The sequence below is a fragment of the Electrophorus electricus genome, chromosome 11 (assembly GCF_041902795.1).
Source record: "Electrophorus electricus isolate QZ-2024a chromosome 11, ASM4190279v1, whole genome shotgun sequence".
Lineage (NCBI taxonomy): Eukaryota > Metazoa > Chordata > Actinopteri > Gymnotiformes > Gymnotidae > Electrophorus > Electrophorus electricus.
In genome coordinates, this window is record NC_137507.1 from 22,224,441 (window position 1) to 22,332,500 (window position 108,060).

The window sequence follows — 108,060 nt, forward strand, 5'->3', positions numbered from 1 at the left end:
AAATATCTGGAAGACCACGCTATTTATTTATTTATTTAGCGGGTTTATTTATAAACATAAAGGCGTTTTTCAGACGATGGGGATTCTGCAAAATATACATATTTTTCTTTTAAAAAGGTGCTGCAACTCTGATTGCCTACAATAATTTTAGATATTTCCTGAAGGCAATAGAATAGCCTGAAAAGATAGACAGTATAAGCACGAATAAACTGGCTAAAGAACAGAGTTGACATTTCATGGCCAAGATGAAATAATTTCCAGATACAGTCTCTCAAACAGTTTCTGTCGTTTGGACAGTTGCACTGTAGAAATCTGAAAAGAATTAATGCCGAGAAGATCACTGAAACCTCCAGTGGAAGTCCAGGTGGTAGCAATATAATTCAACAGCCAATTCCGTTTTATTTTGTTTTTAATATCATAATGACAGTAACTGTTGCACGAATTTAAAACATATTCGGCACAGACTCGAGACAATGAGATAAACACTGATAAATATGTTTCAAATTTGTGCATTTCGCGAGGATTCAGCGGGTACTTAAGAAAATAAAAGTCAATGATAACGCATAATTATACTGCAGCAATGTTTCATTTCAGTTTCATTCAGTTTCAGAACAAGAAGTGTTATCCATGAAAAAGTATGACCTTAAAATGGCAACGTTTTAAAACTTTCTTTAAAATCTGTGATTAAACTAAACATTCCGCAATGAAAAACAATATTATTTCTAACGAATTTTTGTTTTGTTCCGAATTGTTATATATATTTGAAAGATACATTTGAATTAGAGATTAATAACATTGGGTGTCGCTGGACTGGTTTGTACTGTGAAATGGGAAAAAAAATAGCACAATTTTCAAACCTTTAGCCTTTTCCCCATTTTTCCAGTCAGACTCCAGTCATGTCACAAAGTTATCCAATATACAAAATGGTTAAGGAATACAATGTTGTCTAACCCCCGAAAATATATACCAAGTTCTAAATGCAGGGGTCACATTCATATATATATATATATATATATATATATATATATATATATATATATATATATATATATATATATATATATATATATATATATATATATATATATATAGTTCTATAATTTAAATAGTTGAAATATCTGTAACCATTACGGTCTCTTCTGATTCTTGATGGATTCACAGAGTTGCCCTTGAGAAATGAAGTCTATAAAAGATGCTATCTTCAAGACTCAGTGGGTACTTCCCCTTAATTAAATGGAGGAAAATTCATGCAGATCCCCGATTATGGCCTTACAATGCACAAACTAATCTTGACAATTCAGCTGTCATTACCTCACCACAAGGTTCTAACCAGAGGTACCAATGGAGACCTGGAAAAGTCTTCAGTGGACTGCTTCTTAAAGTCAGAATGCCAGTCAAAGCACTTTACAACCAGGGTTCACCAGTCATGCAAACAAGTTCTGCACAGTTGCCTAAACAAAGAATGATTAGTTGCATATTTCTGAAAAAAAAGACCTAATATTGAATTAGCATGATAATTTATTACAGGTAAATAATCATTAATCAGTCATGCTTAATCCAGGGATGACCTAATCATTTTAAAAGGAAAAGTTAGATTTTGAGAAGAATAGAGCCTCTCTTTTTTTGGCTGTAAGGAGGACCTTTGTTATACTTTTCACATCAGAATTAAGAAATGAGCAGCAGACACCATATGCGATTGTGTTTACTCTGATTCAAGAGTCTAATATTCTTGCAGGAACCTTTTTCTGATTTTTTCATAGAAGGCTAATTGTACTTAATGAGGTAATATCAGTAAATTTAGATGGTACTCTTCACCAGCATTGAAACCCAATTACACATTTAGTATCAGTATGGAAGAGAATGGAACAAACATAACATCTTCCATGGATTTCCCTCCAGTTCTTCCTGATTATTCAGCTACCCCAGGACGCCCCCCCCCCCCCCCACACACACACACACATAAACACATATTTTCACCCTTCTCATTTTAACCATAATACCAAAAAAAATTGTCCATTCAGACAGACCATTGGAACGGCAGAAAATGTCACTTGCTCTGTTTCCTGGGAGTAAAGCCCAAAGTGATTAGTCTAATTTAATAATCCCCCCTGTGTTGGCACACAGGAAAAAGTTGAATGTAAGCATAAGAATATGCCGGTCCTTTGATAGGAGCAAGGCTCTCCTTAGCGTGAACGCATGGCCATCCAGTCCGGCTGCTCTTTTCTTGCGGTCTATTTTTTTCCCATGTGCTAGCATGCAATTTTCTGCATTTGTAAGTCCTTCCTATATGAAACCATGTGATTAAATGACCAAGGTGCATACTGCCAAGCTATGCTAAAAAAAGGCATTGTGTAATTAGTCTATAAGAAGCAAAGCAAAAATTAGATCAAGCTGAATTCTTTAAGAAATAGCTAGTCGCTGGGAGTTCAAACAGCCTTTTAACTGGTTAAACTCTTCTGCATCTGTTATTACTGCGGATTGACAATGTAGATACATTTAATATCCTCAAATACTTAAAGTTACTTGCATTTATTCAAAAGGTTTTCAACAAAGTTAAAAGCTGACCATTAAATGATTTCATCCTCATTTATTCGTCAGCTGTGTATTCTATGCCCTTATGTGTCACAGCTGACTTTTCTCTTTGCTTTAATACTCTTGGAGTTTGGTCAGACTCTGCCCTCAGCATTTCATAGACTAACACTTGGTTTGTGTCCTTGTGGCTGTGGTTTGGTCTTCTGCCTCTAGGTTGAGCAGAGTCTATGGCTTTTGGACAGGACCACATTCCGTTCTTTGTCACATGCAGAGGAATCTGCTGAGGCCCTGAAAACAGAGGGAGACTGAAGGGTTAATGTATTAGTGTTTCTTTCCATTTTACACAGGCTTTACTCCAAAGCCATAGCACTGGAAGAGGCAAAATGTAAGGCCGTAAAGAGGAGTTTCAAAGGAATCCTGCAACCACAAGACTCTGGAATGTCAGTGAGTCTGAGCATGCAAGTTTTTGGGTAGCCTAATATGACCTGGCTTGGTATGAAAGTGTGCGCTTCAGTTAACTTCATCTCACAGCAGGCTCTCTAAATAATACATGGATTACAAAAGTAGAATAAAAGCTTCCTCAGTGCCTATCACGATACTGATGATGGTCACCATCAGCTGAACACACACACACACACACACACACACACACACACACACACACACACAAATACACACACACGTATACATAAACAAAGCAGTGGGAGAATTCAAATTAATTCATAAGTAGCAGAATAAACTGATTGCTATTTTTCCTTTCTCTTTGCTGATGTTTATACAGTAGATTAAATCCTGAGCATGAAAGGCAACACAGAAGCCTCACAGTTCTTCCAGATCTACTGAATATCAGATCAGTTTTCACAAGTGAGTATCAAATGGGTTTAACTGTGGATTTAATGAATATTGCTAATTAGCACAGTTTCACTGAAGGTTTTATTGCACACATCAACTATTATTCGTTCTTTAAACCCTGTGATTCAGCACTTTTCCTTTGCCAGCTAATGGCACTGAGACCTCTACCAAAATTGGCTACATGTCACAGCGTTATCTCAGCACATATACAACCTTATTCTTGATGAGGTCATGGAATAAATGATCTATTAAAGTCAATTGAATTATTAAATTACTTGCAATAAATCAGTGTATATCCTAATTTGTTTCGGATTCTTAGCATGTGTTCACAGTCCTGCCTTTGCATTGATTACGGTGCAGTGCATTCCTATTTCTATTCATATCTGACAAGATGGGACAATGCATCACAATTGCCTCGCCAACAGACGAGTCCAACCATTCACCATCACCACATCATTTCCAGTAACTGCTGCAGGCACTGGCCTGCTGGCCCAGGGCCATCATATAAAGTTTCAAACACATGAAAATGCCGGAAAAACACACGGAAAGGCAACTAAGTCCGAGGCTCTAGGAGTGTTTTATGCAGATTATCAATCACACCGTGGCTCCAAGTGCATCCTTCCTAGGATCCTGGAGCTCACTGGCTCAACACGTGGCACCTTGTAGGGCTTCAGTATTCTCAAGTGATGATGTTGCAGAAGCGAAAGGGGAACACGAATGTACAGCTCTGCCATGCAAAATGGATTAGGGGGCGGGTGGACATGAACAGCCATTAAAACCATTGGGTTTGTGCTCTGGAAAGTACTTTAAAGTGCTACTCAATCCATTTCCAGACTGAGCCCATGGGACTTACACAGACTAAACAGGAAATCCAAAAAAGACCTTATTGATTATTTCATTCTCCCTCGTGATTGTGTGTTGAATTTGGAAATGTTGAATTTGGATATGGATTTATGTTCATTATTCTATGCACAGCCACCATGTAGTCATGCTTTTAATCTTTAAATATGACTGGGGCATTTTGTATGGCCCTAAACTACCAACACTTCAAGGAGGTTCAAACTGCAATTCCTTGTTGCCACATTGTTTTGACATCTGCTTAACATTTGAAAAAGCAAGCACAGTCTGGGCACTAATAAAAACCAGGGGTGCTAATCTCCCCCAACTGAAGCAAAGTAAAAGACATGGGGGAATGTCACTCCACCCCCAGAAATGAGTGACATGCTGATTTGATCCTCCAGTAATTCTTGTAGAACCCCAGCTGAACACAGAAGAGACAGGGATGGCTGGTGGTTTGAAAAACCACGTGAAGTAGGTTACAGGCATGGTAATCATAACATTCTTAATGGGAACAAATAAAATAGAATTATTTATTTATTACCTTTGTGTTTTAAACACAGTACATATATTGTATTTTATATTATTTTTACAAATACATTGTTTTTAAATAAATAATAATTATTTTTTAAAAAGACTCAACTTATTTTGCCAAATATTAATTGCAAAACAACTGATCTAACCTCAGAAGAAATAATGTAAAATGCAAATTACATAAAACTGTAAATTGCATTTCCAAGAATACAAGCTCACCTCTCATACCCTAACCTTAATAAATACAGGATGGAGATTTATTTTTCAGATGGAACATTTCTCAGCACTGATATCACAGGATGGCTCTTCTCTGCAGCATGACCAAAGCCTTGCATTGGCTTCACCTCCAACTTCATCACTGACATCTGGTTGGAAGTTTGAGGACCCAGTAGCTATTCCCAATACTACTTAATGTGGAACCAACACACTGGCATCGCATTGTTGTCCAGACCGAAATTATTTACTCTTTTTACCCTTATGCATTCATTTCTCCTCCTTCCAGTGCTATATGGAGCTACCTAGATTTTACTAGACATTAAATACATACAACGTTCTCTGTTTAGGTATTAGTAGGCAAAAGTGACAGTCTCATCCATGTGCTTAGCTTCTGGACCTTTTAGTTCCAGCCCTCAGTATCGTTCAACATTTGGAATTTATATACAGTGAACGTGAGAAAAGTTGTTTTAAATGACCCGACGTGATATTCCACTGTACAGACTTCAAAAAGTGAAAGTTTTCTGCCTTATCTTACCTTAGCGACAAAGCCAGCTAGCCACTCTGCTCAGCGTGAATAATTGGCCTGCCGCCAAAGCAGCTAGTTCCTGACAAGAGGCTGATAAGATGGTGCGGTATGAGTACAAGTGTAGGGGGCATGTTATAGATTAGGCAGACTGGGTGAGGGAGCACGCATAGCAGGTCTGGAAGCACTTAGAGATGGGGGGGGGGGGAGACAGTTTCCCCATGCGGAGTGATTTTTCTCTGTAAGGAATGTCATTGTTTCCACAGTCGTTGATCCTTCATCCTGGAATACAGATAAAACGGCAGAAATTTTCATTTGAGATCTAAATCTCTAATTTAAAACGATCTATTTCCGTAGAGTGAAGGAGATAGTAGCTCCAGTCTAAAAAAATGTCTACTGATTGTTTGATTCTACAGAGTTCATAATGAATCATTAATACAATAATCTCAGAGAAAGAATATGAGACTTGGAATGTAATTCTGTTCTTTTAGAAAATCTTTCAAAAATAAATAAATGTTTATCTTTTTCCACTGCATGTATTGTATGTGCACTGTGCAATTGAGTCCCTTGGTTCAGTAGCATGACGTCACAGAAAGTAGAAAAGCTTTACTTAGTGGCATTAAGATGTATATTCCACTCCTCTGTGGCTTTGTCAGATGAACTCCAAATATGTTTGATTATGGCCTTGGTTTTTCATACTGTATGGTTTCAAAATCCTGGCAAAAGGTGATCATGTAACAGAACGTGCAAGAGTTACTGAATTCTCCATAGCTACCATTTGTGGCTGGTTTCAAATTAGAAGTACAGTTTTGAGCCCTGTGGTCACAAGCAGTTCTGAGGCACACCATGGCTTACTGTCTGTGGGTTACGGACACAGCACAGTTTGCCCCTTCGGAGTTGGGATGAACACCCAAGTTTTAGGTGCCAAGCAAAAGATTGCTGGACATGCAAACACATGCACACATGCACAAACGAGTCCAAAAACCTAGTGTGATCTTAAGCTTGTTAGCTCAACAAACGTACTGGCCATATACAAATGGCACAAGTTGAAAAATGGATCTTAACCAGCAGAAAAAAACTGTTGCTTCTCTCCTGGGGGTGACAATCTATTTTTTTTATTCTTTGATACAGAACAGAAAAATAAAATAAGGAAAATAAAATCAGCATGAGGTATTTTCTTCAACTCAGTTTTGTGGACACAGAGGGGACTAGTGGACCGAGAGGGGACTACAGGACAACATAAGATTCCACGATAGCTTAAGACTATTTGTCAACTGTGTCATCCACACATCAACAACAAGGACATGGAACAGATTTTTTGCAGAATCACAACTTGGGATTCTTTTATAACCAAGATTGTTTCCCTGATGCTCATTTTTTATGAATGTCAGGGGGAGGACAAGAGTTGGATTCTGTTATAATGGCTTCTGTTTCGACAGCAGTGTGGAGCCTGATGTCCAACTACACTTCCCCATTTCTGTTGCAGCTTCCCATTTACTATGGCAGAGGTGTGTTCTGAAAATGGTCTATCACTAAGGCTAAGTGTTTGCTGTGTCTGATGAGTGTAGTGTATCATGTGTACTTCTTGCAACAATGAATAATAATAATAATAATAATAATAATAATAATAATAATAATAATAATAATAAGAAGAAGAAGAAGAAGAAGAAGAAGAAGAAGAAGAAGAAGAAGAATAGTAGTAGTAGTAGTCATGTAAAGTACCTTATTGTTGTACTATAATATGTATGCATTTATTGAACATCTGCTTCAGAGCCCTTGCGATATGCTAGCAAGTTATAAAAATTTAGTGGACAGAGTAGTATAGTTACAATTATTGCTATGCACACTGGGTCCAGCAATTGTCGTACACACTCTATAAGAAATCACTAGTGCATTCAGTAAATGGCTTTCTGTAGATGTTCATCTGCAACATCTGTACTGGGGTCTCATATGATGGGATGAAGAGCATGTCAAACACTTAAAGCATACAGACTGTGGCCTACTGCTAATCTTTCTCTTTGCTTCTGTTTCTTTCTCCCTCTCTGTCTATCTCTTTCACTCTCTCTCATGCATGAACACTTTTAAAAAAAGGAAAAGATGAAATTACAGGAAAGATTTATTTATAAAATAACTTTATTGAATGCTTGTCACTCACTGTAGGAATATCCTATAGTGATAAGGATGTAGGATGGCAAAAATAACCTATCTACAATACTACAGACTGCAGAAATGAAAGAGTGTACTTGGCTGGGCAGCCCACACGAAGCCCATAGCAGTTCTGTCCTGATACTTGGTGGTTAATACAGAAGGTTCTTTGGGCTACTGTTATGGCAATGACCTCAGAGGAAGACATGTCAGCCGGAGACAGCATCTTGGAGCAGCGAGGCAAATCTGCAAATGCAATCTTCAATTAAAAACAAATAAGAGCCCCAGACACCCAATCACATGGCACAAGTATGTTTATATGACTCCTTAGTAGAACCCCAGACAAGTCTACACTAGTCTCACTCACAAAGGTTAGGAAAATGTAAAGATGTGACTAGAAAGCATATACAAAATGTACGTCTAGTTTAACATGTGTGCATATACAAAAAGTCTAGTCTAGCTGTGAGCAGGTTGCACACTGACATGCACTACTGTGCTTTACATGTGGAGAGCAGGGGGCTGTTCCTAGGAGCTCTCAGTATTGCAGTAAGGGATAATCACAGCACATACTCCCATGCCACAACACAACACACTAATGCCAATCAGATCCAAAGACAAAAACTGAATAATTCCAAGTGTATGATGATCAGCAGTAAGTCTCACTGAAACCTGCACATGTAGACTGGAGTCAGTATGTACCGAGGACATGCTTTTATGGTCACCGATTATCGTAACCCGTATGAGTACTGCCAGTTTGCTTGCCTGTGTGGAGATGAATGATGAATGATCAGTTTAAAACGAATGGTAAATTTTATGTTCCTTTTATTTAGCAAAGAAAAACTATTTCCTTACTGAACACACTTAACATGCAAAAGTCACATATTTAATATAAAGAAATATGGATCCCTCCACAGGAAGTCTCAAGAAATGACTGTTATGAATCAAGGTGAATCAAGGTGCCAACAAACAGTTATTATAGCAATTCAGAAGAGTCTCTAGACAGGGTGAAAAAGAGCAAGAGGAAACATGATTAAAGACATGAGCATGAGAGAGAGAGAGAGAGAGAGAGAGAGAGAGAGAGGAAGAATGTTCTCTCTCTCTCTAGGTTAAACATTTATCAGCTTCTGACTATAAAAGTTTTGATGACCCACTGACTGCCAAGAAAGAGGATCAATCATAAAATGGATCCCATCTGTATCTTACGACTTGTAGCTTTTATCCCCTCATTTACACAATATAAGACATTTAATATGGCATCAGCTCTGATGGAGAAAATTCCCACCCTCACTACATGTTTCAGTTTTTGCTACTTCACTGACTAACAATAAAGCTAATCTTTACAATTACACTGAAGTAAATTTACAATTATTGCTCCCAAAACTGAATTTGAATTCAGTACTTTGTAATTGAAATGACTACATTTGTAGTTAATTAAACAAATAAGAACTGAAATGCTTAGTCAGGGGAATATTTTTTTTATTTCTAGCCAGTAAAATCCAGATTATTTTAGTAGAAGAAAAATATTGCTTCTTCTACAGTAAGTGCAGTGAATAATGCCTTAGATAACATGTTGAGAGATACATATCCTCAGAGTTGGGCCGTTAAGGGCCATATTGTCCCTGAACACTTTCCCCTGGCATTGCTTTGTTTTATATGAACACAATATTTATTCAAGCACAAAATATATCATTATGCCTGTTGAACAGACAATTCGCATCTGGTTCCAAATGACTTTTTTCCATGTTTCCAAAGTGCGCCTCTGTGTGCATGTGTTTAAAAGGCCCAGACCATTGCAGTCCCTGTGGGTTTTCTCCAGGTCTGTTTTCCTTTGCAATCCAATGGAAAGCTTCTTTCAACATCTGTAGAACATATCTGTTAGGCCAGGAGTGAATTCCATGGAGGAAAAATGATTCATGAAGCCAACTATTCAACTTTGTCCTGTATCTTCTTGCCATTAAATTTTCCAAGTAATTGGAGGCAAGTTAATGCATAGCAAGAATTTAGTGAAAATTCTATATGCATGTTCTATATATCTCATAGTAAATATGTTTCAGAGTTTTATGCTATACGGGGCATTACTCTATCTTTTTTTCTTTCTTTTTTCTCAAAAGTGGGGGACAGGGTCACATACAGCAGGACCCTGAATTACTTATGATTAAGTGGGCTGGGGGCCCATTTTAGGAAAAATGGTTGCTAAAGCACTGAACATTCATTAAGCTAACCAACATTAAACACTGACCTCTGCTGGTGAGGAGAATTTCATGGCATGCTTCGACCGCATGCCAAGTTCTCCTATCTGTAATGCCTGAACAAAGTATCACAGACGTGTGCTATCAGACCTTGACCTCAACTTGTGGATGGAATCATCGCACAGATGTACAAATCATTAGTGATTGTTGTGTCACTTCTTTGTGCACTAAGACACGCCCAAATGCCAGCCCCACACTGATTACTCACTTAAGAGGCTTTCTTGTCAGCTGTCACAGTAACACGTACAGTCCAAACACTGGTAGCATCAAAGTGGATTTCCTCTCATCGGTTTAATTAGATTGCATTTATTTTGGAATTAAAGGTTCAAAGTTGGCCCAGCTGAGACAACACAAGTGTTGAGATAATTACCCAGGCTAAGATCACAATGAATTGCCCATACGTACACAATACAAGCTGTGCCGCGTTGCCTGTAGAATCAGCTGTCCCCTCATGATGGCACTAGTGTTCTTTAGTGGCCCACAAGACCCCCCCCCCCCCCCCAACCCTGCAGGCTGACTGCTTTGATTACAGCTCAGAAGAAATAGCACCCACGTAGGGTCAACAACCAAAATCACCTTGAGAGCAACACACAAATGTGCTTTATTTATGCCAAATTGTAAAAAAAGGCAGTGCAAATCTACTTGAGCCATTCTTCATGCGATTTCCTGCTGGAACTGTGAAGGCACTTCAGTTTGAAAAGATTTTAGCTTTTCCACTGTACAGCCCGACCTACCCTTTTTCTAAACATGGTCAACGAAGTCCTTACACGAAGTCGGAGACTCGGTTACTGTTCAACGTTTATGAGCCTCTCAGCGCCACCCTGACACCATTAGGACTCGCATCGCGTAGCGGACTTCGGCTGTCTTTCGGGCGGGGTGGAATATTCACGACATGAGACGGTACTATCCTTTCGGAAGCTTAGTGAGAACTTTCCCCAGTGCAGGTGTTCCACACTTATGCTGTCCTAAGGGATTTCCCAGCTTCTCACTGCAGAGCAAAACAGATTGTATTTAGCAGCACAATCAGCCTTGTTTAAATGAACCCTTCTCAAGATATCTCCCCCTGATGAAACAAACGCAAACACACACTTTGTTTTAGCCTACTCATCAAAATCATTACCTTGTTTGTTTGTTTTTTGTTTGTTGTGTTTTGTTTTGTTTTTTGTTTGTTTAAATCATTATGTATAATTCCTTATTATTTTCAAGGAGAGCCTATATAGAACAATACATGTAAGTATCGTATCTGTTAGCGTTGCTGTCAATTTGGTCAATTTAAGATAATTTCATGGGTTGAATTAAACGAATCTTTGAACGACGAATAAAAATATAATCAGTAAAGATCAGTGGTTTATTACATTTCGGATTATTACATGAATTAATTTTAATGAAACTGAACAGAATTTACCCCAACCCTTTTCACACACAGAGAACGTACATACTGTTGATTATAACAAATTAAAAACGTGTACAGAGATGAGAGATGCAATTAAAGACCTGTTTTGTTTTGTTTTTGTCAAATAATACAGGATCATTGTTTGATCTTTTAGAACAAACCATTTGGACAAAGATGATAACTGGATATTTCTGACAAACTGTACAGTACATCTTTCAGCTTGCACTGAGTGGCATACCGTTATACTGCATCATATTATCTTTCATATTTTCTTCACCAGAGAAAGAAAATGCCATTGTAAATGTGTGGCACCGAAAAGGTATCCCATAAATGAAAATGTAACACAATAACAAGCTGGTGTTTTGCAGTGGGCTGGTGGACTGTAACAAGCTAGTGGACTGTAACAGGGTGTAACAGGCTGGTGGAGTTCTGGCAGTAGAAATGTGGATAATGAGTCTTTGTGTGTGTGTGTGTGTGTGTGTGTGTGTGTGTGTGTGTGTGTGTGTGTGTGTGTGTGTGTCTGTGACTACTTTCTCCAACTTACACCTGCTGCTCAGTACATCAGCCCCTGCTCTTGTATCCCCAGCAGGAATGCAATCACATCAGTTTTCTTCCTCCTCTGGAAAGTGAATGGCTTCCAACTGACCACAAGATGGAAAAATAACCACTGTTCTAAAAGGAGTGCATGTGCATAGTTAAATGTTCAATTTATGATACGCAAAACTAACTGCAGTGAGAAAGAAGCCAAATCAAGGGCTGTGTATGCTCACAGTGGCAGCTATGCCTACTGATAGTCTGTGTTTGTGGCCTGCCTTGCTGTAGCTGAGGGGCCCAGCCTCCAGGGGTGAGAAAGATGAAGGCGTTGGCCATGTTAGAAATCGAAATGGTCAGTATGAGAAAGAGCCTGAAGTGCTTTTTACTTGGTGACAGTGCCAGAATGTTGAAGTGTCCATTAGCGATTTTGTGATTTCATTGGTGGCTCACATCATTCTGCATCATTCTTACAAATTCATAGATGGGCCAGTTAAAATGAAGAATGCAAATCTAACTGCAGTGAATGTTGTTATTCAATTTTATACTGTATAGCTGTTCAAAGAACAACAGCTGAGTGACAATAATCAGTTGGTGAAACATATTGGGATATAGTGCGGTTGTTTGCGGGAAAAGGGGGTGGGCAGCCCAGGGACAGGGGTGTGGAGTGTCCATATCCCTGTCATATCTGTTTCTCTGTGTTGATTGGTTCTCCTAACAGTAGCAGTGCTCGGTAGGCTACCTCCCATCTCACCCCCTTATTGGCCTTTTATTTGATAATTGGACAGAAAGTTTCATTTTATGTCGTGTTTTAGAACTATTATTATCATTCATAATAATTAACATAATAATAATAAACATAATAACATAAACAATAATATTTCACTCAGAACTCCTACAGTTGAAACTGTTATTGATATGTAACTGTTACTGAAACAGAGCTGCTGTATAGTGACATTTTTCACTGGAGCCATGTGCATGCTTTACACTGGTCTTGAGAATTTCAATAGTCATAGTAATAGTGATTGATTTCAAGTGCAGTCCATACCTTTAATTAACCGCTTATAATTTGAGCTAAATGCAAAGCTAAACTCTGGGTGTGTGTGTTACACAGGTTTTCTCCCATGCTTAATTTATTGCATTGCTCTAATGTTCTAATTTGCTCTAACTTAAATTGCTGTAATTTATTGCATTGCTCTAATGCCCCCATTTGAACTTCACAAAGGACTTGTTAATACTTAGGTGATAAGGTGAGTAAGGTTTGTTTGTGTGCACTGCAGGGTTCCTCTGGGGTCTGGTGGGTTTTGAACAGCCTGTACTCTAGCTGATATGTGGTCAGTGGTATATTTGTAAATGTACAGTGAAATATTCCAGGAATGCTCTGTTTTATAAATGAATACACACTTAATACATTGAAAACACAGTTCTCTTCACATGAAGAGGTTTCGTTGCAGGACTAGTGTAGAACAAATGTCATTTTTTGGTTTGGTTTACATTAAATGAAACAGCAGCATCATTAATTTATTGACATATTAAATATCCAGACAAAAGCTTTCATCCACAAGATTGTATTTAATATTTATTTTGAACACCATTGCTGTTGAGTTCTATCACCTTACAGAAAAATGAAGAGCCTGCACTGCATGTTTTCATTCCAGAAGAAAACAGTAAGAGCAACTAGTCTATGTGTGCCTGCTTTGCCATATCTGATCATCAGAAAACAATGTCATCACTTTTCACAAGAGAAGCATGCCATGACCTCTCTGATTATGCCAGGTATCAAAAAACAAGTGGTACCCTTATCAGAGGGCATCACTCAGCAACCCATTCCCCTCTCCCATTCATGGAAAAGAGCTACTTGCTCAATATGAGAGTGGATTTATGTTATTTCCATTTTCAGTTTTGAAACAACAGTTGCTCACCACTGACTTACATGAGAGAGTTTTGCTTTGCTCCACCCACTGTACTTATTTAGGCTAGGGCCATACCTCACTACTCTGACAAGGTGCTGCACTCCCAGTTGAGATAAACTGCTCAATAAACTCCAGTAAGACAGCAGCTCCCAGTATCAATGCCTTATGCAACTGCATTGACTTGCCTGAGATCACATCAAACAGGAACAACCTCCTGGAAACTGCCCAAGATTGCATCAGCAGGGAAAGCAATTGAGGTCAACAATCAATAATATTCCCTCAGTAACAGTGGCTCATATAACACAAGATACTTTTTGTAGTATCTGTTTGTGTATTCGAATGCATTCTCTAACATCAGAATGATTTTGTCATTGCATCCATAATGAAGGACTTATTTCATTTAGGATACTCCGGTATTGAAAATGAAAATGACGTATTAGTGCATTTAAACATTACTTTGCAGCATTTCCAGAGACTCAAACAAAACAAGTCCAAAAAGTAGAAATTTTTGCAATGGGCCTTTTAAACTTAGAGTATTATGAAATACCTATTGAAATATTTTTTTTCCCTCAGATATTGCTTCCACTTATGACTTTTCATTCATATTTTCATCACATCTAAAAAAAAAAGTCCTAAAATAAAAAGAATTGCACATTAAGAGAATTTGTTGAGAGCCCAAATATGAAAAAAAAAAAAAAAAAAAAAATGTCACAGCCAAACGGCTCAGATATGAGGTTATGTAGAAGACTGGAGCAAAATTACATTAGTATTATTGCAGTGAATGGACTCTCAAGGCAAAATGAGCTGACATGATAACCAGAGTAACCAGAGTTGGGGTGTACAGTATGTGCAATCTTTTTAATGTGAAGCAGGTAGTGAGGACATATTTCAATGCCCCCACAAATGATATCCCTTCAGTTTCTCTCTGTCAGAGACTTCAGTGATGGCAAATACAACACAAGCAGTGGAGACAAGAAATATCATGTGAAGAGCAATCAAGTACATCAAGAACTTTGAGAGATGTGATGGTTGACCTGTGCCTTACTGTATCTGGTCTTGCATACATATCTGGTGGTGATATTTAATTATTTATTTAATGCATTTGTCAGAATCACATTAACAGAAAGAGAAAGTCTCCAGATACTGTCCATACTGTCCTGAAGTGTTGACACAGAATATTCTCAAGGCTGTTGATAATGGTTAGGAGCCCATCACATCATCTCAAGATTTTGAACCGAGTTAAAATGATGGTACTGATACTCAGAAGGTAGAAATGCCATGTTCCACGGCCTTAAAAATGCATCATTAAACTGTAATGCAGAAATGATTACATACATCTTATATTAAACTATGTTTGAATACAAATGAGCGAATATTACAGCTCCTAAGCACCCCCAAGCCTGCACGTTCTCTCTGAAGTCTGATGACATAAGAGAACATTTCTTATAAATCTTTTTTGTACATTTCCCTCACAGGTTTGCTATGCTTGCTTCCATTTCATAGCGACATATTGAAACTGTAAAGAAACTGTAAAATGTTCAGCATAAACAATAATCATTAACATTACTGACATTGCACCATTAAAACGTCTGACGATTTTATATGCAGTTAATTTACTTTATTAAAATTTACAGTTTAGAGTCAGCATGGATGGCAATGAATGGATCTTCTTCCAAGTTGCTGATTTTAAAGTAGGCATGTCCATCAACTCCAACCTTCACCTGCTTTCCGCTGCACAAGCTTCCCTCCCTCTGACCAGAGATGACATCACAGTAGGTTCCGCTAGGCAAACCAGTGTATAAGGTCACGTCCAGGTCCCTGCAACAAATCAGAAACCAGTCGGAACTTGCACAGCTAAGATATCCGTCACTTAATCTAGGTTTTTAGTATTGCAAATGTGTTAATTTACCAGTCATCATTATTGATGACGATGAATCCACGATTACCACGGCTAAAAGCGATCTGGTTGTTGCTATTGTCCCACCAGGTTGATAATGGCTGTCCATTCACAACATTACGGAAAATGACCATGTTTCTATAGAGAAAGTAAAGTCATGTTTTGGCATTTTATCCTAGCTGGTAATAGAAAAGATCTTCTCAGATAAGAACAGAAGCAACCGACCTGATTTGACGCCATCTGTGCTCACAGACCCAGCCATCTCCACAGGTAGTGTCGGGGTTTATAGGCACAGGCTTGGTGGTACCATCACTGTAGCTTGGTGGTCCAATCCAGTCATTCTTATCCTGAAGAATTGGAAAAAAAGGGCCAAATGGAAAAAAAAGGTTTGGGGGTGGATGCATTTTGGCCAGTGGTGGTCAGAATACATACCTTTCCATTGACAAAATTACGGTCCCAGCGATAACTGGACATTACTCTGGTAAATCCATAGGGGTGGGCCAACATCAGACCAATGGCCATCTTGTACAGTCTGGGGAGACAAAGATTACATAGTGCAAGATAATGTAAACTTTTATAAAGTTATATTCAATAAATTACACAGTTGTGCATGTCACTTTTGAAAAGCATCCGATACCTGGCATCCCAGAAGGTGAGAATAGATGCTCCTGCAGCCCCGTGGCCCCTTTGATTATCATGGTTATCAACAAACACCAGGGCCTTATCAGAGGGCATCATACCCCAACCCTCACCCCAGTTACTGGAATAAACACAGCCAGCAGGTTAAATAAACTTACTAAATGCAAGAACATAAGCTACAAGTAAAAGATATGACCAAAACCACCTTGTTTTTCCCCATTCTGTATTTACTTACACCAGGTATTTTAGCTTTTCTCCATTCCATTTGCGCATGACGGTACCCAACTTGGCACCGTACTTGAACTCAGTCACCCTTCCCATGCCATAGTACTGAGAAGCTGTGATGGGCTCCCCACCAAGATCAATAACCTTAAAAAAATTAGCAATGAGAACAACTCCCTACCTCTAATGAGCTAGGCTATCATTTTTAAAAGCTGATAAATATGCAAGTCATTTTATACAACACATGGTTAAACAGATATGGTAATCTTGAGATTAAGAAGCTTTTGGGAAAGTTAATCCACTTCATTCAAAGAAAAAAAAAACACAGCAAAAGAAACCTCTTGGTAGATGAATGGTCTGGAGCCACTGGAGAACCACTTGGTGTTGAGATTATGGAGTCTTCCATAAACTGCACTCAGATCACCAGGCCACATGTGCTTACAAGCATCAACTCTGAAGCCAGCTACACCCATGTCAATTAGCTTGTCCATGTACTCAGCCACTTTACTGCGCACATAGTCCTTCTCCAAGGCCAGGTCAAGAAGACTAGCCAGACGACAGTTTCTCACCTGTCATCAATAAAGAGTTCACCTAAAAACAGCTGAAGCTCAAAGTATATCCATGATTCTTAAGGTAAAATGAGAAACGATACAAGACATGCTAATAGTAACATACTTGATTAACATCATGATAGTTCTCAATTTCTCCACTGTTGGTGTAACATTTTCCATCGTTGAAGTCCCAGGCAGAATAAGGAACTGAAGGGAAGTCCTTGGTGTTAGCATTAAAATATGTACCACAGCTTGAGTGCTTGCCCTCACCACCACTTGCTCCACACATGTGGTTGATCACCGCATCCACATAGATGTTTACCTACACAACCAGTTTCAGACAATACTACTTGCAGCCACTTTGATTCCAAAAACTGGCATGTCACCGCCAGTAAACAAAACATGATCTCAAAACAGGCTTGTTATGAATATCGCATTTCTACCCCAACATTGTTGCATCTGGTAATCATGTCCCTCAGCTCATTCTCATTTCCAGATCTGGAGCACAGATTATAGCTGACTGGCTGATATCTCTGCCACCATGGATGCCAAGGGTTGGTGAGAACAATGCTCTCACTTGGAGGTGAGATCTGCAAGATCAAATAATTTCTTATTAAGGAGAAAATCACTCCCATCCAAAAACTACTACTGCTCATGTTAAGTTTGCTAACCACCACCTAGATGTTCCGCATGTGGATAGATAAAACAAAAGCTTATTTTGTTGGCAAATGTACATATCATTATATTTAGATCCTCTGTCTATAAAACACAGCATAACCATCAAACATCAAATGTCAACTCAACTATGAAGCATGACAGAGGTAGTATAATGGTGAGTTTGCTTTGCTGCCTCAGGGCTTGGATGGCTTGCAATCTCAGAGACCAACAAATTCCAAAATTGTTAATAAACATTCTACAGCTGGAGTCAGGGTGACTGCGCTACCCAAGGGATTTGATTGCAGCATAATACAAAATATAAAATTAAAATAACAGCAGTGTCTAAAACTGGGGGAAAAAAAAAAATATGATTTAAGAATGGCCATATGAAAGACTGTGGGATGATAGAAAATACTGAAACAATGTGCCAAATTATATGGGTCAGGATTATGCCAAAACACCACCTATATGCAGTTGTAGAAGCAGTTTGGATGAATTTATGACTAATTAAACAGGCAACTTAAATATAATACTTTACTTCTAAATAATACTTAAACACAAAATGTTTGCAAATGACCTTGATTGTTAAAACTAAAGATGTGATATTGTACACAAAGATGTTATACTATACACATTAGGGTCTGTAACGGTGAGCTGTATGGAGGCGGACACGTGCGGAGAAGAGCGAGATTTATTAGGGGCAAATCCAGAGTCGTAGTCGTTGGAGTAGTCCAGTCACGGAGCCAACACGGAGGGTACGAAGATACATGATTAAACAAACAAAAACACACGAAGACAAACAGGGGAAGCAGGCTATAACAGGTGCTAGAACTCAGAGGCTAAGAAACACAAAGGCTAGGAAAAACAGTCAGACTAGGATACACGGCGTACTTGCGGGCATACAGATATGGTTTTCAAAAACACTGAGACATACAAACATCCATCCAAACAATGAACAGCCCCCACACAGTCCATCAGACAAGGATTAAGTACACAAACTGAACAAGGATAGAAACGAGGAACAGTTGAAAGTAATGACGGGCGTGGAAAACCGAACGAGGTTTGGAGAAAAAGAAACCACGGAATGGAACCAAAACACATAAGATAGAGAAACCAAGGAACCTGAAAGCTGAGGGACTAATCATGACAAGTCATAGCATTTTTATGTTGGTTTTCTCTAGTTAACAGTTTGCATAGATTGCAAAATCTAATCTCATGCTTGAACCTGAATACTGTATTATGCTTTTCACATAATTGATAAACGTACCTGAACTCCACCAAAGCCATTGGGTGCCAGGTATCGTTCACACTCCTCTGCAATGTCAGCCCAACGCCATTCGAACAGGTGCACGATGGACGTTCTCCCGTGTTTGGTGTGAGGATCGTGCTGAGCAGAGGTCACGCCCAGCAGCGCTGCCAAAACAAAAAGCTTCATCGTCCTCTGGTCAAGAACCCGGAGTGAGCGTGAATTCAGCTGTAGTATATATACACCTTATGGTTTCGTCTCAGCGCTGTGACCTTTGACAGAGAATCTTTTATCAGTGTTATGACCAAGGAACACAGCTGCTAATCACTTAGACGTTCTCACCCCCCCCCCCCCCCCGCCTTTACAGTATGTGTACTTTAAAGAAATTGTAATTTTATGAGCACAATGCAGTTTACTTTTAAGTTCATGACATTATCTGGATTTTGCAGTGGCTCTTTTCAGTATGTCCTGAGCAAATTTGAAAAGGTATGGTTTTAAGGAGGAAATTTGAAAATATTTGAAAAATATTTTATGCAATATTAGGACTCTTGGAATTTCAAATTCATAAAAGATGTACTTGGAATTTTTTACATCATATTTTCTCCAAGCTGACACCACATAAAGTAATTAAAAATCATTTGTTCCTAAACCTAGTCTTGAGAGATTATAGAATGAGTCTACCCTTTTCACAAAATACTGTTCTTATATACAAACAATTATCCTGCATTGCTGTAAATCTCACTGAATCCGAAATTAACACAAGTCTCCATTTTTGAACAATAAACGACAGGCAATGAAAAATCATACAGTACTGTACTATTAAACCCAAATTTCTCCATCCATAAATTTATTTACATAAATAAGATGCAAAACTATGATAAAACATTAATAATATAATAATAAAACCAGTAGCAATGTAAGTTTAATAGTCAGTCTGGACACGTTTTGGATGCTGTTCTAGCAGGCTTTCTTCTATGAAGCATTTTCCACCATCTGATGACACCTGATGACACCTTAGTACAGGCTTATGAATAATCTTGCAGTTTGTCTGTGAACAAACCCCAGAGGTTTGCTCTTTTCGTGCCCATTGCGTTCATCTCTTCCTTACCATGACCTATCCACATTTTCCGGATCTTCTCTGCACCGCAGAAATCAGACATAAAATTTAGGACCTTTTAGGGCTCATCTTTCTAAACTTAAGATGCATAAGCAAAAGAGTCACATGAACCAGAACCCTGGCATAGTTTCACCAAACCCTGATAAAACCTCTGTGTCATTGGTCACAGGTCACGCCCACTGAAAGCAGCCATCCCCTCCCCTCCATTCCCCTTTGCTGGAAGACCCACCTCCCCTGTTAGCAGCACGAGTCTTTTAGCGTTATGAGCTGCAAGAGCTGGCCCCCTGCATCTCTTTCAAAGCCTTTTGAGAAGGCAGGGAAGTAGAAGCCGAGACAACAGTCCGTCAGCCGGTGTGATGGCCCATAATGACCTGTCAGAGACGCTGGCCTCAGCCCTGCAGGTCTGCAGGGGCCTCACCCTTAATGAATTCTGGGATGGACCTGTGGGCCCAAAGGGCCTGAGATAATTCTTAATCTATTTCCTGCCTAACATCAAAAGTGACATAAATGTATTCCCTCCAACAATGGCCTTGAACTGAGCAGGGATGGTTTTCTTCCTCTCCCTTTCCCTTTTTTTCCATCAAAGTGTTCTGAAATCAGAATATTAAGAAAGTCTGGGATGGTCTAATTCCCAAGATAAAATTAAAATAACCACTCCGTAGGGGACTGGGATATTTATTCATTTTGGATAAAATGGTGAGTTGTTAAACTTTTATGACAACAGCATCAGAATGCTGAAGAATCTGATCTAAATTCCCCAGAAGTATTGACCTTTTTACACTGAGGTTCATTATCTAGGACAGTTGTTCTATTCACATACAGCAAAGCTTTGGTCCAGAGTGCTGTAACGAGCTATCCTAAAGTTCCTCTGGATTTACCAACTACATACAACCACATTGTTGTACTTGGAGCATCTTAAGAAGCAATTTGTTTTTGCTTACTTGCACAGGCTGATACGCATTGAATTTCACAAACTCTCCAGTTGTTTATGCTTCCCGACTACTACCAGACAGCCTGGGGCTCCCAGTCGGCATGGGAACAGTGTCTTTGATCTTGGAGGGGGCGCTTTCTTGCGGTGTTGTTTTGGGCCTTTCAGGCTGCCACCGCATCGGTTTCACCTGAATGCAGCTATGGCAGTGCTGTCAGGGCAACGAGAGGCCCATGGGGCCACCCTCTGCGCCCCGTCACACACCTACCTGAGAAGGGCTCACACATTCACACACACACACACACACACACACACACACACACACACACACACACACACACACACACACACACACACACACACACACACGGACCACAGAGAGCCAGACACACCAAGACAGCAAAGGTGACATTCACCACAGATCGCAAATATGGTCCAGATCCTAACAACAAACCTGATAAGGTGAGGAGTTCATTTAAAAACCTAAAAACACAAAAATGAAAAATATTTAAAACTCAAAATATCTCCAGACCATTTTGAAAAGGGCAATGTTTCAATACAACAGATTCTTTTGTTTATGGATCAACCACCATCTCCTCATATAAAACTATATGACTTTATATTGTATAATGTGACTAAAGAAAAATGTCTTCACTGACTGAGATTCTGATATTATTATTTTTCTGTTTTTTCCTTTGCAGGTTGTACCGCAGCACCATATTGCAGCATATAAATTATTGACCCGGTTGGCGTGTGCAGGACCAGGATGGTGGACAGAGCTGTACCTTCCGATTAGAGGCTCAGGTGTCATGGTATCGGGTCAGGGTCCCGGGCCTGTCATTCTCACTGATACTTTCTGACACAACCGTCAGCCATCGTCAGCCCCCCTCCCCCCCTCATCTATAATTCATGATGTGCATCGTGAAGCCAACTGTCAGTTCACATATGGTGCTCTGCACTGCGTGCTCTTGCAGTGAGTTTGAAAAGTGAGTTTTTTAAAACAAAAGGTCAATAGAAGAGAAGAATTTGGGACGATGCACTGTGTATTAATTCAAGATCTCTTATAGTCATAGCGAGCTGTTTTGGACTGGAAAGATGAGTTTATTCAAAGCTGGTACCGAAAATGATTACCAGAAGGAAAATCCAAGCATTTCCAGTGCTGATTCATCCATCCATCCATCCATACATCCATTCATCTGCTCATCCATCCATCCATCCATTCATCCATATGTCCATCTATCCACAATAATGACTTAGTTCTTATTAACAGCAAGGCTGTACAGTGAAATTATCAAAAATGCAAATAATAATTGTTCATCTATGCTTGTATATCATTGTTTATTGACTAGAATGATAGCTTTATTTCCTTTTCACCTGAGGATAGCATACCAAAACCCAGATCAACGGCCAGTATCCTCGAGTGCCTCAGTGTCTCTCAGTATGAAAAATGACTAATAGTTGACATCATCAGTGAGAGCAAAGTGTTGAAACACCACACTGAGGCTGCTTGCAACTGCTGCGTTTGTATGTGTGTGTGTGTGTGTGTGTGTGTGTGTGTGTGTGTGTGTGTGTGTGATTGTTTGTCCAGGCATATAAAAGGGGCTTCAGTTACCTCCTGACCCTCCTACTGGTGCTTGTTTAATCATTTCATCTGCTTGATTTCCCCATTTCTCACAGTCACCGCAGGGGTTAGAGGTCGAGGGATTCAAAAGCTTCAGTGAGCAAGGCCACAGGCCATGACGAAACAAGCAGAAAAATGATGAAGTCAATGAGCCACCCGGCACCCCGTCAGCCCTGCACCGCTGCCTGGAATACAAAAGGGAAGAAGAACAAACAGTGTCATCACTCAAAGCTATTATATTTATATTGATGAAAACCTTAGCACCTGCTTTGTGGAGTAATAAAACCTTTCCTTTAGACCACAGTGAAATACATTTTTTAGCTGAAACAGTGAGTATTTAGTAGAAACCATGCCACCTATGTGTGATGATTTGCTTTTTTGCATGTTCCAATTTGTTGGATTAGGATTTTTTTTTTTCAGGTTTCGTTTTTTTTTTTTTTCTTCAGGTTTTTGCTTTTTTCAAGGGCAGACCAGTTCTGTTGATGTGCATAAATTACACTGGGCAGCATCATTCAGTCTGCATGTGATACTCCACAATAAAAATAAATAAATCTAATTACACCTCAAGGGCAACACTCTTTAAGTATTCACAGCCCAAGTGTACAAAAAAGCCCCAAACACCCCCATACCTCCACATGGCATTTAAACTATTACACAACATGGCTAAAAATATTCCCAAGGACACACGTCATACTTCATCGCCACCCTGCCTGCATCTCTCTCCCTCATTTGAACAGACACTCCCGTTGGCTGTTTGTTTGACGGTCGGCAGCAGCTGATGTGACAATGGTGTGGCTTCCAAACAGAAGCTCTAATGAGAATGTGTTTGTGTGGTAGTTGCCAGCGCTGCTGGAGGTGGGCCGTGGGCCGCTTTCCAAGAGCCCCCTGGTGTGCTGAGTTGCAGCGAGGGAGAGCAGACGGAGGCGTGGGCACAGAGCTGTGGGTGGCCGGCCCAGGCTCTGGCCCCTGGCCCCTGGCCCCTGGCCTTCGGCTCCTGCCGCTGTCACCTCTCACATGGCTCACCACAACCACACACCCTGCCCAGTCCCAATCTGTCATAGACTCTCCTCCTCTCTCATTCCTAATCATCTTAATGCAGAAAATGTACTCATCTGTACTTTGTATGTAATAACCCAGAGGTCAACAGACCATAACTTTGCAAGTAGAAGTATGTCCAAGTCTTTTTCACCATCTTAATGTCATCTGTCTGTGCATTTATAACAACTGCATGCACAAATATAACAATTGAAACACAATTCCATTTTTCCTGGGCATTGTGGCACTGGTTCAAAACATCACAGGTAAAGGGATGCAAGAAATCCTGACATACGGCCTTGCATTATTATTATTTCTGATAATTTTCTGTTGGATCCCTTTTACTCATTAATGGCCATGATAGCCTTTCTATATTCTGTATGGTTGTCATGGACAACCATACATTTAAAATAACAAATGCAATTAATATAGCAGAATCAAATTCTATTACTCATTCTCTGTACACTTGAATACCTTTCCTTCAATTTGAAAATTCACCATCAAGATTAATGTTTCCATAGTATATATTATCTCTAACAACAGTGACACTCTTTTCTCACTGAGAATTGGTTAAGAATAGAAATCACAACTCAAATCTTCAGGTGACTTTGCCACCCAAATATTTTATTTTGCTTTGTCAAATAAATGCATTAGCAGTGCAAGAAAACTATACATTGCTTCATCTAAAGAGGTTCACACCAATGACAAATGTGACACAGAATATATTTTATTGAACACAAATAATTTGTATTCTGCACTGATCTTTGGTCAGTCCAGTTTTTTCCCATTTAAAAATCTGGTTATGTTATTTATATACAAAATTTACTTACAGAGGGAGCTGCCAGTAGTGAGTCACCAATTGTTTAGTTTCCTTGTATTTCAGTCTTAATTCTAGTTAAATACCTTTAACAGCAATATTGAGCAAAGCTTGGCCCTGCTCCAGCACTATCACCTGGTTTCACTAAGGACACCATGGGTAAACTAGCTTGCCTAAATGTCAAATCAATTATTTTGGCAGAGGAAAGAGAATGCTGGTTAAATATTTATTAATGTATATATTCACAGAAACAGTGTATTGGCAGGTGGCTTGATTAAAATATGGGCTCTTGCTTCACAATTAGCTGGGAGCAAAACTCAGATTTATAGCATGTCACTACGAGCTGATTATAAACTTCAGCAGGATGTCAGCTGTTCTGGTGACTTGACAAATCATGGATTTTTAGTCTAATTATACCCCAACAACATGATAAGTGTAAAGATATTTTCACTACCAGGAATGTATAACTCATGGGCAGTAATATAATCTTAGAGGTTATAGGGTGATTTTGCATAAAAACTTGATGTAAAAACTTGCAGACATTTACACTGAGTGAGCACTTCATTAAATGCACATTCTCTAAAGCTGCACCTGATAGGTTACTATACATTTTACAGTGAATTTAATTGTTATCCACTATTCCTCCAACTCTCATACTCTAAAGTCGTCTGATTGACTGTACCAGAGTCCTGCACCCTGGGCACATTTTAACAACCTTTATTAGACTCTTTCATGAATAATCTGGTTTTCACTTAAGGGCAGGTGTAAGATAGATGTTAATAATGTTTATAATGTAAGCATGTTCATTTGTAAATCCAGTTTATGGAAACATAAAAGATACACACGTGTGTGTGTGTGTGTGTGTGTGTGTGTGTGTGTGTGTGTGTGTGTGTGTGTGTGTGTGTGTGTGTGTGTGTGTTTGAATAAATTATAGATTGATAAATTGTATTTACAAATGAAAATGCTAAAACTAAGTTAGCCTGTATAAAACAAATCTTAAATTAAGTTAGCCTCTATAAATAAGAAACATACATGGAAACGTGTTTGTGTTTGTGTTTTGTATTTGCACAAACTGGATATGAAAATGAACATACTAAAACTAAGTTAGCGTCTAGAAAAGGAACCCTAGTTATGTTTAATCTGTTCTCTATGAAAAAGGAATCCAAGCTATTTTTAATCTGTCCTTCAGAGAAATCTATCTAGCTACAATGCATAAGATGATTGGTAAATGTATCTTAACACACTTTGTAAACAATTTGGTTTCATCAGAAGTCACTAAGTCACTTGAGTTGTCTTTCCTATTTTGAACCAACTGACAAGAAGCAGCTACAAAACAAGATTAATTAAAAAACATACATCATGTATTATGTGCATTAAGAGAATTAAATAAAGTGTTTATCATCATGCTGCTCCTAATTCAATCAATAAATTCTATAAGGTTGAATTAAAAAGTAGCAATGCCACATTGATACAGGACAATGTAATTAATCTAATGGCTTCGATACTTGACAATCCTACTAACCCCCTACAGTTATGTTGGCTAAATATCGAAAAGACATTGCCTGTTGCTTAGTCAGCTCGGATATCAAAAGGCTTTCTGGGTTCATCTTTTTACATCAGTCATACCATATCATCCTGGACTGTTACCAGATGATCAGAGAGATATACTCCACTTGCTGACCATCTTATAAATAGCATCTACACCATCTCTGATGAAATGGCTCCAGATAAAATGGCTTGGCAGATAATTATTGTGACATTTGTGTAATAATGGAACAACAAATATGTTTTGCAAGAGGCCAACTGCCATCAGCCTCTGGTCAGATGTTAATATTGTGATATCAGACTCTTACATAATCTAACATAATTACATTCATTTTATTGTCCTCAGAGCAGTGAAAATGACCAAGTCAGTACAGGCACGGTACATCACTGAGAAGCACATCCAACTCATTGCTGTTAAGATTCCAACAACTAGCAAACAACTAGCTAAACCATGAGTATATAGGACAATATGGATTCAGCTTTAAGAGATTTGCTCTCAGACCACATCTAGCCACTCTGTTTAAAAATCCATAAGCTCTTTTCATTTGTGGTGTATGTGGTGTAAACTCATTCACAAACACTGTGTACTGGTAAGACGCTATATCCCTATTGCCATACCAATTCTTCATCAGTAGTCAGCTTTTGACCACTGGATAGCATATTGCTAGATGGCTTTGGCTGGCAAACCACTCCTAACCAGCATGGATACTGACACAATTAAAACAGCAGCAACACTGCTGTGTACTGAAGTTAAAGATTTACAGGTAGTAAAAATTGTAGTGTAACACACAAGGTTTCCAGAAAACAGGACATACACACACACACACACACACTCACATGCACACACACAGAGCTGATACTCTGCTCTGTCCTCTATCCAAGGTGCTCGGTCCAAAATGCCCTGTTTCTCTGAAAATCTTGGGTGTATAATGCATGTCTGTGTGTGTGTGTGTGTGTGTGTGTGTGTGTGTGTGTGTGTGTGTGTGTGTGTGTGTGTGTGTGTGTATGTGTGTGTGAATACTATATTATTTTGTCCTTTGTCAATATTTTTACTTTGCACCTTAAACAACTTACACAACTATTCAGATGATGGCATTCTTTGCTGTGGTCTTCAGTTGACAGTGGTGGCTCACCCTTCCTCCTCAGCACTTCCCTTTAGTAGTGCAGTTATCCGCTTGATTGATTAGTTCGAAACAGCCTGCCATCTCAATGACAGCTGCCAAGGGAAGGAGTGGTGTCAGGTCAGGGTCCCTGGCAGGTTGCTGACGACCTAATTTCCCGCTGAGCTGATTCTACCTTTTTGAGACACATGTCCACTAAAGATGTCTTCCTGCTGGATTTCCAATAGCACCCAGTGGAAGCCTTACTAACTTTGAGGCTCTTTACCACAGATGTCTGATGACTTTAAGCACCAATGACTGCTTTTAGCCTTCACCTAAAACATAGCATAAAGGTGTGCCAGTTCATATGTAACCACATGTGATCCAATTTGATATTGATTTCAATTTCATGGAACTTTTTTGCCTAACAGAACGATGTGTGCATGAGATCCGGTGGGGTTCACGTCCCAGGGAAGCCCTCGCTGCAGTGATTGAGTGCTGATTATGACTCTGCCGTGGCAAACAGGGGAATGCGGCTGCTTCTCTCCTCTGGAAGGTAATTCACTTCTCCCGGTATAATGAGTCTCAGTATGTGGCCCATATGGCTACAGCAGGAGGACTAGGAACAGGAGAGAGGAGGCCGGCGGTGGGGGGAGGGGTTGACATACGTTTTTAATGAAAGATCGCAACAGTTCCTGCATACCTGCACAAATTCACCATGAATCTATGCTGAGACAGAAATGTTGCCCTTTAATAGTAAAATTAGGGCAGGCAGAACTACCAACCTTAACATGCTTTGTATATATTTTTTGTGTCTGCTTTCCTTTGCTCTGATTTAAGTGAATGCAGATCTGTGAGATCTGCATTCAGATAGTGCCACTGTATAGTATAGTGCTGCTGTATAAACATATGGATATGGCTGAATTACTAATGTGACTGATGTTGGTTGTCACTAATATTATTAGTATTATTATTATTATTATTATTTTATCTAATCATAAATTTACATGAGCTTTCTGCTTGACAATGATGAAAAATGATTCACAATCTCCCCACGACTTAGCTGGGTCAGGCCTGATCATTCATTTTGTAATGAGATTACTCTGCTCCACTCATCGAATCTTATGAGAAGGGAAAGATTTCCAATACCTTTCAGTAAAAGCAAATTCTGTTGGCATGGTCATGGTTGGGGTGTTTCCACAGAAACAGCAGCCTACCATGCAGTCTAACTTCCTAACAAACAAGCCTGTGCTGGAGATTAATCACCATCTTATTTCTTATTACAACTATTGTAAAGTTTAATAAACTGACCTCTCCATTCTATCTGATGCATCAAAACTAGAAATACAAAAAAACGACATAATAAGAACAGAGAGAACAGGAAATGTATGGGAATATTAAACAAACATCAGTGTTTTAAAAGGGAAAGTTTCAGTTGGAGTGAATTCATGAATTCTCAGTTTGTCTAAGTGTGTATATTGCTGTCTGACAGACCTTTTTCCAGCATGTGTGAAAGAAACAGCTGTGTCTGGCTCTAATCAACCTACCATCCACTGAAATGGTTTTCGATGTGAGCATGTGAGCATGTATTCTTCCAGTTTGGATTCAGAGCCTTAGTCGAGGACAAAATACCCATTAGATCCTGCAAAACTTGTATCCTCTAATCATAGACCGTTAATATGTGATGTATGGTGAACCAAGCACAATATACTGTAAGAAAAAATCTTGTCCTTTATGTAGTGTAGGCTTATTGTTAAAACACCAAGAACATCCTGCTTTCTGCACTCTGAACATCAGACAATTACACCAATGCTGGCATTCTGTATGTGATAGGTCTCTCTGCAATTTGGAAGCAATTAAAACAGAATGAATGAGTCCAATGTTAATGAGTGCCCAGAGGGTTTTAAGGTCATGGTAGAGTGATAGATATGCCCTTGTGTGAGGCAAACACACATGCAGCATCTACTGGCAAACATCTACTAGTATATGAACTTTAACAGCATTCCCAAGTCCAAAAGATCACAGAGTGATGATCTTCCTGCTTGCCCGTAGTCACTGTGACCCTCCACATATCCATTGTGGAGCCATTCCTAGCTAAAGTGTTTGCCAGTGAGACTAAATGATACTGATTTACCAGGTAAAGCTTGCAAGCCCAAGGTCAAGGTGTTCAAAAAGAAGCATGTTATCAGGAACAGCGGGTAAACACTGCAAATCTTATCAGGAAAGTGAAGATGCCAGGGGCCTATCAGGGACCACAGCTTGGAGTGGTATTCCATACATTTAGTCTGTGAATTCCTATTAGCTGTCTCTTAAATAATGTATGGCTGTTCTAGCAGAGTGCTGTCTTTCCAGCATCACGTGTGGTTGGTGCAATAAAGGTCTGCAGCAGAGGGTGAAACCCTCAATGATTTGTAAGGCAGTGTTGAGAGGAACCCAATGGGGCCTTGAACACATTTCTGACTGAAACTGGTTAATTGTTGAAAATCCAACAATTCCCAATAAGCCTTTGCAACTGAGTGGGCCATATCTATCCACTGAAAGGGAAACTTGACCTCTGCATGTATTGTGGTCAGAGTGGCTTTGTCAATGACCTCTGTTCTGCTTCTAATAAGTGAAGGCATGGTGAGTAGCTCCTCTTCATCCATAATGTCTCAGCAACAAATATTTATTCCAGTGGGACTGTTACTGTCCTACTGAGATTATATTTGTTTGTCTGTTTTCATAGACTCTGGAGCAGCATGAAACTGCCTGACCCAAGCCCTTAGTGAATGTCTCTGTATCTACACCATTACATGTGCACCCTTATTAGGACTTCAGCTGACCCATGGTCAACCCATGGGTAACAGCGCCAGCATAATACAAATTTACCCAATGACAATCTATACAGACACAGATAACATAATAATAAGTTCAATTTTGCCACCCTTTGCCCTTTGTATCTATTGCATACAATTTGAAAGAAGTTAAAGTTTTCACAAAATTGGAACTATGATAGATATGAAAACAGTGTTCTTTACAGCTAGCAGCTACTAAGAATAACTGGCCATGCTATATGGGCTTACAAACTCCACTTTTCTGTTCCAGTCCTTTGTAAAATTATATATTTTGTGACACATTAAAATAAATTTATCATCACCTATATTGACAAGCAGTATTTTGAGTTATTTACACAATGCCACTTAACAAGTATGGCATATCACCAGAGTGCCTATTAAATTTTGTGAAGGAGGAGAAATGTGAACTCTATGCAGCTTTTATGTAATTTTAGGGATGTAATATTTATCTGCAGGGTATTAGTATGGATCAGATCATGGATTGGCAGATTCCAGAGATTATTAAGGAGTTGCAGATGTTTTAAGACATTTTTCACATTTTTCACGTTTCAGACTACATGCTATGCTGTTCTGACTGTGCCCAACAGAAATCCATTCAACAACTGCCTGTACATATCCTGCTGCCTTAGTCAGTACCCAATAGATTTTGGTCACACATAGTTGTTGATTCTGTGACCGACCTGCCATTTTCCCAAGGAAATACAACAATTTTGGTTGTAAGTGATCAGTTTTCTAAATCTAGACGTTTGATTTCTCTACGTAACTTGCTTTCAGCTTCTGATTTGCCTAATCTAAAGATTCACAATGTTTTCCATTTTTATGTTTCAGAAGGCATAATTTTAGACAGAGCAACACAATTTACATGAGGCTTTTTGCCACAAACTTAATATTAATGTAAGAATGATGTCTGGTTATCCCCCTGAGTCTAATGGACAGACTGAAGGATTAAAGCAAGAATTATGGAAGTTTTTATTCATGTATTGCTCTAAATTTCTTCAGACTGTACAGACTGTATTACTATGTCAGGAGCGGCTCCGGGGGTGGTGGAGTTATGTAATGCTTGCAGGGGAAAGTCTCCCCTGGCCCAGTAGGGGGTACTTCATCTGTCTGTTTTTTTTCATGGTCTTATGTTTCTGTTCATCGTTTCTATGTTGTTAGTGGTTAGATAGCTATTAGCAAACTAGGTTCTTGGTTTGGTATTTAAGTAGCAGTGTATTTAAAGCCAATGAAGCAAAGTGCAGGAGTTATGAGGTCCTGGAAAAAATGATAAAATATGAAAGTGTTTCCAAATGAAGAAAGCTCTTTTGTGCACCTTGCACAAAACACACACACACACACGCACGCACGCACGTACACACACACACACACACACACACACACACACACACACACACACACACTAAAAGCCCTAAGGAGGCCAACTATGCCAACCAATATCATCTTTTAGTATTCAGTTAGTCACAATATTTCATGTAGCCATATTTTCCATAAGAAATGTTTGGCAAATACGATTCAGAAATGATGACATTTTTCATTGCATTACATTAATCTATTGAGTGCTGATACTGCTCATTTTATTTGCAAGAATTAATGGTTTATTACTCTGGTTCAATCTCACCATTGCTAACCCACATCAGGTAAACCACCAAAGACAATTTAAGATTATTTTCCTCATCTCTTACTTCGAGTGCCAAATCAGTGGCTTCCTGATCGGCAGTGAAGTGGAGGTTCTATCTGCAGGGGATCTGATTGATGTTAGTGCAACATGGGTGAGGAGATAAACCAGTAGTAAACCCACCGATTTCAGCCCACACAGACAGCACAACTCCGCTCCCTGAGGAGATCAAGATACATTTCAGTCTCCTGAGTTTCCACCTCCTCAGTGGGAGTATCAATCACAGCTAAAGCGGACGGCAAAACTTGCAAATAAAGTGGATGTTTCCATTTCTTTCAAGTCATATTTTTATTTAAGAAAATGGTGGATCAAAGCAGAAGAAATTTGCAAATAATCATCAACTTATCAAACTTTAATTCACACAAACTTAGATCTCTACAGTTAGAATAATTTAATCAATATATTCATTCTGTAATGCCCACAACATTAACGAGTGAAATTTAATGTTAATGTGAATATGACATCATCAGTCCCTTAAAATATAATGTAGTCTTTATTTTATCTAAAACATGGCTAATCTAGCAACCATACTAAATAATACAGTTTAATGCTGTTAACAGAGTTAGGCGGGACAAGTAATAGGTCCCACCTAATTTCACTGTGCATTCTGAACAGTTGTAATAACATTCTCCCAATCTTCAAACACAGCCTTTATCACAACACATGATTGAAGTCTAAACTATAATACCCATTATATGTTCAGACTATTCTCTGTTAGAAGTGGCACAGAGCATGCTGAGACATTGCTGTGGAGAGTTCCATTAATCACCTAGCCATTTCTTGTATATGGAGCTGTGTTTCTCCTCAAAGTGCAACAAATGTTTCGCATTCTTAACTGCCCAATCGATACATTACCTGGGAATAACACCTCCAGTGCTGCTTCAATTAATTCATGGCTGTCTAGTTCCACATTGCTTTCTAGTGAAACTAGTACTATTCTGAATAAGATATAGAGAAGCCAAGCAAATGACCTTGTCACCAAGTCTGCTGCCAAAATAAAGAGTTCTAAAAAGATGAAGGGCAAAGGCAAACTGAAAGACCTTTGTTAGCTGTCTTTATCTAATTGAACACTGGTATAAATATCAAATAATGTGTCTATAATCATACCTTTATGAGAGCCTACTTTAAAATCTGAAGAAAACAACCCAAACTCAGCACATGTACTTTTGTATGCCGAGTAGTTGAGCTGTTATGTGTTGAATTTACAACCTTCCTCTACAGTGGTTTATTTAGAGGGGTTAGCTTGTCTATTTCCAACCACACGTTTGAACAGCTGTGTGTCAGCCTTGTTGATTTTTCCATGAAAGCCCAGGCTGAGAGCACAACATTTATTTGGCCACCATTTTATTTTAATAGTGCAGTTATGCCCTGGGTACCTGTGTACCTGTGTACCCATGCCCTGTGTACCCTTTCACCTGTGTGCCAATTCACCTCAACAAACCTATGAATGCATGTAAACAAACATAGTGTTCATCTGAACCTAATGCCTGTACACAAACCTAAATGATCACCATAGCAACAAATGTTTAATATCTAACTAATGGCTGTTGTTTCTAACAACAGAAAAATGTTTTGGACCAAGAAATAAATACCTTCTTGATTTTGTTCCTAAAATTACTCTTGTAATTGATACTCACCCACAGGTCTGATACAACATGCATGTGTACAGGATTAATACCGGCTACCATTGTGGAGTACCCTGGAGAGGATAACTCCCTTATCGTTCCTCCTCCCCTTCCCCAAACACACCCTATAAGAAGCTGGAAATCATTATTAATCTGGATCAAGCCCGAGCATCCACCACCAGCAGGCATTTCTTGATTGAGTATTGACAGTTTGTAGCTACTCTCAACTCTTTTGATTGACTTGTTGTTAGGTGACAGGCCTATGTGCAGGTGAATGTCTTCCAGCAAACTCTTTCTCCTTTCTCAGGGGTCAAACAAATCTGCTGGCACATGGTCTGGTCGGTGACACCAGTCTAAGACCCATCCTATGTCATCTGTGAGCAGTGGTCTGCGGGAGCCCAGATCTCAGATGTGCACTACCAAACACATCGCTCCCAGAAAGTGCCGGCAACTTTTCGTTTCATTTAGCAACTTCATGAATACAGGAATGCTGGCTTTCTAGAAAGCTCTTTTTAGATTTGTGTTTAGATGAACTCGCTGTTACGGGAGTTTCAAGGCATGTCCTAGGTTAGTGGTCACTCAGAGACGTTGAGCTATGTTCATGCCTCTGTCAAGAGCATCTCTGCCATTCACTTCAAATTTGACAGATCTGAACTCTTCCTTCGCTGACTTATACTCAGGCCATACTCTTTACAAACATATATCTGTACAGTTTAAGCAAAATCTATCAATGCTCCCGTAAGTCAGAATGAAGGCTGCATTGATCATGACACTCCACATTTGTGTTAAGAGATTTAAGAAGTTTACAGTCTTAGGCAACACAGTTCCCTGTCATGGTTATATTTTTACAGATCATGCCGCCTGATGCATATAACCTTGTTGCCAGGCACCACTGATAGGCCAATGGTGGATTTCTGCAGAATCTTCAAATCTCTCAAAAATCCATTTCATTACCTAATAGCCAGAATGGTGTCATGATTATCCAGAAATGGTGCTGTACATTGTATGGGATCCCAATGATTCCATACATGTGAGGGCAATCACATTTAGTCTCTGGATGCCCCCCCCCCCCCAATCATTCCCTCACCACCCACCTCCATTATTCTGATCATTTCAGTGCGGCAGTAGTGCCACCAAGTGAATTACAAATGAAGAACTCATGATTACTTTGTTGGACAGAGATATGGTCATGGTGCAGCAGTAATCAATATACCTCTCTTGGCCCCTCTCCTGCTCCTGCATGTAAAACATCTCCAGCACAATGTCAGCCCACTGCTTGCACATTATTCTGCACTGCCCCCCCCCCCAACCTTCCCCCACCCCCTGCCTCCAAAAATCATTAATGTCACAGTCCCCATGCAGGCATATGGACAGCTGAAACCCTTACTTTTGTCTAAATCACACAAAGGACATTTTTTAAAGCTCAGAGCTAAGCTACATCAAGGTGCGGTTATGGGGCAAAATCTCAACTGTGTTCCACAATGCCTCTTTTCAGCTTTTCACATATGGGATTAGAGATAGTGCTTTGGCCAAATTAAAATAATCACTAATACTTATTGCACAATATTAGACAGACATTTAAAACTCAGATTTAGAACTATGTTTTGCAGTTATCATGTTTATATTTAGGGCAGTGAGCTTACAGGTCAGAACATTTAAATGATCTGCAATAGTATACACACACACACACACAACTATGTTCTAAAGAAAAAGAGCAATATTTTTACACTGAATGTGGGCTATGATGTTCCCAGTGTTCTAATTTAATTTTTCTCTGTGATGTTACATAAGCAAAGTTGCACTTAATATTTATAGTGAGAGTCATCAAAATATGGACTCAAAAACAAGGTAGACTCATAGGTCACTTGAGTGCCATCTTAGTCTTCACCTACATATGGGATTCACAACAGTATTTGGTGTTTTGTTTTTTTTTGTTGTTTTAGCAAGTACACAACTGTTTTGTTTCTAAGAACTACCTTCAAGTTGCTCACCGCAGAACAGACTCACAATTCAAACACGGAGCAGTTTAGCAGCAAAAAAAGGAATAGAAGGCAAAAGAAAAAAGGGACTGTTAAGTCTTTCTTACCAAAAAAAAAAAAAGGAGCAGACATCTGGCCCATCCTGTGCTTATTTCCAGACAAGAGGGTGAAAAATCAAGAAACCCTATCCAAAGGCTTAAGGAACGGCAAAGCGCCATTAACTTTACACATGATATTCCTATGCCACCTCCTCCAGGCTTTAATTTTTCATCAAACTCCAACAGTACATATAATGCTACACTTTAAGCCCCACCAAAGGAGGCCACATCAGATGCTTTCCTCTTCATCAAATTATGTCGTCATATGTATGGGGCTAGGGTGGGAATGGGCGACTGTGTCTAAAGTGTACCATGGTGAGATGGTAAAGCCAGATTTTGAATTTTTTTCTGTTGATTCAGCAATTCATCATGCAAACATGAGAGAAATGCCTCCAGGAACGAGTGTCGATAGCAGGCCTCCAGATTAATCAGGAAATCAATGCACCTGTCCAATGACTGCTTTGTGTTGGAAAATAAACTGCAATTGGAGATCTTAGTGGCAGTGAAGCAGAAAATCACCTTTATTATTATGGAGCGATCTGATATGGTGCCAAACCTTATAGTTTTCTCTTCGTGTAGGAGGGATACCATCATAACTCCTATTTTTTTGCCCAGCCCTGTGATTCATTTTCTTTAGATTGGCCCCAAGAACCATGTAATTATGTTAGTAAGCGTGCTTTATTCAGCCTGGTAAAAGACTGCATCATAGAACGCCAGTTTTGCAATTTGGCTTTACTGTACTTTGGGTCTTGGGATAATCACATCAAAGTGTTATAAGCATCTGCTGAATTACCTGGACATGCCACTTCTGGAAAAATTAAACAATATACCTACCTGTAATAAAGGGGTGTTAATGAATGTATCTGTTGTGATTTGTCTTTTCTCTGCTATTTGTGAAACAGTTATAGAGAACATAAAAAAACACAAGTAATATGTAGCTCTTTAGTTAAAGGGATAAAAAGCATTGCTGATCAAAGGAAGGTGAGAATCACCACCTTCATCCACATTTGCCATTGCTGTCAGATTTGTATTGGCAAGAAATACAGCCCTTATCGTGTCAAGCTTGCTGTCATGACCTGTGCCCTTTGTTTTATTGTGGCACTGCAGTGCAACATTAGAGCAGTTTAGTGCCTGATCTGAGACAGCTGCAGTACATAGCTTCAACAGAAGAGTGTCTTGTCTCTTCTCCTTCAGCTAATTGACCAGTTCTTTAAAAACAAAACACAACAAAAATAATTGTTGCTGTGGTTCTTGACTTGACCTTAAATTAATTGTTTTTAAAAAATGCCTAAAAATGTTAGGTTTATATGATGCATTGCTATTTTCAGATGGTTGCTGCTCACATTTTTCATTTAATGTTTATGTTCTCTACTAATTTAAAGAATAACCACAAAAAAAATGCAACAATTATGAGAGTAAAAATAATTGTGCTAACACATGAGCTTTGAAAAACCAGATGAAAAGTTGCCTGATTACATGAAGCCCAACAAAAAACTTATCAGAGATCTCCCACTGTGAACAGCTGCTTAATTGTCATAAAGAATCTTGTTATGAATGCAAATGTGAACCTTTCTGAACTAAACACCATGTTTTCTCTGTCAATCAAGGGTGGGGGGAAATGGATACTGAGCTAGGTTATAGGGTTATAGGTTCCCTTACCACACCTCATCAGGTGGGTCTCTCACTGTGCCTAGACATGCTGTTCTTGACTGCTGTAGTCATGCTGACCATCTTTATCTTATTAAGTTTAACCAGCTAAAGGAACTAAGCAGTGGCACCATGAGACTACAAGGTCTAATCTTAACAAATAAAGTAAAATAGTATAAGTAGCATAACACTATCACACTAGCGAGTATAGTTTAAATATGATAATAGTAGTAGTAGTAGTAGTAGTAGTAGTAGTAATAATAATAAAAATTCTATAATTCTCATATTGCCCAAGAGCAGTTTTCCCAACACTATCCAGTCAAAAAGTTACCACATACAAGTAGCATCCCCAACCATAGCACAACCATCAGGTATCACAGCCACAGGAACTCACAGTTGATAGGACATTGATTTATAGTCCCAAATAACAATTGACCATTTGTAGTGGGGTAGGAATAAAGTGCCCATTGTGATTTGATCACACTTAACTCTGTGAGAGACAACAGATGTACATAGCAGGGGGGGATGAGATCAAGACTTGTGTAGGCTATAGTTTGTCCTACACATGTTTGAGTACATTGTGCAGAGAACATTTTGCACTTTATGTAACATATAATTGTTACCATATATCTGTATAAAACAAAGAAAGAAAGAAAAAAAAAGCAAGATAAAAAGAAATCTCATGATACACCTCAGAGGATGGTATGATTAAACTGCATTGTATAAAATGTCCAAAACAAAACACATTTAAAGAGATACATGGTCATAGACAACCAGTACAATTCTTTTGAACACTGACTTCCACCAAAGCACCACAGTTATGCGTCACATAAATAACTGGGCCACTGGTGTACATATGATGTTAAGACTGTTTTAGTTCCCTGCCTCTAGGGTTTGCTTGACTCAAAGGCAATTTTTTTTATCCCATTTTACTATGTAAATACCACAATGACAGCAACCAGTGCAAGCAGCCAGATATGGAAGATATTTGTAGCAAAGCACACAGAATAAAAAATTACCTATCAGAGCTGAGAACCAAACCCTTTCTACTTTCTGAGATGTGGCTGAACTTGGTTGATTGCCTAAAACTACTGAGAATATAAGGTCAAGATTGAACATTACTGATAGGTTTCATTAACTCAATACAGTGTAAGTAAATATTTCTTGTAAAAAGCAATTACTACAACAAACTGGAGTAACCAGAGAGCTCTATTTCGATAATAATTACAGCAGACATGAACTTGTGAAGATAAATTTACGATAAAGAGTCAGAGAGGAACTCTCACAGAGAAGAATAACAATTTGCCAATCTGGCACTAGTATCAACTGAAATGCAGTGTCATTCTATTTAGGATATGCCATGTGAAGTTCTGAAAAGTAGCCCCAGAAGCATTACCTGAACAAATTCAAATACAATATAATCAGATTCATGAGCTATGAGAATACATCCTGTACAGAATAAATGAATAAATAAATAAATAACACAAAAATTTTAATTACCAATGCAAACAGTACTCTTAGTTTGTATGATGACAATTTTATACCTCTAGCCCATTAAATATTTATAAGAACCCTTTGTGTGTAAATTCTCACATCAATTATTAACACTACCTTTGAAAATGAAAATTTTGCACCAGAGCATAGCTTACTCCCTGGTTCACCAATCTGAAATTGGACTGTTTGAATCTGGTGTTTGACACTTGGGTCAAACTGGTAGTGTAGTGGTTAAGGTACTTGATTAATAATTGGAAGGTTACTGGTTCAAGCCCCACCACAGCCAGTCTGTCACTGTTGATGCCTGAGCAAGGCTCTTAACTCTCAAGTTGTGTACAGTCATAATTGTAAGTAGCTTTAGATAAAAGTTCCAGCTAAATACTGTAAATGAGTGTTGTGTTTTCTGTCTTACCTTCTCTGAACATGCGTCAGAGGTTGTGCAATTAATTTGTATGTCTCCCATACCTCGCAGGTGCTCTTTGGACCTCAGTACATTTTAAGGAATTAAACAGCCACCACTACAGGTTCTCATGGTGTAGGAACAGAAACAAGCTCAGTGCAAGCATCCTAACCTGGGGGTAATTTTACTACTTGCCAATGCAATATAAATAAGCAATGATCCAATTTCTTGTAGAGGACCTTGGCACAACCTTGCACAGTACTGCCAGCCGCTTTAAGATACTTTTTTGACAAATGTATCATTTTCATGACTTGTCTCAAATAAAAAAGTGCAGATTACATGACTGGTTGTTAAAAATATGAAAGGCATATGAGTGATGAATGAGTGTTTGAATACCCTGGCAGATATTTTGTTGAAGACCTTGCTTACAAGGCTATGATTTTGCAACACATATTATTTTACTTCTGTATCACATAATTTCATCTGGTAGGTAATCTCAATCTATTGTATCATATCACTTTGCTATGTAATCTCACATTACTGTATCACATCACTTCATTGGCTATGCAATCTTACAGTATTGTATCACAACTGTCATGGTTGGTCCCGCCTAGCTTCCATGTTCCATGTTTTTCATGTCTTGTTTTTTTTTTTTCTTCTATTCCATCTTTTCGTTTTCTCCACCCCTTATTCAGTTTTCCACACCCATTCCTGATTTTTAGTCCTGTTAAGGTAATTTATTTAAACCCTGTCTTGTTCTCTGTCTCTTTGCTGTCAGTATGTATGTATGTATGTCAGTAGGTTCATTGTTTATCGAAATCTAACCCCTCTATGTAATCCATATAATCTATGTAAGTTGTGTTTATTTATCCTAGCCTGTATGTTATTTCTAGCCTCTGTTTGTTTCATTCTAGCCGCTGTTTGTGTTTATTAGTTGCTCGTGTACCCTAGCCCTTGTTCTTATCATGTATCCTCTTACTCTCCGTATTGGTAAATCAACCCTGGACTACACTGATGACTATGACTCAGGATTTGACGTTAATAAATCTCTTCTCCGTACATACGTCCACCTCCTTACCGCTCACCATTACAACATCACTTCAGAAGACATTTAATTTCACATCATTTCCTAAAGTTATAATGAAAATGTGTCATACAGAGGCCTCTTTCCCAAATTTTAGTTAAGCTGCAAGAAAATGTTTGTGAACTCTCCTGAATTATGTGGATTTCTGAATGACTAATAAATGAAAGATGGCTTCTAATCATAATGATAATTCTTGAGTTGTGTAAAAGAATGGAATGTCCTTTGTGGAGACATTTGAGGATCTTGGGCTTTTCTTCACGATGGGAAAGGGGAGCGTGACTGAGAAACAGAGCATGAGATAGACAGTACCAACAGTCTTGCAGTCTCTGAATCAGTCTGTGGTGGTGTAGCAGGAACTTAGTCCTGGGACAAAGCTCTCTGTGGAGAGCACAGGGATCTATGTGCCCATTCTCACCTATGGTCACAAGATATGTGTAGCAAGTGAAAGAATAAGAAAGAGAATACAAATGAGAAAAATTATTTTTCCCTGCAGGGTTACTGGACTCTAGGATGTTGAATTATGCAGTCTGGGAAGCTGTCAGAGCTGCTGCTTGTCAAGATTGAGAGGTGCCAATTGAGGTTGTTTTGGCATCTTATAAAGATGCCCCTGGTCGGCTGCCGCTACAGCTGTTCCAGGCACATCCCACTGGAAGGAGTCATAAAGGCAGACCCAGTACCCACTGGGGGGATTATATGTCACAGCTGGCCTGAGAGCATGTTTGGTGTCCCATGTGAGGAACTGGAATCTGTCAAAAGGAATAGAAAATCTGGGTTGTGACCCTCACCTTGAAAAGTAAACGAATATGAGACGAGATGAGTTTTGTTTAATAAAAAACACACAACTTTTACAATTTATATTTTTCTTCTTTTGAAAAAAGAAGGTCATTAAAGAAAAGTATTTCTTTAAAAGAGGAAACTGGAGTCAGGTTTCCAATCTATTCATGTGCGAGTTCTTCTGCTCTGCCCATCAATATTATAAGTCCTCAACAATTCGACACAATTGGTATGATTGTCAAGGTTATGGCTAGTGTTCACATTCATTTTTGTTCTTACAGTTTTATTTGTATGAAATTGAATGACATTGATTTGACATTTTTGTTTGAAGTCACACTGGCCCTACTAGATAAGAAACAATTTTCATTACCTGCTCTTAACAGAATATGTGCAGTATGGTGCAGCATGGCCTAATCAAGAACTTAGAATAAGTTGTTGAAGAGAAGAAGGGTTCACAAAAGAATTTCTAAGGACTTACATTTCTATCACTTCCCAGTCATACAGATAGTTTAAAAATGGTAAGTATTGAGCACCATTGCTTCTCTGTCTGGGACTGGGTGTTCTATAAAGGCCAGTGCACATGCATGCTGTACAGTTTCTAGAACCCCAAGTGACAGCTAAGGATCTGTAGGCATTCACTTGGTACTATCTGTGTCATATTGACACCATAAGTCTACCTTGAATCTACTCAACTAAAACACTGAAGAAGAGTGGCACTCAATAGGAAGCAGCCTCAGGGTCCACTGGTCTCCAAAACACCATTGATGCCCATTTCAAGTTTAATAAAGACCACCTAGAAGTTCTATAACATTATAGGGGCAATGGTCTATGGCCAGAATAGACAAAAGCTACACTTTTTGGTATTGGGGAGATCTGCAAGGTCAAATAATCCTATTAAGGAACAAGTCCCTGTATGGTCACTAAGAACCACGTAGATGACAGATGCTCCATACCACTACTGGAGCTATATAGCACAAATAAAAGGAATTGACTTTAGTTCATGTGGGGTTTTTTTCAGTTAGTGTAATTAGTTATGTAATGCGTACAACTCAAAATAAGTCTTACATAGAGCATTACCTTAACATCCTTTGTGCCCTCTTGTTTTTGTTCAGAAACCCACAGTGAACAAAAGATTGGACTAACCCACAAAAGCTTCCAGAAATCACAGGAGTCTGCTATCAAAGAGGTGGAAAATTGTAAGTGCTTAGTCTTCAAGACAGATAGGCCAAAAACGAGAGATAACACATCACTTTAATCATCTGCTATGAAAGATGCTTACTGTACCTTTTTAACTTGTTGGTCACTGCCTTACTAATGTATTTAATGACCTTAAGCGCATGCATTGCCAGAGTTATACTACTTGTGGACTGTCACAGTAATATTCAGGCATTTTATTTTAATTTTTAAGAGACAGTTATTATCCATTTGCAAAAAAATCTATTAAACTTGTTGTGACAGAAACCTTTTGGAGCTATTGATGTTTTGCGCTCTTAATCCAATATGCAAAATATGCTTGTTGATTTAAATCCAGTAGGTTAACACATGGGTGAGAAGGGCAGGTGGTGGGGATGAGTGGGATTAGTGGGCAGTGAGAGGCAGTGGTGGGGTGGGCTATTGGGTTGTCACGGCAACACAGCAGAAGGAACTTGTCTTCAAAACACCAGGCTTAGTCCCAGAGAGCTCAACCTCACTCAGCTGCTCTCCCTTCAACCTTACACTGTCTGAGTGCCTGTGTGTGTGTGTGTGTGTGTGTGTGTGTGTGTGTGTGTGTGTATGTGTGTGAATGTGATATACACACATACCTATGCACACATACAGTACCTGAGAAACACAGCCCCTTCCATCTCTTAATCACACATGAGTCTTTTCATAGTGTGTCTCACACTCCCGTAAAGTGTCTACAATGTGTCTCCATACTAACAAAGTATCACAGACTAAAATCCATCATGCCAAAAATGACTGGAATAGTCCACTAAATAAAATGATAAATCATTCTGCAGTAAATGCACAGATCTTAATCAAAGTCAATGTTTAAATCCTGGCAAACCATTCCTTTTTGATTGTGAATTTGCTCTTCTTGCATCATATTGCAGACTCCCTCCATTCAAGACATTGGAGCAGGATAACATGTGCCTATGGCTTCAGCTCTAGTCTCTTTTTCCCAGGTGAGGTGGACACTATTCCACGCTGACTTTGCCTCTGCGCCCAAGGTCAGGAGCCGTGGGAACTGTTGTGGGAGCAGGATTGGCTGGGTATGCGGCAGTAGAGTGCCCACACCTTGTTCTGACGAATAAGAGATGACAAAAGTATTCTTTATTCACTGCTGGCTATACCAAGATTTGACTCTGACAGACTCCTGCCATGTCACTTCTGATAACACCAGCATGTGAGCTGCTAATCTCCTTCACGGTGAAGGAGATTAGCAATGTTTTGATTTCCTATAAAAGATTCTGAAAATCTCACTTTAATCACAGCTAAAGGAATGATACTTTGCAAATGTTATTAATCATAATAACAAGGTTTCTGTCCTTAAATGGAAGTGTAGTTTCTGATGATCTCTTGCCCTTTATTGTTTCTATCTCTACTCAACTCCACACGATTACTTGGTTATTAAAAACAGTAATGAAGCTAAAGTCTAACAATTCCACCTGAATAAACAGTGACAATGAAAAAAATGAAAATCTATTTTAGGTGGTGTATATTGATGGCCCAAAGACTGGAAATCAGAGGAAAATTAATTGAATAATATTACAGTAAATAGACTATGGAATAACTGAATAGCAAAATAAACAGTCAATTCTCTCATCAGTTAGCAATAGCACTAAAGGGAGGTTCTGGAATACCCTTAACCTTGTCAGAATTATTGCATCTCAGCATGCTTATGAACTGAATTCTCATTACACAAGTGCTTGAAAGTACTAATGATGCACTTGTTGAATTAATTTTGGAAAGAAAAGCACATTAAACAATTTGGAACACATCAACATTTTTAACTTTACTTACATATCACATTCCATTTTCTGTTGAGCTAACCCATTTATCCATTCATCCATGAAAAACACTTAATTTGCTTCCATGGCCTCCTAAAGTACACCTATTGCTGTAATTACACTCATGTTTCCTACATATTAGAGGCCCACTAGCTAAAAGCAGTTGTCAGTGTAATCGCTGTAATGAACAAGCCATTATTAACACATCTCTAGTAAGGCATATATCTTATTGCTCACAGATTGTGCATCAAAACAAACTGAATAAAACTAAGATTTATTAGTCAAAATTGTTTCTAAGAAATAAAAGAGTATATTCAGGAGGAACAAATTCACTGTTCATTCCTACAGGTGAAGATGAAACAGTTTGACAGTTCAACACATTTCAGTGAGTATCTTCGTGGTCAGTCCCTGCTCTATTGCACTGCTGATCATAGGCAAATTTCACATATGAGGACATTTCCATTTCATTTAGAAAATAAATGAATAATTTATCAAATATTTGGAGGCAAATAACAGAGGAAGTAGATTGTTGTCTGGTGCTGATCTAATACGATGCCATCAGGAAATGTGTATGGACATTTTCTAGGACAAAAAAAAAAAAGGGTTATTTTGTCCTAAGAAGGATTTGTGATTAGTAAATGGTCAACAACCCTATTTTACCCATTTACAAAACATTCAAGTTGCCAGCCAACCACAACCATACTGACTCCAATGTGGCTGCTATCCTTTACAATTCTTTTTTCGTGTGTGTGTGTGTGTGTGTGTGTGTGTGTGTGTGTGTGTGTGTGTGTGTGTGTGTGTGTGTGTGTGTGTGAGTGTGTGTGTGTGTGTGTGTTTCATCTGTTACTTAGCCAAAAGATCTAGGACTTGAAAGAGAATATGACAGTATTACGGTTTCACACTGGAGCTCCGAGCTCAACTTCTTGTTATTTGAGCTTATCTTGTTCTCTTGGCAGACAACGTACATAAACAGAGCGGCGTCTTCTGAGAGATGAAAATTCAAGTAGGCCAAACAAGGCATCAGCAGGCTACACAGCAACTGTAATATTTACTTTTTATATACACAAATATAAATATAAACTTGCCATATATCCAAGAGAGAAGGATAAACAAAAGGTATTTTTATTAAAAAGACGACCATCGTGAGAATGCTCAGAGACGGTCAAATTTTCTTTTTGGGTGGGGGTTATCTGCAGAAGTTGAGGCTAGTTTCGTTCGCTGTGTGATCATCCATGCTATTTTGTCGCTTTGAAGATAAAACAGAATATTAGCAGTTTCCCTGTTGAAGAAGTGGTGTATCTCAGATCCAAATGTTGGACAAGTGGAATAAATCCATCACGACCACTTCAAATCACTCCGGACCTGAACTTAAGAGCAAGGTCTGCTGTTGTGAGCGAGAAAACAGATCTGCGTTTCAAACAACGGCGTGCCAAAATTTGTTATGACGATGGCTGAGGCATAGGTAAAGGCTTTACGTTTAGAGAGGATCGAGATTCTATTACAATAAATTAATCACTTAGTGGTTCTGGAAAATGGAGGAGAACCTGACACGCCCAATTTGCATTTAGATGAAGACTTTCCCTCCCAGCTACTGTGCTGATTTATGGCTAAATATGTGCGTAAGAGAGTAACCGAAGTCTACATCTGACATCCCGTGCTGCTGAGTCACAAACATATAGAAGCGCATCTGAAACTAAGCAAAATGTCCACATCTTTTTCACCACTGGCACGGTAATGTAGCATAATGGAATGCGATTGTTTTTCTGTGCAAGCAAGGTTGCAGATATCTCTCGCGGCTCCTCTTCATCTTCGACATAACGAGACGCGACGACAAATGAGAAGAGAGACAAACGACAAATCACGACGTGATTGCGATTATTTGCGGCCTGACGAATGTTCTGTAAAAGCACAAAACAAGCTATTACAAACGGTCTCGCTCCGGCCTCCACGTGAATGATTCATGTCGCGTGGCTCGTCGTCCGTCTCAATTCATCAGCGGCCCGCATAACAACCAGAGCCAAATCGCTGGTACTGTATGAAAAATGAGACAACTGCGAATGTGATCCTCAGTCACCCCACAATGATAGCATGTTTACAGCTCTTTTGTTATTATTATTATTATTATTATTATTATTATTATTATTATTATTATTATAGAGCATCACGCGTTTCGGCGCTGCACGTCATTAACAATGTGACGCTGTCATTCGACAATGGTACAAAGAAGAAAATACATATTTATCTGCTGCTTCTATGAGTAGTTTACTTGAGCTATTTGAGCATGTGTTGTTAACCTGCAAAGTGAAGTGGACTGATCTTTAGTGAAGGAAAAACTAATTCTTATTTTAAAATGAGGGGAAAAGTTAACAGGCTAAAACAAGAGAGGCAAAATTGCCTGAAGAAAAAAATTTGACCAAATCTCTGAGCGTAGTCACTTCACTCATTATTCATGTCTCTCACCATGTTTTCTAATTGCATCAGGTCCTTTGTGGAGACTTAAACTTGAGTTGAAGAGGTTCTGGAGGATTGCATAAGAGCAGACACCAACTCCCTTATGTTCTTGCTGTTTGCACTGCAGTGAAAAATATACACTTCCACCCACAAGGAATTTCAAATTGTTTAGACTCTCTTCTTCCCTCCCTCCATCCCTCCCTCCATCTTTCCTTCTTTCTCACTCTGTTTGTGTGTGTCTTTCTCTCCAGACAAAGACAGAAAGCAGAACGACTGCTGAGATGTCTGCTCTGCACTCGTTTACCAGGCCTCCTCTCTCTGTTCGCTGTCAAGGTGAGAGTGTCAGCAGAAATGTGTTCTCCCAGAGGAGCTAGTTACAGAACAAACAATATAAACTCCACATACCTTCAAGCAACATAAATAGTTGCAGCCTTGCAAATTTACTGTAGGAAATCCTGTTCTATTGGTAGATACATTTGGTAAGATTTGGTATGCAAAAACTAATGAGGTTTCATCAAAAACGAACAGAAATCAAGTGCTATGTATACAGTCATACATGGGATGTGTTGTGTTGAGGGGGGTCATCGGTACCACTGTAAATCACAACAAGCTAACACCACTTTTTTCTTCTTCTCAATTTTCACATGAATCTGAAATGTGTATGTGATTAAAACAATTCTAGCCAACTTAACAGTGCAAACATGTTGGAGGAACAATAATAGATTTTTCGTAACAGATTAGAAATTGAGAACCTTGGTTCATCGAAATCACATTATATGTACAAATATGCAATGAGAGCACTTGAATTTTGTCAGCTAATGAGAAAAAGGGCAAGCAGACAATGGAGTCGCCTCACAAAAAGCTCTTGACAGCATTATCTAATATTTATAAGAGCCTCACAATCATTTTATCAGAAACAATGGAAGATGCCTGCCATAATTAATATGCCAAAAGAAAGACACATGCATAGCAAAGTAATCCCCCACCCACAGACTTATCAGCACTCAATACTGTAGTTATTAAACCAAATTTACATGAAAGCACACACAAACACACATGGCAATACAGTGTCCCCATTCAAGCAAGCACAGTGTACTGTCTGTTGAGTTCAGCTTGGCTGGATAGTTCAGATCAACCCTTTGCTAGAGTGAAATCTTGATGTGAGAGGGCTCTCCCTGGTGACTGCCTGGCATTGCTAATGGCTTTCTTTCAGGCACTGACAAGGATGCTGGTGTCGATACAATTCGCTTCCGCTATTCCCGCCTGCCAGGTCCCATCTGGAGTCCATTCATGACGACGGGCGGGTTGAGCTTTCCAGCCGCCCCCTGCCCGTCCCTCGCCCACAGCCTCAGCCCTGCATCCCTCTCCAAGCCCTTCACCCTGCTCTTTCCCCCCTCTCCTCCCCTCTTCAGCCCAACACTTCCCCATTCAGTGTGTCTAGCCTGGTAATGCATCTCCGAGAGTCAAACTGAACCTTTAATAGCACAGAACAAAGACAGCCAGAGTTACTGTAGGGCACAAAATATGCTTCTTTATGACCCTTGCCATTCACTGGGCAGTGATTGTACTGTAAAAGCTCCTGCAGGAGAGAAGACGTAAATGTGGACTTACTGTAGACATGAGCACAAGGTGCAGAAGGAGCACTGGCAAAGTTATTCTGCCTGGACACCACAAATGAGGTTCATATGCCTCCATGCTGCTTCCTTCCCAAAAATTATTGTTTCAGATTGTTTCACTGGATAAAGGTGCTGTTGCACTTGGTCATTTTCCAAAGCCAGAAAGTCAGAAAGTATAGTAGCCCTGTTATTGTGTAGACATGTATGATTTGTGCTGTTATAGAGATATGACCTCCCCCACCCTCTCAGAGCACTGGCTTCATGAAGAGCGGTCATTTGCAGAGCCGTTTTTCCTATAATTTAGGATAAATGAGAATCCCAGTAGTTGCACAGAGAGCAAGTGCAATGATCTGTAAAATTGCACCACTTTCTTGTCTCTCTTCATTGTGAAAACCACTGCAGTATAGATAATAAGTAATTCGTTAACAGTAGAGAGCATCAGTGGAAATATAGCACGTATCCAAGTAGTTCTGTGCTGATAAAGCATTTCCATAACTACATATTTGTGTTAGTCAAATTGCTTTCAAATTGCCCATTAATTGCATCTCATCATCATAATATCAATATTAATCCAGGGTGCATTAGGACTATATACCAGCATTAGGACTATATACCAGCAGTCAGTGTTACTGGTATGAATCATGGGATCATAGCAGGAATATTCCAGCCTATCACTGACAATTGTACTACTGTTCCTGAGCAAAGGCCAGCAGATCCTTGTGTGCTTCAACATGCTACAACTACCTCCTTTACCTCCACAAGGTGGCCATGAAAAATAGCGAGCCCACTTAGCAACCCTACTATTAACATTCATGCTCTTCATCACGAGTAAAGCTGACATGAATATTCAGCTTAACAGCTCAGCATCAGCTGAAACCAAGGTAACTTTTCATTTTCCAACAAACGTCTTTAACAAAAGTTTTTGATACCGCTCATGGACGCATCACAGGATTCAGGGTCACGCTCTGCTGTACTCATCACCATTCCAAACAGTCTTCAAGATTTGATTATGGCAAACAACACAAATGTAGAGAGGCCTTACAGCGACGTCACAAAGTAGAGGCAATAGAACCTATACCTTACAAATCATGAAAGGAGACAGATGACATGCAGGAGAGACAAACTCAGTAAATTTGGTATTATTTATATACTATATGAGACTGATTTGATTTATTGTACATATTTATGTATAAATATAAAAGAACTCAAATGTTGGTTCTATAAGGGGTCTAGGGAGTCTTTATATGTGTTATGAGAGACTGGGAGTCTACATTGCATGTATGTTAGGACTAGACTGGGAGTCTGCATGGATGAATGAATGAAGTTACACTTATATTGTGCCTTTCAGTGAACCCAAGGATGCTTTACAATCAGCACACAAACACATATATTTACAATGTAATCAGCTCTTCACTAATGGTGATTCATCAGTATGAAAACACAAAGGTCAAAAGAACAATCCTGAAAGAATTTAACACAGGGACACTTTTTTACATGAGCAAGTAATATGGTGGCCAGGAAAACTCAACGCACTCAACACACTCAACACTTATTGCCCCAGTAATACTTTAGCACAGCACTGTAGATTAAACCTAAGTCTCAACAATCTGGCTGCACAGCTCCTCACTGCAAAAACATGAAAATTCTATATGGTGCAATCCAAATGCCTTGTCTCATCTTTCTCCTGCCTAATGTTAGTCTGAGTAAGCTGCAAGTGAAGATGAAGACAAGAATGCTAAATCTTGGTTAGTTCATGAAAAAATGGTCTCATGATTAAAAATAAGGAAAAATGCATAAATGGTTTCATGATGAAAGGAAATAACAAGAAGCAGCAAAGGTCAAAAGGTAAAACAAGACATTACAATGAGATCACTTTTTTGTTTTGAGGAAATAAACATAATTGTTTTAGGTGGCCTAAGGCATTTACATGCTACTTGATCCCTACTTTACTGTGAACATAAAAATTGTATCTTTCCTCCAATGCTCTTCAGGTATTTATAGTGGTAAAAAAATGTGCTCTGTGTAAAACTAAAAACATGTCTGTTCATATCAGCACTAGATATCACTTAATTTTAAACCATCTGTACCTTAGTACTGAACTACTACTACTGAACTAGAACTACTGAAGATGGCAGGTCTTAAGAGATGATCAGCCAATGCTGACATTTAACCGATACTCTGGGGCGTCTCTAATTGCTGATCAATACTAAACAGATCCTAATTCCCAAGTTGCAGACCTGAGGTCTTTACAGTGCTTCCCTCTGGGTCAGGTCCTGGGTCCTGAGGCTGATGCTGTCATCTGTGGGTCACCTCCCACTGGCAAAAAGAGCAGGGCCATTGACCTCTTTCACCCATGCCAATCAACGGCTGTGTGGACAGCTTACAGACACCTAGCCTTAGAAGAAATGAAATATAAAGCCAGGCCAGGCTGCATAATCCTCCCTGGAAAGGCTGTCAATCCGTTTGAGGGCGCTGGATGAGTGTGAGAGTCATTTTCCCCTCAGACTTGTAGGATGTTATTACACAGGCTGGTTTAATACCCTGGTCCATTCTGGTCTGGCGAACGGATGACAGTTGCAATAACTTGGCTTGCCTCAGCTCACATTTAAATAGGATAGATTAAAATCAAGATTTTCCACACACTCACCATGGTGTGCCCAGTAAAAGCATTTCTCAGCAGTGTAGAGATGGGCCATGCTACTAGGTTCTAAACCTGTGACATGTGCTGTCTGTGCTAGATTTAATAACTACAACTCATTGTTGTTCATGATTGGAAGAGGCAAAATTTAAATTTCACTGGTTTGATGTGAGAGAGGAACTGATTTGTGTGGTCATTTGAGGGTATAAAGGTGTACCCTTACATGATAGATTAGAGCTGTAAGATCTGTAAATGCATTACAAATGGAAATATGTCCATCATTGATAAAAGAATGATTCTACATACATTTGTTGTAAATGGCTACTTTAAAAATTCAGATTTTATGATTTTCAGATTTTCCTTTTTTTTTAAGGTGCATTTTGCAGAGTTTCCAGAAACACTTTATTCTATTAGAAGTACTTATCATGAAATATAACTACTTCAGGGTAAAATTATAGCACCATCATATACTGGGACAGGAGTGGGTTGAAAGCTTTGGATGTTGAATCTTTCTGGTTCTTCATTTGCTTTCTCACTAGGTTTGAACAAAACATGTAGCATCAAGCCCTAAATGCTTTTTATATCAAAAGTATGTCATGGATCTATTTGGTATTAAAATATTTGTTATTGCAGTTTAACTGAAGCACCATGGAAACCATGTCATTTCACTCATGTCATTTTGATTGGTCATGGGAAAATCCCATGATCCTACAGCCAGGTTCTGACCATGACCCTGGGTCCGCTTGTTATTAGTAAGTGGCACACAACTCTCGGCCTGATACACTCATACCAGCGACGTTGTCAGTGTTGCTGTGTTGTGAAAGACCCACAAAGCCTTTCCACAGTAATACTGCTGCTATGGTCAGAAATTGACCAGTGGTGAACAGGGCACATGCTCGCTAAGAGACATGTGCATGATGACAGATGGGATACAGGCTGTAATTGCACACCTATAAAATCCACCTAGAAGATAGGTCTACCTAATATAATGGTCACTGAGGGTAGGTATAAGGTAGCTGTTTTTAAAGTGGATAGTTGATGTATTACATCAGGTCATGCAGGTAAGCCCAACCGAAATGTGCTGAAATAACCAGTGCAATATAATCACAGTGCAATATGATTTCAGCAGAGGTCTTTTTCCATATTAATACACTTCTGCTGTTTTTGCAGTATTTTAATCAGATGGTAGTCTGTTGGGTCTAACCCAAATGTGACTTTTTTCCTATCCTTATGTATACTTAGCTCCTTCCCAAGTCTTCCACACTGGAAATTATCCAATGCTGCTCCACCACAAATATTATAAGCAGAAGAGAGCTCATTTCTTCCCCTAATAAAGATATTTTGCAGTTGGCTCATCAGTTCAGAATTCATGGCCATCGTGCACTTACATGCTTTCCCATCTTAGGTACCTATATAACCCCTCCTTCCAAATTAAGTGGCAGAAATTTGCATCTACCTGAAACCTGCACACAGTCTGGATAATTTGTTTCACATTGTTTGTGGAGCTGCAGCATGTAATTCCTAAAGTGAGTTATAAACTCACAGCTGTCCATTACTGGAACAATTTACTAATAGCTAATAGCTCCAAATAACATCACTCAACCGTGATACTATATATATATATGAGGGATTGTTGTAGGCAGGCTTGTAATTTGAGGTAAGTGACTTTATCAAAGAATAGAGTTTAATCCCTGATTTATCTGAAACTGGAACATGCAGAGTTGTCAGAGCAGTCCTTTTAACGATCAAGCAGAGGGCATCATTTCTTTCCTGGATTAAGACCACTTAGATTTTGTCCCCATCTAAGACAATCAAAGACTTGGGACCATAGTCCTTTAGTGGTCTGTTAGCTCTCCAAAGATACTCAATTATAATCAACTTTGAAAAGCCTAATTGATTTTCTTTACAAAAATCAAAAATGCATTTGTGCTAGAGTGTTTTTGTTTGTTTTCATGCCTTTATATCTCACTGAAGATAATACTTCTACTGAATTTGGCACAAATGATCTTTGACTCCCACAGAATCAAAATTTAGCACACAAATGAGGCCCCAAACATGGCTAAATCTGGTACAGGGAAGGACAGATGAATCTGGTACAGGGAATGAATTAACAAATTTGTTAATTCAATGGTAAATTATTTTTATAGAATGTACTTGAGGAGCAAGTGTTTTTTTTTTTAATTATTCATTTTGTCAAAACAGATTATCTTCTTGTGGACCTATTAGTGTTTAACCCATGTATGTTGTGCTTCAGCTGCCTTAGGGTATTGCTGTTATCATGCGTAAACCTGTTTATTGCTTTCATTGTTTTGTGTTGTTCACGTTTAGTTTTATTCCTTGTTTTTTAGTTTTGTTTTGTTTGTAGTGTTTAATAAAGGTTTGTTTCGTCACGGGTCGCCTCTGCATCCTGGCTCGCCTCCCACATTACAGGCCCATTAACAGTCACTCAGATATCTTTCCCAAGTGAAGAATAAAAACATTTTTGTGACAGTGTTAGAGGTTCCAGTGCGTTATTAGATCCTCTCTCATACAACAGCTTGCTCTCTGTGAAGTATTGTAATCCAATTCCAAAGTAATGTTCTTAGTTCAGAAAAGCAGGACAAACCAGTTCTTCTGGGAAATGCAGTTACCGAGAAAAGAATCTGCTCTTGAGCAGTAAACAATGCTACAGCGGTCAGTATTCCATAAGCTTGGACTTTGCTTTTTTATCACAATATCCACCTTTCATTTGGTGTTTCCTTGAGTGTTTGTTTGTTATGTATTATGGGTTTATGTGCCCAGTGAATGATGCAAATTGCTTAAAAATTGAATTATTACTAAATATTATTGGATTCACTCAAGTTCTGAAACCTTTAAACAAGCATGCCTCAGGATGGCAGTACATATGGCACAAAACAAGGTCTGGAAGTACTTGAAAATTATTGAAAAATGCTTAAATAAACTGTAATTCTGCATGGTTTTAGTCCTTTGACTTTGCAACAGCTTAGTTTTAATCAATGTGTTCATAAAGTGCTGTTGTAGGCTTTACCTAAAACTTTGTATATGTTTAGATCGATCGCACTGTAGAAGTGAACCAAGGATACTACTATACATAACAATATGAGATACAGAGGTGGGTAGTAACAACATTTACTCTGTTACATTTACTTAAGTACATTTTTAAACAAATTGTACTTTTAAGAGTTGTTTCAACAGAGGGTACTTTATAGTTTTACTGAAGTACATTTGCAAAGTCAAAAATGTACTTTTACTACATTATATTCATCATCGTTCATTCTGGTACATTTTAAAATATTTAGCCGAAATAAAAAACCCATGTATCTTAAACATAACATATGAACTAAGTAGGACAGAAAAACAAAATACTTTTAAGTATTTTGCACACTAAATGCAAATATGTTTTCAGAATTTCTGTATCAACCATAGTTTTTGTTGTTCCATTATATGTCCATCTTCATGTATGGGATTTAGCAGACATGATCTACCAAAGTGTCTTTTTAGCTGTCTACTCAGGACAAATAGTTTACAAGTGATTATACTCACATATTGTTATGTATAGTAGGCCTATGAAAAATCAGTACCAAGGAAAGTGGAGCCCCTCTATGTTGGCAAACTATTTCTGGACACGGAACAGTGATGTTCAAGTTTGTACATATCTTAAAGTGAAATAACAGCCATATTTATAAATAAGTAATATATACTTATTGTACAATTCACTTAAAAACCATGCCTGAAAGAAACTTCTTTAAAACAGATTTGAATTCTGCATATAAATAACTATGAGAACTACATATATTAGTTTGTGGGATCTCTATTTAAGTAATTATTATTTTAAAGTAACAGTACATTTACTTCAGTACAGATTTTGGCTATTCTACCAACCACTGGTGAGATATTTGTTTCTAGCCAACTTTGGACAAATCAGTTGACATTTACTGTAAATGCTAAAATGTGCTATATGCTACACCACATATCTGTAGCATTCTTAGACACATGAGGAGCAGTCCAACTAAGAAAACAGAACTTACTCAGAGTAAAACAGTTCAGAGATATGCTCTGGCTCTCTTAGATATGCTCTGGTCAAAATGAACGATATCTTGGAGTGGAGCATAAGGTGTGAACATGGGGGATGGAGTCTCTGAGACACGGGCTCACAGCTGTCTCTCTGTCCGCTGCACTCGGCCTGCTCAGAGCTATTCCAACCTGGTACTGCTCTAGAAATGAAAGCGGTAACTCCACATCACAAGCCTGTCAAATACATGTGCAGAGACGCACACACAGTGTGCTATAAGCTATAACACCAGATAAGGATATATTAATCTATTATGTGTGCATATTATCTGCATTGTTTGCAAGACCAATTAACCAACTTGACAAACACATTTGAACCTATAATCAGTTGACCTCAGACAGCAATCCAATCAATCAGCCAATCACTTAGAAAGCTTTGGTTTTATAAGTGTAGAGACATGGTTTTGCATGGTTGAGGTCCTTGGACTTAGCAATGTCAGAATCCCAATGGAACCTAGTTTGCACTCAGAGCCTGCACTGCCTGATGAAAGGCACGGCAGGTGCACCCCTCTTTGAAGCTATCAAAAACCCAACAGGGTAGAACAGCACGTCCTGCCTTTTTCAAACAGGTGGCTGACCAAAGAGAGGGAGTTATGACCAGTCATGCACACATCCACAAATCATCAGAACAAATGCATGCTTTAAGAACATGCACATTTAATTGTTACTGAAAGTTTTTTATTTTGTGAAAAGGTGGCTTTTACAGTCAACATCGGGGAACACTTTTACAGTCAAGATCAGGGAAAAAAATTACAGTCATCAAGCCCAAAGCTGGTAACAAGCAAAATCTTGTACTTATTTATGCCCAGTGTTGAACCTCAGTTAATAGTCATTCAGGGCTTAGCCTGAAAAAAAAAAAAAAACCTTCATCAGAATGTAAATTGCACTGCAACTTTTTAATGGCTCTGTAGCTTTTACTTGCATCTTAATTACATGGGTAATCAATATGTGTACCTGTGGAATCACATGCAAGGTTCCTGTCAGATACTAAAAATGCAATTTAGATGTTTTAATCTTTCTTTAAAAATATCTATCTATCTATCTATCTATCTATCTATCTATCTATCTATCTATCTATCTATCTATCTATCTATCTATCTATCTATCTATCTATCTATCTATCTATCTATCTATCTATCTATCTATCTATCTATAATAGTGTTATGTGTAATGTAATTAAAGACATTCTTTTGTTATTTGAGCTTTCGTTGATATGATATTGCAATATGATATTGCAATGATACTGCTTGGCCAAATATCAATGGGCCTGAACTAAAATCGCTAGAATTGGAAGAACTTTTGCCGACTTTAAATAAAGTCGAATGTGCCGTCATTGGAGAGAGTAATTCGGAATTTGTTTAATTGTGTTGAGGAGTTTGCACTATGCTAAAATTTCAGATACTTTCTAGGGCTACCGAAAACCGCAACTCTTGGTTATCACGCGAGTCTGCTTCCAATTCCATGTGCACAGTTCTGCTTGCACACCGAAGTGCTTTCACAAATGTTTCGCTTGCTCGGTTAATGAAATGAATGACATCACCAACACGTCGTGAGGATCTGAAGAAATCGGTGGGCTAAATATGTTCTAAATTACAAGAGCTTGCAATATTCTACATCATGTTGGTGACACGAAGGAATAAGGTTAGTAGCATATTAATATTTTTGTAAATGCGCGATTATTGACGATATCCACGTTTGTAAGAACTGTAAGCTATGTATTCATATAGCGCGTTTTTTCTTAGTTCGAATCGTAGCCTACACACGTCTGAGAACGTGGACAAGGAAATGTTGCATCCTACACTTTTACTGCATTGTCGATAGTTAAGTTTTGTTGTAGCCTACATATAGGCTTATATATAAAAGGAAGAATTAAAAAAGAAAGTCGAAACCTAAATTTATGATTAAATGTTTTACACAATTGCATTATGAATGTGCTATTTTGTAATTACACTGGGATGTAATTACTGACGTAAAAGAGCCATCAATATGCATTTAAATGCGGTTCGCTTTGAACAGGACATCCAAAGTGTCTGAGATGTGGATAGTGATTGGAAAATCATTATGCTGATCATATAATGTTCACATTTATTTGGTTTTAATTAATAAAAAGCTTTAACAGGCTACCTAGATTCTGAACACTGAAGGGTACCTTTAGGACCCAGCGGAGAGCTTGTGTGTGTTAGCTAGAGTACGTTTACCATTCCTACACCCTTATACGTGGAGATGATAGCTTTCGTTCTTACTGAAACAAGGCAGGTGAAAAGTAGCTGCAAATGATGCTCGTGATAAGTTGGATAAACTGCTAGGATCTAGCGGAAAAACACTAAACTCACTGTTAAACGCGCTTAGGAAAGTTTGGAGTTTACGCCTGCAAACTGACAGCCTTCTGAAATATCAGACTAATTACGTGGATGCGCAGATAAGGAGAAACGTTTGAGCAAAACCCAGCATTAAATACGACCGGGAAAAACATCCACAATTAAGCGCAGATATCCGGAATAAAGTTTTGTTTTTGTAGACTGCTTGAAGTTCGAAGATCATCTGACCAGCATAAAAGGTGAAAAAGTATAAATGGATTAATTCGGTGAACTCTGGGACCGGTCAAGGTGAGTGGTTTATTATTTTGCGCTCATAGAGTGTGGCGAAGTCTTGTATGTTTTTGATCAAATTTGTCCTCATTGTCCTCAATGTGGCCCACATTGCTGAATATAACGAAGCTGAACAGTTTGACGCTAGTTCAACGTAGCACTGGTCAGTCACAGATCCGATACGGGGCTGTGAAAACTTTTAGACCAGTAATCCTGTACCGCCTTCTGACGTCGTGAGTTATTTTTGGTTGACAATCTGGCCACTTGTTTTATGTGTAGTTTGTTAAATTGAAACGTTTGGTTTTGTAAGAAATAAATGCAGAAAACAGTCACATCTATATTCAGTCTACGTATGGCTTCGGGCATTCAAAGCTCGCATTCTTCTTTAATCTTCCTTCTTCCTCCCGTCTTCCTTGTGGACACCGGCTATTCTTTCCCTCTGTTTATTCGCAATAAGCAATGGTACATTGTCGCTGAACAAGCTACTGAAAAAAAAAATATTTGTGTGGTTACCCTGTTGAATGTCATGCACCAGTCTGCAGTATATTTCCTGGAAATGTTCAACTAAATGGCATTTTGCTAATCTCTGCATTTTGTTATCACGACGGAGAGTCTAATAATTCATTAATTTAATATTAGCAAGAAGCTAGGTGAAAGAATTTCAGTTTCTTGACTTACACCCTGTTGTCCCGTGGACACATAACGTTCGCGCGTAATTACGCACTCCTTTTTGTTAGTTGTTTGAAATCCAAAAGACGCTTAATTTAATTGTATGAGAGAATGTGATAACCGCATGGGGAGCTCAGAGGTTCGCGCGCGCTTTAATGTTGGGAAAGGTCGAGTATTCTACATCGCGTGTCGCATCGCCTGAGTTTTAGTACGTGCAAGCCTTTCAGGAAAGAGGGCGTTAATTATGTATGGCGTTCTGGTATGTGGTCAATGTCTGATGGGTCGCAAACAAAGTGAGTTGGACGGGATTACGTTGTGCGACAGTACGCAATGAGTCTACGGGAATATGCATTATTATGTTTTACAAAGCAAGGCAAGCCGCTTTCCAGATATCCACAGGCTAAAGGTTCAGACGGACTGGCTGTAATCTGACTGCGAGTATTAAGAGCATTTTCGTCTGAAAGTTTTTCTTCACATTAAGACAGATCTTTTTAGGATTAACTACACTAAATAATTTTGTGATTTCAGTAGAAGTTTTAGTTCTGTATATACACTAAACACAAGGCTGCTCATCTGGATGTACTATTAATATATAATTTTTATTTTGCTAATGACAGCCCTGTACAAACATATCTTCTTTGCAGTTAACTATTAGGCAAACAAATTGCCTTAATAATAATCCATATCTGTAAGTACCCTTGTGTGTAACACTAATTATAAAATCATCAGACATTAACTAATGCACTCTCATGTCCCATTTGTAACTGCATATGCCAGAAAATGCATGCAGTGGTGCTTGTGACGTGAGGCTGTGTTTCAGCACCTGGACAGCTCCACTCCAATTCCTCCATGAGCCACTAGTCAATGTGCTGCGAAGCGGAGAGGCAAGAGGGAGCAGGGGAAAGAAAGGTCTGGAAAAGAAAAGGCGATAACAGATTGAGATGTGTGGACAGCAGAACCAGAGTGGCTGGTGAAGAGAACGGTGAATAAATAGGTTGTGCATGGGTTTAGAGGGTACTTAAGAGTTTGCAACCAATATAGACCATGGGGCAGGACAGTCTGCTGACTTACAAAACACTCGGATATGCCTGAGCGGCTTGGGGATTCAAATCCAATTGGACACAAGGGGGTGTTTCAGAAACTCTAAAAACAATGTGGAAGGCTAAGAAAGGGCCTAGTCTAGCAATATAGATGGGACCTTGTAAAACATTCATGGATTTTAATGTAGCAAAGACTCATTTTCCTGTACTTGGATTACCTAGAAATTCCACCCTTCTCCCCCAATTACGGATCAGCATGTCCTGCTGCATAAGAAACCTTTTTGACAGTAGGGAGAGGAAATAAAACTGTAGGATTCCAAGAGTTGGGGAGTTCTGAAAAGACCAAAGGCTAATCTGTCTATAACCCAAAAGTGGCTAGATTGAGAAGACGTCCATAAAACACTGTTCAGCAGTTAATAGAAGTCTTTCCATTCCCATGAACTAGCAATTCTGCTGTATCTTGAAAAAATCCTGCATTCTCTCTCCAGTCACCCCAGATGTGATCCCTTCCTCCCTAATGCAAGTGCGATAAGTGAAACTTCTCAGATTGCCAGTGTTAAGTGCATGGGGGGGGGGGGGGGCAGTACTCTTAACACTTGAGCAGAGAATCAGCAGACTGACACCTTATCTGAATAGTGAGTATGATAAAGTGTGATAGCAAACTGCACCTTCTCTGGTCCTCTGTGCATATCTGCTGAGTTTAACTCATCTCACCTTGTCATTCCTCAAAGGGCCTACTATTTCGAGCCTGTTCACTGACATTTTTAATAAAACCCATTATACATATATCTACACAGTAATGTCTTATTAATCACATCCTGCACCAGGCCACAGACTGGACTTGTAATTGGCACCTTGTTAGACAGCTTGATGATTGACACACATTTATGGGCTCCCATCTCTCTCTCTCTTCCTCTGTCTCCTCCCTCTGTTATCTGTCAAAGTTCTTGCACCTACCAAAAAGGGCATAGATCTGATCAGTCTTATCATTCATAGCCCACCATCAGACATTCCTCATTTGGATGGGTGTCATGACAATTATAAGACAGAGAGAGTGCATTTTAAGGCCAATACACGCTTGGCCTATTTGCCTTGTGGTGTCCATGCTGAAAGCTGTGTTCAATAATGCCTAAAAAATAAACCAGAGGAGAAATAGGAGCCTTTATTCCTGAAAATGTCTGATTTCAGTGGGGAACTCCATTAGGGTTTATAAAATATGCAGAGTCACTGGACCATATTGGTGTCCAGAAATAGGCACAGTGGCTAAGTGGGATTTCAGGTGAAGCCTGCTGTCATTTGTTCATAGCTCATATCATAGCTAAATTATATGAGCTAGAAATTGACTAAAAAATAATGTCTTGCCTCTTTAAAGGTAAGTGTGGCTATTTGTAATGAGGAGACATGTTTAGGACATCTGAAAATTACAGAAACACACTTAATGCTCAACCTTTCCATTTGTCTTTTCTCATAGCTTGAGACCTGTCTTACATTTTTTAAACAAACCCTCACGTTCCTCTTTTTTCTTTGTATTCCTCACAGACCATGGAGTGTCACAGGAAACAATGACTGGCAAGACACTGACCTGGAATGGCCTCAGCTTACAGGCATCAGGAATCGGCATCTGTCCCCCTTGCTAATGCCTAGCTCTCACACCAGCTTCACCTCAGCGGGTTGTTCTGGCCACACGGGGGCAGCAACACGATCGACGCGAGCCACAAGTAAATAAGTGCCACTTTCCGAGCCCAAATCAGCTCTGCCTGTGCTGACATGCTGCCGCAGCACCCTGCCTCTCTGTCCCACTGAAGCCCTGCCATATTGGAGAGGCCCGCCCCCTCCCATCGCCCTTTGCTCCGCATTAGCCGCTGCATTCCCTTTTAGGAGCCATGCGACTATTGCTGCTGTTGGCCCTGAAAGCTTTGTGGGCGAGCTGGTGCCAGGCAACACAGCATTACCCTGCCTCTTGGGGGCATTACGATGTGTGCAAGTCCCAGGTGTACACGGAGGATGGCCTAGGGTGGCATTACATGGCTTGCCAGCCCGAAGCCACTGACATGACTAAGTATCTAAGAGTGACCCTGGACCCAGCCAACATCACCTGTGGAGACCCACCCGAGATGTACTGTGCCCTCGTAAGTTATAGCTCTTTTTACAGAAGGGTTGCATTTGTATATTAACTCCCTGTTTTGAAAAAAATATTGAAAAATGTGCAAAAAAACCCCTGTAATATAAACATTTATCTGAACAATAATTTGTATCATCCTGCATGAAGATAATTAAGGTTAGCCCTTAGGTGCGTGTGCTGGGTGATGTTATCTTCTCTTCCAACATAATTCCTAGGAAATTGTATGAATTCACCCCCATTCACTCAGATTTCAGTGATTTCTACGAGGGCCTCTTCTTTATGTACACCTTCAAGCTAAGGCCATTAATGGCATTGGCATTCACTGCATGGTTTTTGTTGCATGCTTTGTTCTCTCCTCCTTTTCGAACATGTTCTCCAAGTCACCGTCATTGTTTTTGCCTGCTCTTTGCCAGGTCCTGGTCGCATAATGGCTTTGACTGCACCGTTTGAATTACGAACATAAACTCAGATTACATGATCCGAGGGCACGGGGGCTCCTCTCGGAGGGAGTTGCGCACGCGAGCCTCCCTCTCATGTGTCTCCTCACACGCGCATCTCCACTCCACATTCTCCGCAGCTAGCTCGGCCTCTTAGATTTCCATAGCAGTGTAGATAAAGGAAACGAAAGAGCTCACGCCCAGTCTGTTATCTGCCAAATGAAAATGCAGCTCAGGGAGAGCGTCTGCTGGAAATGGAGAGTGCAGATTGCCTGCAATCTTGGAAAACTCAATGATTTAATAGTTTTACAGGTCATGTGTTTCCTTCATCAGGTACATTATTCAGACTTACGCTCTAGAAGTGCTATGGGCCTCTTATAAACTATCACATTTGGAAGCAGATGTGCATGGGGTTTTGCTTTCTTTTAAGCATATTGTTTTGCTGAGCCTGGGAGGAAACTGAATAAAATAGCCATGAAAATGTGCCCAAACTTGGACTTAGTATAAGCTTTCCCAAAGACTTATTCAGGGGATTTCTGTATTGATATGAACATTTCTGTATTGATATGTATATTTACATGCGCTGAAGACAATTTCATACTTCTTGTAATACAGCATACAGAGTATATTACATACTACACAAATATAATTTATTTATAAATATACGAACAAAAGTATTGGGACACACCTCTTAATCATTGTATTCAGGTGTTTCATTCAGTCCCATTGCCACAGGTGTATGAAACAAAGTACCTAGCCATGCAATCTGTCTTTAGAAAGAACGGGTCATTCTAAAAAGCTCATTTTGTGGTACTGTTCTAGAATGCCAATGTGGCAAAAAGTCAGTTCGTCAAATTTTTTCCCTCCTAGATATTCAGCTGTGAGAGGTATTATTAGAAAGTTGAAGCCTTTAGGAACCACAGCAACTCAGCTATGAAGTGGCAGACCACATAAAGTTACAGAGCAGGGTCACTGAGTGCTGAGGCACATAGTGTGTAAAAGTCACCAACGCTCTGCTGACTCAATAACTGCAGAGTACCAAACCTCCTCTGGTATTAACATCAGCACAAAAACAGTGTGGCAGGAGCTTTGTGGCATGGGTTTCCATGGCCGAGCAGCTGCGTGCAAACCTTACATCACCAAGCCCAATGTCAGAGCACGAACATAAGAGTGGTATAATGCACACCACCACAGGACTCTGGAGTAGTGGAAACATGTTTTGTGGAGTGAAGAATCACATTTCTCTATCTGGCAGTCTGATGGATGAGTCTGGATTTGGTGAATGCCAGGAGAATGTTACCTGCCTGTCTGCATTGTGCCAACTGTAAAGTGGAAGAGGGATAATGCTATGGGGTTGTTTTTTAGGGGTTGGCCTAGGCCCCTTAATTCCACTGAAGTGAAATCTTTATGCTTCAGTATACCAAGCCATTTTGGACAATTGAATGCTTCCAACTTTGTGGGAGTCATTTCAGGAAGGCCCTTTTCTGTTCCAACATGATTGTGCCAAAATCAAGGTCCATAAAGCCATGGTTGGGTAAGTTTGGTGTGGAAGAACTTGACTGGCCTGTACAGAATCCAGACCTCAACCCTATCAAACATCTTTGGGATGAATTAGAGTGGTGATACAGTGATTGTGAGCTCGGCCCTCTTATCCAACATCAGTGTCTGAGTTCACAAATGCTCTTCTGGATGAATGGGAAAAAGACACACTCCAGAATCTTGTAGAAAGCCTTCCCAGAAGAATGGAACCTGTTATAGCTACAAAGGGAGGACCAACTCTATATTAATGCCTATGGATTTAGTAGGAAGCGTACATTGACAGTGATGTGATGAAGGCCAAAGACATGGCAGACGCTTCACGCATGCACACACGCACACCATACTATGTGCTGGAAAGGCACTGCCTGATCGGCACAGTGTAGCAGAGTAAACAAAATGAAGGGAAGTGTGGCTGGATCTGTGTACCCTGGTAGTGGAAGGGCCGCATGATAGCACTCCAGCATATGCGAAAGAATAATGTAATAAAAGAGTCGTTAGCACTAACAAATGATTCCAGAAACACCTAAATTAGCCTATTGTGTCTTTCATATATCTGCATATAACTTTTTTATTATTACTTATTGGGTTGCTAGATGGTGATTACATGCAACCACTTGAGTAAGTGAAATATAAAAGTATAAAGCATAAATACAGACTGTGGCTAATTTGCATGTGAAATTAGACAATTTGCTAAGAGGTTGACAACAGGGGGCTTTAAATATGCCATCACATCTCTTGTAATTTAGCGTATCTCAGCTCTGCATTAGGCTTATCTGTGGGGGACTCAGGAGACAGAGCTTCTGTTATTGAGGTTAGTGTTTTCCTGAGGAAAGGCACAGATCTCAGTAGTGTTCCTACAGCTAGATTCATGGCAGGATTTTTAAAGAAGTTAAATGTGCTGGAGATGTTCTGAGAAGGATTTATTTTAGAAACATCCCAGACAAAAAGTCTCACTCACATACACACACATGAAGTAGAGATTTTTTATTAGGGGAATGACATCACATTCATTGTAGGAGTCTGAGCATGAATATTGCATGCACCCTGGTTCCACCATAGGTATGAATGTGTTTTCTTTCAAAATATATCACCTGTCTCACTCATTTATCACTTGCACAAAGGTGGGAGCCAGCAACACACGCACATGCATGTACACACATACACAGAAGATGGAGTGTGCAGGACAGCTTTTGTGCAGCAGGGAGTTAACCCTGATTTTATTTTTAGCTGTAACATCTAGGGAGGTTGTCCAAAAACATGTAGATGATTCACTTCTCCTAGTTCTCTCTAACCTTTTGGCTTCTGCTTGGTTGCAAGATCAACAAATTGCAGCAAAGCATAACATGCACAAAGCAAAGCTGCCTCATTCAGAATCCATCTTATTACACCACAGCATGGATAGCCTAGATGAGCCATTATGATTAATTACATAATTGGCTTTCATACATTACTCTGCCTTACAGAACATGTCCTGAAATCATCAAAATTGGTTCATAATTTTGCAAGAATGTTTTTAATTAAGACAAAACAATAAGTTTCAGCCATTCTAGTTTTGCAGTGAGATCCATTAGTAGAGGGATGTTCCAGTAGTGCTTTAATCAATAATTCTGATCGCTAATGTGGGACAATGAAAGCTTGTGGAAGGCAGCAGTATATTTAAAGCCATTTAGATAACTGTGTGTTGAGAATATGCAAAAGCCTTAGCTGTTCCTCCCCATGATAAAGCCTTGGTTAAAATGCAGTTGAAAATGCAGCTGGGTGAATATGAAAATAAAAGAATGAGGTTTTTTTTTTTGTTGCATGGTCTTCTACATACATGCACTCAGGGTCCTGTGGAAAGTTATCCATAACGAAATGGAAAGTGATCAAAATAATAACTCTTGTACCTTCTATGAAAAACCAAAGCTCATTTATTTGTAACACTATTTATTGTGCATATCAGTGATTTATAATAAAAAGTAATAATCACAGCAACTAATAGGTACCAACATTCACTGTAAATAAATTATTCATAGGAAATGAATGAACAGTGTCTGAAACCACAACATAAGAGCAAAGCCTGGAAACAGATTTACTGGAAACATAAATGTGCAGATTTTTAAAAATAGGAACATCATGTATTTCTAATAAAGCTGAAGTAGTAGCTTGTTTTTTTCTGATTGGAATATATAACTTAGGAACTTGGGAGTTCCTAATGTAGTAAATTGTATTGTACATGGGTTTTTTGGCCATAATTAAAAAAACAGGCTGATGTGACTACCACCTACAAAAGCAATTGTAAAACTTCTATCTCCTCCTCCTCTTCTACCTCAGTGAAACTCTGCGTGAAACGGCAGTGTGCCAGGCACAGCTATGGCCTAACACCATATAAAAGACATTCATTGTAGACTGCCATCCTATGATAGCTAATGCTTCGGAATTTGTGCATGCTCATTCATCTAAAACATTAACAAAGGTCAAAGGTCAGGACTAGAGACTGTTTTGGTAGCTGTGGCTTTTTTTTACATAATTCTAGAATTCTATATGGTGGACTATTTACTTTCTGCTGATTTGAGAACTTTCATTTTATGGTTTAGCTTGTGTATTTTTGTAAATCAGTACCATTTGCTGTTATTGGCAAATCTTTTTTTGTTGATGTTTGCTTTCGTAGGTCTTGAATGCTATGTCTTCTAGCTTGGACTTTGGTGTGTTGTACATATCTTTTCTTTGTACAACTGATCATTATAAATCAGGCATCTTTATCAGGAAGACATTTGCAAGCTTGCGAATGCATGCATCCATCTCACCCACCCTCACCACCACCCTCCCAACCTAAAGATCGGCTCTTTGAGATGTAAACTTTAGGAAATATTCCAACATCTTTCTAGGCGGTCATTCGGGGACTTGCAAAGGAACAGAGCTTTCAGATAATCCTTGCTAGAAAAACAATGGCTCACTAGAGGGCTTTTTCCTTCAAAAATAATGCGCTGTGAAAACAATACAAGCCTCCCTGGTGGCATCGCTAAAGATTGTTTCGGTTCCAGGAGCCCTGAGCAGAAGACGGGTGGAGCCTTCCTCAGCTCGAAAGAAACTGCTGAGAAGTGGCAGAGGACGCATGACATGCAGGGCCGTGAGTGCCAGCAGAGTCTGGGATGCAAGATTACTGTAATTCTCCTGAACTTTGTCCGCTGACTGCACGGTCAGGACGAAGGCAGTCGGAGCCGCTAGAATGCCGTGTGCCTGCCTAAAAGCTTTGGGGTGATGACGAGGATGACGAGGATGAGCAAGTGCTCTAAGCCGCTCAGAGATCAGGAGAATATTGACAGGCATTGCCAGAGAATTAGCTTTGCTGGCTGCAACGAAGGAGTTCTAACAATAGCACAGCTCGTTATCCAGTTTTAGTCTGCCTCCACCAAGAATGCACTTCAGAAAAATAGCAGGACAGGCAGACTCCTCTGGAGACTTTTTTCTAGCTTTAAAATGCTTTGCTGCCTGTTGTAGGAAACATTGGCTGATATCTGCTATGCTGCAAGTCTAGTTCATCAGGACTTCATGCCCCAAACAAATCCATTGCCTATGAAAATAGATGCATTGATTATGCCTGGAACACCCTTTCTGGATTCACTAATTGTATCCAAGTCACTAGTAAAACCTAGTTCACTTCCTGGATTCACTTTCTGTATCAAAGTTACCAGTAAAACCCAAATTTCTCAGCATTAACAGAAATGAACAGAATATAGATTTGAAGAGGCTTGTATGTTGTCGTTTTATGTGCCTGGTGCATAAAAACAAAGAAAAACAGAAGCCGTGTGCATGTGTTTCCTCTGAGAATATTATGTTAATTGATATATTGTTCTAACATATCTCGCTGGCACTAGCAGTGGAGGATGGTTTGTCTATGTCCCCTTTTCATGCTTTTTGTTCTCATATTGATTTCCTCACTCAGTCTTTTGGCTGGGTGCATGCACAAAATATCCTCAAGGCATCCTTCTGTGCTTCTAGGTTTCTCCCTCGCACAGGGCCAGAGGAATGAGGCTGGACCAAGGTTAATTTCTCAGCAGATGAAAATATGCTTGAAGGAAAGTGGGAATGAATAATGCAGGCGGGCGTTGCAGGGCAGGAGGCTAGACACCCGTGGAATGTGTGCTCAGAATTAGGTCTTCGTCTCTACGCAGATCTCCCATGGTGCACGGTACCATTCGTAATTGCAATTGAAATTTAAGTTGTAAAATAAATACAGTTTTATTTGACAACCAAGCCAATGGTAAAATGACAGTAATCTGCATATGTTGCATTAACACAACTGAGTTCAGTGGTAGAATTTTTATGCTTTTTTATTCAAAGATGTCATGTTCTTCCCTAACATAAACTTTAAAATTATATTCCAGCTGCATTCAGTTTCAACCAGGATGAAGGACACAGTTGGTGTGAAGTTCTCTTAAGGAAGTTATCGCAATCTAACATGCTACATTTAAAATATACACTTTAGAAAGCTGACCCTGACATCATGCATATCCACAGCTATAGGCGGATCTGTACTTTCTTTGATCAGTTCTATGTCATCAGAATTTAAATGACTTAATTTATTTTGTGCACCATGTTTCCAGTGGCCGCTATTGTGAATCACCTGTTGCCCAGTATTTATAAGTATGCATGCAGTAACAATATTTATAAGTGCATTTTCAGTATAAATGTTTATTAAAACCATCCAGCTGATAATTTCATCTATGCCAAAACCAGGTCACTCAGCAAAGCAGCCAGTACAGGGTGCAGTCAGTCAGCTGATTTCAGACTACAATAATGGTACCAGAGGTGGTTCATTACAACTGACTGTGGACTGTAAAATGCATGTGCGTCTATGAATTGCAGCTGTAGAGTGGAGCTGGGTGTTACTCATTATGTACTATTACTGTTTATTGCCAGTCCTGCCGAGACCAGTGTCATCTTAGCCACTGACTCTTAAACACATGGGTGTTTCGCCAACCACTGATACACGCCTTGGACCGTTAGCAGTACCTCAATAGAAGTACTGAAGTATGATAGTTATCTAACACAATCTACAAACCATGATAGTGTATAACCATCAAGGCATTTTAACTGACTTTATCTAAGAATAAAATAATTTAGTTTTGTTACATTTTATTTTGCTACTTATATAACACAAACCAGAGGCAGATGATGGATAATGAGGTCACATGTCTCTAGTGGCCTGAGGTATGATTTAAGGGTTAAATGCATCTTCCCTTGACTGTGCCATATTTACACATGCGAAACATGTCGAGGGAGCTTTAACCAGCTTAAACCAGCTTAAACCAGCCAGCAAATAAATTAATGGAACAGGGCGCCAGCACATGAATTAATATAACTAAGAGGTTCTGGCAGTGTGTCCTGCCTGTGCCAGCCGGTGAGCCAGGCCCACTGGCTCACACTGGGAGTTAGTTCTCCTTTTCCTCATGCTCACAGCTTCTGTCAGTGGGTTGTGTGTGTGAGGGAGGGGGTGGGGTTGGGGCATTATAGCTGCTACTCTGAGGGGCAGGTGAGTCGCGGGAGCTTAGAACCTCTTCACCACAGTGAATGAGGGAGAGAGCAGTGATAAAGCACAACTGTCCTCATCTCTTCAGGTTGTTTTTTTTTTTCTAGAAATGAGCAATTGTGGGATCCTTTTGTATTTTGGAATGTGAGCTAAATGTTAGGGTGTCCTTGCCTTAACTTTAGACCTAAACTGAAGTTATTGTCTATGTTGTTGTCCCGTTACAAACCACCGGAAAAGTATATCTGTAATGTTTTATTCATTATGAAAATCAAGTGTTGTCTCCTACTGGTGCTAGAGTACTGGGACCTCAGGGAGGCTTCATTGGTGGGTGGGTGGGTGGGTGGGTATGTGTGTGTGTGTGTGTGTGTGTGTGTGTGTGTGTGTGTGTGTGTGTGTGTGTGTGAGTGTGTGTGTGAGTGTGAGTGTGAGTGTGAGTGTGTGTGTGAGAGAGAGAGAGAGAGAGAGAGAGAGAGAGAGAGAGAGAGAGAGAGAGAGAGAGAGGGAGGAAGAGAGAGACAGAAAGTGGCTTTTGAAGTGAATCTGGCAGTGCGTGTAGCAGGTTTGGCAGGAGTAGTAAAGTGGACAGCTTCATAGTCACACTCGCCAAGTTGTCAGGGCTGATCGATCTCCAAAACTGTGTGTCGAAGTGAATGATGCGAAGGATCCCAGCTGAAGAGCCCAACAAATAATATGAAAACACAAAAGTGTTTGAATGATCAAGAGAGAAAAAGACGGATGTGTAAACAAGACTGGTGCATTTTAATTAAAGCTGTGAAGCTCATGTTTTCGATTGTCATCAACTTCTATCAGAACGAGAGCTCTCTCACGATGCTTCTTTTCCCTTTCCCTGTCACCCATAACAGACAAATTGGCAAACGTTTTGCTTCTGAAACACCTACTAATTGATTTGTCACATTAGGCTGAACAGCATAATCAGGAAGCATTAAAAACATTTTCACAAGAACTTGCTCGAAAATGGTTGAGCCAACATGAAAAAACATGAAATCTATTTTAGAAGAGGTTGGCAGTCCAGGGGGATTTGCTGGCAGAATCTCTTTTATGCTAATTTGCCTTCAATAAAACCTTATTTGATTTGATGTCAAGAGCCTCTAAATGAAAAGCCTAGATCATTCACCATGGTCTCCATAACGAAGCCACTCAAACTTACACCCAAATTAATCTTTCACACTTTGGCATGCAGAATAGAAAGCTCATAGGAGATTAATCATGTTAAGAAATGCCTCTGACTAGCTCTCCATTAGAGTGGCAATCAGGAATACATGAATAGGCAGATGCATACTAAGAAGACTTTGTTGTCAGTTTTCTTCAATGCTCATCAGTTCTGTGTGATCAGAACAGGTTGCTGGTTTAACTTCTTTAACTACTTAGAATTTGATGCTTTTGTCATTTAAGCATTAATTAACATAATATTTATCCTTCTAATATCATATTTGTCTTTATCTTCATTTGTAGCGTAAACAGAGCGGACTGCAGGAGAAGGAAGGGATATAGGGATAAGGTTTTATGGTCAGATGAGACAAAAGTGGATGTTTGTAGTCAAAGTTCAATATGCTCTGTGTGGCACAAGCACTGTCCATTCTTCAACAAACACCACCCCAACAGTGAAGAATGGGGGTGGCAGCTTCACCTTGTGGAGATTATTTTCTTCCTGGAGACAGGACTGCTTTTTAAAACTGAAAAATAGATGGTGCAAAATTCAGGGAGATACTACAAGACAACCTACTTCATCTGGTAAAAAACTAAATCTTGGGAGAAATGTCATCTTTCAGTAGGACTCAGAAGAACAAGGTGAAAGCAACACAGGAGTAGTTGGACAACAAAAAGGTGAACTATCTGCAGCAGCCAAATCAAAGTCCAGATCTCATTCCAATGAGAATCTCTGACACTATTTGAAAATTGTGGCGAACAAGTGTCAGCAAACGATCCTGAACAACTTGTAGCAAATCTGTCAGGCAAAACATAAAAAAACACAGCCAAACAATGTGCAAAGCTTGTAGACACTTACCCCAACAGACGTAAAGCTGGTATTGCAGCAAAAGGTGGTTCATTCAAGAACTTGTGTAAAAGGATTGCATTCTTGTAAGATTTGCAATGAAATTACTGGCTGGACAATCAATGTGTCATTTGTAATCCAGAGGAATATATATATAAGTTATATATGAATATGATTAATTTTAAGGGGGGGGGGGGTATTTTTAAGGCACTGTATATTCATAGTGGAGGTTTGTTCTGCTCAATCTGCAAGTTTGTTATTATCACAGGCGAGGTACAGACAGGATGCTGAGGCGAGTCATTCTTTCCAAAAACACAGATGTTTACTGAACACGAAACAAAAACGAAACAGAGACACGAAGAACACTGAGCGGCAACGAAACAAATATATAAGCGATAAATTGCTTTAAGCACAATGGGGCAGCTGAAACATAGCATACACTGGGTCAAACACAGAAACAAACACCTGGCCTTAAATGCACGAGGTAACGAGAAGTGAAACTAAGAACGGCTGCAGCAAATGATTGACAAATGAGAGGGGTGTGGCAAAAAGGGAAATACACACACACACATACACACACACATACACTCAGAGCCAGGATGAGACACACACGGAAGCTGAGAGTAAACAGTAAATTATTATCCATGACTAACACACCTATTGATCTGGATTTTGATTTTGAATCAAAGGGAAAGAAACAAGCACATTCATCATAAGAAAAGATATGCACACACAACACACACAACACAAAACACTTGAGGCTTGGCGGAGTAGTCGAGGAGGGGACCTGTGGGTCTTAACTGTGTTATCACGCTGAAAGATGTCAAAGTTCAAAGAGAGGTATGTTAATCAATCACATTGCTTTTGAAAAATCCCTCAAATAACTAATCACAACTAATTATTTATTTGTGTTAAATATTATTATATATTGGATAGCTTTAGACTTGTGCATTTTGGGTAAAATGGCCTGTAGTGATAGCGTGTGATGATGGAATACTGACTCATCTGTGATTCTGCTGTATGTCCCTGAGTACTCATGTTTATTAGAAGTAAGTTTTGTGTGTGTGTGTGTGTGTGTGTGTGTGTGTGTGTGTGTGTGTGTGTGTGTGTGTGCATGCGTCTGTGCATATTTTTTCTTATGATGGTTGTGCTTGTTTATTCCCCTTTGATGCAAAATTTGTTAGTCATGGATAATAATTTACTGTCAATACCTCTGAAGCAAAATATACAGTAATATTAATATGTTTTACTAATGCATGGAATAAACCCTATACTCCATACATGTAATACATGCTCTGGATAAAAGTGTAAATTCTGAAAAAAAAACTTTTTTAATGGAATATAATGTAGTTAATGTAATGTAGTTTATCATGGACTATAATTATAGAATTCTATCTAATATCGTCTGCAAATGGAATAAATTAACCTCATTTCTAACAACCAGTTTGAGGTTGGTTACATATGAAGACTTCCTCTTTAATAATTCCAACTGTCATTAATTTTCTAGCAATCCTAGAAATCATCATATAATCAGTCATTATTTATATGGTCACTCACTCTTTATTTCTTTCTTTCACTATCATGTTCACAAAGATATATTAGAATTAATTTTAAATGATAGGGGCCAATAAACATGCATAAAATTGATTAATCTGCCTAAGTGCACCCATGACAACCCACTGAACTTCCCAGTTGATGGAATAAGTTATAACTAGAATGCCAAAATTTCACTTTCCAGCTCATGAATAGAGGTCAACCTCATTCTACCACACTGGACTATGTCTTAATGGTCTTAACATCTTAACAGCCTTAACATTTTAACATGCATCTGCTGCCAATTATTGATATTTTACTGTATTATCCAGTCATTTGTTCAAATCATCACACCATTTTCATGACCAAAGAGCCCTATTATGCTCCTCAAGTGACAGAACTGATACTGGCTTCTATTAAGGCTTGATGGCACAAGTACGTAATGCTCCCCTCAGCTGTCTCTGGGCACTTATGTATCCTGTAGTGCTGCTCTTTCTTTGATACAGCCTGTTTGTTCTCCATGCTTTCTCATAGTGAGCGGGTGACTATGCTGTGCCTCGTTTCCCACTGCCGCCTCATTTCTCTCAGGGTGACAGATGCGGGGGGTTTAAACCCCATCCTGCCCTGGGGGGGGGGCATGTCTGTGGCCCATTAAAGAGCTATTGAGCTTCTGTCAAATTGCCAATGCTTGCAACGTCTCTACATCTCTCCACCCCTGCCACCCGCCAGCCACATTATCGGTCCTTGTTATCAGAGACACGAAGCCACATAAATGGCTCCGTGTCTCCACAGACGTGGGCAAGAGTCCTAGGCATCGAGGACAAGCCACCTCATATGAGCCCATGATTCCTCTGTGCACGGCAAGCTGGAATTCAGCGAGAGACCTTCTTGGGGAGCATTGTGTGGTAGTGATGACAGGCAAAGCTCATAAACCACACCAGTATGAGTTTCAATAGCTCTGCCCAAGTGGTTTCAAATGAAGAATGAAGCACACCAGCAATAGCTGGTGGAACCTCTGGTTCAACTAAAAACATCCTCTATGAAAGAACTCAGAAGCCTCCACACAGCTCAAAAATGGTGAATCATGGCTCAGAGAAGTATATCTGTTAGAGCTTCATTGCAAAAATCAGTGTAGTATGCATATTACACTAGTTATCAAAGATTTTTTTCCCATTATGTATTTTTGCAGACTGAATCCAAATATGTTTTCATCTGTCATCTATAGTTTGTTTTTGTTTTTTTGTTCCGGTATACTTGCATATTGTAAAAAATGGAAAAGCACTACCAAGGAAAGTGGAGTCCCTCTAAGTTGGCAGAATACTGCTGGACACTGAAGAGGGATGTTCTTGAGGCCAAATATAGACAAAAAATCATACCTTATGCATTTTAGAAGTAAATCTGTACATATGTTAAGTATAATAACATCCACCTATTTTAGTCTCAGAACAAAAAAAACTTTGTTCATTGGTGTTATTTGCATGTGTGTATGTATGTGTGCGGTGTGGGAAGAGCAGACAGGGGACGGGGGGTAATGGGGCTATGTGTTAGAAACATCTGTCTCCAGCACTGATTTGCTGGGCAGCTTCCTTCCATTCGTCAGCCTTGGCTGTCACCAGCAAGTGAATTGATGTCCCTCAGTCAGCTCCTCTGTCACATGGCATATTATCTGCAAGCTCAAGTTTGACCATTTCACATATCTCTGGGAGAAGGGAAATTCTACCTTGTCAGGTCTTCCCCGGCAAAATTATAACAGATACAAACTCCTTATGTGTCTCACTTTGATGCTTGTGTTAGAGGCATGTGGAGACACTGTAATGGTGGAGATTCACTCGGGTGTTACACAATTTTGTGTCATGGAGCTGATTGCTGTAAGTCAATTAGTTATAAAAGTTATTTCAGTGAGTGCACTGAAATACATGTGTATTTAAATGTTTTGCAGCAACCATACTAAGGGAAATTTCTAACTATGTGTTATGTGTCAGCACTGGCTCTAAAATAAAATCCCAAGAAACAACACCCAGGATGAAAATCTTTAAATTCCCTTTAAGTCCCTTTTCAGGTAGTTGCCCACTGAAATGGCAAAGATCGCTTTTAATGCGCTTGACACTCACTCAATTAGCACGGGTGACTGCTTTTATGATGAACGCGCCAACATCCCCAACTCAGCGTCCAGTGGCGTCACTTTCCCTGGCAACAGTATTGGATTGACCCCACGGGTCTAACATGACCTTTATGTGGGCGTGCTTGCACTCAGATGGTTAAGAGGCATGTTTGTGTTCGGGCAGCTTTGGGAATGACAAATCAGTGCTGCTGGGACTGATGGAGATGTCAGCTATTCTAATGAGCTCCCGTCTCATTCCCAAGCCCTCCATGGGGTAGCAGAAGATCGATTTCTTATCTTTTTTTTTTTATTTGTTTGTTTTAATCTAATGGCCAACTTAATTTGTTATAAAGATTTTTTGTTTTTTCAGGGATTCTTCCCAGATTTTTCTACCCATTTTATTCATAGGCAATTCCCACCCATCAGGTGATTCCTTTTGTCACACAACTGCCAACCAGGGAGGGCAACAGCTGTCACATGCTTCCTCCAAGAAAGCACGCAGTCAATCATCACATTTTTCAAGCTGCAGCTCATGCAGCATCAGGTGGAGTAACATACCAACTGATGATGCTTGAGTACACAGATGCCCATGATTGGCCAGTATCACTGTAATTGACAGGGGAGAGTGAGTAAGCCACCCCTCCCAGCCACCCACCCAGCCACAGATGGCTATGGCATCATCAAGGATCAAGCTCACAATCTCCTGATAAAAACGTGTGATAGCTGATCTGTCACTTGTAAGATGTTGACCATCCAAAATACAGTTAGATTAAGTACAGAGTTTTTCCTCTAGTGTCTTTTGACCATGTGGCTCTGGGCAACAGGAAGCTGAAAGCAACAGGATTATGCCAATTTTGGTTTGGAGCTTAATGTTTCAAGCTATGCTGGGATATTTGTGACCACTGCTGGTCACCACACTTTCGCCTAAACCCAGGGAGAACATTATTGATCCTCACAGGTGTTGGGTAACAGGTGTTGAATAACCCAAGAAACGTTCCTACCCTCTCAATTTCCATCAATGCATGGACATTTGTCTATAGTAGAATCTCTAAGTGCTGCAGTATCACAGAAGCAGGAATCAATGGTGTGTCAATGTATGTGTGTGTGTGTGTGTGTGTGTGTGTGTGTGTGTGTGTATGTTTCATGTGCAAGTGCCAATGATCTTATCTCATTGACTTGCACAGTTGGGAGGGATGATTCCATTTTGAGAGCCTTAACATGCTCTACCTAAGTAAGCTCTGCAGCACTAGTGGAGTTACACTCTACAAGCTTACTCTCTAATAGCATATTCAGTATGCTTCATTATAGAATATCAGGCACATACAGTGGAAAAGATACCAGACAACAGCACAAAGAAAATATGGATTTAATCATTATGGCCTTAATTATCATAATCCTGAAACTCTAAACTTTAAATGAGAAAAAGTGCTGTGGACTGCACTGTTTTGGTTCAGGGTTATGAAAACAGCACCTCAAAGAATAATGATCTTTCTTTTGTGATGAGGTTATTGTCAGTGAGGTTATTGTCAATGATGTCTAAGCCTGCTTTGATATTATATATATATATATATATATATATATATATATATATATATATATATATATATATATATATATATATATATATATATATATATAGCTTTATATAATAATGGTAAATTTGCAGGATGATTCGTATGTAATCTCACCAAACCTTTTACAACTCACCCAGAATTACAACAAGGTATAGATATTCAATTCAAGTTCAATTCAGTGTTGCTGGAGTTTATTTTTAATGAGCACTGACCTTATTAATTGAAACACTATCCTTAACCATTCATAATGTTTCTTGCCATTTGAATCATACAAACGTTTACAAATCATAAGATTATATTGTCAGTGTTTCCCTCATCCATATAAGAAAAGAAGCATTCTTCTCTGAGAAAGAGGTTTTATATAGCCATCAATTAATACATATTAGCATTTTGTTTATGATCTATGTGTATACACACACACACACACACACACACACACACACACACACACACACACACACACACACACACACACACACACATCCTGTCATATCCTGTTTGCAGAAACAGTGGAGAACAGTTGTACAGTGGGGACGGATTAAGGATTGAACTAAAATATCCATAGAGGATTCTATTACCTTCTTGTCAACTATAATGTTAACACCAATTTATCTTTAGCAAATACTTTAGCACAATACTATAGCTCAGCTCATTTTAAATGGGTGAAGGTAGCTCAGTGGTCAGAGAACTAGGGCTCAAGTGACAATGGGTTTGATCCCAGCTGACGCAGGTGAACCAAATTATCCTTGAGTGAAAAAGGACATTGTCCCTACAGCTTGGATAGGTTACCTTGGACCAGCTAAAGAACAAAAGACAATGTTAAATGTAAATTAATGTGCCTAGTGTGATAGTAAAGAAGCAAGAGATGACGACAGGCAAAGGTCAAAGGGCAGTGAGCATAACAGGGTAAGCAAGGACCTACCAAGCTTTTTAGTCAAAACCCAAAAGCAAAGGATATATCTGCTGAGACAGAGCTTCGGTTTGTGGCAAACCTCAGGTTACAATTAAGAATTCAGGTTTGCAAAATTAATCTGGTTTGTTTACATTTTATCTATGTATTTGTGAGGCAAATGGATGATTCAGGAGTGAATATGTTTTACACAATAGCAATGAAAATGGGACCCTGGCAGTGTCATTCATATCATTCCACTGGGGTACATGTGTTTTGCATCATTAAGCAATGCTTATAATTATACTTGTGTCATACAATAGAAATTTAGTAAAAACCACATCTTGTGATGTGTGGGTCTTTCAAGAACCTTAGCCAAGCGAGACGAGGGACTGTGTTCTGCTGATGACTGATTTTAATGACATAGTGCGTAACAAATCCATTCACGAACAAAAAAGTGAGCTTCGCTTCCATGCAGCAGAGCATTTCGCAGTTTGTAATTTCATTCTGCTGTTGATTTTATTCTGAAAGCAACACCCCATTATGACCACTGCAAGCAATCAACATGCATACAGGGCTGAGATTAATGGGCGTCTATAGCGAGTTCACGGCTGATTGTCATTTGTGCTGCCGCTCGGAGGCGAGTGGAATGTCAATGGACGGAGCCAATGTGCCGCTCAGCTGGGCTGCGGCTCCGCAGCGGAGGGGACGGCCGCCAGCCCATGAAAAATGTATGCAACCTGGCATGCTCCTCCACAGCCTCTCATCGGAATTCCGCTCCCGCCCCAACCGGCCGAGCAGCAAGAATATCAATTACGTTTACAATCTGGGTGGCGGGAGTGGGCTGCGCGTGGAGACTCCACTTCATATAAGCACCATATACAGACAGAGAGGCCTTGCACAAACTAGGAAACCACTGCATAAATAGAATTGAATAAGAACATAGCATTCTTGTGATGTGTTAATGGAAAACAAAAATAGCAGGCACCGGTTTTAAGTGGGGTGTGTTTTTCTGGTGCTGGTGTAAACACCCACACTTGCCAGAGACTTTCTGGAAGCATGGAATACTAATTGGAATTAATGGTAGAAGTAAAGTGTTTGGAGATAGCTCCTTCAACAGGGGTGTAAGACACTCTCTTGTCTGTGTGCTTTTGCAGGAGAACCCCTACATGTGCAATAACGAATGCGATGCTGCCACAGAGGAGCTCGCCCACCCACCAGAGCTGATGTTCGACTTTGAGGGGCGAAACCCCACCACTTTCTGGCAGTCGACCTCATGGAAGAAACACCCAAAGCCCCTACAGGTCAACATCACACTGTCCTGGAACAAAACCATCGAGCTGACCGACGACATTGTCATCACATTCGAGTCAGGCCGGCCCGAACAGATGGTTCTGGAAAAGTCATTGGACTATGGGCGCACGTGGCAGCCCTACCAGTTCTACGCCACAGACTGCCTGGACGCCTTCACCATGGAGCCCAAGGCAGTGCACGAGCTGACACAGCACACCCTGTTGGACATCATCTGCACAGAGGACTACTCCCGAGGGTATGTGTGGAAATACGACAAGACGGTGCGCTTCGAGATCAAAGACCGCTTCGCGCTCTTTGCCGGCCCGAGACTGCACAACATGGCCTCTCTGTATGGGCAACTCGACACCACTAAGAACCTGAGGGACTTCTTCACCCTGACCGACCTCCGGATTCGGCTGCTACGGCCCGCCACGGGGGCCACTATGGTGGACGAGAACAACCTCTCTAGATACTTCTATGCCATCTCTGACATTAAAGTGCAGGGCAGGTAAGCAGATGTGGGGGCCTCATTGCCTTCAATTATTCAGACTCTGGCAGTTCCTAGTGAGCTCTCGTCCATGATCCCAGATAAAATGGCAAAGGTGTAACATCGGATGCTATGCGTTCACGCTCCAATTAGTTTGTCTCCTGTGGTGTTTCAAAGGCATACTGTGGCTTAAAATATCACCACAAGCCGTATAATGGCACAATAGAAAAGAAATGAAAACACACCAGCTGTTCTCCAAATTGGGCCAGAGTGGCTCATAAGCAGTTGGTTTATGCGAGAATAACGTAGTTCATGATGACATGGTAAATTGCTCCTCAGTGAGTCTATATGCAGCGCTCCAAATTAGGATGCTGAGGGCCGCAGACATAGATTAGAGCAATTAGACTGGCTGCTAATTGGAATGAGGCTAATCTACTAATTAAGAACATTTACCGTTGATTAAATAATAACCACCAGGGAGTCATTGCTGTGCCATGGAGAAAAACCTGGGTATGTTTAATGCATGTTTAATGAACATTTCATATGTGTGTGTATGTATATGTATATATATATATATATATATATATATATATATATATATAGACAGACACACACACACACACACACACACACACACACACACACACACACACACACACACACACACGAAAGACGTTTCGCTAAACTCCATTTTAAGCACTAGGGCTCTATTCCTTTCTTAACAATACTATTCATGAAGTCCTGGGACGTCCACAGATTATGATGAATATAAAAAGGCATTTCGCCTTGAGACTTACTGTACATGAGAAAACTGTGGTTATGACTCCACATAGACCCAAAAGTGTTTTGACTGGTTCAGAGTTTTTTCGCCTACTGCACTGAATGAGTCTGGGAATTTCCAAATGGGCTTAGAAAACCACTCAGCAGTTCAGGCTTTGTCTAAAACACTACCTCTGTTGATGGAAAAGAACAAATATGTCAGAACTGAATGTTTGGTCTATGATACACACAATCTGACATTGGAAGTCATTGGGTTTTCATGAAATGCTTATAGATTGATGTATAATGATAGGGTGTAGTCTTTGGCCTTTAAGCAAAGGTGAGATAACGAGTGTAGATCTAATTTTTATGAAGCCAAATGAATGTAACAAAACATTTCAAGCCAAATTAATGTAACATGGGACTGAATTCATACAAAGTTACCAGCTGCTGAAATGGCAGGGCAGATCGATTGACTCTACTTAGGAATTTGAATTTGAATAGATATGTTTGTGCAATAACTAAATAATATGCACCCCCCCCCCCCCCCCAACCCAACCCAACCCCTACTTCCAGTTCTGAAATGCTAATTCGAGTAAAGACAAGCTCAGTTGCTGCTTTAATGTGGGGTGGCGTGCTACCTTGAGAAAGGGTGGGGGGGCCAGGTGCAGCGAGGTGGGGTGAGGGTAGAGCGCGGTGGGACAGGGGTGGAGTTGCGCAAGCTGAGGGCCTCACTGCACACCATCTGCTCCTACAGCAGCTCTGATTATCCCACCACCCACAATTTACACTCACAAGTAGTCATGGGTTCACAGCATCACATATTCCTTTCAACTTGTTTTTTGTGTGTGTGTGTGAGAAAAAAACAAAACCATTAATTTTTGTAAAAAAAAAAAAGGAAAAAAGAAAAGCTTTTCTTCCCTACTTCAAACATGGCAGGGCACCCCGCTATTAATGAAATTGGATGTCTTTTTAAAAAAATAACGTGTTGCTGTCTTTGTATATGATAATAAGCTTTTTATACAAAGCAGGTTCAATTCCAAATAGCTCTTTATGTCCTTCTGTCAGTGTCTCGTTTAGCTATTTGTCAGATGATGAAGTGAGAGAATTCAACTTGCTGCAGAAATGCCACAAGGGAAACAAACAAACAAACACAAATATCAAATTAACTATCAAAATTATATTCTAGTTCATCTGAATGGGTTTAGCTGTGCTAAACACTGTCTCTTTTCTAATAAATTACATTTACTCAGTTACATGTACTGAAGCTGTAACGTTGCTGGCCCGAGTGCCGCAGTGCGTGGGGCAGGACGCACAGACTTCCTCGACGGTGCAAGAGGTGGCTTTCACACATAACACTTATGGTAAACATGACTCTACACATTAAATGAAGAACACATACACATTAATATAGGACTACACAAACCAATGCTATGGCTACAACGATGTTTCACAGAGACTGATCACACATAAGTAGTGACAATGTCCAATGAGGATACACACACTGACAGGGGTTTAAATAGACAGACAGACTTTTAACAGTAAACTCCTGTGCTGGTGTGTGCAACCCCAGGGGGCATGGTTACAAACAGTACATATGTGAGTCCCCCTGCACGCGGCAGGCCATACCAGATGACTTGTGGCCCCGATGGACACGCGGGGGTGCGCATCCTCCCCGGTTCCAAACGTGCCACCTCCCCTAACGGTTGTAGCTGACTGTATCCCATGTTGTACAGTGCCTCTAGTATCATTGAAATGTCATTCTTTATTCATCATCATGGCATAGATCAAGATCATATCACATTTTAGGTGCCATTTATGCAGACATACATTCTAAAAGGCCATATTTTTTTATAATAGAAAATACATACATTTAAAAGCTGAATGCTAAGTTACAGTTTAAATAAATGATACCCTACAGTTACAATTTTAGTAATGCAGAGAAAGATATGAGAGAAGCTGTGAATGAGGACACAGAGCTTTGGGCTGTATCTGTTGTGCTTCTATGTAAATTGAAGCAGAATTCAGTCTGTTAGTCTGTTAGTTTATATATATATATATGGCTTGTTCCAGTAGCCCACTTATGAGTTTATGAGAAGTTGGAAAAATCCCAGACACTGAAAAAAAAAAAAACTTTAACATCAAGGTTGTCCCAGTGATATGACCCCTAAGCTGGAGGAGTGGCTCCAACATCCAACAGATCGCAGGAATTACATCAGTCTCAGTCCAGAAGATTGATGTACATATACATAGTGTGACTAGAGTTTTGGGGAAGCATGAAAAGCACTGAATTCCCACACAGTAGGCCATGTGCTACTCTCCTTTAGCTAGCTAACGAGCTTCAACTAGTGTGTTCATGCACTGCTAGGTGGCTCTGTTTTGGCACAAGTCAGAGTGCCAGCAAGTCATTAAAGTCTCATCCTGATGGCACAATGAGATGCAAAAAGCATACCTTCTGTTATCATATTTTTACTCCCATCTGCCACTAAACCTTATAAAAACCACCGAAACTATTTTTTTGACCAGAACTGCTATTTTCAGATTACTTCCCCCCTCCCTCCCATACAGTTATTACTTAGGATTTTTTCATTGTTGAAGCAGTTTCTTAATACCATAATTAAATGCTTTTTTAATTTTATATGGTGGATATGTATATATTGCCAAAATAATTCAGTTCACTGAATGTAGTAAAATGATTGCATTACTTTAACCACTCATCATGCTAATTCTGCAACATTAAAAGTACACATCACAGAGCACTACTCCAGTTCACTTCAACCACATCTACCACAATGATTTTCATCATTTTCTTCGTGTTGACCTTGAAAACCTTGATGGTTCAGCCAGCACAACAGATTCCGCTGCTGATTGCTAGTGTTTGAATGACAGTGAAAAAAACAAAAAAGAAAATACTACAGTATGAAAACAGTCTGTTATAAGATTTGAAACCAACACGAGTGTTTTACTGCAATAAGTCAGTAATTATCTGTCAATGGATTACAAAAAAAATTTTTGCTAGCTTCAATCTGACACATCTGCAATGTGGATTTAAAAAATGGTTCTAAAATTCTAATGTACTCCTATGAATTGGCCTGTGCATTAAGTTCAGTCTGTGCAAGTCACAGTCTGTCACGTGGCAAGGTTCGGTGCCAATCATTTTCACAAGTCAGATGTTTAATAAGACATAATTAGAGGGTTTGCTGGGATTGTAAATAACCTGGGGGAAAATGGCAACAGGCCTTTCCCTCAAGGCACAGCAGTAAACAGGATTAAACACACACATACACAAAAAGGCTGCATTTTTCAGTTTTTCATTTAGTCAGTTACATCAGTTATTATCTTTTTAAAATCAGTTTGCTTGCATATATTAAAAACTGCATATATTAATAATAACTTCAAAGTATACTACTCCACCTATTTGTAATGGCCAATTTGTAATTTTTTAAAATACATCTAATTTACAAGTTACAAGTATTTTCTGTAGTAGACACATTAGTAATTAAACTAAAAATGTAATTTAAAAAAATTAAAAAGAATAATGATAATAATAAAGCTTTGCCTATAATTTACTCAACATTTTTACTACCCCATATTTTACACATTCCCACTTCAAATGCATAAAATGGACAACCTCCTCTATGTTTAACTTTGTGAGTGTAAGATGGCATTTGATTGAGCTGCCCATGCCTGCAGATCAACATAAGAGCTTCATAATTGGATGCTTCATTGCAAAGGGAGCGGACACAGCCTCCCAGCGAAGCCAGTCACGGCACTGCAATTCAAATCAGATTTGGCCACAGCGGAATAATCGGAGCGGGGGAATTGTGTTCTGATGAGTTCCTAATATTTCCCCGGAAATTTGCAGAGCACCGCTGAGGTTGGCTACGTTTCCAGAGGAGACACAAACAATTTGCCTGAGATGTATTACATTCCACCCAGATGAGCGAGAAAATTGGGCAGCAGGCCGAGGTAGGTGGGCCTAATAGGAATCCTCATTTCAATACCATCACAGCACAGGAGAGTATGGCCATGACTGGAAAGAGAGGGCAAGCGAAGATCACCACTGCAGTCAGGATTCTCAAGGCAAAGTGCACGTCAAAAAATTATTGTGATGGTCGCCAAAACAGGCATTTATACACCCATAAAAATGGAGATGGAGTGCAGAATTTCTATCTGAGTAGCCCATGGCATATACTGAATAACCGAATATACTGCCCATGAAAGGTGGGGCACACGAGTCACATCACCTCACTCAAGCTGCAAATTTGTGGGCTTGTGACTTATATAAGCAAGGAGAGTCAGCTTGAACTTGACTTGCAGGCACCTGACTCAGGACTCAGGGTAATTTGATAAACATTTGAATTTATTTACATTTTTTTATGTACTGTATATTAGATTTTTTCCAGTGGTGCTTCTGTTGCAATATGAGAAGATAACATTTTAAGTCTTTCTTAAAAAATACTCCACCGATTTCTGGTTATAAATGAAGTAGGTTTGTTGGTTAAAGTAATTTACAATTTTTACAAGTTGGCTAACCAATTGTAAAACAATCCCTTGCTACTCTGGCCAGTGTGGTAGCTATTTACTGCTATTTTACCACTAATACTTGATTTGCTCGGATGCTGACTTGGCATTATTGAGACTTAAAACAAGACCAGAGGAAATTAATTGCATATATATGACTCCTATTTCTGCTGTACATAGGGATTGAATCAAAATATTAAAAGCAATATGTGTTTATATTATTTTGTAAAGACTAAATCTAACAGTATCTTACCTCAGACACAGGCTATACCATAAGTATCTATATCACAAGATCATGTGTCAGCCCTATCATAGACGAAATAATAATAATAAACTGGGTATATCTCTTTCTTAAACATGAACAGATGCGTGATAAGGCTAATTACATCCTGAGATCTGTCACCTCAGGAAGGTATTTGTCAAAATTTTAAATAAAGAAAAAAGTGAGAAGACACTAGGTATGAAGGAAAGGCCAACATAAAGCTGTCTTTTGCACCTCTTTAAAGGCAAGCTTTGAGGGTAGTTTGCGAGTCTCCACCTACTCTACCTACCGCTCTTTTTGATGGGGTTTTCTGGCGAGTTTCTCTGTGCCTCTCTGCTACAGTTTACATTCAGCACTACATCTAGGTTCTCCCTCCACCTCTAAAGGCATTCAAAGGAAATCTCCATGCCCTGACTGCCCCTAGGGGAAGCCGTGTTTCCATGAGAGTAGACTCCTGCTTTCACCTCAAACCTAATAAAGGTTATCCAAATTCTCAGCATCGTTCATTCCAAAAAGAGAAGTCATGCAGTCCCTATTGTTGTGCTCTAAATACAGAGAGGTTTTTAAATTCGATTTGATTTCAGTTTGCTCTGCTGTTCTATCGGCCTGTGATTCCCTGCAGTCTTTCCTCATATATTCAGAATTATCTTAACTAAATTAGCCTGTTACACATTATAGTTTTTGTACCCTAAGGTAGATCCAAAACAATAGAAAACACATCAAGAAATAAGGCAGTAATCAGCAAGACTACACAGTGAGCTATTTACATCTATTTACTAAGCAAGCTATCAGTAATTCCCCATCAAGAAAGCTTAGTTTTATCAGCTACTTTTAGAGCACAAGTTATATGAGGGAATTGCTTTTTATTTACTTTGCTATTTGTTCCACACAAACTACAATGAACAAGCTATCACACAGTTTGATGAAGTTTCCCAATGTAACAGCAGACCACCATTCAAAAACCTGTTGTGCCATTTTGGAAAGTAATGCAAACACCAGTAATGGTAATACATCCATTTCACTCCCTTGTTGGGCTTATCTGTGAGAACTCTATCAATTGCAGTGATTGAGGGAAGTGAATTTCTTTTTTGTACCATTGGGTGTTGTGTAGAGTGTACACATCTAGAGGATGGGGAATAGCAAAGGCTGTCGTTCAGAACAGCGATAGCTACAGACTGTCAGTGCTGCCAACATTAGCCAAGATAACCAAGGCCAAGGAAAGGAATATAGCCCAAGAAACCGACTTGAAAGTTTCCGTTCTACTTCCCATGCAGACAGAGGCGCCGTTTCAAAGGTTGTTGGTGGGTCTTTGTATAGGAACACAGGAGCGCAGGGGCAGATAGGCGAACAGCGCTAGCAGCACGCGCGAAACGGAGAATTTTAGCTTCATCGACTCTGCAAAGCTAGGCGGGAATGCATATGTTACACACCTAACCGGCGAATCTGTCTATTCATATTCAGGAGCCTTTTTCAGTCTCGTATGAGTGGAAAAAGCATAAATCCCCACGGGGTCTATATGTATGAGCTGTGAGCTCAGCTTAACATACTGACATACACATCTTCAACTTTTAGCACGCTGAAAATAAAAAAGCATAAGAACACGTGTACCGAATAGCGCTCTCACTGTATGCCCGCGATTGTTAATGACAATGGAGTGGAGCCGAAGGAACTGCATCATGCACAGATAATAGCCTGTGCCCACTCTGGGAGACTAAGGAGAAAGGGGGCAATAAAGTCTTATTAAATGGATTTTCATCACACTGCCAACCCAAGTGCTCACTGTGACATGCCCGGTCCCGGTGGTGCTGAGAGAACAATATTGAAATCAGAAGCGCCGCTCAATCTGACAATGCCGGCGGCAAAAGCAGCGCCGAGGTGAGAATACACTTAACTGTGTGACATCGGCGGGACGGTCCAGATTTCAGATGGTTTTTAATTAACCCCACAGTCAAATCTCAGAACATGTCACTTTGGGGAATTTTGCTATCTTAAATGGCAGCAGCTGGATACATCCTGTGATTAGAAATATGCCGTTTCGTTTAACTGACTATAGTTTAAGAGGCTCCAGAGAGATAGTTGCAGAGATTAATACTTGTGCTGACTGAATTTTAATACTCAAAAGTTGAAGTGATCCAAATGTGTCCTCTGCAACTGATTAGTGTACTACATCCCCAAAATGTGATGATTGCGATCGGTGTTTATCGCAGTATTACAATATGCTGCTGGTTAGCCACATCCAAATGTATCTCTTTACATGCGAACCTACCTTTAACACCAGTTTCAATCGGTCTTACAACTTCTGAAAAATCTGCAATGACAGAAGCATACAATTTCAACTGGTAATAAAAATGTTTCATATTGAAGGAGGGGGCTGTCGTGTCCGTTGATGCAGGAAAGAAGAGACCGGAAACTGTTACCTTGTGGCCTTTTATTAATGCAGAGCTCTGGAGACGTCACATCACAGCACAGTGCGAGTGAGATCTGAAGCATAACTTAGTACTTTTCCATTTCAGCCCTCGCCTCTGTCTAACTGTCACGTACACATGTCTTCTTGCACAATCGCACATATGCACATCCAAGGCATTTCCTGTTATTCAGTAATTATGTCTGCACATACAGCAATTATTTTATTAATCCAAGCATTAATCCTATTCTATTTTGCGCATTATTCTCTATTTATGTAAGATTAGCATTCACTTAGTTTATGCAATCCCACAGGACCAGAAAGGAGTAAGAAAGTTTAGACCAGGCTGTTTGGAAGGTCCACACGAGAGTTAGCATTACAGGGTCAAGCCAGAATTAAACCCAAATAACCACGTTCTTCGTCTGGTAAATTAGCGTATTATGTGGTTCCTTCTTTTTTTTCTGCAGCTATTCATCATTCATGAGTACTGTCAAATGAAGCGGGAAGTCAATTACACTGGATGTATTTCTGACACTGGGTAATAAGTCAGGCTCAAGTTCACAGTGTACGTGTGTGGGTGTGTGTGGGTGGGAAAGCTCCTAACCATTCTGATATTCCAAAAGAGAAAAGTCCTCCTACAGATGTATGGCACAAAAACAAATACAGTCGTGATAATGTGCCCTATGGCAGTTTTCCCATGAGGGATAGCATATCCATTATGATCAATAATCTCACTAAGGGAGACGGAGGTCAGAAGTATAGAACACAATTGTAACCTTCTGCCTTCTGGTAAGAAAATCGATGGTGGCAAATTATATTTAGAATTGATAGCAACATGAGATCACTTATCTCAAATGACAAGGCTGACAATCCATTATAGCTTCCTTTGTGTTACTGTTTTTACTTCTCCACTTTGCATCTAGATATTAAACTATGGATTTGACTTTGTAACGCATGTGCACAACTACATGTAACCCAAACACAAGCAGACCGAGCAAAAATCGCAACTCCACAAGAAGACCTCAAACCCTTTTGCTCAAAACGTTCTTTGTGAAAAGGCCCTTCCCAAAAGGCATCATGACACCTTTGAAGAGAAGCTCTGCTGGGGTGTAGAGATGTTTTACTGCTTTTATTCTTTTCTCTTTTTTCTGGAGCCAAAGCTCAACCACTGGGAACTCTTCATTTTGCTTTGTTGCCACAGATGTGACCTGTGTTGCTTTTCCATTTCTCTGCAGGGAAAAGGCTTAAGCCAGGGCTGGGTTTTAATGACCAAAGGAAACACACATCTAGATCTCAATGAGAAACCTATGTTAAAGAACTGCAAACAGCAAAGAGAAAGGAACATATTGAAATAGGCAATTAATGTATGGATGAGTACTCTGGATTTCAAGATCAAAAATAAAGGATGGTAGATCAGAGATTACCCAAAGGAATAATTTGTTGCTCCCTATATCTTTCTGAGGCCCTGAGACTAGCAGAAGCTTCCTATTTTAGGATCAACTCGGGTTCATTTAAGGCTTGCTTATTTCTCCTAAAGGTCTCTTAGGACCAATATTGAGATGAAATAGAGACAAATTCTAAGACTTACATAGAGCATTCTTGAAAGAATATTGCAGCAGTATTTGAGAATCATGAGTAAAAGAGGATATCTTCAGTCACTTTTATGTCTAGGTCATTTTAAAATGAAAAATGAAAGCAGTGAGAATACAATAATACAATATTTATGTAAGGCAAATTAACTTGTCTCATTATTTGAGCAATATATGAGAATCCAGACCAACAGACAAAAATAATAATATTGGTGACCAAATATTGGTGATTGATGTCTCATCTTTAGCTCATATTACATTTACCAGACAATCTAAAGTAGTGTGTTTTTTCTTGGGAAACAAACACTACCAGTTGAACAATTATAACACATTTCTGCATATCCTGAGAAGTTGTTTTTATGAACCTTTTTTATTCATTTGCTCAATGCTTAATGCACAATGATAGACTTGAGACTGCTGAGATTGATTAATAATAACTGGGAAATGTTTAAATGACTACTGACTACTGACACTACTCATAATATATGAAATGCATATGTATTTGTATGTGACCCAAAAACATTAAAAACTTGTACAAGTTTGAAGCAGTTGAAGAAGCAGAACATTTAAAGTCCAGCTTTTGTGGAATTAGTTTAGATTATTTATGCATTTATTCTTGAATACAGTTCCTTCTGTCTTAACTGGTTGAAACTTAATATATCAGGGTTCTTGATTGTGCAAAGAATGTGATGACGTCTTGAAATCATGTTTATTCAGGCAGTAAACTACTGGTGTGTGCATCTAAAGCTACAGAAGTCTCCATTCCTTCAATACTCTCCTTGAGCTCTAGACCAAATCAGTGAACAGAGTCAAAACTTTGGCTGCTCCCAGTATCAGGCAGAGAGACCCTTTCACTTTTGATTTGTGTCATCCTCCTCCTCCTCAGGTGCAAGTGCAATCTCCATGCCAATGCGTGCATGTTCGAGAAGGGGAAGCTGAGCTGCGAATGTGAGCACAACACGACGGGGCCGGACTGCTCACGCTGCAAGCGTCACTACCAGGGCCGAGCGTGGAGCATGGGCTCCTATCTGCCCATCCCCAAAGGCACCGCCAACATCTGTGAGTACAAGGCAGCCGCCATCGGGGGGACTCCTATTCCCAGCCTGACCCCATCCCACCATGGGCTGCAGTATATCTGTCAAAAGCCCATCACCACCTCTGGATAAATAAATGCACACCTTGTGGGGAAAAAAAAAAGAAAAAGAACAGAATAATTTCAAATTATGACCAGTCTATGCTAATCCCAGGCAGGATTTATGTATTTTATCTTTATGACATCTCTCCAGACTGAAATGTGGTTTTGGGACATTTCTCCAACATCTAACCCATGGAAGACATCTGCTAATTCTACCTGACCCTTATTCTGGCAGAAAGCGGTGGCACATCTGCCGTAGGCGGGGGGTGCTCATTGCCTTAATAAATCTAATGCATTCAGTAACTGGAGCTCAGGGACCAAGTAAGGCTCAGTACTGGCCAGATGGTGGGGAGAGAGCCCTTTGGCCTGCTACGCCAAGGGCTCTGCCCAAACCCAAGCCACTAACGTGAAGCCTCTGCCATATGCTTCTGGAATCCCGACTGTAGAGGGATTGGAGACACAGCACACGGTAAAATAAAGGAAAAGCAGACACTATTTAACAATGCATGTAACATCTCTTTTCCAACATTTACATGCGTGTTGGATTGCATTTGTGTGTTTGTGTGTGCATGTCTGTATGCATGTGTGTGCACACGTGTATATGTGTGAGTGTGTATATGTGTGTCTGTGTGTTTGTGTGGATATCTTGCAGGCTTTAATATACCTGTATAGCTTTCCACTGTTATGAAGGCCCTCATGATGCTGTCATGTGGTTCAGATTGACAGCCAGTTATTAAAAATCCAATAAGAGGACACCATTGCACCAACCTAGGAAACTAAGAGTAGACTATATCAGAAGTAATATTAGCATCTCTTTGGCACCCATGTACATTGCAACAACCTTTGCAATTATAATTTTGTAATTACTACTCCACTGTGCACAAATTGAGTGTAATGTAGTAAAAATGTAGCGGTAATAAAAATTGCAGTTTGGTACACAAGGTTTCCAGGAAACAGGTTCTTATAAAGATGTAGGGGGTGAAACTATATATATATATGGTTTTATATGGTTTCACCATTATACACACACACACACACTGTCTTCTCTACAGCATTAGTCCTACAGCTTCCTCTGGTACACATATGGGTCTCACATAAAGAACAAACTTGCTGAAGGTGCAGAATTTAATTAAGATGCAATTCCTTTCATCCGTCATCAAGTTATCTGCTTTAATCATGCTGGTGGTTTATCTCCATGGTAGGGAAAATGCGACAGGCACGTTGCTATTGGTTGGAGGCAACCCTGCATCTAATATCACAACAGGAAAAAACCTCCTTGCCTCCCCCTCCAGCCCCCCCACCCCACTCCCGGCTTACCGGCTGGCCTCAGGCATGGAGGCCCGCTCTGGGTGAGACAGAACACATCTCACTGTGCCTTCCTTAATACCAGCTTCCCAGTGACAGAGTGAAAGAAGAATGCAGCAATCTCTCTCTCTCTCTCTCACACACACACATTCTCTCTTACTTTTTTCTGTTCCAATATAAAAATGTGGAATGGACTTCGAAGTACATGTCTGATAGACTCCGTGGGCAATGCCGTGAAACTATTTCGAACAATCTGAACAATCCGTATGGTCCTTACAAATTTCCAATTGACCTGTTTTTGTCAAACCGCAATATTAAGTACTTTTATTCCTCTGGTTGCATTTACTTTTTAAAAATAGTAAGAAATAAGTTGTGTAACACAAAGCATGGCAATTCTATTATAATGCTTTTTACATAAATACTAATGTATGGAGAAAGGGCTGTACAATTATAGCATTTTTGAATATAGTACTACAATTGTTTACTGACACATGCTAGAGGCCTATTTAAAGATCACATTTAAAAAGAACTCCTAGGGGACATGGACTGCATTTTCACATAATTGGAATTTAATTTCCCTACCTTACACAGTGGCTAAAATAGCCCAACAGTGTTCTTTATAGTACAGTCTATTTGCAAAAACGCATAATTAGGGTAAACCATTGAAAACAATCCAGAGCTAGGTGGTACTTAGTGCATTTAAAAATCCTACACCGCACTAATGAAACGCCCAGACTTGCTAATGCCAGTGCTACGATGAAATCACTATTAGCCGCCATCTCCCAGAGAGCGAGTGCACAGACTCAGCCCTCTGGGCTCATAGCTCTCTGAAGAGGGAGGAGAGGCATCTGTATTCCACACAGAGCATAAGCAGGTGTGTAAACAGTGAAGAATGATGAGCATGTTTTGTCGCACATTGTCGAGTGCGAGCCATGTTATATTAAAATCGGGGCATGCGCCCCATCTGTCCTCTGCTGCTTCTTCACGATCCAGGCCCCATCCAGCTCGTGTGAGCAGAATTCACAATTATACTATAGCTGGAACATTGATAGTGATTGACTACAGATTGAACTAGCATTGTTTGAGTTGCGTTGTCCCAATATGTAGTTTCATGAATGAAACAGTCCAAATAAGTAAGTAGGTAACTAAAGCAATAAATAAATCAACACAAATACCCCTCCCACCACCAAAAAAAAAAAAAGAAACTCGCAAGGAAAATAAGAAATACACTGGTTTTAAGAATATAAAATACACTACATGATCAATAACAGGAAATACAGTAATATGTGAGTGCACTAAATAATATGCAATACACTGTCCATTTAATAATACAATTTAATTGGCAGATAAGTCATTCAGGATATCAGAATGAGGAAACAGCCAAGGAAGCTGCTGGATTTTGCAAAGCCTTTGGGAGTGATGTGTCTGTTGTAGTGCTGGTGCTGCTGCAGATGGTGCTGCTAAAGTGATGGTTCTGCAGCACTGATGGTGCTACTACAGTGATGGTGCCACTACAGTAGTGGTTCTGCTACAGTGATGCTGCTACTACAGTGATGGTGCTATTGCAGTAATGGTTCTGCTGCAGTGATAATTCTGCTGCAGTAGTGGTGCTGCTACAGTGATGGGGCTGCTTCAGTGGTGGTGGTACTACAGTGGTGGTTCTACAGTGGTGGTTCTGCTGCAGTAGCGGTGCTGGTACAGTAATGGTGCAGCTACAGTACTGGTGCTGCTATAGTGAAAGTGCTGCTAAAGTGGCAGTCCTGCTACAATAATGGTGCTGCTTCAGTGAAAGTGCTGCTACAGTGGTGGTGCTGCTATAGTGATAGTGCTACTACTGTGGTGGTCCTGCTACAGTGATGGTTCTGCTACAGTGATAGTGCTGCTACAGCACTGGTGCTGCTACACTGGTGGTGCTGCTACAGTGGCAGTCCTGCTACAGTGATGGTGCTACTACAATGATGCTGCTGCTACAGTGGTAGTCCTGCTATTGTGATGGTGCTGCTACAGTGATGGTGCTACTACAGAGGTGGTCCTGCTACAGTGAAGGTGCTGCGCTCATGGTGAGCAGGAAGTAGTTCCTCCTCCACAGCACCTTCGGGGGATGGACTGGAGAGCTGTTATGGTCGCTGTGGTGTTACTTGGCAGAGGCTTCAGGTCTAACGTTGTGTGCCACAGGTTCGACAGCCTCTCAAGTATGCCAATTAAGCATATGCTGTTGCTTTATGATGTGAGTAAGGGGCTGTGCTGAAGAAAAAGTAAAAAAAAATAATAATAATTTTTTTTTTTAAGTGCATACACACACACACACACACACACACACACACACACACAAAAGCAGACCACCCTAGACCCAACCACAGACACACCCACACACCCATAGCACTTATTCAAAACCATCACTTGTGTCTAAACAATATATCACTTTAAGTCAGTGTTAATGCCCCAGAAGCTATGCATTATAGGACTATAGAGGCAAAGAACCACCTAACATGAAGCAGAAGGTAGTTAGAGTCCATGGAATGTGTTAAGGTTGTAACTCGCTTATATCGATATGGCTGATGCATTTCTATGGTTACTACATCCACACGCATTTATAAAGACGTTTGTTATGTTTTAAGGCCCCATGCCAAAAAATGTTTTTATTTTGTGTATGCCTTGGCCTACTCCTTTGATCTGTAACTCATCAATGTATTTCGTTTGGATAGAACCAAAGACACTATTACTATTTCTACCCATCAAATGAGTACTGTAAACCTCTTAAACCCGCACCAAGCCGGAATAACTCAGTAACTTACTCTCAGAGGTAAACAACAGCGGAACTGCAGACTAAACTGCATGAGCTATATAGAAACACGTGAGCCATATCACTCCTAAGCCCATCCCTTTACCCTAAGTAACTCCTGACTAACCGCGCTTTCATTTTTATCCAGGTATTCAGAGCAACCTAGGCACAGCTGGTGAGTATCTTAAACAAGACATCAAAAAATAGGGCTGCTTACCTGGGTGTACGACTTAACCTGAAGACTCAAATGCATGACACTAACAATCCAGGACTTAGATGAGATCAAAAATCACTGTACATAGTAGCATGCTTCCTTCTTGGAGCTGCTGAGAGCATGAATTGAATGCAGTAGTTTGGAAAGAATTACCTCTGGAGTAAACAAGTGTAACTCGTTACTAGATGAGTTCTGCCTATGAAAACACTAGTGCAACTAATGGTAGTACTGCTTCTAATAAAATATGATATAATACACTGTCTATTTTGTATTCAACATACTTTTTCCAGCAGTGCACTTTGTATGACTATATTTTTTCCACTTTCTTGCAGTTCGACCAAATGTTTCATCTCTTGGAGTTGCAAATCGAAATCAAGGTAAGGCATGCACAAAAGGAGAGGCCTACCATTCATAGCACAGACACACACAAACACAAACACACACGTGCACACACACACATGCACGCACACACAAACAGTCTTGTTTCCTAAGTGAAAACACCCTGTAGATAGCTGCATTTGATTAAGACATTCGATGGTTTCAGAATCCTTTGATTAGCCCTTCCATTTTAATTAGGCCCAGTGCTCTTGGGGCCTCCCCCTGTCTGGTCCTCTCAGAGAGAGAACAGGAAAAGCAAAGCAGAAGGGGGACCGATTCAGGGCCATTGATTTTTGGGAGACCTCGGATGATGCCATCTGCAGAAGCCCTGTAATAAATTTAAATTGCATCTCAGAAAAGACAAGCTGTAGAAAAATGTGTGGTGCACACACACACACGCAGATATATATATATATATATATATATATATATATATATATATATATATATAGAGAGAGAGAGAGAGAGAGAGAGAGAGAGAGAGAGAGAGAGAGAGAGAGAGAGAGAGAGAGAGAGAGAGAGAGAGTTTAGTGTTGTGAGTGTGTGAGGTAAATATTATTCAGAATCCAGTGAAGATTTGAAAAAGGGCTGGCTAACTGATTTGCAACTTATCTACAAAGTTTTCATAAACATAAGAGAAGCAGTTCACAGGTGGCTCCAGTTTTGCTCAGGTTTGTCCTTAAATATTAAACTTTCTAAAGCTATATCCTTCTAACCAGTTAACAAAGTTTGTCCAGGCAAGAAAAATACTGTAAATAGAAAAATCAAACCTAAAGCTTCTGCTTCTGCCTTAAGGGATTCTGCCTCCGTGTAAAACTGGGTTTCAGTCTGACAGGAAGATATAGGCTATACGCTCTACCCTAGTGTGTGTGGCAGTGTGTGGAGTCTTCCCCTCTGCAGCACTAAATTGGGAATGTCCAACATAAGTAGGCAACAAACGCAGCCAAAGTTTACAGACTTTGCAGACCTCCAAACCGTAGACTGTACTGCCTTTAAAAAGCAGCTATTTTCCCAAGCTCCTTTAAAACATTTATGTTTTTATGTGTTGGTTTCCTGCACTTTAGGGGATCTTTTCATCGATATTGCAGTGGCATGTCAGTGCCACAGAGTGAAAAAGAAACATGTAACTGCAGTGAATGTTGTTAAAGAGGCTCCATCATTTTAGACTAGGTATCCTTGTTTGAACGTATTAGTCATCAAAGAACTGCTGAACCAGTCATAACCTGCGGTGTCAAATAATAAATAAATCACAGAACTCCCATTAGCTCCAACTGTGTCCTGCTATTATTTTTCACCCAGACTGGCTAATGACTTGCCTAGAGGTACTCTCATAAGTTGTAATGCCCCCAAAACCAACCTTGCACACAATCCACTTCAGATGGGGAGACATTTCAGGACCTCTTCTTCCGCAGGACGAGTCATGAGGCAGATCGATGAAGCTCACAGGGTGGGTGGGGTTTATATCCATCGGCGCCCGGAGGAAGGCGCGACATGGCGCACGCGACACGTGGCACAGGCTTCACACCTCCGGGTCTTCTCGGGTCCCCAGACAAGTGCAAACGCAATCAGTGCGGCCAGACACCACACAGTGTGGCAGATGACCTTGCACATCAAGAGGGGACTTCCATCATGCGGAGCAGGATGGGAAGAAGCCGGAGTGTCTCCAAAGTCCTGCCGAGTGTACATGATGCCGAGTGCGTGACATAGGCTCGACGGCCATGCTGCAATCCTGTCAGAATGCTCATGTTACAGGCATTAAAAACAAAAGCTGATCTCAGATATGGATGCCACCAGAAAAATGACTGCTCTTTTATAGGCCTTTAGTACATGGATAATTCCAGACACAGCAAATGAAGTAAACTCTGCAAGTCTGAAGATTAAAAGTTTTAATCCAACTGAAAATCTACCAATAGCTCCAGCTCAAAAAAGAGCCTCTGGCTCTCTGTGCATCTGGAAGATTAAACCACACGCCTTGCAGAGACACAACAAAGAGCAGACCTTTTACAGCCTAACTTAATATCAAGGATTTCCTTGTCTTATTCTATATTTTGTGCACAGTCCTGTATTTGTTGATTTTATGCTAAATGTCTATTTGCATAGGGAAGTCGGTGGCAGAAGCAGTCTAATGAATCTTTGCTTTTGTAGACAGTAAAGATGGAATGATAAAATCATGACACAATTGAAGTCAGATGTTGCTTAGAGCCCCTCAGTTACCCCCCCCCCCCCCCCCCCCACACACACACACACAATTTGCTTGCAAACTATTTTCTATGGAAACCTTTACAAAGATGCATCACTATTCATAAAGTAGCATGGAATTATACTCAGTAAAAAATTAAAAAATATCAAATTAAAAAATATCGAATTAAACTATCAAATTAAAGACTGACATGTCTTTCTTTCTTAAAGGAACTTGGTTCTACAGTTTAACTGAATACAATGCAATGGCAATCATTTTGTGTTACAGAATGTTATAAATGGCACATGAATTAGGATGAACAGGAGCAACAAATATATTGCATACTTACTGCAAAGTTCCCCATTGTGCCTACGTTTTGAAATAAAGTACTTATCCAAAGTGTTGCACCCAAACCCAGAGATACACTGCAAGGATGCAGAGGATCTTTTTAAACGGCAGCACTTGTGATGAACACCACCCATTTATGCAGCACTGACCATCAGTCACATTCTGCTTTTTTCAGTGTTACCCATTATGACCTTGAGGAAATTGTTAAACAATAGCTTTTCACTGTTATTTGTTGGATGGTAAAATGACCTCTGGATTCTTGTTTACCATAGAGTTGTCAGTGTGAAGATGCATGTGTGCATTGTGACACTGGCCTTGCTGTGTGCATTTGCAAGAACTCTCACGAAAAAGCTGGTCACCAGCAGAGTAAATTTTGTTTTCAATTTCCTTCACATCCTGCAGAACTGCATTGTTTTTTATTTGCCCCCTCTCGGCCCAAAGCCAATACTCTTGCAGATTATTGCTTTATTGCTGCATTGCTCTTGGTCTCACTTGTAGATCTGAAGTCCTATGACCCATCCCTGGGGGTCTCAAGAGGACACTCCTGAGTCCATCTCCCATCTCTGTCATAACCAATCACATGCCCAATCGCACACACAATCACACACTCAGGCTGCTTGATGACTGTTCTGACGGGACGTGTTTCTCCATGCCAGCGTGCACAGGCCTCCCCCACCCCAGATAGGTGAGGATGCCATGTTCACATGTTTCTCTTGCTCTTTCTCTCTCTCCCACCTGCAGGTCGAGTGTGTGACAGCGTACTCTTGCGCTGCCAGAATGGAGGTGTGTGTGAGCAGCATCAGCGCTGCCGCTGCCCGCCGGCATTCAGTGGCGTGCTGTGTGAACGTGGCCCGTGCTATGGCGACCCATGTGAAGAGCTCCAGTCAGGCCAGGCAGCCCTGCATCTCGCAACCACCCGCCAGGCTCTGCTGCTGCTGCTGCTCTCTCTCATCACCTCGCTGACGGCCACCTGGGGCCTCCTCTCACCCTAAAGCGGGTCATCTCCAGGGGGCTCTCCATGGGGGATCTCAGCCCGACATCCAGCTTGCGGACAAAGGAGGGCAAAGAACATATGCTATATATATATATATATTTGGCTTGAAACAAAAGAGAGGTTTTCTACTTGATGTGTCATCTAAAGTTTGGTGTGGTGGAAGATGCGTGAATTGCCGAAAGAACAAAATAAAAAGGAGAGCACAAAAGAGATGTTCAGGGGAAAACTCACAGCAACCCAGACAGTGGGGACTGCCAGTCCTGTCTCTGAGAACATTAGGAAAACAACAAATGGCCGTATTGTTGTGAAGCTGTAACGCTGTTTCTGAAGACACACAAACACACACGCACAAACACACAAAAACATCTCACGATGAATCTTTGCAGCAGCATTCGACTCGTGATTTACTCCCAAACTGAAAAGGAAAACAGGCATCATCATACCGAGCAGGAGCCTGAGACCAATTCAGAAAAAAATAAGCCTTGCTTTACTTCCCATGCAGGTACAGTCCATTCTGTGAGTGTGTAATGATTTTAATTTTTACATGATGCAGCTTTTTTAAAGGCTCTGTAAAGCCTATTCAGTGTATGACTACCATTTCTCCATAATTCCTCAGTGGTAACTCTCAGAAGAAACAATGATAACACCATTAACTGCTGAAAGTATAAGTGTTTGAAAACAGACAAAGTCTGTCCCTGTGTGGAGGATTTGCTAAGTGCAAGGGACTAGGGGATATCAGCAGGGGCTTATTCTTTCTTTGGATTGTAATCAGGCTCCTCTTGAGGCCCTCACACCCTAGCTCTGCTCAGCGATCCTTCTTGTCTGCCGCCTGTACTTCTGTGCACTCTGTAAGCCTCACTTCCTGTGTGCTCCATCGATACGGGTTCGACTGATGTTAGGCCAGTTGTCAAAGGCCAGTGTGTCTGTTAAGCACGCAGCCATTTCTTGTTCCAGCCACCAAAGTAGTGCGAAGAAAGTCACATGTTTAATTTTTCATGTAAAGAAATATTTTCATGACAGAGGAATTTGAAAAACAGCAGTGAACAGTATGCGGCCTTCTCATATTAATCCTTGTATTATAAGCTCTGGAAATGAAGTTTTAATATAACGCTTTAATATCGGCTTGGTTGTACATTTCCGATGTATTACCAACCTGCCGCTGAAAGACATACCATTAATTTGCATATTCACAAACCTACCTACCATGAGTCATGGGAGGCCATTCTCAAGATGTTGTTTGAAAGCCTGCCACATTCTAGAATCACAGACAACAAACTCTACTGCATTGCACCCTGCATTGCATCCTGTAGGTTGTGCTCCACCACCTTTTCATTCAGAGGTATTCCAGGCTATATGGGCGTGTCCTGTCTTGTCAGTTGTTTGCACTATGAAATCAGCACTGCTGAAAGTAAGAGCTAAGCGAATAAACAGGCTGCATTGGTTTCCAGCACAAGTGATAGAATTTCTCTGACTTTATAACTCCAGCCAAAAACCTCCACTGTCTATGGGATTTTTACAGGAATGCATTCCACCAGTTCTCGTGATATCCAGCAAACCTGGCATACTCAAGCCTGGTTTTAATGTGCATCTTCCTGCTTTTGAAACGAGGTTACAGGTAAAGTCATAACTCACGCAGGGATTTTTGCACTACTATTGTACTCTGAAGTCATATGACTGATGGTAAAGAGAAAGGTGTGTGGCGTTCTCTTGGCCTCTTTCCTAAATAACCTCTTTTTGACAGCAGGGTTGGTGGTAGTTCAATATTTTGTATATACGCATAACAAGCATCTTATGTGATGAATATGCCTTTAGTCAGTGTCACACATAAGAGGTTTTTGTTATAAGAGCAGAAAATTAAAATACTGTGTCCCAGTCAAATAAATAGCCACAGGCTGACATGCTAAATCATCTTATTTGTGGCATTCATGACTGGGCTGTTTTGGAAAAAGTAATACATTTATGTATCTATCTAAATATATATATATATATATATATATATAGAGAGAGAGAGAGAGAGAGAGAGAGAGAGAGAGAGAGAGAGAGAGAGAGAGAGACACACACACACACACACACACACACAGTGTGTGTGTGTGTGTGTGTGTGTGTGTGTGTGTGTGTACTCATACATATAATAATGTATGAGTTCAGCAGGGGAGAATGCTGTTGTGATAAACTCCAGTGGTCCGACATGTAAAACAAAAATATTTAGTGTTGCTTCTTTTTCCTCCAGTAACGGCCAGTTTTTTCATAATCAGCTACATTTTTATTTTAATTTTCACGTTTTATATATAAGAATATATAGTTTTTTAAAATATAAATTCTCAAGTCGTAGGAAATTCTAGATTCACGATTTCATACGGTTTGTCCTCGCATCGCAGGGGCATTGTAAGTATCCCAAAAGATGGCCTTGACGAAGAGTGAATTCTGATTTTCTTTTCCACATACCTGGGTTGAGTCAGACGTAGCTCCATCCAGCCTTCTAAAGACAACCGTTTGGTAAGATCATTATACTATCCACTGGCATCAGCAGTGTAAGGACACGGAGGTATGGCAAAGCAAAGTCTGGTAATCACGTGTAAACCCATGCAAACACCACCATCTGCGCCGCGTCTGTCGAGACAGGGGACGTGCTTCTCTCACCGACGACCATTGCACGCAGTTGTGAGATTGTAATCCTTTTCCAGTCCATACAGGGTACTCGAATGGAAATGAAGTCATTTTAAGACGGTGACACACTATGAAATTATGTTTGGGGCCGGATAGATTACACTACCGAGATTATGCCTCTTAATTTTAATCAAGCGAGATGTCTTTTTGCCCTTGTCCTTAACAACTTACCTTCCAGGACAGAAAAAAGGGAAAGATGCATCGTGTGAGAAAGCACCCTCCGTGTTCGGTTATTGATCGGTACTTTAAAGAAAGAAAGACACTAAGCAGTTTACTTTTGTTTCCACATACCCTGCCATATATATATATATATATATATATATATATATATATATATATATATATATATATATATATATATATATATATAAAATAAGGGAAAAGAAGCGCGGAGGAATGAGCCTTATTAAGTGGGTTGATGTGCTAATGGGTTTGTAAAGGGATTGAAAACAAATTTTCGTTAGCATAAATCATTTCTGAATAGTGGTTCGGGGTCATTTTCGGTCATCGCTGGTCCTTACTTATTTCCCAGACAGAGCTTTAATTCCCTTCTAATCGAAAACAGAAAACACAGGCTACTTAACTATATTAAGCTATTATAAAAAAAAATTTCATTACAAGAATTTCAGCTCCATGTATTATATTAAGAGCCCATTACGGCATCTGGTGTGACACTGCGGTCAGCAATTTGAGGAGAATGGGAGTCACACCTGAAAATAGGAAAAATATATTTTAAAAGATGGGTTTTTTTATGTGAAGTGCATACAATTCATTGAGTTTTTTTATTCGCACACTCATGTGAGTGATTTATCTCTCTCTCTCCTATATCTATCTATCTATCTATCTATCTATCTATCTATCTTCACATTTTATTTGTATATGTAACATGGTTTCAGGAAAGCCTGGTAAGCTGCTCAGTCAGGAGAAACTCTCACTGTTGCCCCTACAATATCATTGGGGGATTATCAATGGCTTAAAAACTAATGGTTGTTCTCAAGGTCCCATTTTTCAGACTGCTACAGTCGGGTGAAGAGGTTCTCTCTTGAGACCATCCCCAGTGCTGTTACTGGGCCAAGGTGTCTTACACCTGTGCTCCAACTGTAACGCGGGAGGGGGTGGAGAGCGAACACACGTGGAAGTGACGACACCATAACGAACCAAACTGATTGACAAGAATAAACAAATAATAAGTTTAATAATCGACACAGACTAACAATACAGAATACAATGAAGAACAACTAGAAGATGATGAAGATACAGAAATAAACAAGGAAAGCAACATGCAGCAAGGTTAACCAAACATGGAGAACAGATGAGAATGGGCTAAACATAGAGGAAAAAAACGAGCTCGAACCAGAAACACAATGATAGAAATACTCAAAGACAATAACAATGACCAACAAACGATACGTAGGGACGGGGTTTTTATAACACTACAATTATTGACAAACTCAAAACAGCTGGAATCTAAGGGGAGGAGACAGGCAACCCCAGAGACTGACGTAAACCCGGAAGTGACTAGGTTACCCGGGAAACGGGGAATGCTCCAGTCTGTGGACGTGACAGTACACCCCCCCCCCTTAACACGCGACTCCGGAAGCACGAAATCAACCAAAGAGGGACAAAAACTAGAAACCGAAAAACAAGAAGGGACAAATGAAGGACCAACATTAGTAGGAGATACGGGGGCATAGACAATGCAAGAAGGAGACACAGGAGTAGGGATGGGTCCAGGGGCAAGACTCTGGGCAGGGCTCTTGATGAGATATGGGGCACACACAGGACTCAGGACCAAACCCTTGGCAGGAACTGAGGTCGTGGTAAGTGGAGGGACAGGAGCAGGACTGAAGATGTGGTTGTGACTGCAGAAAGGCATGGAGACATGAGAGGAAGAGAGAGGAGAACTGCTGGTCTGGGGCATAGCTACGGAACTGGGGACCGGGACAGAAGCAACGACAGAGGAGATCACATGAACAATGACAGATAAGGGTACCGGAACAAAACATACAACAGGCATGGAAACAGGAACAGGTAGGGTGACTCTGATGCAACAAGGCAGGGTAACGGGTTTAAGCATAGAGACACAAACAGGCATGGATACATGAACAGGAACCAGGAATAGGATTAGGTAACACAGGAACTGGAGACACCGACGCAGACAAGGGCACATTACTGGGTGCTGGCGCAGCAGCTTCAGGGAGCCGAGGAGCGACACCCGGCCTAAACAAGGAGCTAGTATGGGTCCAGGAGATCGACAGAGCGACCTCAAGGGTCACTGGCTTGCCACGAGGCGTGACTGAGGGAGTCCCAAATGGAGGCACGCCTATAGCAGCTACAGAGGCCACAGGGGAACCTCGAAGAGCGACCACGGGGACAGGCCTGGCACGAGGCGCTGGGACAGACCTGGCACCTGGTGCTGGGACAGGCCTGGCAGGCGGCACTGGGACTTGTGGAGTGGCCTCCTCCACTCTAATAACAGCCAGGTCCGGTGACATGACATTCAGTGGTGGTGGGCCTAAGGGCATGGCTGTGGTATTCAACGGCGAGTCCAGGACGTCGCAAGGCGCGGCTGTGGCTGTCAGCAGCATTGCAGGGAGGTCCGGAGACACAGCTAAGGCGGTTGGCAGCGGCGGGTTCGGAGGTGTGGCTGTGCTGGTCAGCGACGGGTCCGGGAGGCCCGAAGACGGGGCTTCACTGCTCAGCGGTGCTGCAGGGTCTCATGGCACGGCTACGCCGGTCAGTGATGGGTCCGGGGACGCAGTAGTCAGCAACGGGTCTTCAGGAGCAGCTGTGGCAACTGGGGGTGGGTCCGGGGACGTAGAAGTCAGCGACGGATCCTCGGGCTCGGCTGCGCCGGCCAGCAGCTGGTCCTGGGGCGCGGCAGTGGCCATCAGCGGCAGCAGGTCTGGGGGTTCCAGAGGCAGGGCTGCGGGAATAGACCTGGCAACGGGTCGGACGGCATAAACTAGGCCGGGAACAGGACCAGGATCAGGACGGGCGGCGTCTCTTGCGCCGGGAACAGGACCAGGTTCAGTACGGGTGGCGTCTCTCGCGCTGAGAACAGGACCAGGCTCAGGACAGGCGGCGTCTCTTGCCCCGGGAGAGGGAGCCGGAAGGATGGGCAGCATCTCTCGCCCCAGTAGCGGGAACTGGATCGGGATCGGCGGCATCTCTCACGCCAGAGGTGGGACTGGCTGGGCGGCTGTGATGGGTGATAGGGTACGGAGCTGGTCAACGATGACAGTGGGTTTAGGTCTTGAAAACCTGGCCCTTAACTGATCAAAAAATTCCTCCAAGGTACTTATTTCTTTTGGTCTATGCGTCATGAGTAGGTCTGCCCATTGTAAGGCCTTACCCTCTAAAAATCGCAGTAAGAAACATACTTTCAGGAATTCTGGAGGGCCTGGATAGAGGAGATAATTGAGATAGTTCTTACTCTGTAAGATGAATCCCTCTAAGGAACCCTCCCCATTGTATTCGTGTGGAGGGCCCATAAGAGAAGGGCGATACCAAGGCTGCCCAGTTTGCAGACAGTTCAACAAATCCTGAAAATATGTCCTAGAATCCATAGTCCAATTGTCCATTTCTTGAGTGGCACCTACAGTGCTGGAAACATCAACACTGCTAGAGACCTCTGCAGTAAGCTCATCATTAACGATAGCATGATCAGAAGGTTGTGAGCACTTACCGGGAGTTTCGACTGCCTTAATGTCTGAACAGGTTTGCTTACCCTTGGCAGACTTCCTGGACTTACGTCGAGAACTCCTTGTCCCCTCAGTGCCAGGGGTGTTATTCTGCCTGGGGTGATCCTGCTGAGAGAACTCGTCTTCACAGCAAGGTGACCACTGACCGGAGAAGCGCGCACTTGCTGTGTTCTTAGTGGGTTGGTCATTCTATAATGAGGGAGGGGGTGGAGAGCGAACACACGTGCGAAGTGATGACGCCATAACAAACCAAACTGATTGACAAGAATAAACAAATAATAAGTTTAATAATTGACAGACTAATAATACAGAATAAAATGAAGAACAAACAGACTAATAGAAAAATAATATGATAACAGGGTGAGGGCAAGAAATGGGCAATGAGGGAATAAAACATTAAAGAAAGACTAACGGAGAACAACAATAATAAAACATAACGGTGAGGATAAAGACAGACAAATGGGAACAACACAGAAGCGGGCTACATAAGATGAACAAACAATATTGACGACGAAGATACAGAACTAAACAAGGAAAGCAACATGCAGCAAAGGTAACCAAACACGGAGAACAAACAAGATCGGACTGAACACGGAGAACAAATGAGAACGGGCTAAACACAGAGGAAAAAACGAGATCGAACCAGAAACACAATGATAGAAACACTCTAAGACAAACAATGACCAACAAATAAGATACGTAGGGACGAGGTTTTTATAACACTACAATTAGGGACAAACTCAAAACATCTGGAATCTAAGGGGAGGAGACAGGTAACCACAGAGACTGAATGCTCAGGTCTGTGGACGTGACACCAACAAAGAACACGAGGTGTATTTTAGCACCATAAATGTCTCTGTGTTGGATCCCACCGTTTACTGCACTGTTCTAGGGCCTATTGAAATGGTTTGAGGTTTGTACTGTGTTGTGAATGTGTTTATGGCTAATTGCTGATGTATGATAGTGCTGATGTATGATAGGCGGAAGCTCACTGCATCTCAAGTGCAGGCACCTTCGGATAGCGTGTGCATTCCCAGCCACTGCGGTGGAAGCATAAACCACGCTCGCCGGAATATGAGCTGCTTACCCAGAATGTTGTTTCCCCTCTGAGTAATTGCCATATGTGTCTCAGAGGAATAACACTGCAATGTCTTATTTATGGCAAGCTGTGTCATTATAAGAATGCATTCTCTTATTTTCATACTTCAGTGCTCCAAAACTCCAGCCTGTTTATATAGTATATATAGTTATATAGTACGCGGGTGTATCTGCCCGCATCTGTGTGTGTGTGTGTGTGTGTGTGTGTGTGTGTGTTTTTTAAAGTAATTTCTGTGTAATGTTTTAATCCACCAATAGTCGCTTAATCAGCCATAGAAATGCAAACTAAATGCAAAGTTGCTTTTTTCTACCCAAGATCTCTATCAGCCTATATCACATGGACTGCAATCAGATGCTTTTTTGGTAACAATTCAATTCTAGAGCCTAGTTTATTTACTACACAGCAGTGGCCTGGCAGCCTGGTGCTGGTGTGTGAAGCTGTGTCCTTGATCTCTGGGCGAATTTCGTATGGCCTCGTCAGAATGACGTATTCCACGCAAGGAGGCTTCAGCTGTCTCTGGATTGATGCATGGTAGTCCTCTTTCCTCCATTGTCTGACTGTTTGTATGCTGTGCCTTTCAGTGACATTCAAGGACCAGAGAGGGTATCAGACAAGCACATTTAGACACAGCTTCTGACTTTGTCAGCATTACCAGCACCCTGTCACACTATCTGAGATAAGCACACCTATGGTGTGAAGTCTGGGTGCCTGATCTGTACTCCACATCGAGAAGCACCACTCATGTGATGATGATTAAGTCTGGCATTTCCAGTTAAGCTGCTGGGTCCAGAACGAGATCGACAACGTTACTTGGATTCAGTGCAAAAGCCATGCTAAAGATGATTTTTGCTTAAGGTTGATCTGATTGAACGTTACTAAAGGAATTTCCATTACTAAGCTGTTGATGGGCATTTGAAACTATCCATTTCAGTCCTTGGCATTGTGAAGTCTCAAATAAGGGAAATATAATCACATTATGGCTAAGTGCAGATAATGTTTGGAGGCAAAGTATTGCTGGCTTTTTGTTGGCTCTCCCCCCAACACTTATATAAGTGGGGAAGAGAGGAGGCAACAGTAATAGTAGATTAATTAGTGCTTCACTAATTTATACACTAATTTATAAATCTAAAATGGCTAAAAGCAAAAACATTCCATATGCAAACTCTTCCAGAATACAAAACCAGCTCCTAGTCACTGAAGTAATGGTGGGTAGTGTGGTAAATAGTTCATGAAACATTGTGGCGTTTGGTGTGCAAGGTAGAGTGATGGCTAGTGTTGTGGGTAGTGTGGTTAGTAGTGTGTGATATAGTGGGTAGAGTGGTTGGTATTGTAGAGGGTGGTAGAGTGTACAGTATAGTGTGTTGGGTAGTGATGAAGCTAGGGTGGTGAGAAGTGAGTGGTAGTGTAGACGTTAGTATGGTAGGCAGTGTGGTGATTAGTGTAGAGAATATTATTAAGGATATTGGGTTGGTAGTGTGGAAGATATGTGGATTGTGTTTGTAGTGTCATGCTGAGGGTAATATGGTGGGTAATATGGAGGGCATTGTGCTGGGTATTGTGGTTGGTAGTGTGGATAGATTGGTGGGTGATCTGGAAGGTATTGGGTGAGGTATTGTGGTTGGTAGTGCGAAGGGTACCGTGGTGGGTAGTGCCGTGGGTAGCATAGGAGGTGGGTAGTGTGTTGGGTAGTGTGTGTAGTGTAGTGGGTAGTGTGTTGGATGGTGTGCATACAATGGGGAGTAGTGTGTGTAGTGTAGTGGGTAGTGTGTTGGATGGTGTGCATACAGTGGAGAGTAGTGTTGGGTAGTGTGAATACTGTGGACTGTAGTGTGCTGGGTAATGTGCATAGTTTGGATGGTAGTGTGTGGGTAGTGTGTTGGGTAGTTTGCGTAGTGTGGAGGGTAGTGTGTTGGGTAGTGTGCATAGTGTGGAGGGTAGTGTCATGGGTAAAGCAGATTGAGTTGTGTAAAAATAAGCAGCCCAAGTACCATCCAATAAATGAGGACTGAAGAAGTTTTCAGTTTTCAACAGTAAGACCCCATAAGTTATAATAGGTTCATTTGCATATAACCTTTAGCCTACCTGCAATATGGGGAAAGGGCTGCAATCTTCGCACTCTTTGCATGAGGAGGCAAGATGATAGAAGAAAGGAAAAGGCATAGTAGACAAGGTGTAGACCAGAGTAACAAAGGAATCAGAGAGCTCGAGAAGTTATGGGGAATCGCCATATTCCCTGCAGACAAGGCCAGTCAGCTGCCTCATTTATTCCAAGGAAATGGGAGGATCACGAAAGCTGATACCCAGGATTCCAACCTACACCATTATCTGTATCTCTTTATGTACTGCTTCAATCGCCTTTTTCTAATGAACAAAGCAGTTACGCATTGTGAGTAATAAGCGGTGGTTTAGATAGATTCCACTTGCGGTCATCAGGGAGCCACAATGGGAATAATTCCGCTGCACATCGGGAATGGCGCATTGGAAAAACGACTCGACCATGCTGTTCGTTCCAGACAAATCCTCCTGCATAAAACGGACATCAAAAGGACATTGTGCCACCATTAATGCATAATGTAGAGCTCTTTCAATTAGGTCACTGCATCATGAAATATTCAGCCATCGGCAATACGCACAAACCAGATAGAGATTCAGTAGCGCACACACAAAAATCGATTTTAGCGCTGTAGTATGAATCAATGATCAAATGCATTGGAGAGAAATAGCCTAAACGTTAACACATAGAGCTCAGTGGAATGTGATATTAAAGGAATATCCCAAAAAAAGCATGCAAAGTGCTGTTGGCACTCAAATTTAAGTCCTCAGTGAGTGTGTTTAAACACTAAATGGCAAGGGCCCTGTGGCCCTGGTTGTGTTTTTAAATAGAGGCTCAATGGCACACCATGCATCTCTGGCCTTAAACTGCTTACCTCCCCCCTAATTACACCCTCAGAAGCCCCCAGGAAGAAATTATTTATATATTACACCAGCTGAGGCCATAAATAAAACATGAAGACCCCCAGATAAAAAAGCATTTATCCTTTTTAGAGATAGATACAGAGAGAGAGATGGACAGAGACAGAGAGAGAGAGAGAGAGAGAGAGAGAGAGAGAGGGAGGACAGATCTCTGAACCATACTAATAAACCTCAAATAGCCCTCATTTCACAACGATGTATAATTGACTGGGATTTTATTCAACCACTCTGTATAGTGAGAGAATGAGACGACAATGAAAAACACGGCTACAGGAAGGACAGAGAGGAAACGAGAGAGAGAATGAGAGAGGGGGAGAGATAGAAAGGGAGAAAGAGATGTAGAGAGAGCAATATGGAGGGTGATGAGGTCTTGAAAATGAGAAGATAGAACCATCAGCAAATCAATCCCAGAAGCTGTGAAATAGGAGAATTGTGTAACAATATGAGTGAAGACAGCAGAAACAGAGAGC

The 108,060-nt window shown here is 40.3% G+C and overlaps 2 protein-coding genes across 2 annotated transcripts; one reads left to right on the plus strand and one right to left on the minus strand.

Moving 5' to 3' along the window:
* Positions 1-15,321: 15,321 nt before the first annotated feature.
* amy2a (amylase alpha 2A) lies at positions 15,322-19,135 on the minus strand. The gene is made up of 10 exons (XM_027031371.3): positions 18,959-19,135; positions 17,478-17,624; positions 17,159-17,356; positions 16,822-17,052; positions 16,497-16,630; positions 16,260-16,382; positions 16,055-16,154; positions 15,848-15,969; positions 15,635-15,760; positions 15,322-15,543 (listed from the first exon to the last, which is right to left on the minus strand). The coding sequence occupies exons 1-10, from the start codon at positions 19,124-19,126 to the stop codon at positions 15,354-15,356; spliced, it is 1,539 nt and encodes a 512-aa protein (XP_026887172.1). The 5' UTR covers positions 19,127-19,135; the 3' UTR covers positions 15,322-15,353.
* A 37,593-nt stretch (positions 19,136-56,728) lies between these two features.
* Positions 56,729-99,038, plus strand: ntng1b (netrin g1b). The gene is made up of 7 exons (XM_027031389.3): positions 56,729-57,082; positions 60,313-60,902; positions 77,652-78,295; positions 88,699-88,871; positions 93,183-93,209; positions 93,581-93,625; positions 96,895-99,038. Exons 2-7 carry the CDS (start codon positions 60,657-60,659, stop codon positions 97,143-97,145), a joined length of 1,386 nt encoding a protein of 461 aa, XP_026887190.1. The 5' UTR covers positions 56,729-57,082; positions 60,313-60,656; the 3' UTR covers positions 97,146-99,038.
* The last annotated feature ends 9,022 nt before the right edge of the window (positions 99,039-108,060 follow it).

Excerpts from the sequence above, each read along its gene's own strand:
- amy2a (XM_027031371.3), bottom strand. The coding sequence starts at position 19,126 with ATGAAGCTTTTTGTTTTGGCAGCGCTGCTGGGCGTGACCTCTGCTCAG. Across the intron at positions 17,625-18,958 it reads ATGGCTTTGGTGGAGTTCAG|ATCTCACCTCCAAGTGAGAG; the intron begins GTACGTTTATCA and ends TTGATCTTGCAG. Across the intron at positions 16,383-16,496 it reads GAAAAGCTAAAATACCTGGT|TAACTGGGGTGAGGGTTGGG; the intron begins GTAAGTAAATAC and ends TGTTTATTCCAG.
- ntng1b (XM_027031389.3), top strand. The coding sequence starts at position 60,657 with ATGCGACTATTGCTGCTGTTGGCCCTGAAAGCTTTGTGGGCGAGCTGG. Across the intron at positions 93,210-93,580 it reads GAGCAACCTAGGCACAGCTG|TTCGACCAAATGTTTCATCT; the intron begins GTGAGTATCTTA and ends ACTTTCTTGCAG. Across the intron at positions 93,626-96,894 it reads AGTTGCAAATCGAAATCAAG|GTCGAGTGTGTGACAGCGTA; the intron begins GTAAGGCATGCA and ends TCCCACCTGCAG.